Below are 113,387 nucleotides of genomic sequence, written 5' to 3'. Positions count from 1 at the left end.
GCTACTTTGCCTTTGAAGCGACAAGATTAGGGAGGCTCCTCTCTGAAGCTCAAATCCAGATACAAACTACAATCTCAACAACAGACCCCCCCCCACACACACACACACACCAATTGAATGAGTTTGTAATCTGCTTTTGGACCAGGGCACAGGCTCTTTGTGCCATCCAGGGTCACCACTGTGGTGGGTACCCCTGCCTGCCAGGCCCAGTGCACAGCTGAAAGCTCCTGTCTGTCTACTAGAACTGGGCATCTCATTGGGAGCAGCCCTCATTGAAGGTGAGCCTTCTCTGAGCCTCTGATGAAAGCAAAGCTAGTAGGCGCTTTTCTGAGAGTAGGTAAGCATTGGTGAGGGGTGTTCTACAGGCCTTAGAGTGGATCTGGGCCACATAACCGTCCCTCCTGGAGCCACCTGGTCTTGGAGGCAGCCAAATCCATCTATGAAGATGGAGGGTAGGGGGGTGGGGAGGTCGCAAGGCCTTGATGGAGGAGTGAGGTGGAAGGGAATGGAAGGCTTGGTCCCCTGGATACAAAGCTTGAGGAATGGGAGGAGGTTAGAGTAAGGGAAGGAAGACTGTTCGAACAGTCCAGCCTAGAGGGGGTATTTGGTAGGCCCAAACAGTTAAAGCCTAAAGGTGGGAAGGTAGGAGAGACCGTGCTGATTTTCCTGGGGGTGGGGGGTGGGGGAAGAGGTGGGTGATCTCTCTCCACAGTCTGAATTCGCTAGTTGGACTTTCCTAAGGAGTCCTTTGGATTTCTGATCCATCTGTTTCTGCACCTCACTCCCTTTTCTGGGGTGCATGGGCTCTGGGGCGCGGCTAGAGGAAAGGCCGGGGTTCGGGGTTCCACGCAGGAAGTTCCTCTGGTCTCTGCGGGCACCTCAGCTGCTGGAACAGATGGACTCCGTGGAGGCTCACCTAGAGGGCTCCCTGCCCGCGGTGCGCGGAGGCGCAGATCTGGAACCCGCTGTGCCCCGCTCTCCCGCGGGGTCTCTGGAGGTTCCCTGACGCGCCCCCATTCCCGGGGAGAGAAGGAACGTGGACCCCGCAGGTGCCGGAACGCAGTGGCCGGAGCCTAAACCCCTGCGGTGCGCCCATCCCTAGGACCAGAACTCCTCCCGCACCAAGACCCCTTTTGGAGCCTTCAACCCGGATGGTTCTGGGAATCCCACCCCCACCCCACCCCGGTCCCCCGTCCCCCGCCTGCCCGCGCCCCGCCCCGCGCCCCCGCCCAGCCAACGTAGTAATAGCCTGAGAGACGCCAGTGGCCGGGGCACCACTCCCGGGCCGGGACTCGCCGCGTCACAGCCCCGAGTGGAAAGGGAAAAAAGAGGCGGAGGAGGGAGGAGGCACGAGCCGACGCGAGGGGAGGGGAGCGGCGTGGCGTGGCGGGGCGAGCGAGCAGGAGGGCGGCCAACAGCAGCATGCCCCTCGGTCCGCGGCCGGCCTCTCCCCGCGGCAGGCTCGGCTCCCGGCGCGCGCGGGGCGAGACCCTCTCCGCCTGCAGCCCCCGCCGCTCGGAGCGCCCCCCGCGCCGGCCTCGCCGGCACCCGGGCTTGCCTTGAAGCGGCGGCGGCGGCGGCTCGCCAGACGGGGTCCCTGCGGTGCCCGGGGCCAGGGGCCGCCCGAGGCACTGCGCGTTCTGCACGGCGTGGCCCGAGCCCGGGGTCTCGCGCACGGCTCGGGGCCCAGCGGAGGCGTCTGAAGGGAAGCGGTGGGGGTAGGGGGCCATGGAGCCCGAGGAGCCGGCGGGCCAGGCCAGGGCGGCAGCCGCCAAGTTGTCCGAGAAGGTCGGCGCGGCGCTGCAGGAGCCCAGGCGGCAGCGACGCCTGGTTCTGGTCATCGTGTGTGTGGCGCTGTTCCTGGACAACATGCTGTACATGGTCATCGTGCCCATTGTGCCCGACTACATCGCCCACATGCGCGGCGGCAGCGAGAGTCCCACGGTGAGCCCCGAGGGGTGGGTGCCCATCCCGCCCACCCCCACTCCAGCCAATGGCAGCGCCGCCACCGCCAACGGCTCGGCGCCCCCGACGGCTGCCTGGCCCTCCAGGTCGGCCCTGCGGCCCCGCTATCCGACGGAGAGCGAGGATGTGAAGATCGGGGTGCTCTTTGCCTCGAAGGCCATTCTCCAACTGCTAGTGAACCCGCTGAGCGGCCCCTTCATCGACCGCATGAGTTACGACGTGCCGCTGCTCATCGGCCTGGCTGTCATGTTCGCCTCCACGGTGCTGTTCGCCTTCGCCGAGGACTACGCCACCCTGTTCACCGCCCGCAGTCTGCAGGGCCTGGGCTCGGCCTTCGCGGATACGTCCGGCATCGCCATGATCGCCGACAAGTACCCCGAGGAGCCGGAGCGCAGCCGCGCGCTGGGCGTGGCCCTGGCCTTCATCAGCTTCGGCAGCCTGGTGGCGCCGCCCTTCGGAGGCATCCTCTACGAGTTCGCGGGGAAGCGGGTGCCCTTCCTGGTGCTCGCGGCCGTGTCCTTGCTCGACGCGCTGCTGCTGCTGCTCGTCGCCAAGCCCTTCTCGGCCGGAGCTCGGGCGCGGGCCAACCTGCCAGTGGGGACGCCCATCCACCGCCTCATGCTGGACCCCTACATCGCCGTGGTGGCTGGCGCGCTCACCGCCTGCAACATCCCGCTGGCGTTCCTGGAGCCCACTATCTCCACTTGGATGAAGCACACGATGGCCGCGTCCGAGTGGGAGATGGGCATGGTCTGGCTGCCCGCCTTCTTGCCGCATGTGCTCGGCGTTTACCTCACCGTGCGCCTGGCGGCGCGCTATCCACACCTGCAGTGGCTGTATGGCGCGCTCGGGCTGGTCGTGATCGGTGCCAGCTCCTGCGTCCTGCCTGTCTGCCGCTCCTTCGGGCCGCTAGTAGTCTCGCTCTGCGGCCTCTGCTTTGGCATCGCCCTGGTAGACACGGCTTTGCTGCCCACGCTCGCCTTCCTCGTGGACGTGCGCCACGTCTCCGTCTACGGCAGCGTGTACGCCATCGCCGACATCTCCTATTCCGTGGCATACGCGCTGGGGCCCATCGTGGCTGGGCACATTGTGCACTCGCTGGGCTTTGCGCAGCTAAGCCTTGGCATGGGCCTGGCCAACTTACTTTACGCACCAGTGCTGCTGCTGCTTCGCAAAGTGGGCCTCCTAACGCGCTCCCGTTCTGAGCGCGACGTGCTACTAGAAGAGCCCCCGCAGGGGCTGTACGACGCCATGCGCTTAAGTGAGTGCCCGGGACGGGGTCCAGACGGTGCGCCAGGCATCCCGCCTTGTGTCTTTGATGAGTGTGAAGACGACTACAACGACTATTACACCCGCAGCTAGTACGCTGTTTCTTCTTCCTCGGAATCACCCCTCTGCTCCCTGTCCCGGTGACTGCCCTGCATACCCACTGGGGAAGTCTGGCTTTGGGCTTGCCCTCATCAATCAGTACCCCAGCTTCCCCGCCCGTCCCCACCTTCTGTCTTGGTTACCCCTACCCCAGCTCCTTCTCCCTGCCCAATCCCACTTGTCTAACTGGGTGTGGAGCATCAAAGCCTGTGAATTGAATGTACACCTAGCAGGGGTGACAGGCACACACGGGTCACCACGTTGGAGATCCTCTGCTCTGCGTGCGTCTTTGCTTTGCGTGCGTGCGTCTGTCTATCTTTTCACCCACTCTGCATCTGTCTGTCTTTTCACCCACTCTGCCCAGTGCCAACCAGGCCCGCTGCACCGCGGTGCTTTCAGCCCAAGTCAATAAACCATGTCTATCAGAGAATGGTCTTTTTCGTGGTGCTAGTGGGCGGCCAGACAAAAGGTCCAGTGCAGAGGGGAGGGTGATGCGGGTTTGCAAGGGCCAATTGAGCCACCAGCACGACGGGATCTTTTGCTGCCTGGAAAAGGGAATGAGTAAGAGGGAAGCAAGCTCAAGGGCTCTCACTCACTGACATTCCTAGCCCATCCCCTTCCCATAGCTTCCGCATATAGGCCAGTCCACCCAGACCTAGAGCTGAACCACCAGAGGGGCTCACAGCAGGGGAACCTGTGCCCTAGACCCAGCCCCTAGGGGACACCCCTTGCACCAGGAGCAGAACTCCCCGGCCTTCACTTTGAGCTGAGTTCAAGCCCCTCACCCCCCAAGCTTCCGGAAGGGAGTAAGAGAGAGCTGTTCTGGACAGAAGAAGAAAAACTGGTCCCATCTTCAGGGATGTGTGTGTGCTGTTGAGAACTAGTTGTGTGGGGGTCTGGGCTCTGGGCTCTTCGCGGGAGTCTCTGAACTGACAGGTGTAGATTTGAGTAGAAAACCCCAAGAGCATGAGAGTGTGGAAGCCTGTGCCCAGCTTAGTCAACCAAATCTCTGTCCAGAGCTGTTAGTGAATGAAGCCTCAGCCTTAACTGAAGTCCTGGCCACTCCCAGTCCCAGAGCTGGCAACCTAAGAAGCCTACCTACCCACTTAGGATTTCCGAGCCTAAATCTATTGGAGAGCAGAAAGCTTCATCTTTCTCCCTCAGAATGGCAGAACCCACTGTGTCACGGTGGCTCTAAATGAAGGCCACCGGGAGCTGTGATTCAACAAACAGGTATGGGGTTGGGTCCACCCGTATGTTTGACTGAGTTTGGGGATGGGGGGCAGGTGTTGTACTGCTGGTGTGCGTGTCTGTCCTTGTTCTGCTTATGAGACCGTTTGTGGGACCCATTTTTTAGGGCGGGGGAAGTGATGATTGCCTGGAGGGAGAATCCATCTCTGGTTGGGTGTCCTTAAGCATCCCCAGTTCTGCAGTCAGGATCTACCAGTCGGTAATGCCTCCCACCCCACCCATAGTGTGAGCGGTGGTAAGGTGGAAATATAGGAGGGGGCTCCAACTAACATTTACTACTACTATTCTGAAAGGGATTGTAGCAGATTTGAGACCAGCTGGGGTTGGGGAGGCACAGAGTTCGAGGTAGGGATAATGGAGTTATCATGTGAATGTGAGGGAAGGTGGGAAGCGGGCTGGATACAATGGCTGCAGTCAGGGATTCAGCCCACCATGGCCGGAGTTCTAAGAGGCGCCGTCCAGGCTTGTCTGAAAGGTTGCTGCCGCGAACCTGGAGAGGCTGCGGGAGGGGGAACAGAGGACCCAGAGGAAGAGAAAGGGGAGGGAGGGGAGTGAGGAGGAAGAGAAAAGAAGAGAGTAGGGAGGGGCAGAGAGGCGCGGCCAGCAAGTTCATAGCCAGTCGGGTGGCCGCAGGGACCTAGACAGAGGCGCCTGCCCCTCCCGCCGCGCTGCTGACGCTCACACCCCCGCCCCACTCTGGCCTGTCCCCATCCAGCTTCGTGCAGCTCCGCGACTGTCGCTGCAGCCAAGGAGGAGAGCAGGTGAGGCGGGGCGGGCCGCCAAGCGCGGTGCTGGAGCGATGCACTTAGGGTAGCGGGCTGGGAAGAAGTCTCCGTCAAGGACCGCATTAGAGCTGAGAGACCCCCGGTCCTTGGATTTTGAGTCTTGGATGACTGCGGCCGTCGGGGATGGCGAAGAAGCCGCATTGGGTGTTTCCTGGCCCAGGGTGGTGTCCCTGCAGTGGTGGTGCTGGAAAATGAGAAGTTAGGAGGTAGGGCTTGGGGATTAACCATCAGGCAGGACTCGGTGATTCACGATCTCACTTCATCTGGATCCTATCTGCCAACTGCCAAGGGTGCTCTTTCTGCCCTTAGGGGAGCTCCACCGGTCTTCCACGCACCCCATCCACTCCTGCCCCGATTTCCCAAAATGCCCAAGCTAGAGTGAAGAGTGGGAGGTGGCTGTAGGTGGTGCCAAGAGGTTGGAAGGGGTCCCTGGGGTCCTGGGACAGTCTGAAATTCAGGGCTGGATTTCCTGGCCGGAACTGGACTACCTGGTCGGAATTTTTTTTTTTTTTTTTGAAAGCTAGGCCAGCGGGAGCATGAACTGAAGGGCACTAGACAGACAGGACAAAAGTCATATCCACACAGACCCTCTCTGGGCGCTGGGGCTCCAGAGCCAGGGTGGCGGGAGAGTTGACTGGCAGAACTGTGCCATCCATCCCCTTGGCCTCCTCGCTCCACTCCTCTAGTTCTGGATACACCACTAAAATCATTGAGGTCCTCTAGTCCTGTCTAAGACTCCTCTCCAGGACCAGTACTTTGCATCATTGTCTCTGGCACTAGAGCCAAAACAAGAGAAGGTGTTGGCTGCAGGGGTGCCTAGGCCTTCCACCTGACTCTGTCCTCTCTGCCACATAGCTCATCAGGTCCTGCTCTAGACCCGCTGCTTCCACTTTGTAGGTCTGAGTAGCTGAGCATACCCACCTGGAGGTGGCTCAGTTCGGAGCACTCCTGCTAGGTGTCTGTGAACACTCTACTTTTGTTCGTTGTCCAGAGCCACGATTCGAAAGGGGCAAGTAAATGCTTTAGGCTCTTTGGGAGAAGAATATGAATAGGAGGGTTGGTGGAGGAAGTCCTTCGTGCGTGCTTCTGTATGTTTAAGCTTAGGGGAATCTCCCACGGTAGAGGTTGGAACCTCACTAGCCTTAAAAACCTGCCTTTACTCCTCTAGACCTAGCTTACTTCTACTGGAACTTCTAAAGTAACTTGAAAACACCAGGTTGGCCCAGTGGTTTCTAGGAAGCCTAGCTGCCCACCTTCACTGCACTACACATACCAGCATTCACACATTTCAGCCACTGACACTGAGATCCTGCAGACCAAAAGCTCCTCAAGTTCCCAGCTGGTCCTGCAGGTCCCAGGGTCCTCTCTGCTCTGGTCACAAGCCAGGCTCCCAATCAACCTAGAGCGGGCCTCCTGGACTTCAGGGCTGCAGAGAACCTTGAATGCATTCATTTACTCATTCATGCACTCACACACATGCATGCTTCATCACTTCATTTATAAGCATTGATCTTTGTACAAGCAGCCACCTTGACAGGCCCCCAGAGTACAGAGCAAAGCAGGTATGATCTAGTCCTCACTGAGTTCACAGTCCAGTGGGAAAAGAGAGCCTGTAATCAGCCAAGCACATGTGTTTTGGAACCCCTAGGTAGGAACACAAATGTTCTGCCATTGACCCTTCATAAAGGTGGAGGTGTGGCTACTTGGGAGGCTTTGACCTACTCCCTCCAGCATTGCCCTGGGGTAGTATCTGGGATCGATGGACTGGACCTGAGTGATAGCAGTCTCATGGGAACAAGTCCTAACTGGAGGTTCACCTCAGGACCCATTATCTTCTGTTTAGGGGTTCAGAGAGAGCACTATGGCCAGGGGTCTAGTCTAGAAGCCAGGGAATTGGAGCTGGCCTGCAACAAGTATACTACTGTTCTTCTCTAACCTCTTCCTAGGTTGGGGTGCAATGAGGGGCTACAGGTTGTCATTCCAGGGACCAAGGCAAGTCTATGTGGCCCTAATGTTGATGATACTCTTTCTCTGTTTCGAGGTCTACATTTCTGCTTCCCCAGTCTAGGAGTTCCTACGATGCCTCTACTGGAAAAAGCCCCAAATCAAACAGTGGCAAAGCCTCCCAGCAGTGCAGAGGAACCTGTGAGTGACGTTTGGGCCCCCCCACCCCTCATGATGGCCACTCTCCTCACTCCCAATCCTCTCCCCAGCATGATGCCTGGGCCTGAACCCTTCCCTGAGCCAGTTGAAGAGCCTGAGAAGCCCTGGAAGAGCTGGACGTGGCCTTGGGGGGCAGGAAGGGGTGGGTTAGGTGTGGGAGTGGGGTGGCAGCAGGGTAGGAGAATGCTCACAGTGACATCTTTCCAATTCTCTACCCCAAAACTTATTAATTCACCCTAGAGCCTTAAGCACATCTTCCCAGAAACCACTCCACCCTAAGGTAAAAAGCAGCTTGTCTTTTCCTTTTAAAAAATATTTGATTATGTTTTAGGTATAAGTTTACACAGGAAATTAGGTTCCCATATAATGATTTTTGTACAAATTATTCCATGACATTGGTTACATTTTTCACAATCGGTCAGCAAATGTGTCAACTTTCTTATTATTTCCATTCTGCTTGTTCTGCTTCCACTTATCTAGTTTCTCTGTCTCTTTGCACCTTCTTATTTCTGGTTTTAGGGTAAGTGTTAACTGGTCTCATTTAGTTGACTATTTAAGGGGGCACACTACTCAGGAGTGATATTGTTCATTTCATAACACAATCTATAAAAATTAAGATGTAAGACCGCCTTTGGGAGTGACTTCTGGTCCAAGTTCAAAGGGTATTTTAGGACAACAGTCTCATAGGTTCCTCAAGTCTGTATTGATGTAGTAAATATGGCTTCTTAAAAAGGAGTTTTGAGGGTTTTTTGGTTTGTTTTATAGGGCATACTATGTGCCCAGATAGTTTTTTTATTTTAATTCACCTTTAGTTTTTTGCTTTTCCGCCACTCCTTTTGCCTCCTCCGTCAACCCCATTTCCATTAGCCATCAAGGTCTATTTCTTTTTATATGAAAATATTTTTCTTGATATTTTTATCTTTTAATAGCGGTCTCACACAGTATTTGCCTTTATGCGATTGACTACCTTTATTTAGCATAAAGTCTTGCAAATTCATCCATGTCATGAGGTGTTTCACAGATTTATCATGATTCTTTAGCAAAGTGTAGTGTTCCATTGCAACGTTCATTGATTCATTCCTCCAGCCATGGGCTTTTAAGTTGTCTCCAACTTCACTATTATGAATAGTGCTGCAATAAACATGGGCGTGCAAGTGCTGTTCCTATTTTGCTCCTCATTTGTTTAGGGTTTGTACCAAGTAGGAAGACTTCTGGATTGATAGTATTTCTATTTCCATTTATTTGAGGAAGTGTCCGAATACTTTGCACATTGGTTGCACAGGTATGTAATCTAACCAGCAGTGTATGAGGGTTCCAATCCCTCAACACTGTGTGCTGTGTGTTGTGTGTGCGTGTGTGTGTTAACGTTGCTATAAGTACCAGTGTGAGGTGTTATTTCATCATGGTTTTGATTTGCATCGCACCAATGCGTAGTGATCGAGAGCATTTCTTTATATGCTTTTGGCCACCTGGATTTTATCTTTGCTGAACTTTCTGTTCATGTCCTCTGCCCATTTTAAATTGGATTTTCTTTTGCTTGTTGAGGTTTCATAGTTCACTATAGATTTTGGAGATTAATCCTTTATCTTCTATATCATTGTCAATTTCCCCCCTCCGGTCTGTGTGTTCTCTTTTGACTCTTCTGAGGAAGCCTTTAGATACACATGAATGCATTTTTAAGGAAGCCTCCGTCCTCTGTTTTGTGAGTGGTTTTCACTATCGTTGATAGTGTGTTTATACCATGTATTAGGGCCCTCCCTCTGTAAGTTTGTCCCTACATTTTTCTTGTTGATTTTTATAGTTCTAGTGTTTATACTTAAGTTTTTAATGGATCTTGAGTTCATTTTTACATGTAGAATGAAGTATAGGTCCTGTTTCATGCTTCTAAAAATGGAAATTCAATTTTCCAAGCAGTATTTGTTGAAGGCAGGAGAAAAATTAGACTTTCTAGTCCCATAAAGATTTCTAGTCTCAGAGACCCAGAGAGACACTTCTATCCTGTCCTCCAGGGTCATTATAAGTCTGAATCACCTTGATGGCAGTAAGAGATTTGTTGAAGAGACTTATCCTTTGTCTATTTTGAGGACCTTTGTAAAATCTTAGTTGTTTGTAGGTTCATGGATTCATTTATGAATTATATATTATATTCCATTGATCTATATATTCATCATTGTACCAGTACAAGGCTACTTTGACTTCCATATCTGTCTAGTAGGTTTTGAAATAGGGAGGTAAGAGGCCTCCTGTGTTGTTCTTGTAGGTAATGCTTTACTTAACTGTGTTCTTTACTTTTAATATAAAATTGGTGATAAGTTTTTCCATTTCCTTGAAGGCTGACATTAGTATCTGGATCAGAATTGTATTATATTTGTAGTTTGGGTACAATTGACATTTTTCACAATATTAAGTCTTCCTATCCATGATCATGGATCATGGAACATGTTTCCATTATGTAGGTATGTCTTAGTTTCTTATGGTAGTGTTTGTAATTTTCATTGTACAAGTCTTTAACTTTTCTGATTAGGTTTAGTCCTAAGGATTTAACTTTTTGGGTGGTTATTATGGATAGTATTGTTTTCCTAATTTCCTATTTAATGTTCTCTTTCTGGTATACAGGAATCCAATTAATTTTTGTATGTTGATCTTGTAGCATGGCATGTTTGGACCTTTTCAATTAGTACCAACAGTTTTCTCGTGGAGTCTTTTGTATTTTCTACTTACACAATCATATAATCTGCAAATGGAGTGTTACTTCTTTTCCAGTTGGATGGCTTTTATTTCTTTTTGTTGTCCAAAGCTCTTTAGTACTATATTAAAAAATAATGGTGATAAAGTGCATCCTTTTCTGGTTTCTGGTTGCAGAGGAATTCTTTTGATTTCACCCCATTGAGCAAAATACTGGCCATTGGCTTTTGCTATGTGGATGAATCTCTCTTCTGTTCCTATTTTACTGAATACTTTTATCAGGAACAGGTGCTGGATTTTGTCAAATGCCTTTCTGCATCAATTGATATGATCATATAGTTTGTTTTATTTATTTTATATGGTGGATAACATTGAATGTTTTTTGAATGTTGAACCATCCTTGCATACCTTGTGTAAATCCCACTTACTCATGATGTAGTATATTTTTGTTGTTGTTGTGATATTCTGTTGAATTCTATTGGCTACAAGTTTGTTAGAATTTTTGCATATATGTTCATGTGGAATGCTTGTCTATGGTTTCCTATTCTGGGGATATCTTTGACCGGCTTGGGTGTCAGTGTTATGTAAATTGCTTTGTAAATTGAGTTCTTGAATTTGCTGTCCTTTTTTATATTCTAGACTAATTTTTGTAGAACTGGTATCAAATCTTCTCTGAATACTTGGTAGAATTCCCTGTGGTGATGCTGTCTGTCTTGGGCTTTTATTTGTTATTGAGAATTTTTAAATTACCAGATCTATTTATATTTGAATTATGTCTTTTGGAGTTTTTCTAAATCAACCTCAATTAGTTAAGGTAGGTAGTATGTTTTTAGAAATGCATGCATTTATTCTAGATTTTCAAATTTGTTAGAGCACAATCTTTTATAATATTGTGTGATTATCTTTTTTATTTCAGTTGATTCTGTTGTGTTGTCATCCATTTCATTGCCAATTTTTTTATCTGTTTGAAATGAACTTGTATGTCACTAAAGACTCCACATCCACTTCAGTTTTACTTTTCTGCCTTTTTTTAGCCACTCAAAAATTATTCAGGTAAGGGATCTGGAGAGTTTTTAAGGCAGTGAGCCTTCACTCTTTTTTTTTTAAAAGCATATTCTATATAATTGCACAGCTCGTCTTAACAAATGAAATCAGAAATAATATCGCTTTATCCCCACCACCACTACCACCATGGAGATGGTTCTCTTCTCTTTTCTTCTCTTGTAAACCTCCTCCTTCCCTCTATAATTTCCTATCCACCCCTCTGTGTCCCTTCTCATAGTCTTTAAAGTTATCTGTTGATGAAAGGAAAAACTTCTTTTTCTTTGTTTTTCCTTCTACAGATGGTGTCATTAAAGATTTACTTTTATAAGATTGACTAACTTTGCTAAGCATAATGATCTCTAGTTTTGTACATGTCTTGCGGTGTTTAAGAGAGTTGTCATTGTTCCATTGTACCAGATTTTTTTTATCCATTATTTTATAATTGGAGTTTTTGGTAGTTTCCTAGTTTCCATGTTGTTCTTATTATAGCCCATCTCATGTACTATTCATGATATTTGCATTTTATCCTCTTCCTTTGTTAAGTTTGTTCATGGCTTGCCATTTTTAAATTCTCTCAAAGCTTTATTGATTTTCCCCTACTTTTGATTCATTTATTTTTGTACTGATCTTTATTATTTCTTTTCTTCTGATGATGGTGTGTGTGTGTGTGTGTGTGTGTGTGTGTTATTTTGCTGCTCTTGTTCTTGTAATTGAATGCATTGAGCTAAAGTGTTGATTTGGAGTCTCCTGTTTGGATGTTAGTGTTTAGAATTTCCCTTCTGAGTCCTACTTTTGCTGTGTCCCAAATGTTTTAAGGACACAGCAAAAGTAGTACTTTTAGTTAATGCTGTATTAATTAAGGCAGGTAGTGTGTTTTTAGAAATGTGTGCATTCTAGATTTTCAAATTTGAAGAGTCCATTTTTAATATTGTTATCATTTTAATTTTTTAATTCAGGAATTTAAAAATGATACTTCGTACTTCTTCAATTATTCAGCAGTTTTAAGCAGAATGTTATTTAATTCCCATGCATTTTATTATTTTCTTTTCTTATTATTGACTTAATTTTATAGCACTGTGGTCTGAGTAAATGGTTTGTATTATCTCGACATTTTAAAATTTATTAACTTACGTTGTGACTTAACATATAGTCTATCCTGATATGTGTTATATGTGTCCTCAAAAAGAATGACATTATGCAATGCCCTTTTTTATTATTATTTTCTTCCTAAGTTTAAGACAGTTTTCCTTTTCTTTTGTGAACTCTTCAACCGCCTATCCACCTAATTAAGTTGTATCTGATCTGTTCCTTCCATTAGTTTATTGTTGTCTGCCTTGGGGAGTGTCTTTTTCCTAGTTTTCAGTCTGCTTTCAGTGAGTTGATTTCTGGATGGTGGCGTATTGTATATGATTTCAGCTTGCTTTTCTTGTTGATTTTCTGAACAAGGAATTCTCCTTAGTATTTTTGGTATAGTTGGTCTTGTGAATACACTGTCCTTTAATAGTTTCCTTGCTGAAAAGACTATTTCTCCTCATAGTTGAGGGATAATTTTGCTGGATGTAAGATAATTGGATGCCAAATAATTTTTCTTTCGGAGATTCGTACATATCCTTTCATTGCCTTTCTGGATGCATGGTTTCTATTGAAAAAATAGGAACTTATTCTTATTGATTCTCCTTTTTAGTTAACTTCCCCCACTCTCCACCCCCCAAAAATTTTCTCTCAGGATTCTTTGGGGGTCAGTCCTACCAGGGTTACTTTCAACTTCTTGAATGGTTACTTTCTCTTTCCATGGTGTTAGAAACATTTTCTTTCAGTCATTCCTGGATTACTTTCACTCTAGTTTGTTTTTGCTGGCTTGTTTGATTCTTCTTGCTCTGGAATGTTTATAAGGTATAAGCTATTTCTCTTGATAGTTTCCCACATAATTATTAACTCTCAATTTGCGTTTGTAAATGGTTGTTCTTATAAATTGGTCTAGAGAGATTTGTTTTCAAGGTCAGTAATTAGGCCTCTATTCCTTCAATTCTACTGCTTTGCTCTTTCAACACATTATCTTGTCCTAATATCTTAAGGTTAGTATTCTGATGTTCTTGTATGATTTCTAATTTTTCATTTGTCCTATTGGATTTCTCTGTAGTGTTTTGCTGAATTCTTCTATCTTCTTGTCTCGTTGATTTTTCTTTTCTGTAGCTCTTGTTTCCTCCACATATTGAAAGCACTTGAATACCATTCTTCTGAGCTTCATTGCAGGTCGTTTCAATGCCTTTTCCTCCTCGAAAGGTCCCCTGGTTGGTTCAGTGCTTTGGCCACTCTTTTGTACTACGTAAGCATACTTTCTCATGGGTACTGAAATTGTTGTCTTCAAGAAAGCATTATTTTTAAGTTTGTATTAGACTAGCTACTAGTAGCTTTTGAAGGTTTGGGGGGCTGGGTCTTGAAGTAATAGTTGGCTCCAAGAAAGGATTAATGATAAACAAAATAAGAAGGTACATCCAAAATAAGAAGGCCAACATCAACAAACCTCACCTCTCTCCCTTCTACCCCACCCTCCCTCCCCACTCCCCACCACACTAAAAACAAAACCTGGGAAATAGGGGGGGGGGGCGACTAAAAAGAAGAAAAGCCAAAATCACAGAAAAACACTAGATCACCAAATCAGAGCTACCATTGCTTCTGGTCAAGACCTCAGTCCTCAGGTTGATCTTGGTGGTTCCCAGCGGGTGTGCAATGATTGAAGTAGTTGTTTCTCAAGGGAAACAGCTGCACAGAAAGAAGGAAAGAAAGCACCTGAAAGCTCTACCCAGTTCTCCTGCTGTGGAGGCATTCTAGCCCCAGGGCACTGGAAGAAGTCTTTACATTTAATCACTTGAGGTGAGTGCCAGAATAGGGTTTATTGCATCCTCTGCCACTGACCATGACCTATGTAAACCTGTGTCCCCTGCGGACCCTAAACTGCTGTAGGGGACTTGGTGAAATTTGGCTTCCTTTTTGCTAGCTTCCCTTGCTGTGTGCAAGGATCTGGTCAGGGCTACCTTCTTTGAGCATGTGTTCACAGTCCCAGGTATGAGGGAGAGGTTCCCTATGGGATGATTGGATCCTGGGTATTCCACCATACACCCAGCTAATGGGGAGAGCAAAGGAGTGGGTCCCCTCTTCCTTTGCTGAGTGGACCTGAGGTTTTTCTGTGCTGTGGGAGAGTGCTGTGTTTGGCTGGCAGTTGGCCCATTGACAGCGTACTGCTCTTTCTGGTCTCAATGTATAGGTTCCACCCGTTAATTTTCTCAGTTGCTGCTTGGCTCACATATTTCTACTTTCTACGAGATTCAGACTCCCAGGTTTTTCTTGTATATCTGTTTATTTCACATCTGTGTTGCTGTGCGTCAAAGTATCACATCTTTCTGAGCTACATCTTTTATTGAAAGCTTGGAATTTTGAGTGGGTTCTACATATTTCTTCCTTTCTACCCAGAAAGGAAGGTTCTACATATTTCTTCCTTTCTTCTATTATGTACTTGATCAGGTGTTTGGTAGTGTTCGTCAGATATCACCCAATTCCGCTTTCTATCTAGATGGGGTCAGTATTAACTGGGGCTTTCAGTCCTGTGGAATAGTTTCTTCTTTGAGTCCTTGGTTTCTTTCATTTCCTTTTGTTCCAGATGGATAGAGACCAGTAATTATATCTTCAATGGCTGCTTCTAAGCTTTTAAGACCCCATAATCTCTATGAATTATATTGTGGCAATTTACCAACTTGTCCCACAAGACCATGGTCCCAACCCTTCAAATCCAGTACACCAATCCCACAGCTCCACTCTGACACATATGGGCTCACCATGAGTCAGAATTGACTCCACAGAAGCTGGCTTAAGCGATGGAGGAGAGGGAAAGGATGGAAAAGAGCAAGTGAGGGAAAGTAAGAGAATTATCAAGGTGACAGGAAGAAAACACGTAATACTTTATGATGTCTCTGTTTGGTACCAGTTGTTGACCTCCTGTAATTCTCTTAAATCTCTCTCAGGTAGGAATTGTTACATTTGTCACATAAATGAGGAAGTGAAAACTTAGTGGGATTTGGAAGAGGATCAACTCTCCATAGATACATAGAATGAAATACCCCTGATTAGATTTGATAACCCTAGCATGGATTTAACAAGGATCTCAGGCCATGAGTCAGTTTTCCAGGGGAAAATTTTCAGAATTCTGATTATTAGAGCAACACTAAGATATGTTTTCTACCATTCAAACATCATTCACCTGTCCAACTCTCCTCTTTAGAACAATATCCTCTGGGTTCAAAAGATTCATTAGCTTCTGAAGCCCCAGCTAAGAACAGTCCTTAAATTAAGAGTAACCAGTAGCCAGCAATACCAATAGCCAGGAGTATTTCATTCTTTATGGAGTAGTTCCATCCATCCAGGAGTAGCCCCGCCCTTTATGGTTTATAATCACCTTCCCATTCAGTATCTCTTTGATCCTGTGAAAGGTGGGCTTTTATAGGAAAGATATTGAAACATAAGAAGGTGGAGTGACTTGACCAAGGACACACAACTGGTCAGTAACTAGGTCAGGGTATGAACCTAGGTCTGTCTGATGCCAATCAATCTTTTTTCCCTTGATTTGAATTTGGGGGTGAATTTTGGAAAGGTGAAGACCTCAAATAGGAGTTTCCAAAGTTAATAATTCTACTGAGTTATAACTTCAAAATACACAGATCCGAGGATAGGGAAAAAGAATTTTTTAAAAAGTGGAGGACAGAGGATAGTTATTGGGGATCAATTTTTAAAAATGGATAGGGGCCACACATAAGGATAAGGAGAAGCCTAACTTCATCTCTTTCTTCCAGGGCCTACCCAAACTGCCAGTACCCCCTCTGCAAAAGACTCTGGCCACCTACCTGCAGTGCATGAAGCACCTGGTGCCTGAGGAGCAGTTCAGAAAGAGCCAAGCAATTGTACAAGAGTTTGGAGCCCCTGGTGGCCTTGGTGAGGCCCTGCAACAAAAGCTTCTGGAGCGACGGGAGAAGACAGCTAACTGGGTAGGAGTTGATAGGCTGCTGGGTGTAAATGGCTGGGGAATGGGCACACTGGGGGTAGTGGACCCATGCAGAGGAGGCAGGAGGTAGAAATGAGAGACAGACAGGTTTGGATGGAGGACAAGTAGGTTATGAGGAGGGGTCAGATGCGGGGACAGAAATGGGTTAACCATGGAAGAGGAGGAGAGACAAGAGACTGTAAAAGATGAGATTGAGGGGCAGACTAGATGTGAGGGTGGGAACTCTAGATGAGGACAGAGAGAAGAGATGGGGATAAATATTGGGGATGAGGAGATCTGGGGACAAATAGGAAGACAAAATGAGGGACAGATAGACATGAGACTAAGAGAGATGAGGTAAAGACAGGAGGAAAAGGATGGGGGTCACAGAGGAACAGATGGGAATAGAGATTCGGCTGAGGAAATGCACAGGAATGGAAGGCAGGGATATGACGTGCCTAAGGATAGACGTGGGGATAAGACTGACGAGCCCAAGAACCAAGGTGAGAAACTGGTGGAAGAAAGGAGACAGGAATGGGACAGAGATAAGGGCAGGCGTGATAGACTGGGATACACATGGGACCTCGAATACAACTGGGGCTCTGTATAGGTTTGTGAATGAATGAGATGGATAATCCAGGTGTGAACTGACAGAATCCTCACTTAGGAGAGAGTTGTAGACTCTGGAACTACCCACCTAACAGGTCATGCTACACGTCTGCCCTCCCTGGCAGGTGTCTGAGTACTGGCTGAACGACATGTATCTCAATAACCGCCTGGCCCTGCCTGTTAACTCCAGCCCAGCTTTGATCTTTGCAAAACAGAACTTCCAGGACACCAATGACCAGTTAAGGTGAGTGAGGAGCTCTTGGGCCCGCACGTTGGGAATACCGAGGGTAGAGGGTCCGGTCAATGTCCCTGAGACAGTGTCTGTTCCAGTGACAGCAGCTGGTTGACGAGGAGATGAGGTGCAGTGAGGCTGCAATGGATAATGGCCCCTTGACTTTTATGTTTATTTGAGGAAGGGGGGGGCATACATGTAGGTCACGGGCCCCCAGGTGCGCACTGGCTGAGGCTGTAAGCTGAGGCACGTGCCCCAGACCCTGCTGCTACTAGTAACTGGGGACATGCTGCCCCATCTATCTGACAGCCTCTTTGCTGCCCTCCAAAACCCCCAGCTCTAAACACAGGATCCCAAGGGGGATGGGTTTCTCCCTGCCAGCTTCTGCCATACCAAGGCTCCACCATCTGCTGCAATTTCAGAGCTCAATGAGCTGAGGGGAGTGCTGATTGATGATTGCGGGAGCTGTACACCAGGAGTGGGGACGAGGGAGGGTCTCCTGCAGGGGACTCTTAAAGCCATGCCTGAGTCCCTAGTCTCATGGCCAGCATGTGCTGTAGGATGGGAGCAGTTTAGAGAAAGGGAAAAAGACAAGTGCTCACCCTCAGATTAGCTGGAGCCCACCTCTCATTCCAAGGGGTGGGGTTCAGCCAGGCTTAGACGGTTCCCACTCCCTGAGATGGGCCTCAGACTGACTGAAGTCTGAGAGTGGCTGAAAGAGCTTTGAAAACAGTTCTCAAAATTGCTTCCAAGGGGCTAATCTCCTCCCAGTGCAATTAAGCTGAACCGCCTCATCCATGGACAATGAAGCTAGGACAGTCCCCTGGCCCCTGTTCTGGATGCCTCCCCTCCCCCCCCCCCCACCCAGCCTTCCTTTTCATTAGCACTAACCAGTTGCCAAAGAGTTAATTACACCTTGTGGTAACTCCATATTTGTCAGAGTAGAGCTGTGTTTCATAAAGTTTTCAATAGTTGATGTTTCAGAAGTAGATAACCAAGTCTTTCTTGTGAAGTACCTCCGAATGAACTTGAACTTCTGACCTTTTGGTTAACAGTCAAGTGAAAGTGTTTGCCATTTGTATCCTGGGACTCATTGCAGGGCTTGGGCTCTGAAATAGACGCACCCTCATTAGCATTATTGACCTTCCCCACCCCCAGCCTGGACTCCCCAGAATCTCAATGTTCACCTCATTGCAGGAAGAGCCCTAGCCCCTTAATCCAGTCCCTTCCTGTTGCTTTTCCTGGTTCCCCCTCCCTCCTTCTGCCTCATTCACTCTTGATTTCCTTTCCTCTCCCTGAGATCTGCCCCACCCCACCTCTTTCCAAAGGACCATTTTTAATCCAAAGCTTGTGAAGGGCTGACAGCATTTAGTGAAGGATGGGGGCGGGGAGCGTAGGGGGAAGACCATTAGTGGGAGCAGGTGTCACCAGTCTTTGTGGTGATCATTGCATTTAAAAGGGAGGGTGTGGGATGGGAGGAAGAGGGGGAGGGAGGAAGAAAGAAAGGGAAAGGGGGAGAAGGAAAATGGGAGACAGAGGGAAAAAGAAAAAAAAAGGAAAAGAGGGAAAGAGGGGAGGCTGGTTCCCCGAGAAGAAAGATTGAGGCCCAATTTCTCTTTGCAGGTTTGCAGCCAACCTCATCTCTGGTGTGCTCAGCTACAAGGCTCTGCTGGACAGGTAGGACTGCCACCGACTTGGGAAGGGTAAATCCTGCATAGCACAAATTGTTTATGCCTCTGTCTTTCTGCTGCACTAGACAGCAGCGTTCTGCCTTCTGGATGTCCCAACTCCTGTTTTTGCAGTCACTCCCACCCAATTCCCACAGCATTTTGATGGCTGTAACCCCAGCTGGCCTGACTAGCAACAGTTTGTTTTCCTAAAGTAGCATCACCCGTCCTTAATCTCTTAGAAAACCCCCTCTTCCTTGCTTTGTGCCTCCTTAATTCACATTTGGCATGATTAGTTTGTCAGCAATCAGAGAGCACACCTGAAGGTAGAGAAAGAAGAAATGGAGTGAGGAGAAGGGAGTTCCAATTTGCAATGTGGGCAAGTATAGCTTCCTCACGTTGAGCATATATCTTTTTAAACCCACCAAGCTTGAAGGATGATATAGATGACTCATACACAGGTAGAGACAGCTGCATAAACTCAGTGAAGTGTTACTGATTTAGGAGGAAATCTCTCCTGTCTAGAAGCAGTAGCAAGAGGGAGCGAGCCTGGAGAAGTCAGGGACCTCAGTCAGTGAAAATAAGGGCATCAAACGTCAGCATGGGAATAAGAGCAAGCCCCAAACAGTGTCCAATAAAGGAATGAGACAGCAGACATTCAGAAAGGTTAAGTGACTTTCGTATAGCCTGAGGTAGTTAGTTGATTGTGCCAACCTGACCCATAAACACATGTGGGATTAATTGAAGGGCGGAGGGATAAATGGCTCTGTGAACTTGCATTTCTAGTTCTCGGGTCTCTTGCTTTGTGATGGTCGCACCAGGGTGCAGCTGCCTTAGCAGTTCCCTGCTTCAACTTGCAAGGCTCACTTCCTGCCAGACACCCCCAAGGAGAAGCCACATGGACCTACCCCGATGCAGCCCTGGGTGCTGGAGCAGCCGTGCGGAGACCCTGCCAGCGCTGAGATGCTTACATGCTCACTGATTCTGCTTTCCTTTTGCATTCGGCGTCATTGAGTGTGTTTTGTGAGATGGAGGAGGACTTTGTGGATTGGCGTCGGACATAGGGGTTAATGTTGGACTTGTGGGCTTGGGCAGCACTGGGTTAGGATGTTTTCTTGATTCGCATTTAACCTTTATATAAAACGCTCTCTTATACATGAGTTGCTGTGGATTTGTTTCTCTAAAGTACCCAGACTCACACATAGGCATCAAGCCAGGAGATGGCAGAATGAGGAAATCGGCGGGGGCAAGCTTTCCTCTTTTCAACTTTGATCCAATTCAATCTTTGCCCAACCTTGGAGCAAAAGCTCAGCATCACAGTCACTCCAGGAAACAAGAGGGTCTCAAGATCCAGAGCAGAGCAGCTCAGGTCCTGGACTCTGGAGTGGGTCTCAGAGCTCAGTTTGAATTCCAACACCCAAACACTTCATGTGTTATCTTTGAGCGAGTCTAATTAATCTGCTTAGAGTCTTTTTGTCTTTCTAATGGCTTGTTTTGAGGAATACTCTCTCCTATGAAATCACAGCTCTGGTTTCCTCTGATACCCAGGCTCGGATTTCATAAAGCCTTCTTCCTCATAATACCAGTGCTTAGCAGTGGAAGAGTAGATGCTATATTTTTGGTCTGCTTGTGTGTCTATCTTGCCCATAGCTCCATTCCCTCCCCAGCCCCACTGGGACATTTTGATCACTGTAATGAGCTTTCCTCTGTAGAAATTTTGATACCCTTTCAAAGTCCCAGTTGACCTATCAAGTCATCTCAGTAAATGCATTAACACATAGCTAGGTGGTAAATCCAGAAATCCAGAGGTGCTATGGCTCCTCTAGCTGCAGATCCCTTTTATCACAGGTGCTGTCGGCCAGCCCTCCTGAACTAGCCCCGGAACCTCCCTCTTTCTCTTGCCCACAACCCACACCCCCTTCCCATCTCAGCCGCAGCCTCCCCTCTTGCTCTTCCTATGCAATCAGGTCACCGAAAAAGCAAAACATAAATGGAATCATGCCACTAAACACTAAAGCCTTCTTGCGGCTTCTGTTGCCTGGAGAATAAAATGAAAATTTCTTACCTCTACATATCGGGTTGTGCATAATCTGAATCTTTATGACCACGCTGGCTTTCTCTTCATGATGGTTCAACCCTGGAGACTTCCTTTTTACTTTTCATAAATGTTCTCAAAGAGTCTTTGGTAAAAGACCCCTTTGTTTTGTTTTTAATTTTATAAAAATTTGCGTAACCAGCAACTAAACAAAAGGTGCAAAGATACAAAACAGAAGGCCAGATATTTTCTTATCCTATGTTAGGTTGCTACAAAGGTTTCTGAGTGTTTCCTCTAAATTTTTGCCCTCATTCTTTTGTTAGTTCATTCTGATAAAATGGGTTCAAGACCAGTAGCAGGGTCATGAGACAGCTCCTGCCCCTGACTCTTCTCAGGGCTGCCTCCTAGCCTTACAGGACAGCTCAGACATCCATACTCTGTATGGCCACCCCTGAAGCCTCCTCCTAGCCTGCTGGTCACCATCTCGTTGTTCTGTGTCACTAACACAGACGATCTTGTTCCCTGCTTTGTTATTTGGTATCTACCCCTTGCCTCTGCATCCCAGAACTTGCACTCCATTACAGGAGGAAATTCATCTATCTCGTTGGCTGTTATATCCCTGGATACCAGAATGGTGCCTGGTACAGCAGAGGTGCTCAGCAAATGTTTTTTGGTTGAACAGATGAATGGATTGATGGATGGAAGGAAAGGAAAGAAGGGAGAGAGCAGAAAGAAAAGACCACAAGACAGATTGAGGCCACACGGGAGAGTCAACTCTCTGCCTTGAACTCAGAAGAGACCTTTAGAAGAGGTGATTGAGGTAGTGAGTTATTGTGCCAACCTGGCCTATAAACACGTGGGGTTAATTGAACGACAGGGGGATAAATGGCTTGGTGAACGTCGCCTTTGGTCTCTTGCTTTCTGATAGTTGGACCAGGGTGGAGCTGCCTTAGCCAATTCCCTGCTTTAGCTGGCAAGGCTTACTTCCTGCAAGACATCCCCAATGAGAAGCCACATGGACCTACCCCGATGCAGCCCTCGGTGCTGGAGCACCGGTGTGGAGACCCCTGCCAGTGCTGAGATGTTTAAATATTCACTGACTTGGCTTTCCTCCTGCAGTCAGCATCATTGGGTCTGTTTTGTGAGATGGAGGAAGATTTTGTGGATTGGTGTTGGACATATGCATTAATGGGTTAATGTTGGACTTTGGGACTTGGGAAGCACTGGGTTGGGATGTTTTCTTGATGCCCTTAACCTTTATATAAAACTCTCTCTTATACATGAGTTTCTGTGGATTTGTTTCTTTAAAGTACCCAGACTATTACAGTGATGAAGGAGGAGGCTCCGGAAGGACAAGGTTTTTCTAAACAGATTAATGAAGAAGATGGGTGGGTGCAAGGGCAGGTTCAGCAAAGATCAGCCTAAGCAAGAAAAGTCACTGAGGGTCAATATGGCAATGTATGAGGCAGGATGGGGATGCGTTGGTAGAGATTTGAGAAAATTCTGGCACATTCCTTTGAGAAAAAAAATGGGACACTTCTTGACTGTAAGTAAGTGGAGATTTACCTTTTTGATGCCTATTACTATGCAGGTTTAGTTTTTGTGCCCCGTTTTGCCTGACCCTGATTCCTTGTCCCTTCTCTAACCTATCTGCCCTTCCAGCCATTCCATTCCCATCGACTGTGCCAAGGGCCAGCTGTCAGGACAGCCTCTTTGTATGAAACAATATTATGGGCTCTTTTCCTCCTACCGTCTACCTGGCCACACTCAGGACATACTGGTAGCCCAGAAGAGCAGCGTCATGCCTGAGCCTGAGCATGTCATTGTGGCCTGTCAAAACCAGGTAAGCAGCCTCTCCCACCCCTGTCCCTTAGGCCAAGGAGGGTTGTCAGACCAGCAATAGTCACTGGTGCTTATCCCTTCCTGCTGCCTCACAGTGTTCATCCCATTGCAAGCAGGGTGGAATGGCCCAGAACTTGGGTCTCCTGACTCGTATCGGCAGATCTCCACTGATTGGCTCTAAGAACAAGAAGAACTATGAATTATGGGATACTCCTTTGGACTCACATCTGCATCCCCCAAAGTCGGACAGGTAGAAAGAAGCCCTTCTTGGGCTACTGGTCCTGAATGCAAGCCCTGTGTGGTCATGGCCTAATCACCCAAAATTATTCTTTTTTTTCCACCCCAAAATTATTACCCACCTCATTACCCTCCTGGAGATCACAGACTGACAAAGTTACAGTTAGACTAACTGGGTGTGCCAGCTGTGGGCTCAGCATTTAAATACATTTATCCCATGTGATCTCCCCACAGTGATCTGGAAGGTGGAGCCTTAGAATTTGCATACCACCAGAGGACGTGACACTCGGAGAAGTCAGAGAGCTTACAAGTCAGATAGGTTAGCAAGACTCCTAGGTGTGGCCAGTGCCATGAGTCCAGGTCTGTCCTTAGAAGAGCCCAACAAGAGAGCGGTGGGACCAGGGAACAGGCTGAGGAGGAGGGCTCCTCACTGCCCACCAGACTTTAGAGTCTACATGTAAAGAGTCCACATGTATATTTTATCTGACAAGAAAGGTGAAAGTCTTTTTGTTCTGTATTGGTTTTACTTAAATAATTACAAACCATGTTTGATGATAACCATCCATGTGCTCCTTTGGTAATTTTTTAAGATTCTGTGTTCTCGGGCTTATTTCACATTTTCAATAAGCTGAGAGCTCAGTGAATGTCTGCCATCTGAAGGCAGCATCTCCGGTCTTAAGTCCGGTCGGAGCAGAGGTACTCCAGTCCGTCCCACACCCTGGTTGGGCGGTCGCAAAATAAGAACACTTCTTTCAGAGCTGCAAGCCACTCTGCCCCTGGTCACCATGGTCCCCACCCATCCCAAACTGCTCACGGAACACCTGTTCTGGACTCGGCCATGGCTCAGGGCTAGGCAGAGGACTCTTTCAGCCTGACAAAAGGGGTATTGTGGCCTACGTCAAGGGATAATGCCCTTTCCGTCAAAACTGCATCCTGAAGCTCCACAGGCTTACGCCAAAAGCAAATGGAAGTATACATATGTATGTGCGCATGTCTGCGCACAGCATTTTGGGTGTTGGTTTCCATTTGTAATCTTCTTCTGCATAGGATTCACTGACTTGCTTTGTTGTCCTCTCATCAGTGTGTTTACCCTTGCCCTGTCATCCCTTCCAACTGCTGGGTAAACGCGTTGGACAAATACATTTTACTTAGCTATTCCCTACTGGAGAACATTTGGATTGTTTTTACTGTTTGTTATTGCAAAGATATGCACATTCCTTGATCTGTCTTCTGGTGTACACAGGTGGACATGTTCCTAAAACCTTAGACTAAATTATGTTTTTAAAATAATTGTTTGCTGAGTCATAAGATACATTTTTAAAAATATAATAGACCCTGTCTTTCAGGAGGATTTGTACCAATTTATACTCCTCCAACAACAAGAACTCAAATGTCCACAAATACGATGGTTTTACATGAACTACAAAACGCAAAACCACATTTTCTTGTAGTGAAATTTAATGGTTGAATTGGGGTCCAGCTTGGACTCCAGCACAGCGAAGAGCTTTAGGTAGACCCCAACATTGTTACCACTCAGAACACCAAATCCTAGGGGATCCGGGTGTGATATCTATCCCTAGATCCGGATGAAGTTGTCACGTGGGCCCCCGTGCGGAGCTCTGCAGCCACGAGTGACCTGTTTGACCTGTTTTCCCACAGTTCTTTGTCTTAGACGTTGTCATTAATTTCCGCCGTCTCAGTGAGGGGGATCTGTTCACTCAGTTGAGAAAGATAGTCAAAATGGCTTCCAACGAGGACGAGCGCTTGCCTCCAATCGGCCTGCTGACGTCAGACGGGAGGAGTGATTGGGCCGAGGCCAGGACGGTCCTCGTGAAAGGTTAGCAGCAGTGCCTGGCACCTACCCATGCTCATCTCATCCTCATCCTCCAGGGTCTGGGGCCATGGATTCATCACCACAACACATGGCAGATGGTCAGCCCTTCCAGAGGCCACTCCAGGAGGAGCCTTATGCATTGGGCTGCCATTCGAATGGTCAGTTGTTCGAAACCACCAGCACCTCCGCGGGAGAAAGACTAGGCTTTCTACTCCGGTAACAGTTACAGTCTCGGAAACCCACAAGGGATGGCTATGAGTTAGCACTGATTTGATGCCAGTGAGTTTTAGGTAAAAGGACAAAACCCATTGTGCCCGCGATTCACTCGCATCTTCTAGCTTTCTGGGCAAGGCTCACGAGGAGAAAACACACGCTGTCTAGAGCTGTCACTGTACAGCTAGTCTCGGATACAGTCGTTCGAGCCAGAAGAAGAGGGTGCAGAGACGCCGTCGTGGCTCCTGGAGGGCAGGGTAGTGCTCATTCTGGTGGTCTGGTCACTGGGGATCTGAGCGTAGAGACAAGTCCGGGGACTGTGCATCTTTAAATGGATCTTTATCTTTCTTCCTGCTTGGGTACTGCTTTTGTGGAAATCTCTAGACATTCCCTAAAGACAGCCAGTAATATTCTAAAATGATTTTTCAAATCCAGAAATAGCCCCTCTCCCAGGAACTGGTTCCAAAAAGTCAAACTCACTACCATCGAGTCAGTTCTGACTAATAGCTACCCTTTAGGACAGAGTAGAACTGTCCCTGTGGTTTATGCATTGGGCTACTGGCCATAACATTAACAGTTAGAAACCACCAGCCACTCAGTGGGAGGAAGGAGAGGTTTTCTACTCCCATAAAGAGTTACAGTCTTGGAAACCCAGGCAGGTGGAGACTGGGCAAAGCTACCAGCTCCGGGGGAATCAGATCAGCCTGCTCAGGAGGTCATAAGAGATGTTTGTGCTAGACATCCTAGGGGGATGAGAAAGGGGCGAGGACTGGAAAATATACTTTCTGGTCCCCTGTCCCTTGGAGGTTTTCTCTGCAGGCATGACTGACTCTGGTATCATCAGTTTCAGAGTCAACACCTCAGGACCCCTTGAATGTCCCTTTTGCATATCCGCATACTATCACAGGCCCGGTGTCATTGTCTTGGTTTCATTCCTAACTCTCTAAAATTTTATTTTCATTTATTTGATCAACATTTCTTGTCTTCCACCTCTAGCTTCTAAAGTCCAGGAGAATAGCATCCTTGTTTGTTTCATTTACCACATGAATCTGCTGTGCCCAGCACAGTAGGGACCGAATTATATTTGTTGAATAGAAGAATGAAGTCTTACTAACGACACCGGGCCTCAAGTTTCTTTGCTAGTTGTCAATTCATTTGTCATTCAGTTCTTGGGTACTTGCTGCACGCTCAGCTCTCATGGCAGGTGACCCTGCCACAAGGAGGTGACACTGACTTTGTTCTTTTGGACCTGACCACCAAGTTAAGAACTCAGTCACTCATTTCAAAGAGGAGTCCTGGACGGGTAATGGCTCAGCTACTAACCCAAAAGTCAACAGTTCTAACCCGCCACCCGCTCCATGGGCCACACACACACAAAGAGGAATTTACTCCAATAAATATTAAAGCTTTGGAAGTCCTATAAGGCTGTCCTAATCTGTCACACTAGGCTGCTATGAGTCCGAATTAATTGAATAGCACACAACACCGTTTGCAAGTGAATTTATTCCCATGGGAGATCACAGTGTGATCCGATCCCACTGCTTTCCTATCTAGGGACAGAGACAGCCATCATCACTTCCGCTTCTTATATGGTCTCCACTTTATTAGTGGCCAGGTCCATGACATCTCCCTCCAGGACTGACCAGGATTACCCTCAGGCCTGAGTGCTTAGACATAACTAATTGGAATTAATTTGCTAATGGCATTTGATTTCTATTTCTGAATTGAAATGCTGTTGCTTGCACCAGCAAAGAGAGCAAAGTCGGGCATTCCTTTCAGAAACCCAGTTAATCCATTTAGCAATGATTCTGTCCTCAGCCATGGGAAGAAGTTGTAGTCCTCCCTTCTAGGCACAGGAAGGGAACCCACAGACCATGCAAGAGATTGTTTAAATTTAAAAATGAAAGATTGTGGAGCTTCATTTAGAGATGGGAATGAAAATGAAAAGAGATTAATTAAGTCTTGATATATTTTGGAAGTAGAACTAGGATCAGTAAGAAGGAAAAGAGAAGTGGAAATGATCACTAGGGGTTTTTTGTTTGAGCAATTGAGTGGATAGTGGTAGCATTTACTGAGATGGGAAACATGTTGGGGGAGTAACTATGGAATGGATAAATCGTTTCCAAATATATTAGGTTTGAGATGCCTTGAGTCATCTAATTGGAGATGTCATGTTAGATCTATGTGTCTGAAGCTCAGAGGAGAGGTCGAGCCAAAGAGATAAATTTGAGAGCCATCAACATGTAAGTGATATTTAAAGTCAGGGGCCTGGATGAGATCATCCAGAAAAAGAAGAACAGAAGCCTCCGGGTCACATAGAGAAAGGATGAGGAGGACAGCAAAACGACCACCAGAATCGTAAAAAGAAAGCCAGGAGACGAGTCACAAAAGTGCAATAGGGAAGATGGGTTTGGGGGAAGGAGGTAGCCAGCTATGTGGAATTCTGTCAAGGGTCCTGGTTTGCAGAAGCACCAACTGGTGCCCTACTCATTAGCATAGGAGCCAGCATATGTCATGTTCCTGCTTGGTGTTGAACCCTGATTTAAGTGCTTTCTCCCTCATTGCGGCTATAAATCTTCAGAGATGAAGATGCATGCCCCAGGAGTTAGGCATAACATCACAAAGGTGGTAAGTGGGAGAGCCGGGTTAACTTCTAAAAGCATCGGGCCTCCAAGCCTGTGATCTGCTGGGCCCAGGTGTCACAAAAGGGCGAGAGAAGAGCTAAAGGCCCCAGAGGGAGCTGCACATCTTCTCAGGACTTCCTTCCCACAGAGCCCCCCTAATCCCAGGAGAAGCCAACAGAGTTATCCTGGTCTGGAAATTTAATTAAACACTCAGCCCCGAGTCTGGAAGACTGCAGCACTTGTCAATTTGTAGGAAAAGGATGGTGGCTCAGAAAGCTCCCGAGCCGCTGGCTTTCCTGGGTGCCTGCTTGGAGACACTGAGCAACAGACTTACAAGGCAGATGCTCTGCATTTGCACAGCCCCGTCGATATGTATGCCCAGCAGGCAATTAGAGCCATGCACCGTCTTCATGAAGGTCTCTGGCAATTGGCAGGGTCCTCAGTCTTGGTTTGCAGATGTGCTCAAGATTGGGGCATTTGTCTAGTTAAACACTGTCATCCAGAGTTCAGCAGCAAGTCTAGTTTTCAAACCAACTACATATTGGCAAGAATAGTCTCTCCAATATAATTGGTGCAGGACTGTCTCCTGAGCACTTGAGGATGAATGCTGGTACCTTTCTTTTTGGAGAAGTTAAGAACCATGCCTCTCCCCACAATAAATTAATAGGTTATGGATTTTTAATGCATCAGGAGTTTCGGGGTGGTGCAAAATATTAATGCACTCAGTAGTTCTCCGAAAGGTTGGAGGTTCAGGTCTACCCAGAGGCAACTTAGAAAAAATTCCTGAGCACCTACTTAGAAAAATTAGTCATTAAAAATCCCCACCATACCAGGATGAACCGCTAAGGGCATGCAACAAAGCAGCAAGGGGAGCAAAACAATGAAGTCCCCAGGGAATACTAAAAGTCGACTTTGGGGCCAGGGCATGTTACTCCATCGGACTTGACCGAAAACACCTGGAACTATTTATAGGCTTTTCTTTTTTGTGATTTTTGTTTTCTATTGATCTGTCTTGGGGTTTTTTTTCTTCCTGCCTATTGTCTCTGCATGTCTATCTAGATAATATAGGCGGGGTAAACAATCCGGAGGAGAAAACAAGGGAACTAATGGTTCTGGGGGGACACAGAGGAGGAAGCGGAAGAAAGGAAGTGGTGTGGTGGTAACAAACCCAGGAGACAAGGGAACAAGTGATCTAAAATCGATAGCAAGGAGGGCATAGGATACCTGGTAGGGTTTGATCAAGGGCAATGTAACCGAGAGGAATTACTGAAACCCAAATGAAGGCTGAGCATGATAGTGGGACAAGAAGAAAGCTAGAGGAAATAGAGGAATGCACTAGGAGACAAAGGACATTTATAGAGGTCTAAATATAGGCATATACATATGATAGGGAAATAGATCTATGTGCATATATGTCTATGCACATAATTGTTAAGGTAGCAGACAGACATTGGTCCTCTACTCAAATATATCCTCAATGCAAGAAAACTTTGTTCTATTAACCTGGCATTTCATGATGCTCACCTTCCTGACACCATCACTGAAGACAAAATGGGTACATAAGTAAATGTGGTGAAGAAAGCTGATGGTGCCTGGCTATCAAAAGATATAGCATCTGGGGTCTTAAAGGCTTGAAGATAAACGAGTGGCTATCTCGCTGAGAAGCAACAAAGGCCACATGGAAGAAGCACACCAGTCTGTATGATCATGAGGTGCTGATGGGATCAAGTATCAGGCATCAAAGACACAGAACCAAAAATTAATATCAATGTGAAGGAGTGGGAGTGAGGAGTGGAGACCCAAAGTCCATCTGTAGACAATTGTTCATCCCTTTACAGAAGGGCCGCAAGAAAGAGATGAGCCAGTCAGGGTATAGCACCAGTGAAACACACAACTGTCCTCTAGTTCTTTAATGCTTCCTCTTCCCCCTACCCCCTCCCCCATTATCATGACCCCAATTCTACCTTACAAATCTGGCTAGACCAGAGGATATACATGGGGACAGATAAGAGCTGGAAACACAGGGAATTCAGGACAGATAAACCCCTCAGGACCAATAATTAGAGTAGTGATACCAGGAGGGTAAGGGGAAGATGTGGGGAGAAAGGGGGAACCGATCACAATGATCTACATATAACTCCCTCCCAGGGGGATGAACAACAGAAAAGTGGGTAAAGGGAGATATCGATCAGTGTAAGACATGAAAAACTAATAATTTATAAATATCAAGTTCAGGAGGAAGGGGTAAAAATGAGCTGATACCAAGGGCTCATGTAGAAAGCAATGTTTTGAAAATGATGATGGAAACATGTACAAATGTGCTTGACACAATGAATGTATATATGGATTGTGATAAGAGCTGTACAAGCCCCCCAATTAAATGATTAAAAAAAGGAGAATAAATAAAAATTCTATGGAGCACAAATTTATGCTGACACACGTGTAGCACCATGTGTTGAGTTGGCTTGATGGCAATCTTTGTTTATTTATTGTTTTATGCATCTGGAAAAGAGCACTCAAATAGGGAGTGAGGGAGAGGTCAGTGATCCATATGGAGAGGCTTGGCCTTGAAAGGCCTTTTCCTGATGGTCGTCTTATCTGCAACATGGAGATCTCCTGTTGGAGATCTGAAAGGATGGTGAGTCGGTATCAAACAAGTGTACTGGAGCCAGAGGGTGCTTACTAACTTGATTCAAGGAAACATTCTGGGGCACCTACTTGGCCTGGGGTAACATTAGGGATGGTTTGGCCAAGGCCTACAACCTACTTGGGAAAATATGACTATCTAAAAACTAATATTTGTTGAATAGGTATTACCCAAGTGGTCAATGACTGTGACCAAAGGACTGCAAGTACCCTGTTTCCCCGAAAATAAGACATACTTACAGTTTTGCCTCTTGCTAAAATATAAGGCATTCCCCCAAAATAAGACCTCCCTGAAAAGGGTTTGGATTGTTATGATGATATTCCAGAAGATGGTGACATGACTGTCATTGAATAAACGAGTAAATGTACCATAGATTGTTGTACATGGAAATAATGGTAGTAACAAGAAATTCTTGATACTGAAGGATTCAGTTTGTCTGGTTATGCTGGTTTGTGATGTCAACTACTACCATACTGTATACAGGTAATAAATTTCCTTTTTGGTTGTTCAATAATAAATGTGTACCATATTCTTCTTCATGGAAAAATAAGACATCCCCTGAAAATAAGACCTAGTGCATCTGTGGGAGCAAAAATTAATATAAGACACTGTCTTATTTTTGGGGAAACAGGGTAGGATGGCCTTTATTCTTTCTGTCTCAGCCTGAATTACCTATGATGGCGAGTGGCTATGTTGCTTCACCTGTCCAACCCTCCTACAAAGTGCACCTCCTCCTTACACATACATACCAGAACTCAGGATTCTCTGGGGTTTCCCTGGTTGTCATCACTCTTATCTTCATTTGAACGATGTACAGCAAAATATTTGGGGTATAAGGTATATGTTTTTTGTGTTCTGCCCTTTTTCATCCATTGTGCACCCATAACCTCAGTTCTGGAAGCATGAGAGCCCTTTTTTTCCTTGCCTTTCTGGAGAGGGTAGATAGAATCCAGGGAAGAGAATAATTATTAGCTCCTAAATTCTTTTTTTTTAAATCATTTTATTAGGGGTCCATACGCTCCTAAATTCTTTTACTCACAACTAAAGTTTTTATTTTGGGATAATTGTAGATTCACAGGTAATGCAAACAATTGAGGACCAACTACTAATCTAAAAGTTGGTAGTTCAAACTCACGCAATGGCACCACAGAGGCAAGACCTAGTCATTTGTTCCATAAAGAATATTCCACGCAACAATTCTATTCTGTTGTCATGAGTGCTTCTTGAGTTGGAACTGACTCAACGAAAACTAGTTGTTTTATTTTGGTTGGTAACTTCACATGCAGCGGAAAGAAAAAATAATACATGGACGCTTTACTCAGTTTCATCTTACAAATGTGACAGCCAGGATATTGATATTGATATATTAGATAAAAAACATTTCCATTACCACAAAGATCTCTTATGTCCATCCCTACTTTCCTCAATCCCAGGTCCTCTTTAAACTGACAAACTTTCATTTGTTTTCCCTGGCTATGATTTGGTATTTCAAGAAGGTCATATATAGTTATACAGTATGTAATTTGGGGATTGACTTTTATCATTAACTGTGTACTTCTCTGAAGACTCCTCCAGATTGTTGTGTATATCAATATCATTCCTTTGTATTGCTGAGTAATATTCTATAGTAGGGATATAACCATTTTCCCATAGAAGAAAATATTGTTTTTTGGTTTTAGTTGGAGACTATTGTGAATAAAGCTTCTATTAACATTCATACACAAGTTTTGTTTTGCTTTGTTTTTGCAATCTATATTTTCATTATTCTGGGGTATTTCAGAGTACAATTGCTGTTTGAATAAGTGCAAGTGTAATTGAGGTTTTCTGTTTGTTTTTAAGAAAATGCCAAACAGTTTTCTAGTGTCTGTAGCATAAAATGCTATACCAGCAATGTAGGAGGGACCCAGTTTCTTCACATCCTTATCACCATTTAGTGTTATTGTTTTTATTTCTGTCCTTCTGATAGGTGTATAAGGAGCCCTGGTGATGCTGTGGGGTTGGCCTTGTGCTGCTAACTATAAGGTTAGTAGTTTGAAACCATGAGGCTCTCTGAGGGAGAAAAATGAGGCTGTTGGCTCCTATAAAGATTTACAGTCTCAAAAATCCTATAGAAGGTCACAATGTGTAGAAATCATCTTGATGGCAGTGTGTTTGGAGTTTGAATAGAATATAGTGACTTTTCAATTTTAATTGACATTTCCCTAATGACTAATGCAGGAGAAAGGCAGGGCATTCTCCTGAATTAAAGAGTTACAGCCCCAGAAACTCACAGGGGGCAGTTCTATCCTGTCCTGTAGGGTTGCTATGAGTCAGCATCAACTCAAAGGCAGTGAGCTTGCTTTTTTTTTTTTGCGGGGAGATGAGGGTGGAGGGCCGTGTTTGAATGTCAAATGATGCTGAACTATTTTTTTAAATCATTGTATTGGGGGCTCATACAACTCTTATCACACTCTATACATCCATCCATAGTGTCAAGCACATTTATACATTGTTGCCATCATCATTCTCAAAACATTCGCTTTCCACTTGAGCCCCTGGTATCAGCTCCTCATTTCCCCCCTCCTTCCCCGCTACCCCCTCCCTCATGAACCCTTGATAATTTATAAATTAGTATTATTTTTGTCATATCTTACACTGTCTGATGTCTCCCTTCACCCACTTTTCTGTTGTCCATCCCCCAGGGAGGAGGCTATGTGTAGATCCTTGTAATCGGTTCCCCTTTACCAACCCACCCTCCCGTATTGCCACTCTCATTACTGGTCCTGAAGGGTTCATCTGCCCTGGATTCCCTGTGTTTCCAGTTCCTATCTGTACCAGTGTACATCCTCTGGTCTAGCCAGATCTGTAAGGTAGAATTGGGGTCATGAAAGTGGGGGTGGGGTGGGGAGAGGAAGCATTTAGGAACTAGAGGAAAGTTTTATGTTTCATCCTTGCTTCACTGCACCCTGACTGACTTGTCTCCTCCCCGTTACCCTTCTGTAAGAAGATGTCCAGTTGTCTACAGATGGGCCTTGGGTCCCCGATCTGCACTTCCCCTCATTCACAATTTTTTTTTTTGTTCTTTGATGCCTGATACCTAAGTTTTCAAATTTGGGGGGATAAAAATACTTCATAGTATTGTGTTGTTGTTTTTATTTCAATTGGTTCTAATGTATTGTTGCCCCTTTCAGATCTAATTTATGCTTATTTGCTTCTCTTTCTTTTCCTTTAAGTTTGCTGACTCTGTCAGACCTTTCCAAAGAAGAAACTTCCTATCTCATTGATTTCTTCTATTGTTTTTCTGTTTTCTGAGTCATTTATTTATGCTCTAATTTTAATTATTTCTTTCCTTCTGGAGACTGAAGGTTTATTTTGCTGCTCTTGTTCTACTTGAAGATGTTGAGTTCAAGTGTTGATTTCATTCTTCTTTTTTGTTGTGTGCATTTATTGATATACATTGCCCTCTGAGTATTGCTTTGGCTGTGACTCAAGGGTTTTGATACATTGTATTCTCATTCACTTCAAGGTATTTTTATTCCTTATTTCTTCAGTTACCTAGCACTTTTAAAGCTGAATGTCATGTGAATTCTGTATATGTGATTTTCTCCTTGACCCTACAATTATTGATTTCTAATTTTATAGCCTTGTGATCTGAGAAAATATATTTGTAATATCCCAGTGCCTTTACATTTATTGAGATTTGCTTTCCAGAATTGGAAAAAGTGCATAATGAGTTTTCATTGGACTGAGTGTTCTGTATATGTCTAAGAGGCCAAGTTGATTACTTGCATTGGGTAGTTCTGTCTTTGTTACATTTTTTTCAAGTTGTTCTGCCCTTCCTTTAGAGGAGTATATTGAAGTCTCCTACTATTATTATAGTATTGTCTGTTTCTCCCTTTAACACTATAAGAGTTTGATGACTGCATTTTGAACATCTTTCACTCATACAATGAACATCTTTCCTTGATAAATAGATATTTATGATAGTAATGGCTTCTTACTCAATTGTCCCTTTAATCATATGTAGAGCTCTACTTTGTCTCTTCTGATGGAATTTTAAAATCAGGGATTAAGATTGCCACTCTTTTAAAAAACATTGCCATTGTACATATGTAAATATATGATGATGGGGAAACAGATCTATGTACATATATTAAGTTTAGTATTAAGGTAGCAGATGGACTTTGGGCCTGGACTCAAGTACTCTCTCAATGTAAGAACACTTTGTTCTATTAACCTGCCATTCCATGATGCTCACCTTCCCAACACCATCGCTGAAGACAAAGTGAGTGCATAAGTAAATGTGGTGAAGAAAGCTGATGGTGCCCGGCTATCAAAAGATATAGTGTCTGGAATCTTAAAGCCTTGAAGATAAACAAGTGGCCATCTATCTGAGAAGCAACAAAGTCCACATGGATGAAGCACACCAGTATGTGTGATCATGAGGTGTCGATAGGATCAGGTATCAGGCATCAAAGACCCAGAACAAAAAATCATATTGTGAATGAGGGGCAGTGTGGAGTGGAGACCCAAAGCCCATCTATAGGCAATTGGACATTTCCTTACAAAAGGGTCATGGGGAGGAGATGAGCCAGTCAGGGTATAGTATAGCAATGATAAAACACACAACTTTCCTTTAATTCTTTAATATTTCCTCCCCGACTATCATGATCCCAATTATACCTTACAGATCTGGCTAGACCAGAGCATGTACGTGGGTACAGATAAGAGCTGGAAATACAGGGAATCCAGGACAGATAAACCCCTCAGGACCAATACCAGGAGGGGAAGAGGAAGGTGGGGGGAGAAAGGGAGAACCGATCATGAAGATCTACATATAACCCCCTCCCAGGGAGATGGGCAACAGAAAAGTGGGTAAAGTGAGACATTGGTCAGTGTAAGACATAAAAAAATAATAATTTATAAATTATCAAGGGTTCAGGAGGGAGGGAGGGGAAAATGAGAAGCTGATACCAAGAGCTCAGGTAGAAAGAAAATGTTATGAAAATGATGATGGCAACATATGTACAAATGTGCTTGACACAATGCATGTATGTATTGTGATAACAGTTGTATGAGCCCCCAATAGAATGATTTAAAAACAAAAAAATTTGCTATTAGCTTGATATATTTTTCCACCTTTTTATTGTTAGACTATTTTTGTCTTTCTGTCAAAGGTGTCTTTCTTTTAAGCAGCTTACTGTTTTCTTATCCATTCTTCTGCTCTCTGTCTCCTGAGTGATTCATTTAATCCATTTACGTTTAGTGTCATTACTGATAGGTATGAATTTAAAGTTGTCATATTGCTGTGTGTTTCTTTAATCCTCAGAATTTTCTAGGCTGAGTTAATTTTGTTTGTGAGTTTTCTTTGATATTATTTTACTGCTTACAAGATTTTTGAACTTTTCCTTTCATTATATTTTGATGCTTTCTATTTTTTTAGCTAACCTTATTTATAATTTTGCTCTAAGTTTAAAATAGTCTATTCACCTACAAATCCTTAACTTACTCTCAATTACAATGTTTTGTATCTACACAATTTTTCTATCACTTTATCATTTTATTCATTGTAGAATGACACCTCGTGTATTTTTGTTTTCCTTTGAGTACTGCTTTAAGTGTTTCTCAGGCGGTACTTACTGTCTTGTATGTTGATCTGAAGTTGATGGTTACTGCTGTTGTTGATCCTCTATTCAAGAATTTGTAAATTTGGTCTTGTTTCTACAATTCCTTTAATTTCTCCTTACCTGGGCATGCCCTTATTTCACCTTCCTATTTGAGGGATCATTTTGTTCAATATAAGATTCTTGACTGGCAATTTTTTTCTTTCATGTTTATATACATGTCATCCCATTAATTTCTTTTTTGTGTGGTTTCTACTGAAAAATTCAAGACTAATTTTATTGGTTCTCCTTTGTAGGTAGCATTTCTTTCTTACCAAGCTGCTCTCTGGATTCTTTCTTTGTCCTTGTCATTGGAAAGTTTGGCGATGATATGCTGTGATTACTTTCTTTTGAGGACTATCTTATTTGGGGTCCTTTCGACTTCTTTGGTGGTTATTTTCTCCTCTTTTATGCTTTTGGGAATGTTTTCTTCCAACAGTTCTTGGACTATATTCTCCGTGGATTTTTGTTTTGTTGTTTCATGCTGTTCTAGAGTGCCAGTGATGTGTAAGCTTTTCCTCTTGATAGTGTCCCACATAATTCTTAGACTTTCTTTGGATATTTCTTGTGTGTGTGTGTGTGTGTGTGTGTGTGTGTGTGTGTGCGCGCGCGCGCGCGCACGCGCTTATGAATTGTTCTTATAATTGGAATGAGAGATTTGTCTTCAAGTTCACTAATTCAGCCTTCCATTACTTCAGTTCTACTGCTTTGCTCTTTTAAAGTGTTTTCTAATTCTAATATCGTAGTGTTACTTAGTGTTTTCTAATTCTAATACTTAGTGTTTGGGGTTTGGTATGGCTTCTCACTTTTATTTTTCAGACTGCACTTGTGTTTTCCTAAGTTCTGTAGCTTTTATTGGCACACACACATCTTCCTATCAGGCCCCCTGCCCCTGCTGTTGAAGGTATAGGAGGGTGTTGCTGGATAGTGTTGGTACAGTTGATTGGGTCAGGTGGAACAGGTAAGGAGTTAAAACAAACAAAACAAAATCACAAAGACATACACTAATAACAAGACCAGCCTAGCAACCACAACAACTATACACATAAACACACCTGAATCAAAACTGCTCTCTCTTTTTAAGTTACTGGTACATGCATGGCACAGGCTGCCACTGTAAGAGTGTAGCCTTGATGTATGAGGGTGAGAGTTAGTGATCTCCCTGATCTACAGAGGGGGCCAGGCAGTGAGAAATGGCTCCACACCTGTTGTCCTATGCTTCTATGTTTGTGGTTGATAAAGAATAAGAAGGATAGGGAGAAGGAGAAGAGAAAGAAGATGACTACGGGTAGAAATGAGACCAACACCAAAATCCAAAACCAGAACTGGCCACTTCGCTTTTTCCAAACTCTCCTTCTGGAGACTGAGCTCTGCTGATGCTAGGGAGTGTGGACCCCAGGAATGATGGCACCCTTTTGTGTCTGTGTCTGGGATTATGAAGCCCAAAGCCAGAAGAAGGGACGAGGGGGGGAAAAATGGGGGAGAGGGGAGCAAGTATAAGGGGGAAAAAATCCTTATCCTCTAGCCACAGAGGTGCCACAGCCCCAGACTAAAGCCATGAATCAGCCGTCTCTGGAACTGTGCAGGAGCTGAGTTGTAAACTGTAGCCCCACTTCTGCTAGTCCAAGACCAAAAGCATGTGGGAACCTGGTACAATTCAGCCTTCCTTGTGTTTGCCTCTGTGTGATAGTGTGGTCCTGTCAAGTTTTCATGTGCCTTCAGAGCACACTTGCTACCCTGGGGTGAGGGAGTGGAAGGAGGGGTTCAGCCTGTTTCTCATTGGATTAGATTGAATTCCAAGTGTTCCTCTGTTTACACAGCAAGTGTGAAGCAAGGGGTTGGCCCAACTTTCTCAAGGATGGGAGCTTCAGCTTCCATGCTGTGGGAGGGGCTGGCCGGCTCACGGTCGGCAAGGTGAGAGTTTGCTGCTCTTCATGATCCCTTTGTGTGGATTTCACTCACAAATTTCTCTGTCAGTGTTAAGCTTATCTTTCATTCCTCAGAGATGCTGATCTTCGGGGTTTTCCTCCATATCTGTTTTATCTATGACTTGGTTAAAGAGGATTGTGTAGTACGTCTGCCTAAGGTGCCGTCTTTTCTTGGAAGCTTACTGTAGGTTACTATGCATTCTCCTTATCAATATGAGTTCTAATTTTCTGAAATATTTTACTATGAATAGATGTTGAATTTTGTCAAATAATTATACTGCATGTGAATTTACTTTAGTCTGTCAATATGGTGGATTATATTAGTTACTTTTCAAATATGGAATCAGACTTGCAATGCTGAAATAAATCCACTTGGTTTTGGTGTATATTTGTTTTATATATTGCTGAACTGTATGCATTTCACCTAGTATTTTTGCATCTCTGAGTATTCATGAAGGATACTCATCTATAGTTTTGCTTGTAAGGTCTGTCTGGTTTGTTATCAGTGTAATATTTAATTTATTAAATGAATTTGTTTTCTAGAATAGATTTGTAGAATTCATGCTAATTCTTCATTAAATGTCTGGTAGATTTCTCCAGTGAAATGGGTTGGTCCTCAGAATTCTTTGTGGAGCATTTTGAGATTAAAATTTTAATCACCTTAATATTTATGTGACTATTTGAATGACTGATTTCATATTCAGTGAGTTGTAATAATCTTTGTATTTTTAGGAATTAGCCCATTTAATGTCAAATTTATGTTGCATAGTTTTTAATAGTATGGCTGATTATTATTTGATGTCTGCAGGGTTTGTAGTCATACTACTTGATAATCAAACTGATTGATCTTTTTAAGGAACCAACTTTTTTCCCATTAATTCCAACTATCCCCTTTAATTTCAATTTCATTGAATTCTGTTTGTTGTTGTTTTTTCTTATTTCAAATGAGTTGCTTTAATTCCAGATGGTACAGAATTCTGGGCATAACACAGACTAAAGCGCTGTAGGTCAGGATTCTGGATTGGGTTCACTCTGACCTCACAGCTAAGACAGTAATGGCTGAGGAACCAAACATTGTATGATTTTTCTTCTTTTTTACAAAAGTTTATTCTTAAATGTACAGCAGACTTTCGACATGGTGCCTGCCACCTCTTCCCCAGACTATCACAGAAAAGCGAATTCTGTTCTTATCTTTGTTTTCTTCCTTCTACATGTCCTTGTTTTATTTTACTTTTCTTTGTCTACATTCTTCAGAGCTTAAATGACTGATTTAAGATTTTTCTTCCTTTTCCATGCAGGAATGTGCGGCTAAATATTCCCCTGCTCCTCAGTGATCCGGCTGTATCACATTTAGAGATGTTGTATCTTTATTTTCAATTAGTTCAATGAATGTTTTTAAACTTTACCTTGAGACTTCCTCTTTGATCCATGGATTATTTAAACATATGTCATTTAATTTCTAAGTGCCTGGAATTTTTCTTCTTATTTTTATGACCTATTTCTAATTTGTTTCCATGAGGCCAGAGAATACATTCTGTATGATTTTAATTCTCTCAAAGCATTTGATATGTGTTTTCTATTTGTTTGTTTTGTCTTTGTGGTCCAGGATGTGGGCTGTCTTGACATATGATCCATAGGGACTTGAATGGGTGGAATGCTCTGTAAATGTCAATTAGATCCTATCAATGGTATTACTGGATTTTCCCCATATCTTTCTGAATTTTTGTCTAGTTGTTCTATCAATTGTTGAGAAAAGTTTATCAAGGTCTTCAAATACAATTGTGGATTTATTTTTCTTTTAATTATATTAGATTTTACTTGACATATTTTGCATCTCTATTGTTTTGTCCATATACATTTTAAATTGCTCTTTCTTCTTGGTGGAATGACCTTCTCTGGCTCTATACATTTTCTTTCGCCTGAACTACACTTTATCCACTATTAATATAGCCACTTTTCCTTTCCTTTGACTTATGTGTGCATGGTATGCCTATTTCTATCCTTTTACTTGCAACCAGCCTATATCATTATATTTGGAGTGATTTTATTGTGATATGTTAATGCAAAAGTCCACTATCTTTTTAATTTTCCTCTTTATTTTCTGTTTTCTTTTTCCTACCTTTCTATCATTTACTTGAACATTTTATGGACTTCCACTTTGATAGATATTATATATATTAATATATATATAATTTAGTGCTTCTGCTTCCATTGCTTTTTTAAAAAGTAGTTTCCGTAGAGATTGCCTTATGTGTGAGGGTAAGACAGAAAGTATTACTCTCATGGTTCCAGTTCTTACATGCATGGTTTGATGCCCCCAAATAGTGTCTCTGCCAAAGGGGGAACCCATCATAGGTTTGGATATATAGCTCCCTCCCACCCAGTGGGATGAATAATAGAAATGTGAGTGAAGGGTGACAATGGACAGTGTAAGACACACAAAAACAACAATAATAGATAATTGATGACAGATCCACAGGGTGGGAGGGTGGTCGAGGGTGGGAGGGGCTAAAAGAGGAACTTATACCAAGGGCTCAAGTAGAAAGAAAATGTTTTGGAAACGTTGATAGCAGCATATGTACAAGTGTGTTTAATACAATTGAATGATGGATTGTCATAAGATTTGTAAGAGCCCCCACAATAAAATGATTAATAATAATGTTTAGAAAAGGCATCTCTGCAATTAGTGATTGACTACAGCTAAGTTCTCTCAGTAATACACTGTTCTTCATCCCATTAGGGTCACTTCACATACACAAAGTACAATACAATCGTGATTTCTGAAGGGATCTACTTGGATGAATTACATTCAAGGATCTAGAGGGGGCAGAAGATTAGGTGACTGTTTTCTGGGATTTCAACTGGGTAATCTTGATGGATTGTATTAATCGTATAAGATGATCGTGAAGTGTATTCATGAAGTCTTAAGAATACTGAATTCTGCATTGTTGGGGGCGGGAAAGGCCAGGGGAGTTGTGCTGAAGACTTATCCGCACAATCACAAAGCACCTGCTCACCCGTCAAGGGCAGCAAGGGCGTCCTGTGAGCAGTTCATTGGGAAACCTTATCCCAACAACCTTAAAGCCATGATCTTGCTCCTTCAAACATTTTTGTTCCCCAAATTCAAGGAACATTTTAAGTAAACATAATTTGAGTCCTTTTAAGATACCTAAAATGGCATTTGATGTGGGGACAATCACATAATTCTTCAGTGAAGAGTTAGATGAAATACCATCTTCACATGTATATCAGCCTAGATGGAGGACATGTGGAGGAACAAACAGTAGCCTCACATTTTGATCATCTTATCTAATGAAAGTTTCTATGGTTTTGTAGCAATACTTTTTACCTACCCTGATATATGTAACTTATCACAGTCTATCATTTAACCCGTGTCAATATTTTACTAAGCCTAATGACATACAGAAAACCTAAATATTTTTGCTTTAAATATTTTTTCTACCAACATTTAGAATATTAGCCAGAGCTATGTTTGCTTCATCCACCAAATATAAAATGTAAAACTCAGAAGGAGAATGAAAATGAATTTTATATTCCCAGACTTTTGTTTTCCATTGTTTTCTTCTGCCTTGTTCAAATATTTTTCTTTTTACTATTTCCTTTTTAAATTTTTAAATAATGATTTTAAATTATTAAAATAAAAAATTTAAATAATGATCAAATTTTTCCTATTTTAAAAGAAAACTTCCTGGAGTTATTCTTTTAGGGCAAATCTGTTGCTGATAAATTTTCATAGTTTTGATGGATGGGCGATTCTGGATTGACAGTTTGCTTAGTACTTGAAAAGTTGTACCACTTTAGTCTGCTCTCCATGTGTTGAGCACTCTTTTGTCACTCAAATTGTTTTCCAGCTACCATCACCAACTTCTCTGAAAAGGATCACATTGCAGGTCCTGGACCGAGGGTGAGAAAAATGTGGACAGGACTCAAAATCATGAGACCAGGAAACTGGTGGGATCGGCCTTAGTCACCTTCAATGTCTGAAACTGAACTCATTTCCATGTTAGAATAATCACCATTTAGAATCAAAAGGGCAGCATTTCCCAAAGGACAGAAGGTTAAGAAGGAATGGACCAGGAAACTTGGTTGGGGGTGGGGGAAGTGCAGGGTAGGTGAGTGAGCAGTGAGAACAGAGATGGTATATTAAGGAGACTGAAATGGATGAGTTGAGACAAAATGTGTATACATTGTTCAATGTAATATGCATGAGCTGCCCTATAAATGTTCACTTAAATCCCATTAAAAAGTTTGACTTTAGGAAAGTTTTCTCCCTAAAGATAGGTGTCATTTCTCCCTTACTTCATTCAATTTTTTTTTAAGTTTGCAGAAGTTTGACAATTTGTTGATGTGGGTATCTTATCCTAATTGTGGTTTACTCTATGGGCTTTCCTTTGTGAATTTGTGGATTTATGTATTTTCCCAAATTTGAAACGCTTTCAACCATCTTTTTTTTGCGTATTTTCCACTTCTTCACAGTTCATGCTCTCTTTCTGGGAATACAATGACACAAGTTACATCTTTCCCCACAAGTCCCTGAGGTACTCTTCTTTTTTCTTTTTTTTGTTTTTGTTTTTTTGATTTTTTTTTCTTTTTTTTTTTTTAAACTTGCAATTGACCTTTGAACATTATGGACGTGAAGAGCACCAACTTCCCCTCTAGTTGAAAATGCACATACAATTTACAGTAGACCCTTGACAGCATGAGTTTGAGCTGCGCAGGCCCCTCTCTGTTGCAGTTGCAGTGAACCTGTCTTCTATCTGCTTACAGCGCGGTGTGATGGAAGTAGTGCCGACAGCACTTGAGCTTGCTGCAATAGCAGCTGGGAAATCCACACTTACCTGAGCCGAGGCAATTCAACTCTACGTTGTTGAGGGGTCACCCCTAGTTCCTCTCTCTTGTTCAGATTGACTAATTTTTATTGTTTAACCTGAAAATTCAATTATGCTTTTCTCTGGCTCCTCCATTCTGCTCTTGAGTCCTGCTACTGAGTTTTAGATGTTTGTTCTCATGCTTTCGGTTATGAAAATTTCATTTGATTCTTCTTATGCGTTTCATTTATTGCTGAGGCGTTGCTTTGTTTTCTGTTTTCTTTTGTTTTAAATGTATTTATCATTGCTTTCTAAGGCATTTTTTTGATGACTGCTTAAAAAACACCTTTGTTAAATAATTGCATCTCTATCATTTCAGCAATGGCATATATTGTCTTTTTCATTAAGGTTGCGATCTTCCTGGCTCTTTGTTCGACAGTTGACTTTGTGTTCCATCCTAGTCACTTTTGTCTTATGAACCTGGTCTTATTTAAGCTGACATCTTTCTGGCATTGCTCCTTCGGGGAGAAGTATGCGCTTGACTTTTTCTAGGTGGGGTTAGAAGTCCATGTGTCCTCGCTTGGTCTCTACGGACTCTCCTGGCTGAGGGTAAAGTGAAGAGAGCTCCTTACTATTGCTGGGTGGGAGTCAAATTCACACTGTTCGTAGAGTCTCTGATGACACCATCAGCAGAAACAGCTACCGCTGTGTAATAGGTGGGATCATTATGAGTCACAACGGACTTTATCCTTTTTCCGGTAGGCCATCGAGTAGTATACAATATGGGATGTGTGATGGCAGGTTTCCCTGGGAACCCTAGGGAGAAATTTGCTCATGAGATTAACAGTCTTAGAAGCTCTAAAGTCCCAGCATGAATCCAGTGCTCCAGAGGCTGTGTGAGCTAGGCGAGGCAGGGCAGTAGAGATCTGAGACTATGAAACACTTGGGCCAACCACCCTGAAAGTAGACCAGAGAGGGAAATGCCCTAGAGAGGATCATCTCGGTGAACAGGATTGGTGTCTGTGTGTGTGTGCACACAGATGGATGTTGGCCGAAGCGGCTAGGGAGTCTCCAGTTCCCTAAAAACAGAGGTATCAGGGTGTATTTTATCTTTGCTCACCTGAGTTACAGTCGGTCTATTTTCAGCCTCCAGCAGAAATAGCATGTTCCTCAAAGGTTTCATGGCCTCTGGCATGTCTGCCCTGCCAAAGCTGCCACCTCTAGCAGGTGTGGGTGACAGAGCAAGCCCTTCCTATTACCCGGTTCCCACTTCTCAGGATTAAGCAGGAAGATTGATTTGCCACATTACTGGAGCCTCAATGTGCTCCATGTGGTTGTCACAAGACAAATGGCCCCTGCAGTGTCCCTCCAGCCCACCATCCAGTATTTCTATTACATTTGGGCCAGAGTCGTGGCCCATGAGTTTGGGTATGGTTCATTTTCTATCTTACATAATAAACGTGTCAGCATTCAACCAATCCGTTACTTGTCTGCAGGGAGTTCATTTGTAAGGCCACCTGGCTTCCTGGCACTGCTGTTCTGCTCCCATTTCACTCTGTCTAATGATCCCGGACCTAGCTCCTGTTGGGCGGGCCAGTGAGCCTGGCCTCTGTGGAGCCTGCATGTCTTGCACTAACAAAGAGGTCTCAGGCCTACCTCAGGAATTCCTTTTATCTGCCCTAAGGTGCTGAGCAGACAGGAAGCTATTCTTTCTAGCCGCCAGACTCACAAGCCCCTTTCCCCGCCCCCCCCCCCCAAGCTCTACTCCCCTGCCTTCTGTCTGAACAGGGTTGCCCTGGGCTTCCAGTGAAGCTGCATCCTACCCTCTTCAGCCCATGCCCATGCCCTCTTGCTCTGGGCAGGCAACTCTTTCTTTCTTTAAAACTCCCTTAAATGTTTATTTTCATGACCTGAGGTCACCTTGCAAAACTCCCCAGGGATATCATATTTGACACAGTGCTTAATAGAGTTCTATTGGTTAGAAATGGTTGTTTCATAGATTTTTTAAAAATAAATCTTTTTATTGGGGGCTCATACAACTCTTATAACAATCCATACATACATCCATTGTGTCAAACACATTTGTACATTTGTTGTCATCATCATTCTCAAAACATTTGCTTTCTACTTGAGCCCTTGGTATCGACTCTTCATTTCCCCCCCTCCATTCCCCACCCTTCCTCCCTCACAAACCCTTGATAATTTATAAATTATTATTATTTTTCTGTGTCTTACACTGTCTGATGTCTCCCTTCACCCACTTTTCTGTTGTCTCCATCCCCCAGGGAGGGGGTCACATGTAGATCATTGTGATTAGTTCTCCCTTTCTCCCCCCCTTCCCCTTACTCTTCTGGTATGTCGACTCTCATTGGTCCTGAAGGATTTATTTGTCCTGGATTCCCTGTGCTTCCAGTTCTGATCCGTACCAGTGTACATGCTCTGGTCTAGTGGGATTTGTAAGGTAGAATTGGTATCATGATTGTGGGGTGGGGAGGGGGGAAGCATTATAGAACTAGAGGAAAGTTGTATGTTTCATTGGTGCTATACTGCACCCTGACTGGCTTGTCTCCTCCCCGAGACCCTTCTGTAAGGGGGTGTCCAGTTCAGGTAACTATTTCTGAGTAGACATTGGTGAAGGAAAAAAACAAGCCTGAGCCTACTGAACTGACATGACTATATAGGTGCCCATCAGATTGGGCCAGTGAAGACCAAGAGGCCCTGAGGAAGGCAAAAGGCCCCCTGACCGCAAGAGGATCCTTCAACTCCAGTATTCCCCAAACACTCCTCCCTAGAGTGAATCCACAAAGGTCTACATGTAGGACCCTGGTATCTCCTTCACTGGGATTTGCAGGCACGAAGAGAAAGGGTATGGGCAGTGAACTTGATGATTGCTTCCACTAGAGGACATCTGTGGATACACACCATGAACCTGGAAAAATCAGCTTTGTAGAATGGGGCTTCACAGATGGTCTTAGCATCTGTGTGCTCTGGAGGTGATGAAGAGACACTCAGGAGGGTCTTGGGGCTTGCAACAGGCAATAAAGACTGCATGGGATGAAGCAATCCAGTGAGACAGGGAAGGCCAGGGGCTGGCAGAAACAGAGAGGACCTCAATTGCTGGATGAAGAGAAGGGCAGGGACCAGTCTAGGGTCACAGCGGGACCGTGCTGAGAACCATGAGAGAAATCTGATGGTGAACCGAAGTGGGAGGGAGTAGCTGTGCTTCAGTAAAGACCCTGAGCATAAGGGGTGGATGCCTGATGCTCTTGAACATCTCCATTGACCCCAGGAACACATATTATCAAAGACTCAAAGAAATTGTGGAATTGAACCTCTGCTAGGAGTGGCACCTCCGGGATGGGGTCTGGGGCAAGGACTCTGGAAGAAGGAATTCTGACTCAGGATCCCAATGGGGAGGGAAGGACAAGAGTTGAGAACCGTGCGAAGCCTCCTAGGGCACACCATGACAAGCTGTCATCACAAAGGATGGAGCAGATAGCTTGTGCAGAAGGCTACAGGCCTCGACTTGGAATCTGAGGACATGGAACTGGTTGTGGGAAATAGCAGGATGCCATGCCTGTGGGTTGCAGGCATGGCCATTATCAGTCCCCCTGGGCCAACTTTCAAGCCTCCCATGCTCAATAGAGGTAGTTCCCTGAGGCGGCCCATCTGGCCATGCCCAAATCTACTCTCAGGGAAGAACTTGCATGCTGATGCCCCATAGGGAGGAACCAATGTCCTTGCTCACATTGCTTTATTGCTACATGGAGGTGGGCATTGTTCTAGCTACCTTTAGGATCACAGCCAGGGTTCTGAGCACTGTTAGGGGCTTAGTGTCAGGTGCCAGTTGCTGGCCAGGGTTAGGGTCCCTTCGGCAATGTCTCCTGCACAGTTCAATGATTGTTTGTCTAGGAAGCTTCACACTGGTGAGCCACTCCCCGTAAGCTTACCCTGTAGCCCTGGCTCCTCCCACCCTACTTTGACACAAGCAACAGCTGAAATGCTGTTGCAGAATTTCATGTGTAATTGCCAGATTTAAATTTGGCAGTTCACTTAAAAGTTTGAAAACCATACTGCTGGACAACTAAAACATGTCTCTGAGAAAGAGGTAGCTCATGGGTGCCAAAGTGGGGATGGCGTTGAATCAGACATTTGCGCCTTATCCACTACTTAGAAGTATACTCAGCCATGAAAACCTGTGTAGCTGCCTTTGTCCGAGTTACATGATTCTGACAGGCAGGACCATGATTCCACTATCTGAAAGGCACCTGCAGGACACTGAGGATAAGTTGTGTTATTGTGGTTAGGGAGAGGCTTGGGGTGGGTAGGTGGAGGTCAACCCTGGCTCTAGCCCTAGGTATCTTAGGGAAGAGCATCATTCCTGGAGTGAGCAGGGTTTGGGGAGTAGACACCACACTTGACACAGAGCAGGTGCTCAGTTCCTGCGTGTCCTGCCTACCCCCACCAGATTCCACCAACCGAGACTCGCTGGACATGATTGAGCGCTGCATCTGCTTGGTGTGTCTGGACATCCCAGGGGGTGTAGAGCTGAGTGACACTAATATGGCCCTCCAGCTCCTTCACGGCGGAGGCTGTAGCAAGAATGGAGCCAATCGCTGGTATGACAAGTCTTTACAGGTAAGTGCTGCATGAGCACGACTTCCCAGTGCACAACACAGCCAGTACCAGTGTTATGTTTGGCTGTCTCTTGCTGGCCTTAGCTACTCAGGATGCTGGACTGCTGAAAGAGTTAAAAAAACATGACATCAGCTTCTGCATTGGCCAAGCCTTTCTCAGAGCAAGGGGCAAAACTAAACTCAAATTACCCTGCCCTTCTTGCAATTTATGGGCAGACCTGGGGTCCATGCCCCACAACACCCACCACACACACTGAAAGGTGGGTCACGCCAGGGGTCAGTGAGCAGAGTAGCCCCTCTGTAGTAGGCCCTCAACAAGAATCACATTTTATGCATGGGAAATAGTGGCTTTCTTAGATGTCTGTCACCCTGATCGGGACCTTTCAACTCATCTCCCTCAATTCCTGTGAGGGAGGAGCAACACAGAATTTCCATGGAAAGAAAGCTGTAACAGAATAAAACAGCTTATATTTTTTCTTTCCCGTGACATGAACCAAGAAATAAGCTTCCCTTAGCATTTGTGTGGTGTGGAGTAAAATAACCATGTGGACGGCAGAGAGCTGAGGTCGGCGATCCACCCTGCTCCTCCATCCGCCGCCCCCCCCACGTCAATTCCAAATCAAAGCTCATCTATTTTTAAAACCACTACACTTTTATTGTGAATATATTAAGGCAAACAATCTTGATACTCTGGGTTAGCAGCTCATATTTATGAAAATTTCTAAACATCTCATTTTTTCTTTCTCTGTCCTTTACGTTCTGCAGGATAGCCTTTTTACTTGTTACCGTATTGATTCTGTTCTTTCTAATGACTTCTCTTGCTGCTGGGTCGGCTATTTTGGCCCCGTCACTGGGGCTAATGGTTTACAATCTGTCCTGGAGCAGCTGTGGAAATTAAGTAAAGTAATGAGTGCTCAGGACCTGGCACAGAGTAAACCTTGGTAGCAATGTTTAAAAGTACACATTTCCTCCCTTTCTTTCAGTGACAGAAAGCAGAAATATCAGGGTAGACCCAACTCCTCTCCCTTCCTTGCCTGGAGCAAGGACCTCCTGATGCTTCTCACAGCTCCTTAGCCCCTGGGTTTTTTCCTATACATGTATTATATGGTTTGGGGAGGGCATACATATTATATATATAGGCTAGCTGGAGAAGACAAAGAGGCTATATGGACCTGAATTTGAAAAGATCGAGAGCTAGTTTCTATACAGAAATGCAGAAGAAGCAAGAAAATGAGAGATGAATTTTCAGAAAAACTTTACAGGTTTCTGTGTTTGTTGTGCTACCTTGTGGGAGAGACTGGGAAAATGATGTGAAGAAAGACAATTCAGGGCACACGCTGTACATTATGCTCTCCTCTCTGTGATGGGGGGAGGAGGGCATTTCAGAAAGGTCTATGGATATTGGAAGGTTCTGTTGGATGGGACACTGCGCCGACACGAGCCAAAAGGAAGCCCGGCTTTCCTGGGGCTTCGCTTTAAAAGCCCACGCTCACATCCTCTCATCATTTTCTACTAGCACTTTTGGCCCTGAATGTTTCTTTCCCTAGTCAGTTCAACGCGTGTTTTTAAAGGGAAAGTTATAGAAAGTCATAACTAATCTTGACAGTTCATCTAGATCATTTATATCTATTCTTACATCAATCCTGTGAGCTGGGAGTGAATCGACCCATTTTAAAGGAGAGCACGCTCAAGTCCAAGGGTTGCAGCACCCTGGTGAGTGTCATGCAGGCATGCTCGGAGGCAGCAGCAAAGCTGGGCACAGGCACAGACGCCACGTCAGAGGATGTCTTTAGTGTACCTGCCCGTTACTCACACCAAGAAGTATTTTATTTCTCCTTGCAAATGCCATCCACATGGAATACAGGAATACCTTGGAATTATTGTGGTTTTAGTCCCAGACCATCAGCATAAAGTAGATATTACAGTAAAGTGAGTCACACAAATCATTTGGGTTTTCGGTGCATAAAAAAGCTACGCTGGCACTATATTATAGTCTAGTACGTGTACCGTAGCATTATGAAAAGAGATGAAATACTGTGGGAGTGACCAAAATGTGATGCAGAGCACATGCTATTGGACAAAATGACCCGGAAAGACCCGCTCAGTGCAGACCTGCCCCATCTTTCAATTTGTAAAAAACACATGATCCATAAAGTGCCATAAAACGAAGCCTCATAACATAAGGTGTGCTTATAATTATCTACCCTTCATTTGTCCAACAAAGCCATGGTGCATTTACTCTGGGGCTGGCACTGGAGCCAGGAGCATGATCAAGGGCGGCCCAAACCAACACGCTCCATCAAACGAATAGTCACACAAAGAAAAGCCTGGAGGTGTGGCTGCAACGAGCCTGCGATGAGGGGAAGTGGGGCTCACAGAAGGCGACGGGCTTGCCCAGAATATGAAACACATGTGGGCAGACTCGTAAAGCGTCACTAGCTCATTTCAATTATGGAACTTTGAGTTCGACCTTCACTGTAGATAACATGTGCTGGATTGAGGCTGAAGCATGAGACCTGCTCTGAACGCCTGTCATCTCAGGCTGCAGTGATTACGCACTCCATTCATTTGGGGAGATGGTATGTTTGGTGTTCTTAGGGGACACCCGGCCTGGAGCCAAAGGGCCGGTTTGAATGCTGTCCTTTCTCTTGCCTCTTTCCCTCTGCAGTTTGTGGTGGGCAGGGACGGGGTCTGTGGCGTGGTGTGTGAGCACTCCCCGTTTGATGGCATCATCCTGGTGCATTGCACCGAGCACCTGCTCAAGCACATGTAAGTCTTCCAGAGCAAAGCTCTGCTGCTGAGGGGCTGCCATGCTGGGCTGTACAGGAGTTGGGTGGCTACCTGGGGCTGCATGCACCTGGAAAGGGTTTAATTTTTTAAAAATTGAAAATTAGCATGAATGGATACCGAGTCCTTTACCAGACAGGGGGAGCAGAACGCATCTGGGCCACACGTTTGAAACAGTGGGAGAGGTAACAGAGAATCCCAGCTAAACGGGAATGTTTGTTTTGGTCCAGACATGCCCAGATCAATTCCTATTGCTTGTCCTGGGTCAGTCAGGGTCCTGCCAGCTGTTGACTTAGTGAAGCAGGGAGGTCTCTTCATGGGGCCTCTTGTGTGGGGTCTCTCTTTAGCTTCAGAGTTGGACAGATTGTGAGGGATTCCCTAACCCATTGGGACCCATGCTTCCAACATTCCCCATGTTGCTCATTCTTTTCTTCTAGAACACCCTCCCTGCTCCTAAGTTCTAAGTCCCTTTGCCCCTTAGGACCTCCGAAACAAAAACCAAAGAGTTCTGAGTGATATAAACAGGTAAATACTTGATTGTGGACTGAAAGAGTGGTGGCTTGAATCCACCCAGAAGTACCTCAGCAGAAAGGCCTGGTGATCCGATTTCCAAAAGATCTCAGCCAGTGAGAGGGGCAACTCTCATGGATCAAACAACACAGTTTGGGTCTTAAAAACGTCCCTGGGTGTTATAAAAGTGTTACTTGAGTAACATTAGCTGGCAGGAAAAAGACAAGAAACAGTAGACCTAGAATCAGATGGAGTGGGACTGAATCTGAGCTCTGCCGCTCACTAAGTCTGATTGCTTGGCTGAGCCCCTTTCTTCTGTGTAATGACTCGAGGGCAAACCAGCCGTGAAAGTCCATGACTATACACACCGGCAGTTAAAACAATGGCAGAAAGCACTGCCTCCAGTCGACAGGACACCAAGCTGTCCCCTCTGTGCTGACAGGAAGGAAAGCAGTGAGAAGCTAGTCCGAGCAGACTCTGTCAGCGAGCTCCCAGCCCCTAGGAGGCTCCGGTGGAAATGCTCCCCTGAAATCCAAGGCCACCTCGCCTCCTCCGCAGACAAGCTTCAATGGTAAGTCGCAGCCCCAGTGTCCTCGGGCAGAGTGGGGGAGTTACTGTGTGCCCAGCAGCTGCGAAGGCACCTCCAAATTCCCAAAGACCCCAGCTCCACTCTGCCTCTCACTGCAACCCTCTCATGTAAATGTAATCAAATTATAGGAGAATTATAATCCTGGGGAAATAACCTTGCTGAAGTATCCATCATTTTCATAAGATGCAAATGTTCAGCTTTTTTTGTTTTGTTTTTTGTTTCACAGGTTTCACCTGACTGAGCCAAGTCAAAGCCAGAAAGTCACCCCTACTTCGAGGGGTATAATAGACAGCTCGTTTGAATAGGCTATTTGAATCCAAGTTATTGATTTGCTTGAATTTACGCTGCAATTTGACAAGGGGGCCTTTTGCTTCAGGTGCAGAGGAGCAGGTCAGTCCCTAACGGGACAGAAGAGGAAGGCTACAGACAGTGTGGGCAATCTGGGGTCTTATCATGTGCCTGGCATGTGCTTATCATGTGCAGTGCTGGAGATAAGGAGGAAGCCAGAGACTGACAATTGAATCTGGTCCCTAATTGTTCATTCCTACATACTGTAACATAGCACTGTGGCCCAGAGGCAAATTGCTATATTCTTTCACTCATTTGCTCATAAAATGTGTGTGTGACTGAAGTCAGTATTAGGTTCTTATAAGGTTCTGGGAGTGAAGGGCTTATAACTCTATGTAAGATACAATAATTAAACCTCAAAGACCTAACCTACAGGGAAAGCAAATGCTAAGCCCTTCAAGGAGAGCGAGGAAGGCTTTTCGAGGGAGGTGGAACGTGTGGTGCAGATGGATGGGAGAAAAAGGCAGAAGGCAGACATAAAGGTTGATAGGAGAACCGGGCTGGCTCACCTCCTGAGTCAGAACAAAAGAGGAAATGAGGTGAAATTGTGAGGAGTAGTATAACTATCGTATGATGGAGTCTGGCAATAAGGAGCCCTGGAGGCATCTTTGTAAAGTGTTCGAGAAGCCAGGGAGGACACTTGGTCATAGTGCTGGTTAACAGAGTAGAGCCCTGCACGAGAGCAGAGAAATGAGGAACGTGCCACCCCTGAGTCACTGTGGAGGGGAGCAGGCTTTCGTGGCACAGGCAGAATGGCCTCCACTTTTCCTTCATGCAAGGGGCTGATTTCTCCGCCCTGGAAGTGTGGTGTAGGACAAATGAGCAGTCAAGTGAGCAGACCTTGATCTTGTGTTAGGCAGAAGGAGATCCTGCTTACTTTCAGGGAGCCAAGCAGGCCCACATGCTCCCGAAGCTCTCAATCTCTCTCTCTTACAGAAAATAAGGGGCGTGGGGAGAGGCTTGTGCTCTCCAGCTGTTTGGGGAAGGATGAAGAGGCTGGGGGAGCAGTTTGCAGGTGGCTCTGTGGAAGGCTGGCTGCGACTCCGGAGGAGCCCACATGTGGCCGGACAGCGGTGCCCCATGGGACTCGCAATGACTGAATTTTGGGAAGTAGCTTGCCAGGCCTGTTTTTTTTTAAGGCCCCTCTGGATGAACTTCAGCTTCCACCATTTTGAGTAACAGCCTAACGTTGGATGGTGTGAGCAGTTCAGGAGGAGCAGCAGGAAGGGGGAGGGGAGCCATGCACTCACCCTGCAGGGCTTTGCTCCAGGAGGAAGCCAACGTGCTCTAAGTGTCCTTCTTAACGGAGAGAGGTCGAGGTCCGTGTGGACCTAGAGCCAGGAGGAGGGAAACCAGAGCTTTAAAGATCTAAGAGCAACTAAGGCCACCATTCCTGAATACCATGGGTTCTGAGCTGCTGGTAACGCTGTCCACAACTCTAGCTGTGGTGACTGTTGCCGCCTGTCACCTCTAGCCCTTTCCTCTCCCATCACAACCAGGGTTAGTCTGTAGGCTCCTCCCTGGACAGAGGGCACTTGCCATGTCCCAACAGAATGGCCTGTGCCAAGAGAACACTCGGGATGTTGAACACGCCTCAAACAAACCACATGAATTAACCCTTTCCAGTCGCTTCTGTGGATAGCCAAGACCCCAACCAAACTCACCGCCATTGAGACGATGCTGACTCCTAGCAACCCTATAAAACAGGATAAATCTGCTCCTGTGGTTTCTGAAACTGTGATTCTGTTCAGGAGTAGAGAGCCTGATCTTTCTCCTGAGGACCAGCTGGTGGTTTTGAACTGCTACACTTGCCGTTAGCAGCCCAACACATAACCACTACAACAGCAGGGCTCGTGTTTCTGTAGACATCAGGCTTCTAAAAATGTGTGGGCACTGTTTTCTTTGCCAATGCAAAGGTCTCATCCTCTTGTGCTCATGTGCTTCACTGCCACAGCCTGGCCCACCCTGCCTGGGAGCTTCACTCTCAGCTTCAAGTCACCTACAGTGTGGTGGCATGGAAACATGTCACTGCTCTACAGCAAGGCCTGTCTCGGACTCCTGGCATGATCCTGGCCACAAGGACATCCTTATCTTCCGGGAGCTAGAATACCAACTGTGCTCAGAAACCTGGGGCAGTGACTATCCTGTTCTATATATAACCAGAGCATCTTCTCTTCCTTCCACAGGATCGTGAAGAACCTGGACTTCACTGTTTATAAGTTCAACTTCTATGGGAAAACTTTTATTAAGCAGCAGAGGTGCAGCCCTGATGCCTTCATTCAGGTTGCCCTCCAGCTGGCCTTCTACAGGTGAGCTGGTGGAAGAAGCCTTTTTCCAGTGATCTGGTAGATCAGATGTTAAGATCCTCTCATCTGAAAACACAGTAGAGGGATTTATGGCTTTCTATAGGCCTGGAGGAGGGGAGGGTGATCACGGGAGGAGCAGTCATCTGATCTGGACTTTAGAGTAAGAATCTAGTCTCTGATAGAAGGAAGGATGCTCCCATATGAGGAACTCCCTGAATAGAGACCTAGAGCAGCGGTTCTCAACCTGTGGGTCATGACCCCTTTGGGGAGTGAACGACCCTTTCACAGAGGTCACCTAAGACCATCGGAAAACAGATGTTTCCCGATGGTCTTAGGCACTGAGACACCGCTCCTCTCTCCGTCTCCAGGAGGGTCCATCCACATGCAGATGTGCCCACATATGAGTACCCAGCATGAAGACTGTTACCCATGCTGCACCATGCTTCAAGGCAAAATTTCATTTATTTGTCATTAGAAATAAATATTTCACAACATATGATTACATATTATTTTTGTGATTAATCACTATGCTTACTTATGCTCAATTTGTAACAATGAAAATACATCCTGCATATCAGATATTTATATTATGATTCATAACAGTAGCAAAATAATAGTTATGAAGTAGTAACAAAAATAATTTTATGGTTGGGAGTCCCCACAGCATGAGGAACTGTATTAAAGGGTTGTGGCATGAGGAAGGTTGAGAACCACTGTTCTAAAGGCAGGTGATCCAAAAGCCAAGGGGAGACCAGCTGGGTGGTGAGGACTTTGAGGTAGGTGGGGCCCAAGGAACTGAGTTAAGGAGCAAACCCACTGCTATTGTGCCATTTTCAACTTACAGTGACCTTACGTAGGGTTTCTAAGATTATAAATATTGATGGAAGCAGACTGCCTCATATTTCTCCCCGGGAGCAGGTGGTGGGTTTAAACTGCCCACCCTGCTGTCAGCAATCCAATGCCGAGCCGCAATGCCAGCAGCACTCTTTACTTGATTCCAAACAGCAACCAAATCTCCACGCGCCACCCAGCTCCATGACATTGCAGACATTTTCTTGTTTTAAGGATAAATCATTATTAAATTGAAGGACATTATTCACTGATTTATTGACTGTTATCTAGAGTGTCACCCAACCTGGACATTTTAGTACCTTGATATCTCTGTGTCTCTAGGGCCTTTCCCGTGTTAGGCACAGAGTTGGCCTTTAGAAATGTATTAGCTGAGTCATAAGAATGAGGTGACATTATACAAAATGTTCAAGGGATGACTGGCTCAGGGCTGTGATTCCTGAAAACCCCAGTGGTGGTAGACATGGGCTTGGGAGGGAAGACTAAGGAGATAAAGACAGAAGGCAGAGCTAGAGAACCAAGACGGCCTTGTACACGGAATTAAACCCAGGCAAAAAAGACCTTCCTCAAGGCAAGGGCGATTTACTTCGCTCCTGAAGCTACGTAGTTTGTCTAGCACAGAAAGCACCAATTTCAGTTTGCCCAAGACAAAAATTGCCACATTCGTGGGCACTTGCAGTGAAGCTGGGCCTGGGAGGCCTCACTAATGAGCAGCAGAACCTGTATGTCCAGAGTAGTCTCATGTCACTCTAGGGCTGTAACTCATAGGGATGTGCGTACAGACTTGTCAAGCCTCATAGAATCTTTGGGAAAGGCTGATATCACGCCAACCTCACCCCACCCCCCAGATAATATTACACATATACTGAAGTCTCACAGGCATTTGAGATCGCACAAGACTTGGACTTGCAACTGCAGTCCCTACCATTCTGATGGGTACTCGATGGAATATAACTGAAATAGGCCTTGATTACTGAAGCCGCCTTGACCAACATCTCGGACCCTGTACCTGTGAGTGCCCAGTCTGAGGATGAGGCCTGTGGCTGTATTGAGCTCAGATCATCTCTGTCTCTACTACAGTGCCTGTGCTGTGTGTGCAGGCCTCAGAGTGGGTATGGCCAGAGGCTCCTAGACTCCTGAAATAGCCATTTCTTTTCTGTGGATAAAATTCTTTCAGTTTAAGCTGTAACAACAACAAAACCCAATTATGAACCTCCTAGATATGGCCAAAGAGTGGTGTGGTGGTGGTCCCACAATCCCACGGGGGTCAATATGAGGCAGCATTGACTGGATGGCAGTGAGTTTTTTTAGATTTGGCAGAGACCTTGAAGTAGTCTAACAGCAGTCAGTGAGATCATCTGCTCATGTGGTCGGCATAGTATTTGCCTCAAGGGACCATGGAAATCAAACCAAATGAGTTGAGTTCATCTTAACTCATGGTCACCTCGTGTATGTCAGAGCAGAACTATGTTCCATGGGATTTTCAACAGCTGAATTTAAAAAAAATAGGCCACCCGGCTTTCCTTCTAAGATGCCTCTGGGTGGACTTTAGCCTTCGACATTTAGGTTAGTAGCAAGTACATTAACTATTTGTACCACCCAGGGACCATCAGGGACTAAAACAAAAGGAAAGCACATAAATGTCCACAGATTATTCATTCATCTACCAAGTAACACAGCGCCAGCACAATGCTAAATCAGATATGACCTTTGTCTGGGGGCAATTGTGCTGAGAGGGCCAAGGCAAAGGGCCTGTTTCATGCTGGGTTACAGTTGATGGTCATTGCCTCTCTTTGAGCTCTGGATCTTTCTACTTGCCCACCTCCAACGTGTATGGACTTTGTTGACTGGTGAAAAAAGAGTATTCGAGTAAAGAAATTCAAGCTGAGACCATGGGCTTAAGGAAAGAGATTTGCTCTGGTTAAAAGTGGGGAATTTCCTGCTACTCTAGACCCAAGGAACAGTTAAGGAAACGTGGCACACACAGGTCTACTGGAAGGAGGCTTGACTACCCTTGTATCTTTGTTCTCTAGGGCCACCGTAACAAATTATCACTAGGTGGGTAACTTAAAACAAGAAGAATGTATGATCTCACAGTTCTAGGGGCTACAAGTCTTAATTCAGAGTATCATGAGAGCCATGAAGATCTTCCTTGTCTCTGCCAGCATCTGGTAGCCACAGGTTCTCTTGGTTTGAAGATGCATCTTAACACGTTGGTTATTCCTCTCTAGACATCTCTCCATCTCTTCCCTTTCATAAATACATTGCTCAGATTGAAAGAGGATCCATAATTTAGTATTTTGGCATTGTAAATGGTTACATTTTATGCTATTAATCCATCAGACATCCGATTATCACAAAATATCTAGTCTTCCTATTAGATCTGACCCCCCCCCCCCCAGCAAAAAGTTACCAGTCACAAAGTAACAATTTTTATATCCATGCAGATTTAGAGATTCTCTAACATTGATCTTCGGGACATCTCTTCTAGAATCCTATTAACATAAAAAATAAAATATCCAAAAAAGTCAAAACTGTGAAAATCAAGCCTGCTACAGTTATTTTCCTTTTAGCATTTATGTTTCCCCATAAATAAGTTACTCTTGTTAATCCTACTTCACTTCATGTAGGTGCCATGGAAGGCTCATGCCCACCTATGAGAGCGCATCCATTCGCCGGTTCCAGGAAGGACGAGTGGACAACATCCGGTCAGCCACTCCGGAAGCCCTGGCTTTTGTGAAGGCCAAGACTGTCCACAAGGCTTCCACCTCGGTAAATCCTATTCAATTCAAAGCTGAGGGGATGCCCACCTATTTGATTCTTGGATAAACCTCTCCAATTCTCCATTTATCGTTAAGCAGACTTCTAATGCTTTGTGTGCTTTCCCTCTGGTTTGTTGACAGGACACAGAGAAGCTACTGCTCCTGAAGGATGCCATTCGTGCACAGACTGAGTACACAGTCATGGTGAGTGGCACTGCGAAGCCTCAAGCTTGAGCTCATCCCCGCCGAGGCACCACACCATGTGTAAGCTCAGCCACCAGCTTCCCAGTGATAGCATCGCCACCGCTTGGGGTAACAACACAACTCCTTCCCACCCCACATGAATCTTACAAGTCTACGATGAGTTATTTTCACATAATGGCAACAATGATAATAACAGCATGCAACGTACAATAGCATCCAAACTCTATAGCACTTTATAGGTTTTCGGAGAGAAGTGTGAGGAGCTGGGTGTGAGCCTGATAAATGATGTCAGACATTGTTTACTCCACTCTCCTAGGTCTAGGTCTAGCTTCTTGTTCTCCATGTGTGAATGTGTACTACCTCCGAATGAAAAATATAGCCCTAGTAGCTAAGTGGGTTACAGATGGGCTGCTAATCATAAGGTTAGCAGTTTGAACACACCAATATCTTGGGGAAAAAATAAGATAGTCTGCTCATGTAAAAATTTACAGCATCTAAAAAATTTTTTTTTTCATTTATAGCATCAGAAACCCCAGGAAACAATTAAAAACCAACAACAACCCAGGGAGCAGGAATAGAAAAAAATACTAAAAATCAATAGTGAAATCAAAACTGGAAAGGAAATGTTTCCCAGGTTTAAGGAAAAAATTAATTTTTTAGCTCTATAAAGCCATTATTTGCAAATAAACTATTGCTTGGGTTCGTGATCAATGTGCTAATTGCAAACCATTCTGATAGTAGTTTGGAAGATCATATAATCTGTGAAAATATGTTCATTAAATTTCCCTCTATATACTTGAAAGCAAGTGCTGGTTTTTAGAACCAGCTAATTTAGCATTTTTCTAATGCAGTTGCCAAGTCTCGAATTCATTTGAGTAGATATGTGTTCTGCTTGGAGAAAGCCATCTTGTATCCAACAAATATCTTTTGTTCTCCTGCTTTATGGCAGATCAAGCTCTGGGTGCTAAGAAATTAAAAATGAAAATCCATATGGCATCTCCTTCATGAGATTACTGGGCTATGATCTGCAAGGTCAGCAATTTGAGACCACAGTTGCTCTGTGGGAGGAAGATGGGGCTTCTTACTCTTGTCAGTTATAGTCTCAGAAATTCGCCAGAGCAGTTCTACCCTGTCCTTTAGGGTTGCTATGACTTGACATTGGCTCAAGGGCAGTGAGTTTGTTGGGGGTTTACTTGGATTTGTTTTGCTAATGCGTTTCTTATCTAGGACAAACCTTGATGCAGAGAAGTATAATCCCATATGAAAAGAGTCCTCCAGGAGGTAACCAAGAGCAACAAGGAGAAGTGCTTCACCCTGCTGGGGGAAGACTTCACAGAGAATCTGTTACTTTATGTGGAACTTAAAGGATGAAAAGGTGTTTGGGGGGCAAGACCTAAAAAGAAAACCTGGTCTAAGAAGGAACAGCATTTGTGGACAGGGCTAGAGTCCTGAGAGAAAAGTAAGTAATTTATGATGTAGCCCTTGCATAGGAGAGAGAAGCAGAGACATTCAGGATTTCAGATTTCTCTCTTGCAAAGCTTAGTCTGGTAGACCAAGTAGAAGAAGGATTTGTCAAGGGTGCGTGTGGTTTACCAAGCAGAAGAATGCTAAGTAAGAGGTTATATTTGGAGTTGGTCACCAGAGAAGACCCCAAGGCATTGGCTGTGGCTTTGAACTGGGGCACAGAGAAAACAAGAACTGTTCAACAAGCCTGTGTGCACGAGCCCAGCCTGCGCCTGAGCAGATCCAGATCCTGCACTTGCTCAGGAAGACGCCACCGCCCCGACAAGGGCAGCATCCCCGAAGAGCCGAGCAAGACCCCACCTAGGCCAGCTGGAGAGGTGTGAAGAAACCCATGTGGCCCTTCTGCCTGATCCATTTGGCCACCTGCATACTCTTTACCCCCTGCCTTAGGACATGCTCTCCTGGCACAGGCTGGACAACTGGCTTTATGCCCCTGCAGAAAAGCCATGAACACATCTCAACAAGCACCAGTCCTGTCCCTCTCCTATGCTTACATGTCGCTCTGTTTTCTGTTTAAAAGTCACTGTGGAGAGCTTGTCATACTTTGGGCTAAAGGAGTCCCCGCGTGGCACCAATGGTAACCAAGAGGCTGGAGGTGTCAGTCCCCTCTGAGGCAGCTTGGTGGCCATTGCAACCACTGTGGAGCACAGCCCTGCTCTGATACATGGAGGATCTTACAGCAACGGATCACTGGTTGTCCTCCTTCTAAAAACAGAGGCGGTCCTGGTTTAAGACTGCAAACTATAACCATGACTCATGGGAGGGGAGGGGATAGAGTGTGGGTGAGGACTGTTTCACAAGTTAATGCACAGGTTTGGCTGTTTGTTTAAAGGCAGTTATTAAGTGTACCGGCCACAGGGACAAAGTATAATTCACCATTTTGAATATCTAACGCAGTGTTGTGAAATTATATCCGCTACCACTGTGAGACGGGTTTCATTTTCTAAGCTGTTCTACCAGCGGGGGCGTATTAAGGCCATTAAAGCTCATTCCCATGATATCTGGGGGGAGTATATACAATGTGTAGTTAGGGGCAGTAGCCACGTGACTGAAGCAAGGGCTGCATGGGGTGGCTAGGAGGCGGACCGCTTAAAGCAGCCAGCAAGAGGGCAGGGGCTGTGGGGATTAAAGAGGAAAAGATGCACTTTGGATTACACATTTGCTTTCCTCTGTTTTGGTAAACAGTTGGTTCCTTTCACTACATCTTGAACCCTTTCTTACACAAAGTCAAGGTGGCAGCTGAGACGTCACAATTGGTAAGCCAGATAAATAGGACATGGAGCAAAGGAAACTTTCACAAATTCAAAAATGGTGGCAGGTCAATAAATACAGCAGAGTTCCAGGTGGGAATGGCTTTTATTAGCATTCTCTCCCCCAAGTAAGAGATGAAAATATTCCGCTATCATGAAACTCATCAGGCCAAGAGAACAGACTCACAGAGACTGACAATTGAGGTCTTCCAGTTAAATTCCCGAAAGTAAATAAAAAGGAAATACCCAACCAGTACACCCCAGAGTGAAGTCTACCAGTTGGCAAATTCATTCTCATACACACATACTTTAGTCATCTTTTCAGTACTTGATTCTTAAATATAAGCAGATAGCCATAATAAGTCTAGGAACTGAGGAAAGTGTCTAACATGAAAAACTGATATTAATTCAAAGTGGTATTTTTAAAAGGATCTAAAGGGAATTAAAAGAATGTAGATCCTCTGAAGAAAAGGGAAATTATTATGTTCTTAAATAATAGCCAAAAAACCCCAAGACTCCATTTTCATAGAGTTGGTTCTGACTCTTAGCAACCCTATGGGACAGATTAGCATCACCCCATAACAGTGCAATTTCTGAGGTGGTAACCCTTTACTGTCACATCTTTCTTCCTGGAGTAAATGCACGGATTTGAAACGTTGAATACTTGCCGTTAACTGCCTAACACTCAGCCACTGGGCCACAAGGGCTCCTTATAAATCAGAACCAAAAATTATGAACCCTTCTCAGGAAATCAAAATAACTCTTGGTGTCTGTGTGTTGAGGAATATGATAGTAGAAACGTTCAATGAAAAGACTGGAAGATAAAGCTGAAGCGATACCCTCCAATTAAATGAGAGGCTCAGTTCAGGTAGACCAAATCTCAAATAATAGATGTTCAGGAAGAGAAAACGTGTGTAGTGGTGGTAGGGGGGAAGGGCAGCAAACGAATTCAAGAAAACATCCCAGAATTTAAGGACATGCCTTCATAAGAGAACCTACACATTTGTTCAGCAATCAATTAGAATACTTATGTCAAGGATATTTCACAATATTAAGAGTTCCTAAAAAAGAGAACGACCCTAAATATTCACAGAAAGTAAACATAGACCAAATTTTAAAACCAGTAATAAAAATGGAATTGAATTTCTCAGCAGCATCACTGAGATGAAAGACAGGGAGCAAGGCCTTCTATGTCTCATGAGCAATTATTTTTGAGAAACCTTCTAGATTGCGGTGAACCATCTCCAGTTTTGAAGACAGGCAAGCTCTCGATGTTTTGCCTACGTAGTGCTCCGTTTCATAAAGCTTCTGGAGTATAGAGTCCACTACTGAGAGAATGAAGCATAAAGTAAAAATCAGGCTCCACACCAGTCAGAAAAACACAAGAAAGATTACCCCTTGGGATGCCTCTAGAGCCAGCAGACCTAGGGAGTCCATGAGAAAGAAGAGGTAAGTGAGTAATGGAATTGATAAATTATCTGATAAGGGAACCCTTATACTTCTGGCTGAATGTTTGGAAAGTAGCTAGCTATGCTTAGAAAGCTGAGCAAGTAAAATGCCCACAATTTAGTCATTTTAAATGGTTAATTCTCCGGAAACCAAACAAAAGAATTCTCACTCGATGGTCCAGTTGTGAATATCTGTGAGTATCTTATAATCATGTAAACACTAAGTACTGATGAAACAACAAAGAGTTAAGTAGCTCTGTTGGGTGAATGGAATAGGTGAAGTATGCTTGGGGAGAAGGTACAAAAGATCGAAAGCTTCATCTTCAATTGCCAGAAGATTATATATAAAAGTGAAAAAATGCAGCAATTGTAGTCTAAGCATGTTATTTATAACTATGAAAGTAAATAGCAAAGGAAATAATTTAAAAGATTGAAAGTGTTTGCGTCCGTAGAATGAGAATCAGCATTAGTGTGGTGATATAAGCCATTGGCTTATTTGGATTTTTTAAGTACATAAAATATGACATTGTTAATATAACAAAACCCTCTATATCTCAAGAAAACTGTATCCACAGGTATAGAGGTTAGGATTCTAATATATATTTGGGGGGGATATAATTCAATCTATAACAGAGAAAAAAAATCCTAATGGGGAAACAAGTGTGTTCTGGGTCCCCTACCAACATCTCTCCCAGTCCCCCGAGCTCTTCTATCATATCACTTATCTCAGTTTATGATCACACATTCATTTGTATGAATAATTTCTATTTACTTCCGAAAGATACAGTAAGCTCTGTGAGGGCTGAGTCCTCCTTTGTAACTCCATAACCTAACAGCATCCAATAGAGAGAGCACTGATTCCCAGAGTCAATGAAAGGCTGAATGGTGAGCCAGTTTACTCATTGTTACTTGTAGCTTTAACTCCGTCTACTAATCTGACCCCAAGTACTAGAGCTAATTCCGAGATGGTGAAGATGGGAGTGGGTTGACCAGGTCACAGAGTAACTGCTTCTGTGTACCTGATCCAGAAGTCAGACCCAAAAAAGTAACTGTGAACTCTACTTAGCCTATCAGTTTATAGTTCTCTCCCTGTATCTTAATGGAGCTACTTCTAAAATGGCCTGTGGTTAGTTGCATCCCTTCTTTTGTCAGCATCTACATAGGAGCATTGGAAGGACCTCAGACTCAAATTCATCTCTACACATTCATTTTCTTTTTCAATTTTTAATTTTTCATTCTGTATTTAATTTTATTTATTTTTGAATCATTTTATTGGGGGCTCTTACCACAATATTCATTTTTAATTGAAAGGAACAATTGTCATATCATAAAATGTGCCTTATAAAAGTGAAACAACCCAAATTGTGATCAAGGTTTCTTCCATTGTGATTTATAACAGCAAAGTGGCTATCTTTTATAACTGTGAAACTAACAAGAGCTACTTATTTACGAAGAGTTAGCCGTCATAGGGTATATGATGTCATGGGTACAGTAATTATTCAACACCCTGAGGTTGACTCAAAGGTTATAGACAGAAGCCTGAGGTGACCCCAAATCTTCATCATGTCCCCAATTCCCTGCCATTATGTGATTCTGATTCAGCTATTGATCCTAAATAAACAAAAAGCTATTGATCCTAAGATCATCTAAGAATGAACTACATGTTTGCTATGGACAAGGCATAGAACATGTACCCTACCCCTAATTCCAGCCACATTTCCATTCCTAAACTCCTCCTAGACAAGAGTTAATGATCCACATCTGCTACTAACCTCATCTTTTGATAAGACTTTAAATATCCTAAGAATAAAAAGGGCAAAACCTTTCATCATTCCAATAGCTTTCCCTTGGAAACATCATGTGAGTCTCTGGTAAGGTGTTTAGATCCTACTTTAAAACAATGTTTTAGATTATTAATCCAGTTTAGTGAAATTGCTTCTAAGTCCATGAAATAGCAAACATGATTCAGAAACTGGCCTTCCTACTACCTGCCTGAGAGGTCAGGACTAAGGATGGCCAGTCCCACACTTTTCCCATGAAGGCACCATCACATTGTGCATATGTCAGGTCAGCAACACTTAGCTTTGTATGTGTGGAGGATGGGGAATGAAGTGTCTCAGTGGTCTTTAATTGGAACCCAAAGCCTACAACCAAACTTATTGCAATCAAGTCGATGCTGACTCATAGTGACTCTATGGAACAGGGTAGAGCTAGCCCTGTGAGTTTTCCAGATTGTAACTGTTTGTGGGATTAGAAAGCTCCATGTCGTTTCCAACAGTGGCCTCAAACAGAAGACTGCAGTTCGATACATAACCATTATGCCACCAAGGCTCCACAAGGGTGGGACCCCAGTAGCTCTAATTTCATTCTATGCTTGTAGAGATGGGCAGTCCCTCGCGCAGGCCATCACCAAGTTATGAATGATAAGCTCAGGGTGACCACGCCCATCTTTATGTTATGCTGATGAACTGGAAATGAAGAGAAGAGGCAGCCAGGTCCCACATCACCTTTCCTGTTCTTTGTCCCCAATCACCAGGCTCTAACAGGTATGGCCATCGACAACCATCTGCTGGCACTGAGGGAACTGGCCCAGGAAGTGTGCAAAGAGCTGCCTGAAATGTTCACAGAGGAAACATATCTGATGAGTAATCATTTTGTCCTGTCCACCAGCCAGGTATATATATTTAAGGGGACATAACCCAGCCTTCTCACTGACTAAGAGCCCATTGGTAGATGTCGCGTAAACCTTACCTCTGCTGCTTAGGGGTCATGTGACCTTCAGTAAAATGATTTAAACTCGCATAGCACTTGTGTCCCCACCTTCTCTATGCCTTAATCGTGATGCTGGATGCCTTTCAAACTATGGCCTGGGAGATAGCATGACATCATGATGACTACAAGCACTGAAGTCCCCCAGGCATGGGGGGGGGGGAGGTCTTGTCTCAACTAGATGCAAATTTTGGGTAGAAATCCCAGTACTCTGCCTGGCTGGACAAGGCCTTCCCAATCTAAGGCATTGTTAAAAAGGGTGATACAACCAGCAGCCTGGAAATACAAGCCTCGGAGCCCAATGTTTCCCAACCAGGTCTGTGGGCTCACTCTTTTGAGAACTACAGAAAGAAGCCTATTAGTAAGAAGGAGCAGTTTAGGAAAGGAAATAAACCAGTTAATGTGGAGTAGATTCCAATTTATGCTGACTCCATGTGGTTCAGAGTAGAGTTTGTTCCATGAAATTTTCAGTAGCTATGATCTTTCAGAAGCAGGTCTCCTGGCCCTCCTTTACAGGCACCTCTGGTGGACTGGAATTGGTAGCAGATTGAATGGGTAGCAGTGAGTACGTAAACATCTCTGGAACCCCTCAGAAAGGGAGCGCCCCACTGTAACTGACTGCAATTCCTTCTCTTCTGGAAAAGGCTGGACTGGGCAATCAGAAAGGCTGATAAAATTGTGTCCTCTCAGTAATTCAGTTTTGTCGGGGTGGCAGTGAGCTTGCAGACATGAATGAAAGAGGGCATCTGCAACAATACAACATCAATTCTTTAGGAAACCATCCATGGGCAAAGGATGCTGCTGACAGGCTTTATGGCCTGAGGCTGTTATGACAAATTTATCTAAAAGTGCACTCGCTCTATTAGCAAGACTAATGGCTTGTTCTGCCCATTAAAATAGTCAGAGTCACTTCCAAAAGCCCAAGCACACACCACAATCCTGTGTTTAAAATAAAACCTAGCCCTACACCTGCCTATGAATAGTTTTCTTCCTAGGAAGAGCTAATAAATTTAATTTGGAGTGGTAGGGTTTTACCAACTTATGATTTGCATACCTTCAGAAATGTATTTCCTTGGTTTGTGCCTCTAGATTGCTCCATCTCAGAGTTGTGAGTACAAAGCGTATTAGGCACATCACTAAAACTCCAGTTAAAGGCAATCTTGGAAATCCCCAATGCTGGGTAATTGTGTGTGGCCAGGCTGTGGGAGGAAATCAGACTAGCTAAGCAAACCTGGCAGTAATTAAGGATCAGGGGAAAGCAACAGAAATGATAGGCCCGATTTCCTCCACTTTTTAAATGACTCCCGCTGGGAAGCCATTTAACTGCCTGGTGCAATCAGGGGGCCATTTAGTAGATTACCTGGATTGCCTCTGTGCCTCAAATGGTCCCCAGGTAAAGGAAGCATTCAGCCCAGACCCTGCAGCAGCTCACACTGGGAGCAGCAGACAGCAGGTGGAAGGTGTGATCCACCGTAGGGAGGGGGCTTGTTGCCCTTCTTCCTCTGATCTCATGCAGATGAACATCTAAAAGATAAATTAGATGGGCTTCTATTTGTGACAAAGATTGTACCCATTTGTGCTTCAACAAGTGGTAGATTTGGCTAATTCCGTCAGGCATACAGGTGGGAAAGAGTTATGAGAGGAACAAATAGGAAGTTGATGCTTCCAGCTTGATCGGTCAGCCCTTGTCCTCCGAGAACCGCATGTTGACTGAGTACATGTTATCTCAACACCCTGAGCATCTGAGGATTGTCGCCTGAGCATCCGTGTCATTCGAATACTCCACTTTGTCTGTGTGTCTTACATTGTTACAGTGTCCAGCAGTCTTTCTGGCTGTCAGGCTACATTTTAGAACAACCAGCCCTGACCCGTCTTCCCATCCAGGTACCTACAACCATGGAGATGTTTTGCTGTTACGGTCCGGTGGTTCCCAATGGGTATGGTGCCTGTTACAACCCGAAGGCAGAGAGCATCCTCTTCTGCATCTCCAGTTTTCACAGCTGCAAAGAGACCTCTTCTACCAAGTTTGCAAACGCAGTGGAGGAAAGCCTGCTTGAAATGCAAGAACTCTGCCTCCTTCCCCCTCCTACTGTGAGCCAGCCACTGACAGACCAGGGCCAAAAGGCTGCAAGGGCTTGCATTTGACTCCTCCTAGGTTTCCGTTTCACTTCCCTCACCTTCCACAGTCTGCGGCTACCGGACCCTTCCAAACCTCTGCTCACCCCCATCATCTTAGCTTTCTGCAGTCTTCCAATTCTCAGACCCAAATCATAGACTACACCAAGGCAGTTGTAAGAGATAAGCATTTTATGCATGGACATGGTCATTCCTTGTGGAGATGCCCTCTGACCTAGAAACTGGAAAGTGAGCCCAGCTGGGCTCAAGCTATGAAGGCAGGGCTTGTCCTGGCTCCTCTGGAAGCCTAGTGTTCCTGCTTCTCATCCACCCAGGCAGAGCATGTCCAGGTACAGTTTTTGCGCAAGAAAAGAATGGGTCACCCTATTATATGCAACATACTAAATTGATCCTAAAGAAAGTTTTGGTGGGGGGGTTGTTTTCACATGCTAAGCATGCTGATCTTCAGGGGGGCTTCTACCATGAGTGGAATCAACTCAGTGGCCGTGGGTTTCGGGGCTGCATGCACAGTATTAGCCAGAAGGTCAGCTGTGGGAACCACCAGCCACACTGTCAAAGAACGCTGTGCAAGGCAGGCTTCACATGAGTCAAAAAGTTGGGCCATGCTGTTCTGAAAGGGAAGACACAATAGTCCGCTGCTGTTCTTCTTCACTGTCTCAGTAAGCGGAGGCACACAGCCAAGGACAGATGGAGAGGCGTATACTGAGCCCCAGCAGAAGGCACCTGTGGGCACAAGGGCCCTGCCACTGTGCTTTTTTTGGGGGGGGGGTTATTTCCCCAAAACCCCTTCCCACAAAACATGCTTCCTTGGTGGTCTATTTTTTTTCCAATGGAGGAGGGAAAGGTTTGCTTTGGGGTTTCTTTGGGTCGGTGGGTAGAGATGTAGAGGGCAGTGTTTTGTTTCAACACAAACCGTTACGGTATTAATTTCAGGGAAAAAAACGACCACAGTGACTTTAGCATCTTAATGGATTAAAAGAGGCAGGTTCTTGCCTGGTGAGGGCAGGCTGAATAACAGCTGGCTAAGAGTGGCTGGGAGGAGGGGATGGCCAGGCCCAGAGTGAGCAATGGGCGGGGGTGGAGGGGCACCCTGTAGGTCTGAAGCTGAGAGTGGAGTGGGCAGTTCAGAGAGAGTCACATGGAGTTTGTCCTCAGGGACTGTGATTGCAGAGGATACTTCCTACTGGGATGTATTTTCATGAGAAGTCTAAAAGGTCAAGGGAAAGGGAGTAAGGAAGCAACCAGGAACGTAAAAGTTCCCCAAAGGGCAGCCTGCAACTACCTAGAGATGGCAACACAGCCACTGTGGGGAGTTCTAACAGGCTCTTGCATGGGGCCTGACCTTCTATTCTACCATGTGCTGTGCTGTCCAGCATTGCCCCTAGCCCAGGAGCCTGCAGCTGCCTCTTTTTTCAGACACCGTGAAAGCGCTCTGCACTTTGATCTGAATGAAGCTGGTGGGGCTGAGGTGGGGCAAATATTTTGATCTCTGCTTAGCTCTTTGAAAACACAAACAGTTCAACCAATAAATTTCTTAAGCCCAGGTTTGCGATTCCAGGCTCAAAGAGAGTACAGAAATAGGATTTCTATTAGACAATCAGGCAACTTTTGGTATTGCCTTTTAAAGGTGTATACCTTCCCCCTGCCCTGGAGAAGTTACCACTAAATGTCTAGGGGCCTCAGTGTGTGTGTGTGTGTAGATGGAGCAAACAGTTGGGGGGAGCAGAGCAAGAAGGTGTCTGGAAGTCATTGTCTAACTACCATACACTTGTCTGTACTTACCAAATGACCAGATGGAGGACTGAGCTGGTTTCCCTGGATTTCTGGGTAGGCAGAAAGCTCAGGCTTGGGGCCAGGAAGACTCACTGGCTTGTGCTAAAATTAAATAAACAAAAAACCTGAAATAGAGTTGATAGGACTTAGATGCTCCGAGACTCATTTCCCCTCGTTGTTAAATGCAGAAAAGAATGGTATTTTCTTTCAAGGTCCTTAGGGTCAAGGAATCGTGGATGAAGGACCTTGCACCAGAGAGCAGATAGAGGTGCCCACCACTAGGGGTGACTACCCTTTCAGGAACATTTCAACTACTTTGCCAAATTCCTCTCCAAACAGTAACTCTTTCTGTACATTCAAAGATTAAACCATGCACTGTGAGGACTTCTGAGAACTTTTAGAAGTGTGGCTGGCAGGAACTTGTCAGGAGGGAACATTTCCTCTCGCAGAAAAAGGTTGGAAGCTGGTCTTCCTCCTTCAAGAACAGGCAATGAGGCTTTATGCAAAGGTAATGCTGAGCCACGGTTATGGGTATTTCTGTGGGTTCCCCAATAAAGGAGGCTGTTTCAGGTGTCCTCAATGATATGGAAAAATGAAACTTACTGAAGGTCATTTCAGAACTGTGATGTATAATAATAACATACAAGTTGCCAAAATACATAAAGTTGATATTTTAGTTTTATTTTCATAAATAGATCTAGATTTATGGCAATATGTATATGTGTATTTATAGTTTTTCAAGCTTAAGATATCATTTTGAATTTTAAAGAAATGCATATATGATTAAAGAACTATATATCAGAAGCATTATATTCAAATTATTTAAAGAATATAGCCTGAACTCAATAAAATGCAATGTCAAGAAAGATTGTTTTGGTCATCATTTCTTCCAAAATGTTATGTTTTTTTATTATTATTATGTAGTCTAAAGTTGTCCAACAATTAATTCATTCATTTGATTTTAAGTGGTGTCTACCAGAAGCACTAGTGTAGATGTCTTAGAAATACAGATGGGTGGAGAAAAGGGAGCAGGACACTTGTTGAAACTTTTCTACTTATGGCATGAAACCATGGAGCAGATCGGGATAGAAGAGGAGGTTTCCTGGGATGCTTGTGATAAGGCTGGCAGAAACCTGTCCTTAGAAATAGATGTCTCTACCTAAGTCTTCCCAAGTTTATACAGGCAACATGGATTGGGGGGAGAAGGGAAGCTGGGAGACCATCCATCCAATTGTCCCTCCAATTTGCTAAGGACTTTGGGTAAGTCATTTCATCTCTTTAAGTTGGAGCTCCTCCATTTAGAAAATGAAGTATTATCTGTATCATCTACTTCCAAAAACGTGCTGAGATGACATGAGATGGATATTATTGGAAGTAATAAAAAATGTAGCGTTCTTGACTTCCAGCAATATAGCAGCTAGGCAAATGCACTGCACACATCCTCCACAAAAAAGATGTGAGAAAACAGAGTTGAAAATACTGGAGCTCTGAGCCTCTACATAGGTAAGCAGAATACTGACTGAGAGAAAAAAAGGTGAACGTAGACCATAAAGGTAATAGGCAAATCTTGGCTGATCTGCCAATGGGCCTCAATCAAAATCCGCTCCACTCACAGCACAGGGCACTCTCTAGTGGCTGGCAATGGGAACAGTGGATCTCTTCTTGTTCCTCACACCATCCTGGTGAACAGAGGTATGTCTAGCCCCCACTCTCCCACACCCAGTGGTTGATTACATGTCCCTTCAATCCAGTACCCTTGGGACAATGGAACACTCTTAGAGGAAAAATAAGCAGAATACAAGAAAACGGTAGCACAGCATGACCTTGATAAACTCCAGACACACTAACATGAGAGAGGCAGGGGCTCCTTCTTTGGTCCCCCAAACTTCCTGTTGACCAGAGGAGTGACCAGCCTCTACCCTCACACACCCCGCAGCCAACTACAATGCCAAGAACACCCCCAGGTTATAGAACACAGGCCAAAAATGAGATCTGGAATGACCTGCATTGAGGTTGGCTTTGATAAATGTACACTAGTGAGTGACAAAGAGAAAGCAGTTACTTACTCTGATCTGGAGTGTGACTTTTTGTTTTAAATTTCTTGCCCCAGCTGATAGAGGCAACTAACCAAGTTGCCCTCCCTCATACTTCCAAAAGCTACACTCATTGGGCAAGGACTACCCCCCACTCTAATGCCACCTGATCATCAGTAAATACAACAAAACCACAATGTCCTGGCGGCAGGAAACAAGCTCAGTTCAGAGAAAGAAACAAGATAGAATGGCGCAAACACGTGATCAGTAAACGGAACAAAAGAGCTTCCAGAGAAAGAAAGGATAGACACTGAAACCGCAGGACAATTAATTAGGACAATGGTATCTAGGTGTCTTCAATGGATTGAAAGAATGACTGAGATAGCTGCAGACAATACCAAGGAGGGCGGGGAATGAGAAGAATTTAGGAAAATACTACATGAACAATCTACCAAAATAAATGAAAAATTAGAAACCATACAAAAATAGAAACACACAAGTTTAACACAACAGACCAAGTACTAATCACTAAAATGTATAGAATCATGAAATATCTCAATAAGAAGAAAAATAATCCAATTTAAAAATGGGCAAAGGACATGAACAGATAATTCACTAAAAAAGACTCGCAAATGGCTGACTGATTAACAAACACATGAGGAAATCCTCATCACCATTAGCCATCTGAGAGATGCAAGTCACAATAACAGTGAGATATCACTTTACACTCAAAATGAGAGGCCAATTCAGGGAAAAAAGAGAGCTCAAGCAAATATTGGAATGGGTGCTGGAGAGACTGGAACTCTTACACATACTTCTGATGGGCTCGTACAGCTATTGTGGAACATTGTACAGCATACCTAAAAGAATTGGCAATAGAAATACCATATTACCGTACGACCCAGCGATAATTCTCCTAGGCATATACCTCAAAGAAATAAGAGAACATGAGCAAACATATGCTCTCCCATGTTCATTGCAATGCAGTTCACAATGGCAAAAAGTTGGAAACCATCCAAATGCCCATCAGTTGAAGATAAAGAAATTGTGGTGCACCGTGGAATACTATGCATCCCTAAAAATTAGTGAGGAAATAGAAAACACCTCATGCTATGAAAGGATCTGGAAACCATCATGATGAGTTACAGCAAAGTATACATTGTCCCCTTTTTAGAGCATGTTATGGGGGGGGGGGGAGGAAGATCAATCAGTCCCTACCACATAACCATGTTTGGTTGTCATTTCAAATCAATAGACAACACTGCAAGACTAATTAGTGAATTTTACGGGGAAATTAGATTAAGTCAGGCAGTGAGTATGAAGGAAAATGTCTTTATTAGAGAAAGCAATTGAAGTTTTTATGATAGGAAAGATAAGTGAGGCACACTACTATTGACAAAAAATTTACATTATTTAGAAAGTACCACAGGGAGAATATGCCTGTATTATGTTCCTAATGGGACACTTTTGATCTAGTTTCCAACCAACTCCTGGTAATCCAGGCAACATCCTACGGACGACTGAGATTTTGAACTCTGTCCTTTCAAGATAAACAACACCCTTCTTAGATCAAAGAATAGGATCAAAATTGGAAATCCTATAGGGCGAATTGGACTCTGCCTTGAACTAACTTGCAGCAGAACTAACGTACTGCAATGGTTCCCCTGAACTATAAGCTGGAACACCCTGTTGGAAGAAGTAGATGATCCCCACCCCCAAGGTTAGGCAAATGGTAGTTGATTGACTATGGGTGGGTTTGAATCTATTGTTTTGATGACCCAAGACCAACATATAGTTCCTGTTCTCAAGCTCTCTCTGCCTTTTGGTGACATGTATTAGTCTACCAGGTGAGGTCCTCCTTTGTACATGAACGCAACTGAAAGTATTGTCATGTCCCCAACCATCACAGCTGTGTAATTAGTGTCCATTCACCCAAGTGATGAGGATGTACAAGTTAACAATTCATGTATTACGGACTAATAAGATGTCCTGTGTATGTTTAAGATCCTTCGCACAACACTGTTTTACCATTGACTATAATATCATTATCAATAGAATTACTTTAAGCACCATGAAGATGACATTTGATGTACTACAATAAAATGGCAGAGCTGTCTTCAAAAGGGAACACAGAAAATACAGAAATCATAGTTATATGAATGAATTTTGAGCTCTTACTTGATTGTAGCCTGAATATAAGAACAATTAGTTCTTGTGACGTAGCCCTGCCTGGTAGTCAACCTCATGAGATCACTGAGGATATGGGTGCTATAGAAAAGTGTGGTGAAGGAATTAGGGCCTGGCTATCAGGAAAAATAGCATCGGGAGCCTTAAAGACTTGTTTCAGAACAAGCAGTCCTGTACTTGAGGAGTCAGCTATATCAACACAGAAGTACACCAGCCTGTGTGATGCAACGATTGTAAACAATAAGATCTAAACCAGGAGGAGGAAATGATATCAGTGCCCAAATTCTTAACACCCAGTTTATGATGTGCGATGAATGACAGTGGAAGTCCAAAATCCATTTGCAAGGTCCCTTCGTGGATTGAGTCCCAGGTGAAGCCCCGCAGCCCACGACTAGGAATGTGATCAGCCCTGGTGTCAGACAAAGAACATTGTAAACAGGTCCTTAGCAACCGTACTTAGACTGTAAGGTAGCACTTTGCCATTAGCTCTCCCTTTGGGCCCACTTACAATTCATTCTAAATTTTTAATATTGTCTGCTTTTCTTAGATTGAAGTCTTTCACTGTTTTATATGATCAGTGTTTCTGGGTCTTTCTTTTTCTCTTTTGTTCTTGTTTTATATGTTTTTCTGTATAAAGAAGCCAAGATTTATGAAGACAGTAACTGAAATAATAATTACCTGTGATCATGGAAGGGAAAGAGAGGATAGAAAGTCAACACCAATGGATAAGAGAAGGAAGAAAATATATATTCTAAAGTTGATTGGGGCGGTGATTGCATAACCCTCCTTAATATAATTGAACTATTAAATTGTATACGTTACCTATAGCTCAATAAAACTAATTTTTAAAAGAACCCTATAGACAGCAAAATTATTCCTCAAATATGAGGGAGAAATAAAATTATTTTCAGATAAGGAAAAATTATGAAGTTTGTATAAAGAAGACCAGTCTTACAAAAGTTACTAAAGAGTTTTTGGACAAAGAATTAAAAGCAACAATTGACAGCCACCTAAAATGTTCACAAGACATTATTATCAATAAATCATTCTACTTAAGTAACATACAAAATAAAAAGAACCACACAAATCAAAATAAGAAATCACAGACAGCATTTCCACAATGAAGACAACAACAAAAAAAGAGGGAGAAAAGTACATAATAAATAACCAAGTGGAGAAAATATTGAGTCATTCACAAAAGACAAAAATTTGGAAATAATCAAGCATATTTGTACATGTGAACAACTCTTGTTAATATATCATATTATTTAATCGTATGGTGTGTGAATTATATGTCACTGAAATGGTTATATATTTTAATAAATTAATTTTTTAGATAACAAAAAAATTGGAAAGAATAACAAAGCATAAATAATAAAAATAATATAAATAGATGAAGGAATAGATAAAAGAATAAATAACAATAATGAAAAAGAAAAAATGAATCTCTAAAAAAGTTAAAACCTCAACAACCCAAAAGAGGAAAACTGTTTAAATCCCATTAAACAATAAGATAAAAATTAAAAAGCAAAAAAGTATTGACAAATCCATAAACAAACAAAAGGTATGCAGCACACTAAAGCCAATAATACTATGTAAAAATACCAAAACTGCAGCAATGACAACATCGGATGTAAATGAATTGCATTTAAAAAGAAACAAAGACAAACAAAATGGATAAGAAAATGATCTTTACTAGTCTGCTTCCAAGAAACACTCCATAGATATAAGACGAGTGGAGACTGAAACATCAAAGGATGAAAAAATACATATCAAACTAATGCTAGTCATAATATAGCAAGTGCACCAATATTCATTTCCGTCAAGAAGACAGCAAAGTAAAGGCCATAATGAGAGACAAAAGGCCATTCTATAATGATGAAAAACACAGTTGAACAAGAAGACGTAACTATAATTAACATCTATTCACCCAATGAAAGTTCTTGAAAATACATTAAAAAATTCTTCTTTAAAAGAATCATTTTATTGGGAGCTCTTATAGCTCTTATAATATTCCATATATCAATTGTATCAAGCATATTTGTACATATGTTGCCATCATCATTTCCAAAACATTTTCTACTTGAGCCCTTGGTATAAGCTCCTCTTTTTTCCCCTCCCTCCCCAGCCTCCCACCCTTGTGAATCCTTGATCAATTATATATTGTTTTTATTATTTCATTTCTTACACTGTCCTTCATCTCCCTTCATTCACATTTCTGTTATTCATCCCCTTCGGTGGGGTGGGGGCTATATATCCAACCTTGTGATGGGCTCCCCCTTTCTCCCCCTTCCCCTTCCCCGACCATCCCGCTACACTCCTGATATTGCTACTCCCATTATTGTTCCTGAGGGGGCTATCTGTCCCTGTGTCTAGAGCTCTTATCTGTACCATTGTTGTTCTCCAGTCTAGTCAGATTTGTACTGTGGAACTGAGTCATGGGGGTGGGGGTGGAGGTGGGGGACGGTGGTAGGAGGAAGAATTGAGGAACTCTAGGAGTGATGTGTGTTTCCTCGGTGCTATACTACACCTTGGTTGAATCATCCCTTCCTTATAACCCTTCTGTGGGGAGATATCTAATTGTCTACAGATGGGCTTTGGGTCTCCACTCCAAAGCCCCTCATTCGCATCAATATAGTTGTTTGTTTTGGGTCTTTTGATACCTGATACCTAATCCTGTAGATACCTCATGATCACACAGTCTGGTGTGCTTCTTCCATGTGGACTTTGTGACTTCCCTGCTGGATGGCTGCTTGCTTATCTTCAAGCCTTTAAGACCCCAGATGCTATATCCTTTGATAGCCAGGCATGTTCTGCTCTCTTCACCACATTTGCTTTTGCACCCCTTTTGTCTTTGGGATCATGAATCAAAGAATGAGTATCAAAGAGTGCCAGGTTATTAGAACAAAGTATTCTTGTGTTAAGGGAGGCCTTGAGTAGAGGTTCAAAGTCTGTCTGCTATCTTAATACTTAGCATAGTAATATATGTACATTGTTCTCAGAGTGAGTCTGGGTACATTAGAGAAACAAATCCACAGAAACTTATATATATAAGAGAAAGTTTTATATAAAGGGTAAGTGCACATCAAGAAAACATTCCAACCCAGTGCTGCCCAAGCCCACAAGTCCAACATTAACCCATTAACCCACATGTCCAACATCAGTCCACAAAGTCCTCCTCCATCTCACAAAACAGACACTATGATGCTAACTTCAGGAGAAAAGCCGAGTCAGTGAATGTGTAAGGATCTCAGCGCTGGCAGGGGTCTCCACACGGGTGCCCCAGCACCCAGGACTGCATCAGGGTAGGTCCATGTGGCTTCTCCACAGGGATGTCTTGCAGGAAGTCAGCCTTGCCAGCTGAAGCAGAAACTGCTAAGGCAGCTACACTCTTGTCTGACCATCATAAAGCATGAGACCCGAGAACTAGAAAGGCGAGGCTCACAGAGCTTTTAAACCCTCCGCCCTTCAATTACCCCACATGTGTTTAACAGCCAGGTTGGCAAAATAAACTAATTCATTCTCTATCCCTTTCATTATAAATTAGTATATTTACATATATACATGCCAATAGTGAGACACCTATAAATAGCTTTTGCCTCCTATTTCTTTCCTCTCTTTCCTTTCATCTTCCTCCTATCCAACTATAATGCTCACCCTCCATTCAGCTCTAAATAATTCTTCTCAGATACAGGGGCTTTAGTGGAGAACAAATGTTTTGAGAATGATGAGGGCAATGAATCTACAAATGTGCTTTACACAATTGATGTATGTATGGACTGTGATAAGAGTTGTATGAGCCCCTAATAAAATAAAATAAAAAATCCACACTCACAAACCAAAGATGGAAACATGTTGCGATAGTGCTGCTTTATATTAAAGAGTTAACCCACTTAAAAAAAAAAGAAGAAGAAGAATTACAGTCTCTGAAACCCTTGTAAAGGCAGTCCTACCCTGTCCTATAAGGTCGCTATGAGTCGGAGTCGACTACCTGGAAGTCCTGGTTGGTTTTTTGTTTTGTTTTGTCGCTGTTTTAATGGTATGGGCTGTGCAAATACATAGGATATGTTTTTCTTTGTATGTGGGTTATATTCCACAAATAAAGGGGGGTGCAGGTTAAGAGAAGGGTCACAGCCTTAAAAACCCTTGATATTCCTTACCCATCATATCGAAACACCGGTATGCGTAGTTATAAAAGGAGGAAAGTAAAATTGAAAGTGATTTCCACTCCTTTGTGACACGCAAGTTAGTTAAAAAATAAAGTCTATAAACTTCCATGTGGCAGTTCTGCTTGGGCATGGGGGTCACTGAGTTAAAACTGATTCCACAGCATCCAGCAACAAAACATGAAAAAAGATTGATAGACAAGTAAACCGTCTATAAATGTTGGTTGCTGCTCTCATCAGTAACATTTACCATATTAGGTCAAAATAACGTTTTTGTGACCATGAGTACCTTGTCCTTGACCTTACCCTCAATCTCTGCACTTTCTTTGCCCGATTCGCTGGCACACTATGGGTGTGGGCAATTTGGAAGGGTAATCTAGCAACAATTTTGCAGGGAGGGTGCCGGAGACCCACCGGAAACCCAATTTGCTCCGCCCACACACGTGACCACACCCACCCAGTTTAAGAGCCCAAGAGAGCCGTTGCCTAGTAGCTCCTGTTAGCAGTCACCAGAGGGAGCCACCAAAGGCAGAAGGGGAACCGGGACATGCCCCAGAACGCCTTAGTCTTCCTGCGCTATGGCCCATACAGCGCCGCTGGCTTGTCAGTGGAACACCGCTCCTTCCGCCTGCAGGGCCTGCAAGGTGGGCAGTGTAGAGCTTGGGGCCTTCTCCCGCCGAGTGTTCCTCCGAACACTGCCTTCGTCTATGCTCCTTGCCTTCATCTTCTTTGTCCTCAGACCAGCTCAAATGGTACCTCCTTCAGAAAGACTTTCCTGAGCCTACTCCCTCAGGGTGGTTTGTATCTTCCCCCAAGCTTCCACTGCTTCATTACGAGAGTGGAGCAAACATGAGTTGGAAGCATTATAAAACTTCCGGTTTTACAAATCAGCACAGTGGCTCGTAAATGGTAGGGCTGAGGTTCCATCCCTTGATCACTCATTTATCCAAGGAACTTTATTGAGAGTCTAGTATGTGTTGAGCACTCCCCCAGATATTGAAACGCTATTGGTGTGAAAGGATGTGTGTCATTGAGGTGACCTTCGTATGATTACGTCACACTTATGTCAAGGTGCTAACCGAGAGCAGTGTGTCCTGGGAATGCGATCAAAATGAAAACTGTGAGTTGGAGAACAGATGGGTCTGGAAAGGAACTTGCAGATTGATTTACAGAACAAGTAGAAAATAACTAGGTAGACAGAAGAAAGAGCATTCCAAGCAAAACAACGACTAGCTGCACAGGTTGGAATCGCGAACAGGTGAGGAATGTTGAACTTGTGGGGAAAGTGATCCAGGATGAGTCTGGAGAGGTGAACATGGACCAGATGGTGCAAGATCATGGATCACAAAAGAGTTTTAGACAGAGGACACACTGTGGCTGCAGTGAAGAGAACAGATTGAAGGACTCCAAAGTGGTTGCTTAAAGACGAGTTGGGGGTTCCTGAGTTGTTTCGGGGGAAACAGTGGCTTTCACTGATAGGATGCAAGTGACAGCAAAGTGTCTGATTTGCATGAGTGTTTACCAAAATAAGCACGCTCTACTAATGCTCTTCTTTTTGATCATTTTTTAGGGGCTCATACAACTCTTATCACAATTCATACATACATCAATTGTGTAAAGCACATTTGTCCATTCATTGCCCTCATCATTCTCAAAACATTTGCTCTCCACTTAAACCTCTGGCATCAGCTCCTCATTTTCCCCCCTTCATCCCCGCTCCCCACAGCTCATGAATCCTTGATAATTTATAAATTATTTTGTCATATCTTACAATGTCCAACATCTCCCTTCACCCACTTTTCTGTTGTCCACTCCCCATGGAGGAGGTTATATGTAGATCCTTGTAATTGGTTCCCCCTTTCCACCCCACCCTCCCTCCACCCTCCCAGTATCGCCACTCCCGAAGGGAACATCCACCCTGGATTCCCAGTTCCTATCTGTACCAGTGTACATCCTCTGATCTAGCCAGATTTCCAAGTCTACTAAAGCTCTTAACACTGAAAATGAAACCCAATTTGAAGGAATACCTTCCATTTTGAATATATTAAATGGCCTGTGCTTTCAGTTACTTTGATTGAAGTTCTGAGTTAACTCTGCAGTTCTGGAGTTCAGAAGAAAATCTGAGTTGGAAAAAGATAGTAGTTATTCACTTGGGGAGAACACACAGCCTGCAAAGAGAACACAGTACATGAGCCAAGCCCAGAGTCTTCCAGATAAAATTCTGTGGCCATTCGGAGGAGTTAGCAGCTCTGGCCTGGCAGTAGTAAAAGGGCTGTGGAAGAGGTGGCATTGAGTTGGGATTGGGAAGCTGGGTAAGATTTCAAACCGCAGAGACTGTTTTACACTGTCAGTGGATTTAGTCAATTCACTCATTTTTGCAGCAAGTATAGTCTATTAAGACATATCTGTTGTCAATAAACAAGAAAAGAAACAAAGCCCACTGCCCTTCAGCCAACTCTGACTCATAGTGACCCTATCCATGGTTTCCAAGAATGCAGATCTTTACAGGAGTAGACAGGCTCACCTTTCTCTCGTGGAACAGCTCAGCGGTGTAAGCTTGTGAATTAGCAGCTCAGTGCTTAGCCCACCGTTTTCAATTGTGAAGCACTCAGTATAAAGTTAGAACAGAGGAAACACCAAACCGCCACTGCAGTCGAGTAGATTCTGTCTCAGGGTGGTCGCATATGTGACAGAATAAAGCCGCTCCGTGGGTTTTCGTTGGTTGTAATGTGTACAGAAACACAATGCCAAGGCCTTTTTATGTTGTGCCACTGGATGAGTGAAAACGGCCAACCTTTAGCTTAGCTGTCAAATGCAAGGCAGTTGAAACAGCTAGGGACACTTAAAATGTGTTATAGTCGTGGCATTAGGATACAGCCTAAATAACCGACTTTCTTTTCCTCTCCCTCTGAAAAGACCCCACCCACTGCACCTCTGCCCCAGAAAGGATTTCCGTTGATGTTCACTGAATGAAGAGATTGAACAACTACAGCAATTTTTAACCAAACCAAACCAAACACACACACTGCCACCGTGTCCATTCCCAGAAAGAATCATTAAAGAGCTCTCTGATTCTTCTTATTGCTTCTTCCTCTGCCCAAATTCTTAACTTTTACAGACACCTTTAAATTACTGCTGCCATAATCAGCCTACTGTAAAGTTCCAATTAGAGCATCTCCATGCCAAAATTCAAGCTAAAGCAGAATGTACAGATTAAAGGTCATATATATATTTTAATCCAGCGGTTCTCAACCTATGGGTTGCAACCCCTTTGGGGGTCAAACAATCCTTTCACAGGGGTTGCCCGATCCATAACAGCAAAATTACAGTTATGAAGTAGCAATGAAAATAATTTATGGTTGGAGGCGGGGTGGTCACCACAACATGAGGAACTGCATTAAAGGGTCACGGCATTAGGAAAGTTGAGAGCCACTGTTTTAATCTAGCATCTACAACTACGATAAGGGGAAAACCTATCTACCATGTCTGTTCACTTTTCATTGTGAATTGAGTGAAGGTATACAGAGAAGACCATCAATTTCACATTCAATAATTCACATAATTTTGTTCTAACTCGTTCACTATAATAACTTCAATGTACCACCACATAGCCCACTTTCTCACTGTGAAGGTTTTCATCCCTCCTTCTGCCTTAGCCCGTCTGGATTTATTCTTCAGTAAATGCTGCCTGTGGTAGTTGAGTTTATGTCAACTTGTCTCTGCCAGGGTTCTCAGAAATATGACATTGAGTACCCCCTCCCCCCTCAGTAATGTGATCTAATAATATAATCAGCTTCATAATGGAATTTGCTGTGAGCAGCCAAGCAATTGTGAGCTGAGGGTAGATGCAACCTCATAAATCAGGTTACAGGCCTGTTACAATTGAAAAGCTGTTTCCTTGTGGGTGTGGCCTACTACCAAGTAGACTCTGTGGGAAGACCTCTTTTCTTGCTGATGTAGATCCTACATCTGTCACATTGACCTCTAGTTATTTAAACTTAAGCAAATGGTCCTCCAGATTTCCTGCCAACACTGGAAGCTGTCAGCAGCATGCCATATTGCCTGCTGACACTGGATTCATCTACCTCTGCCTCCACCAGCCTGTGATCTCCTGGACTCCTGGATCATTTTTCCGCTTCTTGGTTTGTCAGTAATGGCAACTATGTGAGTCAGGAAACACCTCCAGCTTAACATCTGACCCATGGACTTAAACAGGCCTTGCCTTGCCCATTTCTACCACTGTGTAGCCACCTTCTTGATATAAAGATTTCTTTATGCTCGTTGGTTTTGCTTTTCTTGAGAACCCAGCCTAAGATATTTGGTAAAAGGAGTGGTTTTAGAACAAGGCTGGGAACCGTTTTTTCTTTGAAGGATCATTTAGACATTTGTAACATTGTTCATGGGCCATACTGGTCAAGCATTTTGATGGTGAGAACTGCTTTTCTTAGGTGAGGCATGAGGCGTGTTAACTGATAATAATCATCTGGGTGCCTTATTTTGCTTAGAAGGAGAATTATCCAGAGGTAACACTATATAATGATTTATGCACTGTGGCCAATGATTTGGCTTGATGGTCAAATACATGATTGGAAAATTGGTGATCAGAAGGTGTGAGGAAAAGGTACGTGGACTGACTTCTCTGAGAGGGGCCCTCAAAATGGAAATATTTGTGTCATGTGAATTCTCACCAAAATCTGTAGAGGAGGATTTTGTCAGTCAACTGGATAGGACACATTCTGTGGACACCGGTCATCTTTCCTCACTCACTCTTGTCCTTTCCCAATGGGCTCATGAACAAAGTGGCAATAGTGTCAGGGATGGAAGTTAGGCATGGGATTCACCAAGGCTGGCATGGCTTCTGCCACTGCTGAATGCTAAATATATCAGCAGCAACGACCAACACTTTAATGTCGTGGAGTTGTGTGTGTGTATATTTGTCTGTGTGTGTGTTTTGCTGGTTTCTTCGTTCCACATAATTTCCCTGCTGATTTCTTTTTTATTATATAAGTGGGTTTGGGGGCATGTTTTTTAATACTCTTGTTTCGGTGTTTAAGAAATACTTATGATTTTTCTCTTTTGTTCTCAAATAATATTTTATTGACATATCTTATTTATTCCAATATATCCCTTCCCTTCCCATACAGTTCTGTTGTTCAGTCCCATTGGGTGGTCTCTTTTTTAATTTTGATGAGTTTTATTCATTTTCTTTGAAATTACCTTATAACGTACTAATTTTTCTCAAGTTTAAAATAATATTTTATCTTAAAACTACTTAACTTCTTTATTTAAAAATTATAAAACTGCACTATTTCCTCTATGTACTTTGTAATAGTCAAAGTAATAAATTGGTATTTCTGGTTCCCTAGTTATAGTTTATTTTACTATGGATGCCTCTAAATCTTGGCTGTCTTCTGGGTGATACTGTCATGCATCTTAATTTCAAGTTATTGTCTACTTTTATTGGTTTGCTGTCCAAAAAGTTCCCTTAGTATTTCTTATAAGGTTTATCTGATTTTATAAATTCTGTTTATCTGGAAATGTTCAAATTTCATCACCCAAAAATTCGGCTGGGTATAGGACTCTTGGTTGGAAATTTTTTTTCTCTATCAGAGTTAAATGTATGCCATCCATTGCCTTCTTTCCTGAATGGTGTCTGCTGAGTAACTAGCATTTAGGCTTAATGATTCCCTTTGGTAAGTAACTTTTCATTTTCCCCCAAGGTGTTCTCAGGATTTTCTTCCTTGTCTTTGGTTTTAGCAAATTTGATTATGATAATCTTTCAGGTTTTCTTTTGAGGTCTGTTTGGGATTTATTCCGTTTCTTGAAAGCATAACTTCTCATTTTCATGATGTTAGGGATGTTTTCTTCCTCCAACTCTTCAACAGTTTTCTCTGTGCTTTTTGTTGTCTTTTTCTTCTGGAATTCTGATCACACATAAATTATTTCTCTTGATGGTATCCCACCTAATTATTATACTCTCTTAATTTTTTTCCAGTTTCTTTCTCCTGATTGTTCTTCTAGCAGATTAGTATTGAAATATTGATCTTCAAGCTCATCAATTCAAACTTTTATTGATTCAGCTCTATTCTATTGCTCTTTTAATGTATTGTCTTTCTGAAATCTTATCATTAGTCTTCTGAATTTGTATTTGTTGTTTTTGTATGGTTTCTAAATTTTTAATACTTTTATTAGCTTGTTCTTTAATGCTTTTCTGAATTCTTCCACCCCACCCCACTGCTTTGCATACTTTCATCCGCAGCTTTCTTAATATTTCTGTCAATCCATAGAAGGAACCTAAGTACCATTCCTTTGAATTCTTAATCAGAGAGTTCAATGCCATTTCCTCTTCAAAGGGTCTTCTGATTTTGCATTTTCACCACTTGGTTGAACCACTCTCTCTGGTTTCTTTGTGTGAATAAGCTATTTGTTGTCTTCAAAAGATTGTAGTGAAATAGTATTCAATTGATATTTGTATGTTGGTATGATCTTTGGCACCCATCATTTGTGTCCTGGTGGGTATGATATAGAATGTGAGTGCATTCACAGGTATCTGTTCATTGTATATTTAGCACAGTTAGGGAAGGCTCAGTTGATGTTGGCTGCTGTCTATGAATGATAGGCTGGTACAGAAAAGGATAGTGGCCCTTGCCCAGTTGATAGGCTACAGGAGGTATGGGTAGGGTCAACTGTGTGTATATGGATTCTGTTTCCCACCAGGGAAGGAAAAAACAAACAAACTACCTAAACAATCAGAAGAAAGAAAGCAGCAGCAGCAAACATGCCAAAAATATCATGCAGGAGAAAACGGACAAATAAAATCAAGAAAAAGAATTTCCTAACTATAAAGAAAAACAAAAAAAGGAAAGGAAAGGAAAATGAAATAAAAAAAGCAGAAGGAACAAAAAAAATAAACACAACAAGGGAGGGAGGAAAAGGAGAGAAAAAACTAAAAGCAAAGGGGAGGGGGGAAGATGTGCTGTTGGTTCCCATTAAGTCAGCTCTAACTCCTGTTGATCCCACGTACAACAGAAAGAATGTTTTCCACTTCTGTACCATCCTCAGGATTATTGGCATGCTCAAGTTCATGTTGTGGCCACTCATTTTTTAAATACCTTTTAACCTAGGGGCCTCATTTGTAGCACTATTTAAAAAAACCTGTTGCGATCAAGTTTATTCTAATGCATGAGGACTAATTGATATAAATGTATATACTTTAACATATAAATACATTATAAATCACATGGTTGTTGAAGTAGGCATTTTTGAACTGCAGGCATATTAAAAGTCCATAGTGCAAATGTTAGGCTATAGGCTTCTCCTAATTTACGTAGCTATAAGGAGCTGGTGTGTCCCTAATCAGCAGGAAAATCACAAGTTGTGGCTGCAGAGGTAAATAAATTCATAGTCAGCAAGCAGGTCAAATGGCAGGTTTCTGATGACTCCCATAATTGGCAGGTAGTATGGCAGGTCATTCATTGGTTCAAGTACAAAGAACTGAAAATCAACGAGCCAAATGCAGGATTCAGACTCAAAAAATTGCAAGCAAATTTTTCTATTAATATTGTATCCATTTATATTGGAATTAGGCCACACCCGGAGGAAATGTCCTTTCAATGGATTGGATCCTCGTAGAAGATCTCACTATAGAAGTGACTATATTATGTTAGATCTCACCATGGGGATTACAAGATGTCAAGGGGAAAACTACTAAGAATTCTGGCAAAACTGCATTGACACAAAACCTTAACTATACCAGATACCCTATGTGTTACAGAGATCCATAAGATTTTCTTGGCTTTAATCTTTTTTAAGCTGATTTCTAGGTCTTCCTTCTGTAGACCTACTTAAGGGATTTAAAATACCAACCTTTGGGTTGGTAATTGACCACAAGCTGTGTACATCACATCATCCAGGGACATGATCTAACACTGCATTAGACAATATTCTGTTGTGATTCATAGATTCTATTGTGTTTTCATTGGCTAATTTTTGGAAGTAGATCACCAGGTTTACTTCTTTGTGTTTTACCTAGAAGCTCCTGCCCACCATGAATGACTTTGTTAGTATTTGGGATACCAATGGCATAGCTTTCAGCATAACAGCAACGTACATGCCTACACAGTATGGCACACTAACTGATGGGCAGTGATAAAAAATCATATATTTTATTCATTTACTTTGCTAACCTCTTCCTTACTTAATGTTAAATCTTACCAAGAAGACATTCTTATCTTTTTTTTATTCTCTTTGCAGCCTAGAACATAGGAGAGTGCCTGGAAAATCATAAGGATCTGTGTGTTGGTCTGGGTAGACTAGAGAAACAAATTCATAGACACTCATGTGCATAGAAAAGAGCTTTATCGCAAAGAGTATATATTTTTAAAATCATTTTATTGGGGGCTCATACAACTCTTATCACATCCATGCATACATCCATTGTGTCAAGCACATTTGTACATTTGTAGCCATCATCATTCTCAAAACATTTGCTTTCTACTTGAACCCTTGGTATCAGCTCCTCATTTTCCCCTCCTTCCCCGTTACCCCCTTCCTTATGAACCATTTATAATGTATAAATTATTATTATTTTATCATATCTTACACTGCCCAATATCTCCCTTCACCCACTTGTCTGTTGTACATCCCCCAGAGAGGAGGTTATATGTAATTGATTCCCCCTTTCCACCCCACCCTCCCTCTACTCTCCCAGTATTGCCACTCTCAGCACTAGTCCTGAAGGGATCATCTGTCCTGAATTCCCTGTGTTTCCAGTTCCTATCTATACCAGTGTACATCCTCTGGTCTAGCCAGATTTGAAAAGCAGAATTGGGATCATGATAGTGGGTGAGGGCCAGGGGGCGGGGGAGGGTGAGGAGGAAGCATTTAGGAACTAGAGGAAAGTTGTATATTTCATCGTTGCTACCGTGAACCCTGACTGGTTCATCTCTTCCCTGAGACCCTTCCCTATGGGGATGTCCCCTTGCCTACACCTGGGCTTTGTGTTTCCACTCGCACTCCCACTCATTTACAATGATATGATTTTTTTGTTCTTTGATGCCTGATAACTGATTCTTTCAGCACCTCGTGAGCACACAGGCTGGTGTACTTCTTACATGTGGGCTTTGTTGCTTCTGGGATAGATGGCCGCTTGTTTACCTTCAAGCCTTTAAGACCCCATGCTATATCTCTCGATAGCCGGGCATCATCAGTTTTGTTCACCACACTTGCTTATGCACACATTTGTCTTCAGCATTCATATGGGGAAGGTGAGCACACAAATCTTTTTTGTTCTTTGACACCTGATAACTGATCCCATCAACACCTCGTGATCACACAGGCTGGTGTGCTTCTTCCATGTGGGCTTTTGTTGCTTCTGAGCTAGATGGCTGCTTGTTTGCTTTCAAGCCTTTAAGACCCCAGATGCTATATTCAAAGAGTATATTAAAAAGAAATCCAGCCCAGTCTAGATCAAGTTCATAAGTCTGATATTAACCCATATATTCTTTAGACTCACGCAGCTCATGCAGTGCTGCTGAATGCAGGAAGATCACCGGCCAGCGGGTAGAAGGACTTGTGAATCCAGTGGCAATGGAAGTATCTCAAAGCTTCTGTAGATTTCTATGTGACTCCTCCACGTCCAGGACTCTGGCTGCATCAGTAGGAATGTCTCATAGAAAAAGGAAGAATGTGTGTCCCACTTCCAGGGATGAAGAAAGAAGTTCCCAGAATCCTCAGGAGAAGTCCATGACCACACAGAGGTGTCATTGGCTATGACCTGATTGACAGGCTAGACTCCACCCCTTCACAAGTTGACAGGAGATTATGTAACTGCCACAATCAGTATATACTAGTTAAGTAAAGGAGCTTGCATGAAACTGAACACCAGGACCATGGGAAATGAGGTTGCCAGAGAAGTAAGGCAATCCAGAATACTGCAAGAGGTCTTGCCAAGAGTTGACAGGTAATAAAAGCAGCTGCAGAAATAGTGGGTACAGAGGACATAGAGACCCTAGAAGTATGCAAGAGGAATTAAGAGCATTTCAGAAACAAAATGACTAATGGGGAGCTAGCTGTTGAGCAGTGTCTTCAGAATGACACAGATTATTGATTGATGAAGAGTATTCACTTACACAGCAATTCAGGGTAAACTGGCAAGCAATTTGGAGAGCAGCATAGCAATATTAAGTGAAAATGAGCCACGAACTGCCTACTAGAGCTGGCCTGTGTCTCAGAATCTTCCTTATGAAAAGCTCTCAAAGCCTGCGAGGATATGCCCGGGCCTATTTGTAGCTACGCTTTTCCTAAGAGGGAGAAAGTAAGGTGTCATAGGTATTGTGTCAACTTAGCTGGGTTCGGATTCTCAGTGGTTTAGCAATAATCTCCCATGAGGTGATCTAACACAATATAATCTACATAACATAACAAAGGCAACCCATGAGCAGCCATCAGTTGGGAGTGCTGCCCCTGTTTCTTGGAAGAAAGTACAATTGGAAGAACACTTGGTGTAATCGGAAGAAAGACTCCTTTTTAAGCAGCTGTGGCTTGCTCCTTTTAAAGAAGACTCTATGGGAAATCTTGTCACTTATGGTAGAACTGGATCATGCATCTGGTTCAGTGACCTTCCTCCATATTGCCTGCCTATCTAGGGAGCCAGCAGTGGACTGCCAAGCTTTAATTCATTTAACACTGCATCCATTAGCCTGTGCTCTTCCTGTTTCATTTTCCTGATTGCTGGTTTGTCAACCCCTGCGTACATGAATCAGAAGAAGCATCCAGTTTACCATCTAACTGGACTACAATGGTGTGAGCCATTTCTTGTTCAAATACACATGCATGCACACACACACACACACACAAGCATCACTGGTTTTACTTCTCTAGAGAACCCAGGCTAACATAGAAGGACTATGCAAATTGTTGTGGAATCCTGGGTGGTGCAAACAAGCTGCATAACTATTAACTAACCATTGTGATTCTAGTCTACCCATCCCCAAGTCTTGACATCCCCCCAAAAGTCACAGCCTTAAAAATCTTGTGGAGCACAGTTCTACTCTGGAACACACAGAGGTCACCATGTGTTTGAACTGGTTCAGTGGCAAATGATTGACTTCTGGTTTGGGTTACATAAATTGCCTTCTCTCTTCCTGAGGAATGGATACAATATAGCAATGATAAGGATGCAGGTGCTCTACATTTGGACAGGCCAAAGCACATAGTGCTGGAGGAATAGAGCAAGGGGCAAAAGTCCACAGTGTGATTCCATTTCCAATGAGAATGACAAAAGGAGAGAAAAAAGGAAGACTGTTGAGGATATTTTTTGTTTTTAATTTAGCTCTGTACTTTTCTGTAGTGTAACATGTATTTTTTCAATCACAAGTTTGGACTACATTTATGATCCTGGTACAAATGTAGAATTTGAAACAACTTTTATTGACAAAAGGACTTTAGAAAAACAAAAAGAAATAAGGTAGCAGTGTCACTCTGCTGCATGGGGTTGGGGGGACCTGGTGATGCCATTTAAGATGGTGATGGGTTCTGACTGCTGAAGGTTAGGCTCAGCAGAAAATAAAATAAGTAAAGGCTCAGCCACAGAAAATCAAATAGACCTGGAAATGAAGAGTAAAGGCACCAGGCACAGCAGGCTGGTCTTCCCACGGTGAGCGAGGAAAAGCGTTTTGAGAAGCTATGTGGAAGAACTGTTTGGTTGAACACTTGAGAATGTTCAAGGTATCAACAGGTGGTTGATTTTACAAATTAGCTCTGCATAGCCGAGCATGATAATTTAGGTAATACTGGCAGTCAACATTTACAGAGGGAGAACAACAGGTGCCAGGGTGTTAGTAGTAGCAAAACAGATTGAGGTCCACTTGCTACCACCCCAGCACTCATCCTCAGACCTAACATTCAAAGAAAGAACAGAGCCTTGCACTTGTGGGCCTTCAACTGGAATCTCTGCACCTGAATTCTCAGTGTGTGTTTTAAAACCATAGTCCTTTATCATCTTCCAAAATCTCACTGATGTTGGATAGCAGGTTTTTCTTTCTCTTATTATCTGAAAATAATATCTCAGAAAAACATCCCCAATATTGAGGAGACTAAACTAATGCTTAATAAAAGATTCTAAGTAATTTCCCTGAATCTGGTTGTTTCTAGTTACATATATAGATAAAGATATAGATTTAGATGTAGATATAGTTGTAGTTATAGTTATATATATATGCTAAATGACCCACCAAAATAATTAGAAGGAATTTAACCCTTAAAATGAATCCAAATAGATCGATCCAGTCCCCATGGAGTTGACTCTGACTCATGGTGAACCTATGTGCAGCATAGCAGAACAGTGCTTCATAGAGCTTTCATTGCTGGGTTTTTTGGAAGTAGACTGGCAGGTCTTTCTTCCAAGATGCCTTTGCTTAAATATAAGCCCCAACCTTTCTGCTAGCAGCCAAGTCCTGCACCACTCAGGGACTGCTTTAAAGGGAAGAACATACCCTCTCAGTTGTATTTGTAGAAATTGCTGAGTTAATTTTTGTTGTGTTGTATATTTTTCACCACAATAGAGAAGTAATAGGTGCTTTTATTTAGCTAAGATCCCCATATGTCATTCTCCTACAGAGTCATATATCCACCACACACATTAATGATCATTTGTTTTTGGTATCTGTGCCAGGCAGAGGAGAGAACAAGGACTATCTGTAAACTGTGGTTTCCTAACCAGCAGTATATAAAGGATTCCTTGATGGGTTCAATTCCAGGAGTCCTGAGAGAAGTGAATTTTTTCTATGTTCAGCTTACTCAAATTGCCCTGGAAGAATGATGTGCCGCTTCAAAGGGAAATGTGTTCTGCGGGTGGTCTTATAGCTTCTAGTTGATTTATGCTGGAGTTTAGTCCCTGACTTAACAGAGACTTTGTTTCAGGAAGTCTGTTTTCCTGACCTTTCTTTGAATATATAGCCTATAGCAGTGCATCAGAAGAGCTAGGTCCTCCGTGGAGTGGTGACATTTGAATGAGCTGCAGGAATCCTGGCACTTCTCTTTGTTTTAATACTTTAAGCCTGCACTGTCCACCCTACTATTGACTCGACACATCCCAAAAGAAGAGAAGAGGACAGACAACTTGTGGGCAGAGGTATACAATGTAGATTCTAAGGCAACTTGTCACTTTAATTCATGAGGATCAAACTTGAGCCACTCAATGCCCAAAATTACTGCAGGCATGCCCAGTGACTCAGTGCCATGATGAGTTATAAATTCAGTGAGCATGGAAGTGGATTTTATAGAGAAGGAGACTTGGGCCTTTAAGAAACATGATGAAAAGTTCTTCATGTCAAGCTGATGGTGCCTGGCTATCAAAAGATATAGGTTGGGGGGTGTTAAAGGCTTGAAGGTAAACAAGCGGCCATCTAGCTCAGAAGCAACAAAGCCCCATGGAAGAAGCACATCAGCCTGTGTGATCACGAGGTGCTGAAGGGATCAGTTATCAGGCATTATCAGAACAAAAAATCATATCATTGTGAATGAGGAGGAGACCCAAAGCTAATCTGTAGGTAACTGTACACCCCTTACGAAAGGATCGTGGGGAGGAGAGGAGCCAGTCAGGGTACGATGTAGCAAAGATGAAACATATAACATTCCTCTAGTTCGTAAATGCTTCCTTCCCCCCCCCCCCCCCACTATCATGAACCCAATTCTACCTTAAAATCTGGCTAGACCAGAGGATGTACTATGGTACAGATAGCAACTGGAAGCACAGGGAATCCAGGGCGGATAATCCTTTCAGGACCAGTGCTGAGAGTGGCGATACTGGGAGGGTGAAGGGAGGGTGGGTTGGAAAGGGGGAACTGATTACAATGATCTACATGTGACCTCCTCTCTGGGGGACGGACAACAGGAAAGTGGGTGAAGGGAGACGTCAGACAGTGTAAGATATGACAAAATAATAATTTATAAATTATCGAGGGTTCATGAGGGAGGGGGAGCAGAGAAGGAGGGGTAAAAATGAGGAGCTGCAGCCAGGGGCTTAAGTGGAGAGCAAATGTTTTGAGAATGATGAGGGCAATGAATGCACAAATTGATGTATGTATGGATTGTGATAAGAGTTGTAATAAAGTGATTTCAAAGAAAAGCTCTTCATGTCAGGCTTTATTTGTTTATCTACAAGACTGTTGTTGCTAACTGCCATCAAATTGGCCTAAGCACAACAGAATGAAATAGAACTTGGTTCTGAACTACCCCGAAGATAAGTTATGCAGTATTTTAAAAACACTTTTATTGGCACTTCATCCACATATCATACAATAATTTAATCATACCAAGAAGAGTTGTATGATATTTACTACAAACAATTTGAGAAGATTGTCTTCTTCCTTGTACTGCTATTTTTGTGATTTTTTTTAATTTTGGAAAAAATATACATAACAAAAAATTCTCCAATTCAATAACTTCTACAAGTATAATTCAATGCCATTAATGATACTCTTTGTGTTGTACAACCATCATCACCCATGGGATGTTTTCCATGGTTTTGTTTCATCTTTATTTTTTAACAGTTTGATTGGCATATGATTCAGACCTATAGGGTTTTTATGAGATGTTTTTCTGAAGTAGACAATAGGTTTTTATTTTTTGTATATTTTAGCTCTGTTGACATCTTTTTAGAACCACAGAAACGTGAAATAGGAGAATAGTGCTCCTTTCCCCAAAAGGCAGGGTGTAAGTTATCAATAGAAAAGCGATTTTGCTCCTTATTTCTCCCAAACAAATTAAAGTAATTTCCAGGATTGTCTTTGGGCAATGGAATGACAAACTGATGACCAGATTGTACCTACCCACTTGCAGCTTTTCCCCTTAAATGAAGCAGTTGCTGCTAGGAGAAGTGTGTGATGCCCCAGAAATCTTTCTAGAGACGGTCATCTCTGTATAAGGTTTTCAGTGGCTTCTTCCTGCTAAATGGGGAGCCAAGTCCTTCTTCAGTGTCTGTTCTAAGTCTGAACACTTGGCTGCAACCTGTTGCCATTGGGTGACCATGCTGCCATTTGAAGTACTAATGGCATAGTGTCCCACATCACAGCAATACACAAACCACTACAGCATGACAACCCGTGGATCAAACATACAATCAAGATGCATTGATAATTGTTGGTGATTGGAATTCCAAAGGTGGAAAAAGAGAGAGGACAGTAGTTGGAAAATTTGGACTCTGTGTTAAAAATGAAGCTGAAAAATTAAAAAAGAAATGAAGCTGGGGGTCACATGATAGAATTTTGCAAAACCAACAACTTGTTCACATAAATACCTTTTTCTCAACAACATAAAAGGAGATTACATAGAAATCAAAATGTCTATTTCTGTGGAAAGATACAATGGAGAAGCTCAGTGTCAGCAGCTAAAACCAAATCAGGGACCATCAATTCATATGTATATTCAGGATAAAGTGGAAGAACATTTTAACAAGTTCCCAAGAGCCAAAATATGACCTTGAATCTGTCCCACCTGAATTTCAAAAATATCTCAAAAACAACTTGACACATTTAACATTAATAACAAACGACCTGAGGAGTTGTGGGAGGACATCAAGAACATTATTCATGAAGATATCAAAAAGACAGGAAAGAAAGAAAAGAGCAAAGTGACTGTCAAAAGACACTCTGAAACTTGCTCTTATTGTAAATCGCTCTTACCGTAAATATTATCATAAAATAGCTTAAGCAAATGGGAGAACGGATGAAGTCAAGGAGTTGAGTAGAAAATGTCAAAGGGCAGCTCTAGAAGACAAAGTCAAATATCATTATGAAATGTGCAAGGTCCTAGAAACCCAGTGTATCTGAAACTAAAAGAACACAAGAAAAAATTCAAGCCTCACATTGCAATCTTTAAAGATTCTATAGGCAAAACATTGAGTGATGCAGGAAGCTTCAAGAGAAGATGGAAAGAATATAGTCATGGTACTAAAAAGGAGCTAGGGGACATTCTATCATTTTAGGAGGTAGCAATTGAGAAAGAACCAATGGTTATAGGAAATAATTCAAAGTGCATGGAATTCATTAGCCATAAACAAGTCTCCCTGGATTGATGGGATACCTATTGAAGTATGTTTCAGCAAGCTGATGAAGCACTGAAAGCACTCACTCATTTATGCCAGGAAATTTGGAACACAGCTACTGGGCCAACTGACTAGAAAATATACATATTTGTGTCCATTCCAAAGAAAGGTGACTCAACGGAATGCTCAAACCCTAGAGCAATATCACTGATATTGCACATAAGTAAAATTTTGTTTAAGCTCATCCAACAGCAGGTGCAGTAGTCCATTGACAGGGAACTGCCAGAATCTCAGGCCTAACTCAAAAGAGGATGTGGAACAAGGGATAACATTGCTGATGTCAAATGAATATTGGGTCAAAGCAGAGAATAATAGAAAGATGTTTCTTTGTGTTTCATTGACTATGCCCATGGATTCAAATGTGTAGACTATAATGAACTGTGGATAATCTTGAGAAGAATGGGAATTCCAGAATACTTCATTGTGCTCATGAGGAACTTGTACATGGTTCAAGAGGCATTTGTGAGAACAGAACAGGGAATACTGCATGGTTTAAAATCAGGAAAGGTGTGCATCAAGTTTGTATCCTCTCACCATACTTCTTTAATCTGTATGCTGAGCAAATTATCAGAGAAACTGGATTATATGAAGAAGAATGTGGAATATGGCATCAGAATTGGAGAAAGGCAATAACCTACAATATGTGGATGACACAACCTTGTTTACTGAAAGTGAGGAGGACTGGAAGTACTGACAAAGATCAAGGATTATAGCCTTCACTATGGATTACAACTCAAATGTAAAGAAGACCTAAACCCTCACAACTGGAAAAATAGGTAACAACATGATCAATGCATAGAAGATTGATTTTGTTAAGGATTTTTGTCTTGCTTGGATCCACAATCAATGTTCGTGGAAGTAGCAGTTAAGAAATCCAAAGATGTGTTGCATTAGGTAAATCTGTTGCACAAGACCCCTTTCGAGAATTGAAGAGCAAGAATGTAATTTTGAAGACTAAGTTGAACCTGGCACAAGCCATGGTATTCTCCGTTGTTTCATATGTATGTGAAAGTTGGACATTGAATAAAGAAGACCAAAGATGAATTGATGAACGTGCATTGCGGTGCTAGAGAAGAATATTGAAAGTACCATGGACTGCTAAAAGGACAAACCGATCTGTGTTGGAAGAAATAAGGACAGAGTGTTCCTTAGAGGCAAGAATGGCAAGACTTGGTCTTACTTTGGACATATTATCAGGAGAGCCCAGTCCCTGGAGAAGGGCATCGTGCTTGGCAAAGCAGAGGGCACAGGTAATAAGGAAGGCCCTTGACAAGCTGGATCAACAAATGGCTGCATCGATGAGCTTGGGCACAGGGACCATTGTCCAGATACCACGGGACCTTGCAGTGATTCATTCTGTTGTGTTTAGGGTCATTATGGGTTGGAGTCAACTCTATGAAACCCAACAACAACAACAACAGGATAGTTATCATGGCTTCCTAGATGATGAACTAGTCAGATGGTTAACTGGCACTACTTCCTTTAAACAAGTCTGGCCAAAGCGGAATGCCTTCTTTCAAAGGATGTTCATAACAAGACATTTAATTGGATACAATAATATCAATATGTCAAACAAAAATATTCAGGTATCTTTTTGAGAGTTGTTAACTGGTGCGGGGTCAATTAGTGCCACCTCTGGATGTCCAAGGAACACTGTCTTGTTAATGGAGATCCCCACTGAGTCACTTTCTGAAGTACCTTTCAAAAAGTGACATTAAAATCATGCAATTAAAATGTTCACAGTTGGGGCTGAATGTTCACACTGAATGAGAGATGAACAAGTGGATGTGACAACATTTTGAATCAGCAATTGTTTTGTAATTCAATGAAATTAATTGTTATAATTGCTTGCTTTTCTCCACTTAAAGTTGATTGAAACACTAAGATTTTTAAAAGTATACCTTTCTCCTTTCATCTTATCCAAAAATTCTCACAAATTAGAAAAAACTACAAAGGTGATGATTTTTCATGCCAACTCTAATATGAATGCTATGGTGGAAGTATATCAAGAAAACAAATGACAGATTGAAAAAAAATAAACTTTAGGCTGTCCAATACACATAATTTCTCCTAAATTCAAACAATCTCCCTTTGTCAGATATTAAATCTGACAGTTTCCCCTAGCTGACCTTTGAGAATAAAGTTGTTGAATATAAGTGATAACCAAAATGCAAATTCTAAAAGTGAGAAGAAAAATCTAGCCCATCAAAAAAAAAAATCTAGCCCATCAGTCTTTTACAAAAACATGTTGGATAAAGTGGGAAATGCTAAAAAAAAATGAAGAAGAAAAGTTCTATAAAATCTTATCTCAGGGAGATAGTCACTGGCTACTTGATTCCTTACATCATATATATTTTAATTATGTGTTATGATGAGTTAATAATGAGTTATGGATTGGACTATTAATTGCAAGATTGACGGTGTGAAACCACCAGCTGCTGCAAGGGAGATGAGACCTTATAGTCCCATAAAGACGCACAACCTTGGACATTCACAGGAACTGTTCTTGGAATTGACTTGATGGCAATGAGTTTGGATTTTGACTTTTAACTTTTCAATTATATTGGAAGTCTTTTTCTTACCATTAAATAAATCCATAAATATTATTTAAAACATCTTCATAAACTCTCAGCTTACAGCTTTACCATGATCTACTACCCTCTTATTATTAAACATTTAATTATTTGAAGTATTTTGCTGTTATAATACTACAAAAACATATTTTTACAAAAACTCCCTGGGTTTATAGGGTTTTTTGTTTTGTTTTATCTTTAGAAAGCTTTCTTTTAAGTGAACTTCTCTGGGTCAAACTTTAGGATTATTCTTTGAAGCCTTTAGTACAACCTGCCAAACGGCCCTCCAGAAGATAATTTATTTTTCCCTGAGTAAGATTAGAAACTGCCTAACTCTCAATCTTGTAAAGTATTGTCCCCATAAGATTGACCCTTTTGGACATCTCCTTACAGAAGGGTCTTGGGGAGGAGACGAGCCAGTCAGGGTGAGATGTAGCAATGATGAAATATACAACTTTCCTCTAGTTCCACCCCCCCCCCCCCCCACTATCATGATCCCAATTCTACCTTACAAATCTGGCTAGACCAGAGGATGTACACTCGTACAGATAGAAACTGGAAAGACAGGGGATCCAGGACGGATGATCCTTTCAGGACCAGTACTGAGAGTGGCAATACCGGGAGGATGGAGAGAGGGTGGGGTAGAAAGGGGGAACCAATTACAAGGATCTACACATAACCTCCCTGGGAGACGGACAACAGAAAAGTGGGTGAAGGGAGACATCGGACAGTGTAAGATATGACAAAATAATAATAATTTCTAAATTATCAAGGGTTCATGAGGGAGGGGGGAGCAGGGGGGTAGGGAAAAATGAAGAGCTGATAACAAGGTCTCAAGCAGAAAGCAAATGTTTTGAAATGATGTTGGCAACAGATGTACAAATGTGCTCTACACATGGATGGATATATGGATTGTGATAAGAGTTGTACGAGCTACCAATAAAATGATTTTTTTAAAATTAACCCTTTGGAATATACCCAGAACCTCCCCTCACCCAACCCTCACAAAGAAACAAACAGCTAAAACCTTTCCTACAGAAAAATAATTTGTTAATAGAGTGTGGTTGTGGAGGTAAATTAAAACTGAAACCTGGTTTATTCAATCTTTGTCTGTTTCCATCCAAATGGGGCCATGGGACCTAGCACAGGCCAATTGCTCTCCAGGCAGGTAAGTTTTACCTTTAAGCAGCCAGAGAACAGAGTAGCTGCTGTCATTGATGAGGACATCAGCATATTAGACTAATCTGAAGTCTATCCACATTTCACTCACCACACCCTAACCCCTTCTTCCTTTTCAGCCGTATTAACTGAAGATGGACATGAAGTCATCTTAGAGAAGATAGACGACTGGAATGTGGTTGAACTGGTAGTGAATGGAGATGTTGTCTTCCAGTGCAAAATCAATGACCTGGAGTTTGGTAAGCCTTTCAAGGTTTCCAACCTCAGTTTGGGTTCCCTAGGGAGATAACCATTTTTCACTGGACGTCACCAGGGCCTCATACACAATTCAAATCAAGATTCTTTCTACGCTTTCACTCTAATGAAAACCCTGTGTGGCACATGTATATACAATAAAATGTTCCAGGTCCTTAGGGTTTTCCCCCCAGGACACTGGGAAGAAGTGATGGCAAATATATATATATAAATGGAGCTTTCACTCTGTACTTCAAGTGATAAAATCCAAACCAGACTCACTGTCCTCAAGTCACAGCCGCCTCATAGCAACTGTACAGGACAAGAGGGGCCTATCCATAACTCTTTTCAAATAGAAAGCCCTGTCTTTCTCCCACTTCAAATGAAAGAATGGAAATTTAGGTATGGTACAGTTGTTCTTTTTAGCTTTGCTTTCACTTTAATGTAGGTCTTTATTATTTATTTTCAAAACAGGCTTTGTTCCATTTCATTTTTAAATCTAGGCTTCCTAAACCAGTCAAGGTTGGTGTGGCCAGCTCTGTGTTGCACGCATTATCTTTAATAAGCTAGGGATTTCCTGATGTGCAATTGAGAACCTCTGATTTGGTGGCCTGTTCAGGTATCCATGTGCTCAATTCAGATAGATGAACACTAATCGATGTATCTCTATTAAAATTCATTATTATTTATTAATATTTCACACACCAGTGACCTTTTCAAATGTATTCTTGTGAAAGCTGTATATTTAATATGATATCAAATGGCATATGAAGCTAATCAGAATAACATTAACTATATTTCCCTATGATTCCCCATGTGGAATAAATGGTTAAATACTTGATTACTAATCAAAATGCTAGCAACTTAGATCTACCCAGAGGTACGTTGAACCAAAGGCCTGGTAAGCTAATTTGAAAGATTTGTCATCATTGAAAACCCTATGGAATATCATACTTCTCTAACATACATGAGGTCACCTTGATTCAAAACCAACTCAGTGGTGACTAGTTTGTTTTGTTTGTTTTCTGTCTTTCTTAAGGCGGCGATGGTAAACTGGACCCACTGTGTGAACAGGCCAGGATTGCAGTGTTAAATGCCTATTGATCTCCTTGTCAGCACAATCATCTCAGGCAAATGCCTTCTGTCCTGTGAGGCATACCAGGGTGGTCTTGCCAGGGCCAGGCTAATCAGACCATAGCTACACCAACCCATTATTCATCCTTCACTATGACAGGTTTTTCACCTGGCTGCAGCAAAGGTCCCCACAAGTAATAAAATCAACGCATTGGCAGCAGTCTGGACTCATAAAGAGAGATCTCCAATATCAGGTATATATTGAGTTGAAAGTAATAATAAAATGCAATCTAATAACAAAGCACCAGACCTTACTAATAACAAATTGTTGCCAGAAGCATTTGGCAATTCCATTCCATAGAAAGTAAAGAGCCAGGAACAAGATGAAATTAAAGATGGGGCTAGGAGTGGGAGTGGAAAGTCGGAACCAAAGTTAATATCAGTATTGGAAACTTAGAAGCAGAACAATTCCTACAGATTCATTTCTTGGTACCAATAAAATATATACTTTAAATTGTTCATATAAACTTACCTGAAGCCAAACTGTCCATTATTCTCAGTTAAAACAAGAAAATTATCTATCTTCTTTTGTATTACCCAGTCCAAGGGAATGTCCTCAGGAGTCCAGGGGAGGGCATAAAATGACTTTCCTATGCCTTGGAAGAAGACACAGCCCTGAAAAGTTGAAGAAAGGTTTAATTTTGGTCACAGTGAAGCTGAGGCACATCAAGATGAACTTGTTTTAACTTCAGTCCACGGGCACTAAACTAGTATAAATCGTCAGGTATAGGTAAGGAACAAGAAACCCTGGAAAGTGATGCCACGGGGGTTGGGGTCACCCAGTACCTCGATTCACAGTCACCCCCACTATGGTCCTCCTCCTGGGCCAGAGCTTACAGCATGTTTAGTAATGTTTATTATGAATTTTAATTAGGGAATGTGTGATCGATGTAGGTTTAAATGACTTACACAAAGTACAGCATATAAAAACTAACCATTTTTATAGATTCTATATTGAATTACATTATGAGTGACATTATTAGTAACTGAGTGGAAGCCTATTTTGACTTTTCTCCTTTTCCTTTAATTCCTACATCATTATTAAAAAATATATTTACATAGGTTCAGAACTACTAATTGCCACAATATTGTAATTAGAACACCAGAGAATTTGAAAAATTCAGCATCTATAAAAACATTTAAAGCAAAAAAAGAAACCATCTTGAACTTGTAGTGCCTGCAGATCAAACCATATGATTCTCTATGTGCTTTTGTAATTGGATAATTATGACAGCTCTGACCAGAATGCCTTAAGCTTCAAGAAGTAGAGAGTTTTAACTTTCCAGAAATCTATTTATACATGTAGCTGGACTTATGAAAAAATCCTTTTGTTGCTGTAACTAACAACAGAGATACATTTTATTTTTAAAAATTAGTTTCTGCTGAAACACAACATGGAAATTTCATACACAGTCATTTCTTATGTGAGCCCGTCTGAAAGTGTCACCTGGTGTCACCCCATATTACCCTGTGAGGCCACAGACCATGGTGACACAGTGATTGACACAACAATTGGTGCCACTGAAATGATTGCTGTCAGCTGAGCGAATGGCAGTTTGAACCCAACAGCCACTCCCTGTGGGAAAAGACCTGGTGACCTGCTTCAATAAAGATTACACCTAGAAAATCCTATGGAACATTTCTACTTTCTCACAGGGGGTTGATCTGATTTGGAACAATTACATGCCACGCAAGAACATAGGCTGGGGAGGAGTACACATATGGAGAGAATGTCACTAAATTTAAGTTCTTGATTAGACAGTATCCCATTTTGTGGGGAGGGGGCAAGTGGATTCCTTAACAAGAGACTATGTGGAAAGAGAAGAGCTCTCAGAGGCTTCAGAAATACTTCTAAAGAGAACTGGCCTTCCCTGCTCTGCCCCCTTGCTACACAGTAAAGCAATTCTTTCAGCTGCACCTAATCCACCAGCTCCTTCCTTTGCACCTGAACTTAAAAGGCCACCAGTGATTCCGTGAAAGCACTGGTATACGATCTTTCACTCATAAGAGGAAGTAAAATCCCAGGAAAGCCTCACTTGCAAGGTTTGATTCCCAAATTTTAAATTACTTGAGAGTCATTGTAAATAATCATCCTTCACAAGCAACTGAGACTAATAAAAACATCTTCCTCAAGGTATCTTGTGCTGGTTTCATGTGTTTCTTTCACTGCCATTGAGTCAGTGCTGGGTTTCTGAGACTGGAGCTGCTTACAGGAGTAGAAAGCCCCGTCTTCCTCCCACAGACCTGCTGGTGGTTTGGATCTGTCAACCATACGAATCACAGTCTAAACTGTAAACACTGCACCACTAGGGCTCCTCCTATGTATAGTCTCTAGTAACTCTAAATTTAGTCTAATTTTCTCAAAGATTGCTATCGATGTTGCAGCATACATATCTTTATTTTAACATAAAAATTTATTATAACAGAAATATATTATTTATTTATTTATTTAAATCATTTTATTGGGGGCTCGTACAATTCTTATCACAATCCATACATGCATCCATTGTGTCAAGAACATATGTACATTTATTGCCATCATCATTCTCAAAACATTTGCCTTCTACTTGAGCCCTTAATATCTGCTGCTCATTTCCCCCTCCCTCCCCACTTTCCCCTACCTCATGAACCCTTCATAATTAATACATTATCATTATTTTGTCATATGTTACACTGTCCAACATCTCCCCCGCCTTTTTCTCTGATGTCCATCCCCCAGGGAGCAGGTTATACATAGATTCTTGTAATCAGCTTCCCCTTTCTACCCCATATTCTCTCCACCCTCCAGGCATTGCCACTTTCACCACTGAGCTTGAAGGAGTCATCTGTCCTGGATTCCCTGTGTTTTCAGTTGCTATCTGTACACGGTGGCTGTATAGTACGTGCTAAAATCATGTAGAACAAGCCCTCCCACTTTGTCTCTCTGATTTCTTGATGTAGTGTTTTATCATTTTCCTCGTACAAATCTTTCGCTTTTCTTAGTCAGATATATCCCTAGGTATTTCAATTTGTGCTTGGCAATTGTAAAGGGTACTGCCTTTTTAATCGTCTCTTCTGTGGTCTTGTCTGATGTGTAGAGCAGTCCAATAGACTTCTGTATTTTGTATGCTGCCACTCTGCCATATTCCCCTCTTGCTTCCAACACTCCACTTGTGGAGTTTAAGGAATCTTCAATATATAGAACCATATCGTCTGCGAATAATGATAATTTCGCCTCTTTCTTCCCCAGCTGAATACCTTTAATATCTTTCCTTCTCTTATGTTGTCAGCTAGGACCTCCAGCACGATGTTAAATAGGAGTGGGGACAAGGGGCATCCTTGTCTGTTCGCCTTTTTCAGTGGAATTGTTTTAGTCTTTTCTCCATTAACACCATATTAGCTATTGGTTTTTCATATATGGCTTGTATGATATTGAGGAATTTTCCTTCTATTCCTATCTTCTTAAGTGTCATAAACAGGAATATGTGTTGGATATTGTCGAATGCTTTTTCTGCATCTATTGATATTATCATGTGGATCTTATAATTTTTCCTGCCAATGCAGTGAATAATGCTGATGGTCTTTCGTATGTTGAACCATTCCTGCATCTCTGGTAGGAATCTGACTTGGTCGTGGTGAATTATTTTTTAATATGCTTTTGTATTCTATTGGCCAGTATTGTGTTAAGGATTTTTGCATCAATTAGGGATATTGGTCTATAGTTCTCGATTCTTGTAGCATCTTTGTCTGCTTTAGGTATCAAAGTTATACTATCTTCATAGAAAGAGTTTGGTAATTTTCCATCTTTTTCTACATTCTGGAAGAGTTTGTATAAGATTGGTGTCAGTTCTTCCCTGAATGCTTGGTAGAATTCTCCTGTCAAGCCATCTGGTCCAGGGGAATTTTTTGTTGGTAATCCCTTGATTACGTTGTTTATTTCTTCCTTTGCTATTGGTCTGTTGAGGTTGTTGACATCCATCTGGGATAGTCTAGGAAGGGATTGTGTTTCCAAATATTTGTCCATGTCTTCCAAATTGTTGGATTCATTAGAATATAGACCTTCATAGTACTGTGTAATTATCCTTTTGATTTCATTAGGGTCCATTGTAATGTCCCCTGTTGCATCCCTCATCCTTGCAAATGTCGTTTGTTCCTTCCTTTCTTTGGTTTGGTTCGCCAGAGGTCTATCAATTCTGTTAATTCTTTCAAAGAACCAGTCTTTTAGAGGCATTAATTTTTCCATAGTTTTCTTTTTTCCCTCTCCTGTATCTCTGCTCTGATTTTTATTATATCTATCCTCTTGCTATTAGTAGGATTCTTCTGTTGACTCTGCTCTAATAGTTGTAAGTTTTGTGTCAGCATATCATCCACGAGTCTCTCTTCTTTTTTCATGTGTGCATTTATTGCCATCAGCCTTCCTCTGATAAATGCCTTTGCTGTATCCCACCGGTTTTGGTACGTAATATTTTCATTCTCATTGGTTTCTAGAAACTTCCTGATTTCATCTCTGATCTGGGTCAATACCCACTCGTTTTGCAATAGGAAATTTTTCATCCTCCAATTGTTTCCCCTTGTTTTCTTCACTGTCCTTCTGTTAATTTCCAGCTTTATGGAGCAATGATCTGAGAGAGATGTCTGTATAATGTCTCAATGTGTTTGAATTTACTCAAATTCGACTTTTGTCCCAGCATGTGGTCTATTTTTGAATGTGTGCCATGTGAGCTTGAAAAGAATGTGAATTTTTTTAAATGTGGGTGGAAACTCTGAAAATATCTATCAAGTCAAGTCGTCCAATTGTACTATTTAGATCTGTAACCTCATTGTTGCGTTTCTTTCCCAATGATCTGTCTTTATCAGAGAGTGGTGTATTAAAGTCAACAACTATAATTGTTGAGCCTGCGATCTCCTTTTTCATCTTTTGGAGTGTTTGATTTATGAATTTCGCAGGTCTCTTCATTAGGTGCATATATGTTTATTATGTTCACTGGTTCTTGGTCTATTGTTCCATTGAGCATTATATAGTGCCCCTCCTTGTCTCTTGTTATGGCCTGTATCTTGAGGTCAAATTAGTCAGATAATAAGATAGCTACCCCTGGCTTTTTGCATTACCATGCTTTTGGTATATTTTTCTCCAGCCTTTAATTCTCAGCCTGTTTTTGTCTGTAAGCTTGAGATGAGTCTCCTGGAGGCAGCAGATCGATGGGTTATGTTTCCTGAGCCAGTCTGCTAGCCTCTGCCTTTTAATGCCTGAGTTCAGGCTATTTATATTCAGTGTTATTATATCTATCTGTGGATTCTGTGATATCATATTATACCTTTTGTGATGGATATTTTCCTCTCTACCTATCTTATCCACTTGTGTTGTGTGAGTGGTTTATGTTTGCCTTCTTTCCACTATTGAGCTGATGCTATCCTGGGGGCTGTTTCCTCTTTGTCACCCTATGGGTGGACTTGTTCTAGGTGATGGTCTCTTATTTGCCCTCTGTGATTGTTGATCTGCCCATACTGGCTCAGCAAAGGTCTTTTGTAGGGTTGGGTTTCTTTTTATGTATTCTTTGAGGTTGTCCCTGTCTGGGAAGACTCTTACTTTTCCATATATCTTAATAGATAATTTGGCTGCGTAAAGTATTATTGGGTTTGCGTTGTTTTCCTTCAACTTTTGGAATATGTTACTCCATTCCCTCCTCTTCTTCATTGTTTCAGCTGATAGAACTGAACATACTCTTTTGGGGGTACCTTTATACGTGACTGTTTGCTTTTCTCTAGCTGCTTTTATGATCTCCTTTTCCTCATAGTTGGATACTTTGACAATTATGGGTCCTGGTGACTTCTTCTTGGGATTAAGTCTGACTGGTGTTCTTTCAGCCTCTTGTATGGTTGCTTGATTTTCACTTATTAAACTGGGGAAGTTTTCCTCTAAGAATTCCCTTGCTATTTTCGCTGTTGACTTCTTTGTTGTGTCTTGTTCCGGTAGCCCAATTATTCTAATATTGTTTCTTTTCATAGCATCTGACATGGTGCTCAAGTTTTCTTCAGCTTCTTTGATCATCTTATTTGACTGTTTTTCCGGTTTGCTGAGGTCTGCTTAGTTGTCCTCTAGGTCACTGGTATGATTCTCTGCCTCCTCAAGCCTTTTCACAAGATGTGTCAATTTGTCACTGGATTCTGTTATTTCATCCATTAATTCTTGGTGTGTTGCCTTTGGTGTGTTGCCTTTATCTCCTCTATCATTTCATCTTTTTTCTGCATTGCTTCCCTCATATCCTTTATGACATTAAGCAGCATTTTGAAATTTTCTTTTTGTGGCAGGTCAATATCTGCTTCTTCTATGCACATTGTTAGGTTCATGACTTCTTCCGTCATTGTTTTCTCTTTTTCCTGCTTTATCGTTGAAGCTGTTAGAACTGGTTTCTGTTTATGTGTTGTTTTAAAGGAACCTGGAGCCATCTTCCTGAGGTGAAGATCCCTGTGCTCTCTCTTGGGGGATTTGTATGAGTACTTATATGAACTACCTGTCCGTAGCTGTTCTGAGGGGTCAGGCTATTGCTATATCTTCCTGTGGTTTCACTCTTATCCTTGCCATCCAGAATTCCATTACTTTCAATGTGTGTTGGATATTCCTCTCATGTGACACTGGTTGGGTTGCTGTGGGCCCTCAATGGTATTGCTTCTCTGACCTATCTCTAAGTAGCCTTCACAGTTCTTGGAGCACCTCGGCTGTCCTGTGGTGTTTTTGTCTGCAACTGTAGTGCTGAGGAGGCCATGCGAGTATACCTTCCTTAGTGTAGAGCTCTGTAGCTGGCAGGGGAATTACCATAGACAGAGAGATCGACTTGGCGGATGAGGGGATGTTCCCGCAGTAGCATGGAGCCTCACAAGTTGTGTCAGTCATTTCCCCCAGTCACGTTTAAGGCATCAGGATTTAAGCTGGGGATGCCCACACTTTTTGTATCAGAGAACCCCCTGCTGCTTTGTGTGTGGGAGAGGTCCGCCGTGAATTCCCCAGCTGCTTGCCAAGCCAATAACAGCCAGTGGGAACTCCCCAAATGGGGCCTTCAGAGTTTCCCTAGGCAGAGGGGAGTGGCCTGTTGGCCGCTAGTGTCTTGTGACAGGAAAGAGTGAAAGGAGAGGAAAAAGAGAGAAAGATACAGACTGGGACAATCATGTCAAGCAAACTGACATCCTCTCACCCACGCACACCTAAAATGCACAGAGTAAACAAAGGTGAAAACAGTAATAAAAAAAGAAGAAATAAAGAAAAGAAAACAACTAAAAAGGATAACTAAATCTGTTGAAGCTGTGGTCGAAAATAGAGAAGAGCTTGAAGGAGAGGAGAAAAGAAGAAAATGTGCAAGAAAATCACAATGAAAGAAAAATAGAGAAGAGAAAAGGAAGGAGTAGGAGATAGAATTTTAAAAATAGTTAAAGAAATAGCTGACCCTGTGCTGTGCTGTGTGTAGCACTGATTTGTCTTGTGTGCAGCACTGTCTTAGGGGTCAGGCTGCCCACTTGGAGGACAGGGTTGCCCTAGGCCAAGTGTAGGTCTCTGGGAACCAGCAGTAGCATGTGAAAGGAATGAGAGGGAGCAGAGAGAATCATACAAGCAGAGAAAGAGGTGAAGAGAGTAAAGACAAAAAGAGGAAAGAAAGAATAAAGAGAAAGAAGGAAATAAACCCAACCAAGTTCACTAAAATTGGCTGTGATGGTAAAGAGGGAGGAGAGAGAGAAGGAGGAAATAAAGAATAAAGAGATAGCTGATCCCTGATTGTTTGGATGTGGGGTCAGAGGGGTTTAGACCATGCCCCAAAATGGCAGGTTGGTGTGTCCTTTTAATGCCGGGACCCAGTGGTGCTGGGCAGAATTTCCCTACTTGATAAGATAGCCTTAGAGGTCTGACTAAGGTTTCCTCAGCAGTGTAGCATGGTGTATGTGTTTTTCCCAGGTGCCTTGTGTGGTGTAAAGCACTCCCATAGAGGGCAAGTTGGAGTTCCTCCTGCTATTTGGGCTGATTTGCCCTAAGCGGAGGGCAGTGACCTGGAAGCCAGTAGTGGCATATGATAGGAGAGAGTGGGAGAGAAGAGGAGAAAGAGGGAAAATGAAGGGAAAAAGAGGGATAAAGAAGAAAGAGAGAAAATAAAACCCCAACACAAACCTAAGCTCATTGAGATTAAGTGCAGTGGCAAAGTTAGAAGGGCTAGTGAATAAAGGGAGAAGAAATAGAGTAGTAGGTAAGGAGATAACTGAAACCTGATCACCTGTCCATGAGGCTAGAGGAGTTCCAACTCTTCCTCAAGTTAGCGGGATGGTGTACCCATTTGATGTAAGGTTCCACAGATGCTGTGTGGGATTATTTCAAAAGCTAGGTCACACCCGTGGCCAGGGGTCACTTGGGTACTGGAGTTCGCTGGTGTACCTGCCTTGTGCTGTATATAGTAAGGCAGCAGGGCCTGGGAGGGGGGCACTGGGGTGTTCCCACAGCCCCATCTAGGGCCCCAGGACAGGCAGGGCCTCCCCAGCTATGTGTAGAATCACTGAGAGGGAAACTGGGCTTATTGTCCTATCTAGTCTGCCTGTGCTTACTAGATCAGAGGATTTTATTTTTTATGTTTTTATCACCCTGGCCAGCTAGAATAAAATCAAATGAATTGTCTCTCACAGTCACTGGGCTGAAGTTCCTTGCTGTGTAAAGCTGACACTTGCTACAGTGGATCTTTGTTATGCTAAAAGCCTCCAGGCCCTGGAGCTGAGTTCTGGCATTTCTTAGCTAGGTTTGTTCTTATGCTGATTTATGTTAAGGGTCTTAGCCTATGTGCTCTTTGGAGCTGAGCAACCAGACTTGGGTTCGAGTTTTAAACCAATAATATATTTCACCCTTTTTTTATTATGCTTGTGATGAGCTCTGATTTGGGGACTGTCAGCCTGACCCCAGAGGGGAAGATCCAGCTTATCAGGGAGGTTGTTTCCTTCTCAGCCAATTGGAACTAAATTTGCTCCCTGGTCTCCCGACTTTCCACCTATTTTCTCCCACACTGTGATCTTCCTATGGTAATAATATATTTTTTCTTCTAATCTAAAATATGGCTACCCGCCACCATTCCCCTGGCTGTGAGCTCAAGGCAGCCAACCGCGTGGAGAGCTCCGGAGTGGGGCTTTCCTCCTGTCTGGGATTCTGTCCCCTCTCAGGTGTATGGCTGCAGAAATTTCTGCTCCTGGCAAGGGCACAGCAGGCGCCTGCAGGCTTGCCAAAGCTAGAGCGCTTTAAGGTATTTTTGGTTTGCTTTGTGAGTGGAAATCCCACACAAAATGGGGTTCAGGAGAAACTAGTTACCCTAGTTCTAATTTCAGGACTCCACCTCCCCGTTTCCTTCTGCCATTTTTCTGTTCTGGCAGCAGGAGCTCCAGTTGGATGCCTCCTATCTGGTCGCAATTTTCTCCCCTCCCAATATGATTTTTTAAAATAATTTTATTGGGCTCATACATCTCTTATCACAATCCATACATACATCAATTGTGTAAAGCACACTTATACTTTCGTTGCCCTCATCATTCTCAAAATTCGCTTTCTGCTTGGGTTCCTGGAATCAGCTCCTCATTCTCCTTTTTTCCTTCCCCTCCCTCACCCTCTCCCCCTCCATCATGAACCCTTAATAATTTTTAAATTATTCTTTTATCTTATCTTACACTGCCCAGCGTCTCCCTTCACCCACTTTCCTGTTGCCCATCCCCCAGATAGGAGGTTATATGTAGATCCTTGTGATCAGTTCTCCCTTTCTAGCCCTCCCCTTCCCTCCTGGTATTGTAAGGTCTCTCTCTCCTGGCTAAATTCCAACCTCAGTCCTTGGCTCTGCACGAGAAAGATTTCATGCCGAAGCCTGGCTTGTGATCCAAGTGAATTTAATGAGAGTTAAAAGAAGCTTCAGGTTTTACGCGGCACCCATAGGATTCCTGTTGACCTTGTGGTCTGGCAGAGACTGAACAGGATCACGCAAGGGTCTCCCAAGTTTTCCTCCGAAAGAGCAGACCAGACCAGCCAAGACAAGACAAACCCCTCTCCCTCTCGGTTTCTGCCTTTTCAAGGATTCCGGGGGGAGGCGTGGTGAAGGACCCCAGGTCAATCCCATTGGCTGAATTGCAATCACCTGGCCCAGGTGGGCTGCTCCAGGTGTAACGCTCATCCGTGCCCACCAGCGGGAAATCCAGCTTTGTCCTATGCTGGCTTTCCTGGGCATGCATTAATGGACTTCCCAATCCCTAGACTAAACTACCTAACATTCCCCCATGAAGAGATATGGACCCAAATTTTGGGGTACTGGATGACGAAATCTCTAGCTGCTTCCTGCTGACAAAGAGGCGTAGTTGGGTTTTGGATCCATACCTTTCCTACTCTGTTAGAAGAGGTTGTCTATTTAGAGCCTAGGATGGATAAGGTCGAGGTGGGTTTAAGAGGCCGTGGTTCTGGAGCTGGCACACTTGGTTTACAGGCCTTTGTAACCTGAGAACTGGAAAACAAACAACAGGTGACCAGCTTAAGTGAGACATGGTAAGATTGTAAGGTGGCAGTGCCCTTGAAGTTAGGTTAGTGTCACAGAGTTTGGTCATTGTAAACACAGGAATGGAGGAAAGGTATTCACTGGCCTAAAGGCAGTGAGGGGTCTGAGGTAGACTTATTTGTCCTGGGGTGGCGATGAAATACCATCCTAAGACCGTCCAGTGGGTCACTGGAGTATTCGTCTGCTCCCACGGTTCCTGTGGGGGAATCTGAGGCTCCTCCACTGTGAGGAACAACTGGAAGCTGTCGAGGGGCGAGGATGAGGTCTGTTGATTGCAGGTGTGCAGTTTGGACAGCCGGTCTCGGCCTATGAGAGGAGCTGGACATTCAACTATCACTAGGAAGCTATGAGAAAAATAGAAGTTATTCCAAAGACATCTGAGAGGTTTTCCTGACACTTTCAGGATGGAGCAAGTGCGGGGTGCCAAGGATCCAGGGAAGGAAATAAGGACAGAGAATGTGGCCCCCGTATCCAGAAAGTCCACTAACCTTCCCACTACGTCAGTGCTCACCCTAGGTTCCAGACCAGTGACAGCTATCTTATGTTGCACCTTCAGTCCTCCTCCTCCGTTGTCAGCTGCCAACTGGCCTGTGGGTGCCTCCCCTCCAGGTTTTGGGCCATAGGACTGAGGCCAGCCCAGTGGCCAGTCTGCTTGCAATGGACACATGGCATCTGAGGAGGCTCGTTCCGGTCAGGGCAGTTCCTAGCCCAATGACCCGATCGCCAGCAAATATAGCACTTGGTACCTGGTTCAAAAGTCTGGGTAACCTGGGAGGCATTGGATGGGCATCTGCTATTGAGTGCAGCTAATATCTGGGCGTGCCTAATGTCCTTTCTTTCCTCCTCCTCCTGGGCTCGAACCTCACTTTCCTGCTCCCTATTGTAAAAAGCCGTGTTGGCACAAGCAACCATCTCCTCCAGGGTAGCTCCTTCAGGCCTTTGCACTAGTTTTTGGGCTTTCTTGCAAATGCCCTGTGCAGCCTGTGTGAGGAATTTGTCTTTAGCAAGACTTGCCCCTCATAGGAATCAATATCTACAGCAGTATGATTCTTTAAGGCTTCCTTTAGCCTGTCTAAGAAGCTTACAGGAGACTCGGTAGGTCCCTGGTGAATCGCTGTCACCTTGGCATAATTAATGGCCTTTTGTCTGCCTTTTGTCCACCTGTGATGCACATCAGGAAATGTTCCCGTGCCCACTTGTGCTGAGGCTCACTGTGACTCCAAGCAGGGTCTGTGAAGGGTACAGCAGTTTTCCCTACAGGGTATTTTTCATTCATCACATGTAACTCCTCTGAAAACTTTCTAACACCTTTGAGCACACGCTCTTTCTCAAAATCTGTCATGGTCTGTCCTAGTATGAACATGACATCTTTCCAGGTTAAATCATACGCTAAGGTAAGGTGCTGGAAGTGTTCTACGTACTGTTCAGGTTTGTTAGAGTAACTGCCCAAGTCACTTAATTTGCTTGAGTTCAATTAGGGTGAAAGGTTTGTAAATTGCTTGGGGACCACGTTCCCCTGCTGCCTCTACTACAGGTAGAATACTCGGCTACTTCAGGGTTGAGACCACAGTTTCCCTCTTGTCCAGGGTCCCTCAGGGGATCTTGGGTGCACTGGGAATAAACCTCCCTGTTCTTCCTTAAAAGGAAGAATGTTCTAATATACGGCATCTCCAACCACTTTTCCATCCTTCCACAGAACAGTTCTAGCTGCTGCAAAGTTGAGAGGGAAAGTGTACCATTGATTGGCCATGATTCTCCTCTTCTAAAACATACTGCGGCCAAATGGAATTGCAGAGCGTAATCAGCTTCGGTTTGTCCAGCTTTTCCCAATAAAATCTTTCCCAATTGAACAGGATGCATCCAAGGGGGCAATCCTTGGGTATCGGTATCGAGCTGGTCTGTCCCTTCTGGAAAGCAAATACACGAAGATTACCAAGAGCTCAATGCCTCGAGGTTGGATAATCACAGATTCAGCGCCCATCGTGAATCTGAGGCCTTAGGCGGGTGCCTCTGCCCAAGGGAGGAGTCAGAGACCAATCACGACATTCTGGTCCAACCGCTTTCCAGATTACAAGCTATGAGGGCCACTGCATGGTGTGGCACCCCAGCCTTCAGAGACGCCTGCTGGCAGAAACAGACTTCCAAATCTCTGAAGGGAAGGCAACGTCTATCCGGCAGCTCGGGAACCTCTAAAGAATCGGAATCTCTGGCTGGAACATCCTGGCGGTGGAGCTGTATTAAGAGCTGTCCCATAAAGTGCCAGAGGCAGCATCACTGGAAGGCGAAAGTTAAGTTACTCGGGCTCGGCTTCCGAACACCTTGGGCCTAGGCCTGGGCAACGGAAGACCAGCCGGTATTAAGGAACAAACCCACACAGATATAACACCAATGCAGCTTGTTTGGAAGACCAAGGGAAGCTAGAAGGGAAAAGCGGGGAAAGGGGAACATTCAGCTCCGGGACTAGAGCAGGGGCTAGCTCCCGGAACCGGAAGAAGGGCTAGCTAACCAGGCAATGCCCGCGCCCCCACATGGTTGGAGCAGTCGGCGCCATCTTGGCAGGGTCACGTGCTCCACTGACCCATAACAAAAATGGCGGACACCAGGTGGTGCCATGTTGCCGTGGCTCCACGACACGTGGTCTGGAAAATGAAGGCCGCCACTTGCAGCCTAGAGGGAGATCAGCATGGGGCAATTGAGATGCAAAGAGGCTTAGGGAATGACCTTCAGCCCACAGAGTCCCAGACCCCTCCCAGCAATCCAGGCTGGGGAAGACATGCAAACTCCCAAGAAGGCGAGCACAGAGAGACAGACGTAAAATCCTGAACACCAAAAGAAGGAGAGGGGTACGGGAATACATTACTGATGTCTTCATGGGTCGCCTGGGGAGCCATCCATCTCCCAGATGTTGACAGAGCACTTCAGCCCAAACTCCTTAGTTATGCACCGTCTTGTACATCTGAGTCACGCAGCAACATATGTAAGGTCTCTCTCTTTGCTAAATTCCAACCTTGGTCCTTGGCTGCACACGAGAACGAATTCACGCTGAAGCCGGGCTCGTGATCCAGGTGAATTTAATGAGAGTTAAAAGAAACTTCACGTTTTGCACGGCATCCATAGGATTCCTTTGACCATGGGCCTGGCAGAGACTACTCAAGGTCACGCAAAGATCTTTCTCCCAAGTTTCCTCCCACGAAGACGACCAGGCAAGACCCCTCTCCCTTCCGGTCCCTGACTTTTCAAGGGTTCCCAGGGGAGGCATGGTGAACGACCCCGGGTCGCTCCCATTGGCTGAATTGCAATCATCTGGCCCAGGTGGGCTGCTCCAGGTGTAATGCCCATCCACGCCCACCGGCGGGAAAATCCAGCTTTGTCCTATGCTGACTCTCCTGGGCATGCGTCAATGGACTTCCCAATTCCTAGGCTAAGTTACCTAACAGTATCACCACTCTCACCATTGATCCTGAGGGGTCCATCTGTCCTAGACCCCTCTGCAAGGGATGTCCAGTTGTCTACAGATGGGCATTGGGTCCCCATAATGCGCTCCCCTCATTCACGATATGATTCCTGCCCCCATCCCCAGCCCCCCCCCCTCCATTGGATGCTTGAAACCTGGTCCCCTCGCCCCTTCATGATCACACATGTTGGTGTGCTGCTTCCTTGTGGGCTTTGTTGCTTCTGGGCTAGATGGCCGCTTATTTACTTTCAAGCCTTTAAGACCCAAGATGCTATATTTCTCAATAGCAGGGCACCATCAGCCTTCGTCACCACACTTACTTATGCACACATTCATCTTCAGCGTTTATGTGGGGAAGGTGATCACACAATGATGGTTTTTGTTCTTTGGTGTCTGCTACCTGATCTCTTCAACACCTCGTGTTCACACAGGCTTGTGTGCTTCTCTGTGGGTTTTGTTGCTTCCAAACTAGATGGCCACTTGTTTGACCTTAAGTTTTTAAGATCCCAGACACTATATCTTTTGATAGCCAGGCACCATCAGCTTTCTTCACGATATTTGCTTATGCACATGTCTGTCTTCAGTGATCATATCAGGAAGGTGGGTATCATGAAATGACCATTTAGCTGAGCAAGGTGCTCTTGTATTAAGGGAATGCATGCAAGGAGGCCCAATGTCCACCTTCTACCCTACTACTGAACCTATAAATATATGCACATAGGTCTATTTCCCCCATAATCATATATATATATGTACATATGTACATGTCTATTTAGGCTTCTGTGTATGCCTTTTGCCTCCTACTCCTTTCCTCTATTTCCTTATGCTTTCCTCCTGTCCCACTACCATGTTAAGCCTTCATTCTGGTTTCAGTAATTCTTCTCAGTTACCTTACCCTTGGTCACTCCCTACCAGTCCTCCCATCCCCTCCCTGGCACTGGTTTTGAACCACTCATTGTTCCCTTTTCCTGTGTTGGCCAACACCTCCTCCCTTCCCCTACTTCCCACACTCTCATCTCCCTCTGGGACCATTGGCCCTGTTATTTTCTTCTCATATTGTTTGTCCAGCCTACCTTATCTAGGTGGACCTTCAGCTATATTAATATGTGCATAAAATTGGGGATGACTTTGACAGCACCAAAGTGGCACATAAGAACATGGCAATGACAGCAGCAACACCGACTAGCTGACCTACCACACCACACCCAGAAGGAAGCTGAAGCAAAGGAAGGAGGAAGAACGAAGCAGAGCACACCTGGACCCACCAAG

At 43.4% G+C, this 113,387-nt stretch overlaps 3 protein-coding genes across 3 annotated transcripts; all 3 read left to right on the top strand.

Annotated features, from left to right (window-relative positions):
* The first annotated feature begins 1,728 nt into the window (after window positions 1–1,728).
* Window positions 1,729–3,327, top strand: SLC18A3 (solute carrier family 18 member A3). Its single transcript, XM_075528260.1, has one exon. The coding sequence runs from the start codon at window positions 1,729–1,731 to the stop codon at window positions 3,325–3,327; it is 1,599 nt and encodes a 532-aa protein (XP_075384375.1).
* A 4,042-nt stretch (window positions 3,328–7,369) lies between these two features.
* Window positions 7,370–66,760, top strand: CHAT (choline O-acetyltransferase). The gene is given in 15 exon segments (XM_075528006.1): window positions 7,370–7,383; window positions 7,385–7,514; window positions 16,106–16,297; window positions 17,028–17,146; window positions 18,758–18,811; window positions 22,499–22,679; window positions 24,575–24,752; window positions 47,101–47,270; window positions 49,938–50,038; window positions 51,009–51,137; window positions 53,690–53,812; window positions 57,289–57,430; window positions 57,562–57,624; window positions 64,383–64,520; window positions 66,500–66,760. Coding segments are annotated over 15 exon segments (1,995 nt in total).
* A 10,697-nt stretch (window positions 66,761–77,457) lies between these two features.
* C12H10orf53 (chromosome 12 C10orf53 homolog) lies at window positions 77,458–98,105 on the top strand. Its single transcript, XM_075564262.1, has 3 exons — window positions 77,458–77,554; window positions 96,887–97,006; window positions 98,041–98,105. Exons 1-3 carry the CDS (start codon window positions 77,458–77,460, stop codon window positions 98,103–98,105), a joined length of 282 nt encoding a protein of 93 aa, XP_075420377.1.
* The last annotated feature ends 15,282 nt before the right edge of the window (window positions 98,106–113,387 follow it).

Source organism: Tenrec ecaudatus, chromosome 12 (assembly GCF_050624435.1).
Source record: "Tenrec ecaudatus isolate mTenEca1 chromosome 12, mTenEca1.hap1, whole genome shotgun sequence".
Taxonomy (NCBI): domain Eukaryota; kingdom Metazoa; phylum Chordata; class Mammalia; order Afrosoricida; family Tenrecidae; genus Tenrec; species Tenrec ecaudatus.
This window is presented reverse-complemented; position numbering and strand designations above follow the sequence as displayed.

Excerpts from the sequence above, each read along its gene's own strand:
- SLC18A3 (XM_075528260.1), top strand. The coding sequence starts at position 1,729 with ATGGAGCCCGAGGAGCCGGCGGGCCAGGCCAGGGCGGCAGCCGCCAAG.
- C12H10orf53 (XM_075564262.1), top strand. The coding sequence starts at position 77,458 with ATGCCCCAGAACGCCTTAGTCTTCCTGCGCTATGGCCCATACAGCGCC. Across the intron at positions 77,555-96,886 it reads CCGCCTGCAGGGCCTGCAAG|CCGTATTAACTGAAGATGGA; the intron begins GTGGGCAGTGTA and ends CTTCCTTTTCAG. Across the intron at positions 97,007-98,040 it reads AATCAATGACCTGGAGTTTG|GCGGCGATGGTAAACTGGAC; the intron begins GTAAGCCTTTCA and ends GTCTTTCTTAAG.